The sequence below is a fragment of the Magallana gigas genome, chromosome 10, assembly GCF_963853765.1.
Source record: "Magallana gigas chromosome 10, xbMagGiga1.1, whole genome shotgun sequence".
Taxonomy (NCBI): Eukaryota; Metazoa; Mollusca; class Bivalvia; order Ostreida; family Ostreidae; genus Magallana; species Magallana gigas.
Genome location: NC_088862.1, coordinates 6,232,309 through 6,354,020, shown reverse-complemented (window position 1 = coordinate 6,354,020; position 121,712 = coordinate 6,232,309). Strand labels below are relative to the sequence as shown.

The 121,712-nt window shown below is 32.7% G+C and overlaps 4 protein-coding genes across 7 annotated transcripts; 3 read left to right on the top strand and 1 right to left on the bottom strand.

Moving 5' to 3' along the window:
• Window positions 1-639: 639 nt before the first annotated feature.
• LOC105324160 (uncharacterized) lies at window positions 640-36,359 on the top strand. Its single transcript, XM_066072796.1, has 9 exons — window positions 640-654; window positions 3,446-3,613; window positions 6,467-6,656; window positions 6,855-6,965; window positions 7,506-7,563; window positions 9,218-9,357; window positions 9,633-9,746; window positions 12,671-12,706; window positions 35,467-36,359. Exons 2-9 carry the CDS (start codon window positions 3,539-3,541, stop codon window positions 36,357-36,359), a joined length of 1,617 nt encoding a protein of 538 aa, XP_065928868.1. The 5' UTR covers window positions 640-654; window positions 3,446-3,538.
• LOC136272043 (serine/threonine-protein phosphatase 6 regulatory ankyrin repeat subunit B-like) lies at window positions 36,356-41,823 on the top strand. Its single transcript, XM_066072791.1, has one exon. The coding sequence runs from the start codon at window positions 36,391-36,393 to the stop codon at window positions 39,661-39,663; it is 3,273 nt and encodes a 1,090-aa protein (XP_065928863.1). The 5' UTR covers window positions 36,356-36,390; the 3' UTR covers window positions 39,664-41,823.
• A 945-nt stretch (window positions 41,824-42,768) lies between these two features.
• On the bottom strand, window positions 42,769-60,978 carry LOC105348384 (autophagy-related protein 9A). 4 transcript variants are annotated; one of them, XM_066072794.1, is made up of 22 exons: window positions 60,816-60,978; window positions 59,923-60,153; window positions 59,053-59,161; window positions 58,674-58,814; window positions 57,722-57,857; window positions 57,235-57,337; window positions 56,731-56,830; window positions 56,559-56,608; window positions 55,485-55,569; window positions 54,927-55,026; window positions 54,354-54,394; window positions 52,680-52,742; window positions 52,493-52,567; window positions 52,090-52,199; window positions 51,912-51,952; window positions 51,298-51,432; window positions 50,707-50,895; window positions 50,387-50,491; window positions 46,441-46,507; window positions 45,958-46,082; window positions 45,653-45,670; window positions 42,769-43,790 (listed from the first exon to the last, which is right to left on the bottom strand). In XM_066072794.1, the coding sequence occupies exons 2-22, from the start codon at window positions 60,038-60,040 to the stop codon at window positions 43,293-43,295; spliced, it is 2,409 nt and encodes an 802-aa protein (XP_065928866.1). In that variant the 5' UTR covers window positions 60,041-60,153; window positions 60,816-60,978; the 3' UTR covers window positions 42,769-43,292. The 4 variants fall into 4 exon arrangements, with proteins under 4 accessions (XP_065928866.1, XP_065928864.1, XP_065928865.1 ...); XM_066072792.1 differs by having other exon boundaries at window positions 59,923-60,158; window positions 60,816-60,977; XM_066072793.1 differs by lacking the exon at window positions 60,816-60,978 and adding an exon at window positions 60,533-60,640 and having other exon boundaries at window positions 59,923-60,158.
• A 2,763-nt stretch (window positions 60,979-63,741) lies between these two features.
• Window positions 63,742-87,278, top strand: LOC105332842 (dipeptidase 1). The gene is made up of 10 exons (XM_011435565.4): window positions 63,742-64,491; window positions 67,949-68,096; window positions 69,521-69,653; window positions 69,953-70,103; window positions 70,568-70,634; window positions 71,114-71,290; window positions 71,670-71,772; window positions 81,083-81,158; window positions 81,780-81,915; window positions 86,550-87,278. Exons 1-10 carry the CDS (start codon window positions 64,079-64,081, stop codon window positions 86,637-86,639), a joined length of 1,494 nt encoding a protein of 497 aa, XP_011433867.3. The 5' UTR covers window positions 63,742-64,078; the 3' UTR covers window positions 86,640-87,278.
• Window positions 87,279-121,712: the final 34,434 nt, after the last annotated feature.

Sequence of the window (121,712 nt, the reverse complement as noted above, 5' to 3'; positions counted from 1 at the left end):
GTTTGATTGTTTGATTTCCTCTGTTACTGTCTCACTTTTCTTTCATAATTTCGAATCATAGATAGTTAAGTTGATTTTGTGGAATATAAAGAATCATAATAATTAAATAATTAAAAGCTTTTTCATTCCTCTGAAATCACCCTGCCATGTGACTTCCTAGATCAATCAAAGATAATAGAATAATCATATTGAGGTGTAATAATAAATGCTGCTGCATCTCTGTTTCTTCTTGGGCGGCATGTTCTCTCGCTTTCAACTATGTCTACTGAAGAGCGTCGGAAAGGGGCGGTATATATACCCCCTCTGACTCGCACGAGCATTCGTACCATGGAACGCATGATCGCACGTCCAATCGCATTGGCGCACGTTCAATCGCCCGATCATCTGGTCTCTCGCGCGATCCTGTCGCATTATCTTTCAACAGTCGCTTTCATTGTAAAACAGTCGCATATAGACGCAAGATATATCGCAAGATTTAATGCGTTTACGTCGCACAACGCTTGCTTAGATCGTGCGAATTTTGTACGAATACTTTTTTCAAATGCGATTATTTCGGCAACAGTTTACGAATCATATCGAATTTTTCGGTCGCACAAATATTCAGTCGCTTCTGCTCGTGCGCCAATTGTGAAAGGGGCTTTACTAAGCGAATGTGTAAGTACATTATTTATTTCTATGCATGGTAAATGTTTTTTCCTAACAACAACTACATTGTAAATGTAAATTCAGAAAAACCTATTAAAATCGTTCATCTTTATACAGCATTTTTTAAGTAGGTCGCGGTTCAAATTTAGAATCTGAACTTGGATAGAAAGAAAGCAATTATACTTATAATCATTGTAATTTTTATTATTTTTTGTCCATACATAAAATTACTGATTTGGTAATTGGATTGTTTACTGCTTTTAATCTTTCTACTAACTTGCTACATGAATTTTTGAATGTCTTGCATGCAAACACAATTGAATTCTTGTTGATGAAAAAAAGGTGTAAAAATGACATAAGCCGTTTTGCTAATATACATTCTTACTGGTAATCATCCATCTGTTGGTAATATATTTGAGTTGCAGGGTATATCTGTTTGTTTTGGGGTTTTTTTTGTGTCATGGATTTTAGAATTGTTGTATTCGTTTTCAAAGCAACAATCATTCTCTATATGTATGATGAAATTCGGGTAAAATTTAATGCATATACTTATATTATGACCAAACTGACTGTACATGTATACTTGAAATTACAAGGAACGGGGCTTACAGGTAGTAAGATAACAGACAGATTCCTGCCACATTTAAGTGCAAAAGCAGACACAAAAGCGGACCCAAACCAGACAATGGGGTCTGCGCCGGTGTTAGGTTGTGTGTGGTCTGTACTGTATAACCAGATTGAATGAACAACATTGACTTTTGTGTCTATGCTACTCCCTCCGAAAACAACACGGACTCAAGTTACTCTTTTTGAAAATTCCTTTTCAACAGTGATTTATTCGTTCCGTAATTAGATATAAAACTTTGTAGTCTTTTTGTATCTAATATAATTGTATTTATATGTAAGCAAACATATACAAACTATTGCAATGAGGTTTAATGCTAAAGTCTTTGTATTTTCTCACCAATTTAAGACACTTATTAACGTCATGAAAAAGGGGTGCCATGATAGTGTGGAAATTACTAACATTATTGCGACTGTACAATGTACTTCCATATCTATATGCACGATGCAAGGAAACAGGACTGCTTGTTGAAGTAAAAAGGTGTGTGAAATGAAACTTTATCTTTATACTTGGCGTATTGCGCCTTTTTTACAACAGCACGCTCTGATAACCTCTTATCAAGTGGCGTCTGTACATACCATGATATTGTGTAAATTGCTAGTGTTTAATTCTTATAGTATCACAAAGGTAAAATAACGACTGTACGCCACTAAAATTAAAATAGTTCTCTGAAATACTTGCCATTATTATACGGTATTTTTCAAATAGAGTCATGTATTTAATTAATATCAGTATTATGTATAGAAGAGTGACATTAACCTAGTTAAGGTAAAACGACACAGATAATTGGGAACATACTGGTTCATGCATTCGAACTTTTAAAAATATTAGAAATAGAATTTCTTAAACTCTTCTCGATTGAGATAACGTTCAGCCAACTGCTAATCTGGTCCGCTTCTCTGGATCCTTCTATTTAATAACGTGACATACATATTGTGTTAAATGTACTTTTGTTTTATCATTATATACACTACACTTTAATTGTTACAACTGTAAAATTATGAACACCATTTTTCCCTAAAAAGTGTTTATGTTATATACCATACATGAAATAAACAAACATATTCATAAATTTGATCGTCGAAGTTAAACAAAAGTCCGGTTTTCAAAGAACATCTCATTTTTAAAAAAAGCGATTCATTTTTCATTGAAGTGTTTCTCAATCAAAATTGCTTTGTCCGATTGTATATCAAGTCTAATAAATGCTGCAAAACGATTGGTTTGTTTTATATATTTGTATTCATTATATTCAGTTGATTCATATAATCAGTTATTTCCTGATCATAAACACAATAGCTATATGGGACGAATGATGTTTACAAAACAGACTTTACCTAAAAGGGTAGCGCGTTATATCGCTCCTTATAAAGGCGGTGTGATTATATTACGACTTAGGCATTTGCATAAATTAAGATAAATTACCTTTCAAATATGTATGGAAGATGTGAGATAAACCTATGAGTTTTGTTTCTTTCTTAAGATTATATGTTTAATGCTTGATGTTAACTATGCCATAGAATAAACCCAAGCGATCAGGGTACGAAACAAAACGGTACCCTTTAGTTTCCTTTCGTTATCCTCACACTCATGACGAATGAATTTAGCTTTTTGTGTTATTAAACACGAGTTAAATTTTCATTTACTTCGAATATTTCTATCTTTGAAAAGAGAAAGATTTTGCTGGTATAGAGAAGAGAAAGTTTAAAACTTTTTCAAATCTTTGTTTGTATGGAAAATTATGTGATAGCTTGATAGATGAAATAGAATAAAACCAAGCAACTTTGATCACGGAAATCTGTTTTCAAATCCTGAACATCAAAATGCCAAGGACGTCCTATCAAATGATTCTTGGTATTGCATTGTTGAATAATATCACTATTATGGATGTAGTTTTAAATTACTTGTTTCTTCTTTACGCTGCTACAGGGGTCCCTGGGATCGTTGGTAATACAGTGTATAATATTTATTCCGTTGAATCTATTGTTTAAATCAATCACAAATGTTGATGTTTGCTTTTTAATGTAAGTACATGTTTATTAAATCGAATACAAGTACCTAATGTAGATAACTTTATTGTTTTTTTTTAAACTTTTAAATGTTTAAATATAACCCATTTGTTGCCCCAAAAGAACACTCAACCAATAAAACATTTTTAAAATGTGGTTTTAATTTCAGGTCGAGTACAGTTTTAAATCATATAAGAAGATACCTTGAAACATTGTACAGCATTTTCTCGGTGTCCTCATACACACCACTAACGGAGACGAAATGAGTCTGCCTTCCAGAGTGCGTCCTGTGATAGTGGGAATAATACTGTCAATTATATTCGGATTGAACGAATGTGTAAGTACTTTATTTACTTTTATACCTGTCATAATGATCAATAAAAATACTAAATAAATATTTATGTATATCACATTATTGCATGAAGATCTACACTGATGTTTACATAATTATCCATCTCAGGATTGAATTATATATTGTATACCAATTGTGCTGGAATTTACTGCCACCATTTACAAATACTATTTATTAAGGAAAATGGCAATTTTTTCTTGAATACACACATCATTGTGAATCAGTCAGAATATTTTAAAATGTTGAGACTATTGATAAAATGAAGACTCAAGATACTTATATATTCTATTCATCATGCAAGAGAAAATTGTACTATCTCTCTCTTGGGTTTTATTTGGCAAAAATATGTACGGGTGTAAGTTGATCTCCTTGCCTTGAATAGCTATTTTACAAAATCACGGCCCGTCTACCGCGGTCTGATGACCACTGAAATGTGTTGTCTGTAAATTTATATCATATTTGTGAATAGCAAAGGTTGAAATTTCATACGTAATCGGAATGGTTTTCTATGCTAAAAAGGACTAGGTAAGGTTTGAGCCTAAAATGGCCCCCTAATATCAACATCGTCTTTTTACTGTAAATCTTTGTTTTATTGGTAAAAATTTACATTTGAATTTTTTTCATAATTTTTATTTGGATATTAGCGCCCACAACTTAAAAATATGACATTATAAAGTTTACCTTTTCCCGCCATATTTTTGCATTTGTAGCATAAAACAGCTTGTTTTCAAGCAGTTTTTCTTTAAGGAAACATTGAGCGACTGCTTGAACAAACAAAATATTTTCAACAAAGATGTATCTCCCCAATACTTATAAGTGACAAAAGATTCGTTCTTGTTCAAAGAGTCGCTCTATATTTCCCATTCGAAAAACGTCAGTTTTTTACTGATTTTCATTGAGTTTTTAAAATAGTGCCACTTCTGACGTCATATATTGCCAGTGAGTGCATAAAAATCAAATAAATAGGTGAAAAACATATTTCATATCAACTCTTTTATAAAATAACACAACAAATTGATGTATCCGAATCACTTAAAAAATAGCGAAATATGTGGGCCAAATTTGACTTATACATGTATCATAATAGTTCTTTATACTAATAAACAAAATCAATTTTATATCATCAGTATTAAGATGTACTTATGAAACGCAATCGTTTTTGTTAGTAGCCATTTCATCTTGACTCTCACTGTCTTGCATCTTAAAAACATATCTTTCTTTCAATCTGACTTTTACAATTAAGGAAATGGTCATCATACAGCTCTATTGCAGATGTGGTTTGGTAGGTTACCTTGTACCAAGAAGAAAGATGATGAAAGTGCATATTATTAATGTTTCTAGCTTTATTTCCATCGATGTATTGATATTGCTTTAGTTTACCTATTTCCAAATAAACAAAGCGTATTTTTTAAGTTAAGTTTTCCTATATCTATAAATAATTTTTCCTAAAGTGAGGATTAAGGGTCAGTTTCAATTTCAGTTTTATTTTATATATGTTTTAAAAACAATGATTGTTCCAAAAAATGTGTACATCTCCCTTGCAACGCTTTCCTGATGCTACCTAACATTAAGCACGTTTAATATTTCAACAATAAAAAGACTATGCATGCATTATGGAAAATGATATGCAATTCAGCATAGCTCTTATTTCCATCTGTCCCAAATTATACGATATTGACCTTCTTATCTTTTTAGTTGAATGTGTCTACCGATATTACAAAATTATAAAAAAAAAAAAAAGAGGGTCACGAGGTGATTTTTTTTGTTTCTGTTCGATTAATGTACACATTTTGTCATAAATACTACACTTTCCATCAAAAAGAGTTAACGCTTACATTTTTTCATATATAACTGTGCTGGTATTAAATCCCAGAAGAGTTTACCGCTAATCATTATACATAACTTAAAAACACTCGAAAAACATATCCAAATAAAAAAAAAACAAGAAGTCCAAGGTCACATTGCTAATCTGAGCAAATGATCTTGACAAATAAGTACAGTAGCTATTGCATGAAAAGTTATAAAAAATCTTCGGATTTTCAATCAACATGATTGGTTTTTTTTTTTTTTTTTGGGGGGGGGGGGGGTATTGAGCCTCTTTTGTAGTTTAAGCATTTGTATGAAGATTTGTCTCCATTTCTATCTAAACCCCTTTCCTTTATGGCATTCCTTTTTTTCAGGGATTCATGGTTTAATCAAACCTTAATCGCACAACTTGTGCTTTTACACAAGCTTCAGCATTTTTTGGCCGAATGATTTTCCAGAAGATTTTTGAAAATTTTCACTATTATCTTCCTATGCATAAATTTAACACCCCTATCCCCCAGTTTGTGCCCCACCCTATCCCTGGTAATGATTTAAACTATATATATACATATATATCACATCTTATCCCCTGAGATCATAATTTAAACAAACTTGAATCTACACTACATGAGAATGCTACCACAAAAGTTCCAGTTTTTCTGGCCAAATGGTTTTTGGCAATTGTTGCCCCATCCAATCCCCGAAGACCATGATTTGAACAAATTTTAATCTATATATATTACATAATTAGGTTGCTTCCACAAATATTTTAGCTTTTCTGGCAAGATTGATTTTTAAGAAGAAGATTTTTCGAGAAATACCGACAGAGGCGTCGCCCTTCATTTGAACAAATCTGAATCCCCTTTACCCAGTGATGCTCTGTGCCAAGTTGAAAACGGCTTAGTGGTTCTGGAGAACCACATAAAAATGTGAAAAGTTTACGACTACGACGACAGACAACGGACATATCTTGTTTTTAAGTTTTTCTTATGAATACTAAATAAATTAAAAATAAACATTTTAATAATTCAGAAAAAGCTTGATGGTTATAAGTTTCCGGTATACTCAACACCATTTTGTCCCAGAAATGAATCAGAGTGGAACAAAAGATCGTCAGCCCTCAACTGTAACAGGACTAATGGCTACACGTGTTTACCGAACGAAAAGCTCACGGAACTGTTAGAGTTCTGTTATATAGAACCTTGGATATGGATTGAAGAAGGTACACGGTATCATATGCAAAATATTTTTCAACAGTAGAAAAGTCAGTTTATTATGTGTGCAAAATATATTTAGACATACTAGCATTTTCTCTATAAATGTATTAATTTTGATGCCGGAATATACCATAAACGTTATGACAACTTAATGTATTTATAAAAAGAGTCAAACTATTTGGGTATACTTTGATAATTTTTAGGTCTCTGTTTATACCTGGAAAAAAAGGGTTCATACGTTGATTCATTCAGCTGCCTTCACTTCATACATGGATGCCACAATACCTCTTATCAAAGCAGAAGAATATTTGAATGTAAGTGGTGGTGTAATTAACGCATGGTACATCCCTCTAAATCATCTGAAATGTAAACAAAGAAGAACAATTACATAAATGATAACATTTGTTAAAAAAAAATCTATACCTGACTTCGGGATGCATGTAGGATAAATATTTTTTTTAACTTGATTGATTCATTATTATCAGCTTTGAAATTGTCTTTACTTCTTGCTTAATTTAAAATAACCGTATCAAGCTCAAAATATTACAGTAAAAAATCATCTAATGACTGCATTAAGATTTCATTTGTAGTTTCAAAAGTTAGGCTCCCCCTCCCCCAATTTTTGGACGATGGTATTATTAATGATTTGATGAAATAAATGATATATCATTTTTTATACTTTGTCCCAAGATATATATATATATATATATATATATATATATATATATATATATATATATATCACAGTTTTACATTTGAATACAGAAAACATATAAGCATACTATTTTTACTTATGTAACTGCCATAACTAAACTATTATAATAAAAGTATGAAAAACAATTTGTGTTTAACAGACCCAGCTTGCATATCTATCGGGAACGGTTGTTTCCTGGCCGAACAATCTTGTAAAAGGTAGTGTACATTTGTTAGAGAAAGATTGATAAAGTGTAGTAAGGTATGTCTCAAAGTCTTTAGACTTTTAGATCACATGAGTCACTCATGTGAGCTATTGCAATCGGTCTTTGTGCGTCGTTATGAGTCGTCCGTCGTGCGTCGTCCATTAACATTTTACATTTTTAACCTCTTTTTCTAAACTACAAGGTCAATTGTTACAATTTTTGGTTTAAATCATCTAAAGAATAAGAAAAGGTTTGACATAAATGTCCAAAACATTCGACATGCCTCATGAAAAAATATAAAATCAAAGAAAATCGCCTTTCCACATCCACAGCAGGAGGAGATTGTGAAATTAATTATCCCTGAGTCAGGGGTTTAGGTCTCTTTTTACCATAAGTTTACAATTCGTGGCCGCCTCTGGAGCTTTGGTAGAGATAATCCAAAAATCCTCCGATGCTACCTACTTTTTTCAAATGATTTTTTCAAAACATCATAAAATGCATTTTCTCTTGAAATGCTGGTTTAACATGGTATATAATATAAACAATTTTCATATCTTAACTATTTAAGTTATTTTTACCAAAATCTCCACAAGATGTATACCCCGTTTTCATAACACTTCTGCATCCATTTTCCATTCTTTAAAAAAGTTAATTTTTGATATATTTTTCAAGTATTTATGCATATTTTTAAATTAAGTATTGCGTGAAAAACACATTATCAGGGTTATTTTCTCTTGGTAAATGGTCATAACGATATTTTGTGATGAAAGTATATCAAAAAAGAAAATGAAAAATTAAATTTATCACAAAATTTGAAATATCTCATACCATTTTTGCTATTTAATGGTTAACTGGCTTATTATTTTCTTTAGAATTTAAAAGTTTTGTCTGTTGCACTAGGAAAGCAAAATTAAATAAATAACTTAATTAAATACAGGGGTCAAAGCTTTTTTTTCAACTTTTAGATCCTGTGTACCCTGATTCGCTAAATGAACTTTGGGAAAATGTCATTAATTAAATGTCCTTCCAATATTTCTAAGTTAATTAGTTCGTATATTTTTAAAAGTAGTTTTAATTTTCAGGGAGAAAATGTGATAAGATGTTAATTAATTTTTTTAGGGGGGGGGGGGGGTGAGGTGTGAAAATGCAGAAATGCAAACACATAAACAATAATTTGAAGCGTTAGGTAGTTAAAAATCAAAACCTACTAAACATGCAGAAAATTATGCTTTAATCTGCTATTAAATAATGAAATATTTTTAAGCACAGGTCTACACAATAGTTCTGTGCTTATCAGAAATGATAACTACATATTTTTTGATAAAGTGTATACAAAACTACCAGTGATGACTTCACTCAAGTAGTGACCCACCTTGAAATGCAAACATGTTTATCTAAGGGCTACGTACTAAGGTGACCGTCAAGGCCTGTGGGCCCCTTGGTTTTTTAACGAAATAATGTTTAACGTCAGTAGACAGAGTAAATAAATAGTATTAGTAATACTAGTAAGTAAATATAAATAAGTGAATAAATAAAATATTAAGATTACATCAACATCATTAATACCGTTGATAAGATGATCAATACAAATAGAAATAAAATCATCTATCTTTCGTTAATCTAATAAAAACAGTTTGGTACTTAGTAATAATTTTAAATGTTTATAGCTCTCCAAACACTACTCACCGTCCTAAAACAACAGAAAATAACAAGGAGGACTGGCTCTGGGTCGTGATTGTAGTAGGAATCGTTGGTGTATCTGTGTGTGTTTTATCCTGCATGCTGTACTTCTACCGTAAAAAAAGAAGTGAGTCTTTTAAAGATATATGGTGAGAATAACACATATAACCCTTTTCAGTAATACATCCTTATTTCTCAAAGACACCCATATTAGCAAGAGGGCCAAACAAATTACGAAGGGGTGTGAAATTGATCGGTTTCAGCACTGGAGACTGATAAACGTATTATTAAGAAAGCTGTATTAGGTATGCAAAAACCTTGTATTTAAACTAAGTACATGTATAATGATATGATATATTAGTTAATATCGAGCAATACATATGAACATTTCTTTAACTTTAGAGTTTCACAAATGCAAAAGAAGAAGTACTGATATAGAAAGAAATAGTGAATCGGAAGAAGAAAAAGCACTTATCGCAAACACTGAAAATGAGAATTTGGATTGTTCTGACAAAGGTAAGAATTCAATTTCACCATTTCCACCGTGTATTGGTTTAATTTTTATGAAATATAATCTTTATGATAACGATTTGAATAATGGTAAACTAGTAATTTGTTTTTAACCCAAAAGGTCACAAATCATAAATAATACTAGACTTTGACCCCTGCGTGCATGGGTTGACATTGCATATGATATCAAATAGGCAGTAGCATCGGGGGGGGGGATGGGGGGGTGGGGGGCTGTCCCCCCCCCACCCCCACTTTTTCTCACAGTAAGTATTTTTTTAAATTTCCATAAAAAAATTAAATTACCATGGAGTTGCCCCCCCCCCCCCCCCTTCCACACTTTTTTTGGGAGCATGTAAAAAATTGGTATGAAATTAAGGAAATTAAGAATGAAATTATAGATTTCAAAATTACCTTTTTTTTTTGTTTTTTATTTTTTTTTTTTTTTGTTTTTTTTTTTTTGCTTGTCAAGATTTTTTTTGGATGAGTCTGTCCACCCCCCTACTTTAAAAAACGATGCTACGTGCCTGTCAAACATTTACGAAATAGATACATCGACACACCGTATCGTTGAAATTTACATAACCAAGCTTTAAGCCTACAATAAAGCTATTTATTACACTACACCCTGCTTAGAATAATCCAACTTTGTCTCAGGACAGGCCTTCACCACAGTAAAAATGCCTCCCATATACCGGTAATGTACATGTAGCAAAAAATTGTAGAATCGCTCCGAAACGATTTGGGGGAAAACTAGTGGGTATTGTTTTTTTTACAAAAAAACACATGTCTCCCCTTCTCCCCAAGGATTGTAATATGGGGCAAATTTAACAAATATTATTCAATAGTACACCTTAGTGTATTATTATTGTTCTTTGTTTAAAGTTTGAAGTCCTTCTGTCAAAGTATATTCAGGAGTTGAACAATGATGTTTTTTCTAATTTGACTTTGAAATAAAAATTTTAGGTCAAGGTCAAAAATTTTGGTAAGGTTCAACTAGGTTACATACCATCTATTCATGATACAAGTTAAAAGTCTGTATGTTAAAGGAGTCTTGTGTTATGGTCCGGACAATATTTTTAATGAAAAGCTTGACCTTGAAATACAAAATAGGTCAAGGTCAAAACTTTTGGTGTCTTGCACTCCTTCTGAATACCATATACCTATATTCCAAGTTTGAAGTCTTAATGTCAAAGGGTATTAAAATTATGACCCAGACAAAATTTTATTACTTTTCTCTTAATTTGACCTTGAGTAAAACAAGGTCAATGTCAAATATTATTCAATAGTACACCTAAGTGTATTATTATTGTTCTTTCTTTAAAGTTTGAAGTCCTTCTGTCAAAGTTTATTCAGGAGTTGAACAATGAAGTTTTTTCTAATTTGACTTTGAAATAAAAATTCTAGGTCAAGGTCAAAAACTTTGGTAAGGTTGAACTAGGTTATATACCATCTATCTATGATACAAGTTAAAAGTCTGTATGTTAAAGGAGTCTTGTGTTATGGTCCGGACAATATTTTTTATCAAAAGCTTGACCTTGAAAAACAAAATAGGTCAAGGTCGGAACTTTTGGTGGCGTGCACTCCTTCTCAATACCATCTACCTATGTTCCAAGTTTGAAGTCTTAATGTCAAAGGGTATTAAAGTTATGACCCAGACAAAATGTTATTACTTTTTTCTTAATTTGACCTTGAGTAAAACAAGGTCAAGGTCAAATATTATTCAATAATACACCTAAGTGTATTATTGTTGTTCTTTGTTTAAAGTTTGAAGTCCTTCTGTCAAAGTATATTCAGAAGTTGAACAATGAAGTTTTTTCAAACATGACCTTGAAATAAAAATTCTAGGTCAAGGTCAAAAATGTTGGTAAGGTTGAACTAGGTTATATACCATCTATCTATGATACAAGTTAAAAGTCTGTATGTTAAAGGAGTATTGTGTTATGGTCCCGACAATATTTTTTATCAAAAGCTTGACCTTGAAGAACTAAATAGGTCAAGGTCAACACTTTTGGTGGCGTGCACTCCTTCTTAATACCATCTACCTATGTTCCAAGTTTGAAGTCTTAATGTCAAAGGGTATTTAAGTTACGACCTGGACAAATTTGGATGAAGAAGAAGAAGAAGAAGAATAAGAAGAATGAGAAAGTCGACAAAAACAATATGTCTCCCCTTTGAAAGGGGAGACATAATTAATGCAGCTTCATTGCAAACAACAGTCAAATTATTCATAACATACCATTTTAAGGCTGGAAATTCCTTTCATTTAAAATGTTATTTATATTAATGAAGAATTCAACTCTTTTCACCAACCGTTTACCTCGCTTTAAATTTACACAGCATGTTGACATTCAGAACTCTCGGGATTTTTTTAAATTAAATACACTGAGTTATAGTTATTTCCCGTATTTTCTTTGTTGACCAAAATATATAAAAAAAAACTCAATGAAAATTTGCACGTATTAGTATTATCGTTTCTGAGTTTATCAATGCAAATGTGATATTGTGGAAACTAATTAAAGATCCTCCCGTGATTTAGCGTGAGTGTAATGCGCATGCGCATGATTGTAAAATCCAAATAATCCTGATGATTTTCGGAATTTTTAAAGGAATTTTCGTCGATTATTAATTAGCAAAGCTTGATTGAGAAAAAAACCCAAAACAAATTGGTACTGTTCAAGTACCAATGATGTTTAAAGTATATAAAACAAAAGGCAGTACTCTTCTAATTTCTCGGTAATAAAAATTCGAGTCTATTATTTTAATATAGTTGTATAGATACAATATTCAACAGTTAAAGGGATATCCTACCAACCACATAATTATATCAAAACAATACATGTAATATTTTTACAAAAAGAAATGATACGCTAGAATTTTGTTTTAAAAGCACGTTTAGATGAGTTGTTAAAATAAAATCACATTTATTGCAGGCACTGCGACTGAGAAGAGGGATTTTTTATACGAAGGTAAGAATATGAATACAAAATAATGCATTGCATTATTAGGACTTGGATTTTACCCTTTCTTTTTTTTTTTGTTGTTGTAATTCTTATCAAGTTTTAGAGCAGGTATTAGGATGCATGTTACGTGTGAGTGGGGAGTGATTGGGACAGTTGATGGTTGAGGGGTGTTCACATTGATGAAAATAAAAGGTAGAATAAGCATGCTGATACTGAATTAATACAGGCATTTCCTTTTCCATCGAACGACCCATATACATGTATTATCCTTATTGTATTTGTGAACATACATGTAGGCTGACCGTGATAAACAACGGACAATCCTTATGGTATTCCTTTGTTTCCTTTTCCTCATTTTTCTTTTTTTTTCTTACCAAATGTGTGCATGCGCGTTCTTAGAAAAGAATCGATCAACAATTATATTAACCATTTGGTATATCATTCATTATGATGTTATTTCCTTAGGGGCCTAGTATTTGTCCGGTGGCCACGGCTTTATTAATTTTGAATCAACATTATTTAAGGATACTTGCATAGTAATCTCACAAATTGAAGCATTGTAATTCTTCAGATTGAGAATTATAAACATTGTCCTTTTTTACTTCTATGTTAAACTTTTAACCCTTCTTTGGGCCCCAGTATTAGTGATTTGTTCCATTTTAGAATCTGCAATAGCCACGGATGCTTCCATTGTAATCCCACTAACTGTTGTACTGTTGTTCTGAAGAAGATTTTCAAACATGTTCCGTCTATATTTTTATGCTCAAGTTTAAACCCCTTCTGGGGCCCCATTATAACATCGAGGGTTTCGGCTTTTATAGTTTAGAATCTACGCCATTTTAGGATGCTTACCTAGTAATCTGACAAATTGAAGTTTTGTAGCTCTCGAGAAAATTTATGAACAAACTTATATACTTCTATGTTAAACCCATCTTGAGTCCAAGTGCTAGTCCAGGGGCCACTATTTTAAACATATTGAATTGAATTATTTACGGTTGCATCACGGGGGTCAGCATAGACTAGAAAACAACTGACTACTGTGTAAAGTCATTGGCAGTACATTATGCAATATGCTGACACCCAATAGTAAAACATATATAAAATCAAGGCAATTATATAACAATGATGCCAAACATAAAAAAAAAGGTTGAAAATGACAAGATACACGCAATAAGAAGATACACAGTATACCAATAAATGAAAATAAAAATAAAGTGAAAGTTATAATTATATCTTCTATAAATAAAGCGTGGCTTACTCCTCTAGTAAATAGAACAAGAATGGTCACGTGGTATTGAGGAGCAACGCTGATTGGTTTTAATATTATCCTATCCCGATGGTATTAAATTTAGAATCTTGACCCAGAGATAACACCAGTTAATAACATAACCGTCAGATGCCAAAATAGGAGGCCTAATAAATGTAACTAATATCATATGTGATAAAACAAGAAGGAAAACATATGTCAAATAAAAGGTATTATCATTTACCATATTAACAACTACTTTATATTCCTATCTTATATAAAGCCAAGAAAACTGCACTTAGTTTTTTTCTGTTAAGCATAGAGAAAAAAAACAGATATAGAAATGAACACATGTCATTTGTTGAAGTAAATGACGAAAAAATAATATATACCCCATCAAGGGGGTCAGCATTGACTAAAATACAACTGACTACTGTGCAAAGTCTTTAGCAGTATATCATGCAATATGCTGACCCCCCCCCCCCCCCCCCCCATGGTATAACATATAAGAAAGTCAAGGCAATAATATATGCCAAGCATCAAAAAAGGGTGAAAAATAACAATACACACGCCAGAATCCAATTGCAAATTGGATCCCCCTTGCAAAAGCGTCTTGGCTAAATATGGTACTAATTGAATATGCGTAACATGTAATAATTAAATATCAAAAGGTAAATTCAGCAAACATAAAATATAGCAATACAATACTGTTTATAGGACGATGGCCTGCAAGACAAAATCAAATGTAAAAACAAAATTGAGTAGGGTGAAAAAAAGAGATTTTTGGGACTAAATGTCAACACAAAACTTCGGTACTGACGGTATGTGGTAACTATGTATACTAAGGGGCAGCAGAATTCTTCTTAACTGCCGTAATGTGACACTACCCTATGAAGAAGCAACAGAATACTTCTGGACTGCGTACGTAGATACAAGCAGACAACACCTGAATTGATAGAAAGGGTCGAATTAAAGGGCAAAATACAATGAAACTGGAGTCTAATAATATATTGATACTCTAGCTTGAATGACTGGATACGAATGTAGTTTTCAAAAGCATCCGAATTCCATCTTCCCATTTTTTTTTAAATAACTTGTTTAAATACTGGCTGATTTAAACTGAGACGAATTGTGTGTGGACCGCTCTTTTAAAAAAAATTGTTAAAGAAATAGATTTAATTTGATTATTGGAAAATTCATTACTTATAAGTAATGTGGTTTGTGACACCTTCACGTTGTGTCGTATTATATATCAAATTAAACAATAAAATCAAGTATGATATTTTAAATAGTTTCTTTACCAACTTCGACATCTTACAGCGTAGCGAAGTGGGTTAGTGTGTTCACTAGAAGTCTGTAGGTCATGAGTTCGAATCCCGTTGACGACTATAAAATTTTTAACTTCCCAAAATTTTCTAAAACGTATCTTCAGATTGAATACTTTGAAAGAAAATTCTAAACCGATGAAAGTATTTCAATTATATTATACCTTAATCCACGTTATTTATCGTCAGATATTCCTTACCACCTTAAAGCTGAACACCGCTCGTAAATAGGAACCGCACACAGGTACCTGGTATATAAACCCTTCGATTTCGTTACACCCGATTGCACATCTGAAACTCGTGGCCGACGTGTAGTGTTCCTTTCGTTGTCTTTGGATTTTTATGCATTTAATTGTTATTTATGTGCACATTATGTCTGTAAATAATGCAATGACCAGTTCATTTGATGTTAGTACTCTCCTGGTTTGAAAAAAGTGCGTAAAACTTGACAATTTCATCGCGACCGAGTAACATGGCGAAGCAAGATGTACGTCCACACAGGTGAGACCTCTACAGCGATATACTTTGAACTGTTAAGAGGTCTATGGCTTATATAGGGGTGTAGGAAGAGCGGTGCTGAAAGAGAAATATGGCGGACAGTGCTTATTTACGAGCGGTGTTCAGCTTTAAGGGAATGGGAGGGTGGCTTTGAATTTCTCTCAGGTTGGGATACATAAATCCTATTAGTTTATTTTCCCCTTTATTTATTTGACTTTGTTTTGCATTTAAGCGAATATAACCACTTATATAGGCCTATAATGAAATATGTTTGTATTTATTATTCCAACATGATATTTAGAAAACTTTCTTCAACTCAGAAATGAAAAGAACCCACGATGTTTGGGCCTTGGGACTTAGGAACGATAACTCTAAGCTGAGGAACTTTCATACCAAATAAAATCTAAAATATTTTTTGTGTTTTTTTGCAGTGATTTTCATTCAATTTTTTATGTTACATTTATCAAAATACATTTATTAAAACATCAGGCATCTTTTTCAGATGCTTTGTCAACAGAGTAAGAACATATGAAATATTATGTTTTAGGGAAATACTTTAAAAAATGCAATAATAACATTTTTGAACGTTAAGAAGTGACATATTTTTTTTAAGGTGTCCGAAGGAAATATCCATCATATGACAAAAAAATTCTCTCAATGTGTTAATAGTTAACTTTTTAAAAATTATTGTACAAAAACACCAAAAACCATTAAAAATTCTTTAAACAGTTCTCTAAGTATGATCCAAATCCCATTTTAGAAAAAAAAAATTGTTATTTTTTAAAAATATTCTTGCTTCGTTTAAATAATTGGAGCGATGTGTGGAATGAGTTTCGTAACTGACTGCATATAATCCTTGTCTATTCAGTTTGTGGACGAGTTCAATATTCATTCGAGTGATTGAAGGTTGAATCGGAAGTCTCTCTCTCTTCAACCACGATAAAGTTCACAACGCATTCTGCTATTTTTAAAATGATGTGAATTTTATATTTATCATTGTATCACCTGAACAATTACCGAATATCTTGTGCGAGCTTTGCATCTAAACGAGGTGAACACAGTTGTTTAAAATATTGAATTATTTCTTCATTTTTTTCTCTTGAAGGCTGGTAGTCTGCTTACACTATTAACACTGTTCATCACAATGGACATAACGGATTTTTAGAAATAGAAATTTAAAGTAACAATGAGTCTGAATTCACCTACTCATTAAAATTTTGGAACATTTCAATTCAAGCAAAGTTAATATAGCTTACACATTTGGGATGATCAATACATCAAACCATATCCAATCATATCGATTTAAGAACCACAAAATATGTTAATGTTCAGTTGTCCGATTTAGTTAGAATGTATGTGTAGTTGTTTTTCATGCTATGACATGTTAGTACTTTATAACAGAACTAGTCCGATTCCTTCATCAGTGTCTTAATGTATATCATTGGAAACTCGGGTGATCTTTTACCAATGGTGAATATCTCACACTTATTAATGAATGCATGGCCGTTATATTATATAGAGGATATCTATATTGTGTGATTTTATATTTGCTTTATCCAACGAGTTGAAATGGTGTATATATTCGCGAGGATTGCCGAGCGAATATAACCATTTCAACGAGTTGAATAAAGCAAATATAAAATCACACAATTATAGATGTTCTATTTATCTCATACAATTTGATTTGTATTATGAAGCTTTTGAAACAGTCCCTTATGTGACCCGAATTGTTTTTTTTTTCAAAGATTAAAAACGATGATGCGACGTTGTGTTATACGGCTATTGTGACCTTGCGCAATACAATTTAGTACGTCATTCCTGAGATAATTCTAACTGATTTAATGTAAAGTGTCACTGAAATAAACTTAAAAATAATTGTTTAGCTCTAAATAATTTCTTAGAGCTTATTCACTTGATTAAATGAAAATTCCGATTAGAAGACTTGAATAATCAAGTTTGTTGACATACACAAAGTTGCGAATGCTCGTTAGTTTGAATTGACTCGAACGAGGAACAGTTGTTAATAAAACAAACACTAGACTAGCCTTATGATTCGAAATTGAAAATAGTGAATAAGGATGCTTACTGGTGGTGGAATAAAAGTCTTATGAAACATTATTTCGGTAAGTTCTTGTACATAAACACAACCAGCGCCCTCTGTTTTCATCGCGTCGTCAGGATGAACTTCTTGATAGTTAACGTAATTTGCAGATTTATAAACTTCACAAAGCAAATTGAAAGTTTGAAATGGGCTAAACTTATCAAAAATCTTGACAAACAAGAAAAAAGGGTCTTTTGGTTACGGCTATGAATAACTTTGAAAAAAAAGTGGAGGGTGCGGAATACCCCCCCCCCCCCCCACTCACATAAGCCCCCCGGTTCCGACGCCTGTGCTACGCAGTTATGTGTTTTCCTTCATATTTGTAATTTAAATCTTTTACAAAATCAATTTTATCTTAATTTTTGTTGTAGATATAGTTATGTTGAATTTACTAGCAAATCTTAGAAAATAGGTCACTGAAGCGTTAAAGCGAGGGATTGTGTCAAAAATAGTTCGGACCGGAAGTATTTGATAAAGCATTACCCGTTTGATATAGCAAAGGTTAATCACACGGGTAATATACACCACACGTATGAGATAAAATTTTATATAAATTCTAATTGACCTTGTGGTAGTAAACAGTAATAGTACTTATCTCAATTACATGCACACGAAAATACAAACTCAGGGTTTGTTTCGTGGTTTTGAAATCTGTATTAGATTTTTATTTTTGTACAGATGGCTGTAGACGTGCAGCTTTTTCAAAAACATTCAAGTTAAAGCGCATTAGAAATACAGTTATTTTTTTAGACAGGCATTAGGAAATTCGCGCTTAATAGACAACAGTCGTAGTAAACTGTCTGGTAACCATTTTGTATCGAGAAGTTTCACAGAGTGTATTGAAGGGATACTACAATTCAATATGACACAAACACCTGAATTGACCAGAACATTTGTCAATTTTTTCTAGTCAAAGAATTAACTTTGCAAATATTAGAAATTTCAAAGTCAAATAATTCTGAATCAGTCGCTATAATTAACGATTTTAAACCATCATATCATAAAACATTGTTGTTAGCTAAACGCTATCACCATTTGAAACGTTTCCCTTGGACATGACGTTTCTCTCCTTCGTTCGCACTTAGTGACTTTGATCTTAATACTGTATTTGTTTGTTGTTTTTTTTACTATATACATGCAATCGTCTAACGTACATACATTTATCAGTTAATGTTTTCATCATTCTCTGTCGCTTTATTTACAACAACAAATAAAACAGCAAATCAGGAAAGATCTACCTTATAGTATGATATGAATTATTCTCTTCCGACCTCCATTTTCTAGTTATATTGATATAAGAAGCAGGAAACGGAATTTGGAGCATGGTTTTTAATAAAAAGAAATGGTTGTATCGTCAGTTCATGTGAATGTTGCACAAGTTTACACAAAAGTAGCGGGTGACGAACATGTTTATTTGTACCTATCAAATGTGAATGAATCGCAACTAGAAAATCATGGCAGATAAGCTGGTAAATAAAATTCAAATTCACAACCGTGACAAACCTTGCTATAGCTATAGTATTGGGAGTTATTTAAAAGTATTTTTGTTTATGTGTGACATAAGTGTGTTTGTTTACTTATCAATATACAGATGTGAACTATGTTCAATAATTCGGCAGTTGGAGAGAAACGGTCCAAACGCTCGGAACATCGACCTCCTTACCCCTGGAACATTGTATAAGTTTGCTATCATTGATCTTGTATAACAGGTACTGAGTTATGGATTTTTCAAGGATCACAATAATAGATTAATCTATAAATAATCTAGCAAAATGAATAAAATTGTTTTTATTTTCCCGATAACAAGTAGTTCTCTCATTTTTTTCTTTTTCTTTCGTAGGGCTTTATTTTTTACATAAAATACCCTTGTGCCAATTTACTAAGATTATGAAATGCCGGCCAGGATTCATTATAGATTTCAGTCAGAATATAAGGTAGAAAAAAGAATCTTAATATAAATTGAAATACCCAATTTAAACTCATATTTTTTTATAAAAGCATATTCAAAAAATTGTGGACAATCATCTATTCAAACCTTATCAAACATTCAAGACCCCGTCTTTCAGTACTTTCAATACCATGCACCATTGGCCCTGCTAATGAGAGAGAGAGAGAGAGAAAGAAAGAGAGAGAGAGAAAGAGAGAGAGAGAGAAAGAGAGAGAGAGAGATGAATGGGCCTTAGAATAATTTTTAAGCATATATGTAAACAGTAAATGTAGCAGTTTCATTCTGAATATATGGCCTAAATTAATTGGCATGTAAGATATGTTTTGAATATTCTAATAATTTTTCTAGTCATTTAAATGCGCTTGTATACATGTATAAGTTTACATTAAGACACGTTTATGCAACACTTAGTGTCCGTGCTTCTTGCGAGCATGAAGGTGACTGGCATTGTAGAAAAACATGAATTACCGTGTTATCTTCTTTTCTTTTAAATCAATTGTCAATATTTAAGTCAATTTTTACATTCACATATATTTAAGGCATTGTCGTATTAAAAAAAATAGTTCGCCTAAGCTGACCGATGAAAACAATAATTTTTCGTACATCTCGAAAATAGTAAATAATAAACCCCAAAAGAGGCCGCAGTCTTGTACATATTTTCCCCAAGCACACTGAAATCGTGCTTTTTTAAAATGTTGGTGTGTGTACTAGAATGCAGCCTTATAGAAATATCAGATCAAACATGACCAACATCCGTAAACAAGGTTCGGTTTCGGAGTTAACAATTACCAATCACACGGAAACAAGGTGTTGCAGTTCCTATGCTAATTTTCCCCCCAAAAATAGAAAAATCATAGTTACTTATTTAAGACCATGAAATAAATTTTAAAATGGTTACACAGACAAATGTGGCAGAATTCCCGCTATATAAAAGGGTAATCCTCATCATTGTGAAAAAATGCCTCCTTGAAACAAAATTAATTTAATCTTAACGTTAAGAGTAAGACAATTTCTTGAAAACTGCCATTTCCGATTTTTGTTTCAATGAGGCATATGAATCATTAGTAACCTTTGAAATCTAAAAACGACATATTAAATTGTCCCCAGTTTAGACAGGTCTAGACTAGTCGAGTGGTAACGCAGAGAAAATAGAATAAAACCGTGTCTTATTTTTTGACTGGGTTCGAATTCCGAAAAAGTTGGAATTTAAAAAAAAAAAATATTTCTTTTAATCGCATGGAAAGGTAATGTATAGAGATAATTTAAGAATGTCAGAATAAAGTTATTTAAACTCTTGTTAATGTAATATTTCGCAAGCCTGCTTATTTTTGTTTCAACACTACTGTGTGAAGTCCCTGTTATAAAATTGAAAAACATTTTCTTCTGAACGAGAGATTTTTAAAAAGGTTGCCTCAGTATGCATCAATGAGGTTAGCTGATTTTTCACCCTTTTTATGAAATAAACGGGCATGCTGATTTCAAAGAAACATGTACAGGTTGTTAAAATCAAACAAAATCATTTTAGAAAGTTTGAATCGGTGATGAAGCAAAAGGTTACTGAAAATATGTACAGAACAATTTGTACTTTTTTAGCTCACCTGAACCGAAGGTTCAAGTGAGCTTTTCTGATCACCTGTTGTCCTCGTCTGTCCGTCCGTCTGTCTGTCCGTCCGTCTGTAAACTTTTCACATTTTTGACTTCTTCTCTAGAACCACTGAGTCAAATTTAACCAAATTTGGTACAACGCATCCTTATGGGAAGGGGATTCTAAATTATTAAAATAAAGGGCACAATCCTTTTTAAAAGGGAGATAATTGCGAAACTGCGAAAATTGGGTGGGTGTCTTAAAAAATCTTCTTGCACCAGATATGCCAATATTTACACCAAAGCTTGTATATATAGTAAATATTCTAAATTGTAAAAATCGCGATCCCTGGGTCAATACTGGGGTCCCAAGAGGGGTTCAAAGTTGATTAAAAAAATTTACATAGAAATATATAGGGGAAAATGTTTTTAAAAATGTATTCTCAAGGACTACAGTGCTAAAATTAGTGAGATTACTATACAAGTACCCTAAGATAGTGTAGATTCTAAATTGTGAAAACCGTGATCCCCGGACTAATACTACGCACGGCTCCAAACTATGTTCAAAGTTTAACATAGACTTATATAATGGGAAAATGTTTTTAAACTCTTCTTTTTAAGAATTACAATGCTACAGTTTGTGAGATTACTATGCAATCATTCTAAGAAAGTGCAGATTCTAAATTGTTTAAATCATTTTTATTAAAAGAAGTATTATAAAAAGAAAAAAAAATCCATGATAAGTTTATCATAGTTAAATTATCTGAAAATACATGTGTATGTTTTTCGGCTAGTTTTTTAGTTGTTGTTTTTTTTGGAATTTCGATCCCGACCTCAATTACTCACATATCCGGATCCAAGTGATCGGGATCAAAGATCATAAATTCAAACAACTTCAAAAAGGTGTGGATCTTAGTTTTTACGAAGTTTTGATTCACAAACACACAGTTAGGAAAGATAAATGAACAAAAGATAAAAAATGGTTATGGAAAAAAAGTAGGAATCATTGATAGACTTTATCAACTATATATAGACTTTCCATGTTTTTTGAGTTTAGTCTATAAGACAGATGATCGATGAGAATGCAAAATCTAACATGCCTAATGTCCTCATCACATTTGCAATATTTTTATTTCATGAATCGATTAAGAAGCCTCTATTGATTGAAATACAAAACAGTAACCAACATCATCTTTTAATTATTTAACTAATATTTTTCAATTTTTTCAGTGAAATGGGATTTTTTTTTTACTGCAAATGGGTATTTTAGAGGTTACAATAAAGCCTCATTTGATGTGTAAAATAATTATGAATAAAAACATGCCAAAGATAAAATTGTTTCTTCTTTTTATGTATTGTTTAATATATGGCAAAATCTTGAAATATATGAGTTTTACAATATTTATTCAGAGTTCACTTCATAATATACCCTTTAGAAATAAAATGATACAAAGACTATTGTTCAGGTGAGCGATTTGTGGCCCATAGGCCTCTTGTGTTACGAGACTCGTTTATTTAGATACTATAGAAACATAGGATGATTATGATTACAACTCTGACGGTTTTGAAGAGCCAGAATAAGATTTATTCATGTATCTCAAGAATGATATTTTAAATTTAAACGCGCTGGACACTAAATATGTTAACATTCGAATACAGAATATATGGTTATCTTTCTAACTGTATTTGGTGGCTGTCGTGTTCGATAGAAATACGCGTAATAAGTTTGTTTATTTTGCCTCCGTACGGAACATGCCCGCACTGTAAATTATATACTCGTCTACGTAATGTGTCTATATTTAGATGTGGCTCTCAAGCGATACGGATATTTAAAGGTCCTTTCTACGTTAAGGAAGATTCCCCCTGTTTTGCAACATCTTCTTTAACAAACGAATTCAATGTTTTTTCATACATGATGTGTACTATAAAAACTATTCCGACGAACAGATTAAAAATATCATGTGTTTGAGTTTTCACATTTCAGAAGGGCCGATATGTAATGTTAAGCGTACCCAGTTATTTGTCTTTCGAACAAATTGCCTCACGGTGTATCTTGGGCCTTGGCGAGCATCGTCTTTTTAGGTGTTTAATCGATTCCTAAGAGATCACAGACATCACAATAGATATTTATGGGTTTAAAGCCATGGAAGAAGCTACCGTTTATATAGGCAATAATTCCAAGTGCATTGTTCGCTTTTTCCAGTCATTTTTAGTAAAGTGTCATGAAACTGTTGTAAATTAAAGCAATGTATACTGTAGCGAATTCAGTATAATTGTGAACATAAATTTTTCTTTTGCCACGGTTCAGTGATCAATCTAACCAGTCATTTTGGTTTCAATAAGAAATTTAGTCGATTTTAGCGCCAAAATGTGAAATAAGAGAAATTTTGAAATACCCCTCGTAAGGCTGAATAACTTCATAATTCAAGCACCGATTTCAATATGGTTATTTTAAGAGTTCATATAGATACTGTCTATGACATAAGTTTCATTTTTTTTTTTTATATCACTGAGTCTTCATATAAAATATATGTACACTGGGTCATCACAAAATAACATCAACAGCACACAGAAAAACGAGCTTCAATGTGAAAAAGGGTGTCCACTCACATTTTTCTTTCAGTATTTTGTTGCATAGCATTTTTGAATTGTAACCTGTCGTATTCTGCGGGGAATCTAGAAATAATAGCTTCGGATGTAGGTCTGAGAATCCAGAATCTCGTGACTGCTGCCACTAAGTCATCACGGTTTTCAATGTTATCAATCTACCGGGACAGTTTAATGTTGATACAGCGACAGACATTTTTATGGTACTAAGATTTGGGGATTGTGCAGGCAAGTTAAATTTTGGAATTCCGTGTATTTGTTTGTCTAGAATAATAAGGGGTGGCATTGTCATCTTGGAAAATTTGCGAAAACTTTGGCAATTACAGGTCATAAATGATAATATAATACTTCAATATACTTAGTGGAGTTTAAATTTCCATCATCTGGTACAAAAATACCAATGCTATTTAAGGTAATACATCCCAAAAAATATATACAATTCACTTTGACTGGCGTCAAGACAGTAGGATAAGACAGTAGGGCTTTTTATTCTCGGAGGAAGTTTTTTTTCCCCAAACTAAAGGAGTTATTTTGCCCACTCACTACATGTGCTTCGTCTGAAAATATCACTTCCTGTCACTGTTCAGATTGCCAAATCGATGTCTTTTCTCTTGACACCATAAAATTCGTCGTTGTCGATTAACTTTGCATATAGTCAGAGTTTATTTTTAATTTTTCCCCGCCTGTATCCCTCTTGGTATAACGCGTACCTTCGCCTCATATTTCTCTTGAACAAACGTGTATCTTCATTTCTATTGAATGTTGATGTAACATGTATATCTTGTATTGTAAAGGTTGCCTACGAATCCGTTAAACAATGCAATTAAGTTTCCGATCACCCTTCACATCTGTCACAGCCTTAACTCCAATTCGGGAATCGTGTTCAACACTTCCTTTTTGAATGAATTTCTTCAAAATACGCCCGACTGTACTTCGATGTATTCCTTATAATTCACTTACTTTGTTGTTAATAAATCCCTTTTAATTTAAAGGGTACCTGCAGTGCCGGTCAATATTTGATATAATAGAGATCTATGTGTAAAAACATCATCCTGAAAATTTTACAGCGATCGCATAAGTAGTTTTCGAGATATTTGGGGAAACCCCGATTTCACACCTGAACGAGTTTTGAATCAAGCCGATTTGGCGCGAGATGAACTGTGACGTCACGGGGTCAACGCCGCTGTATGAGAAACAGGAATATCGTATGAAAACTGTTCGTTTTCTTGCATCGTTTATCGATGTATGAACATTTTTTTCTGTTGTTTTATTTCCTTATCAACCCTGGATGACTAATTATACTGTCGTTTCAGTTTAACCCGTATTTTATCGATCAAAATTGCCGAATTCGGACAATTGTTTGCTTCATGAATTTCGTCAAATGTGTTACACATTTTACATATAAATGCACACCATATGTAGTAAAATGACAATTAATCAAAGCATTATTGTTATAAGAAACATATTTTGTTAATATTGTCATTCTTTCGAATGATTTCTCAGTGACATTATTAACTGATTAATAATATTGATAATACATACTGATATTTCGTAAAAGGTAACTCGGGGTTTATTCCTCGTATAAGGCATAAAATTACAAATGATGTCGTCCGATTATTCAATAATATTGATATCGGACCAATAACAATCAAAATAGTATGCATTCTTTAACAAACAAACACGGGATTATAAACGGATCAAGGCGAAAGTCCAAGATGGCTGCATGATTAAGTCTGTCTCGTATTCTTTTAAAAATACGATAATGGAATTTAATTTTACATTTATTTACATCCTTTGTCAAAATGTTCCAGTTTTTTTTGATTTCATAATGATTCGTTGTCAGTATTACAATTTAAGCTATACGGAGTTATAAAGCATTTAATTGCTGACCATAGCGCTCGAAAGAAAGTTGCACTTTATTAAATAAGAAATTATAAAGACAAACATAATTACTTCCGAAATAATTACTTGATCACATAAAAAAGGTTTCAATTGCTGAATTGTATATTTGGTCATTATTTAAGTGATTAGATAAGTAACAATAAAGGCATTTACTTCGAACATTAGTTTTACTTATTTAATAGTATCATGCATGATTCTTTAATCCCTGATTGACGGACTATACACATGTTTTATCTGACGAATGCTTGATTTTACACAGTCTAATTTATTTTTCTGTTTCATCTTTTAACAATTGAGTAGCTAATTATACACAAATCAATTTATCAGTCTAGAGGTGTGAAACCCTCTCTTTGTTCACCAGACTCGTGTACCTTGTGTATACATACCCCAGATACACGTGTGTCTGGAGCAGTGGCTTCTTTAGTTTACCTGTTTACCTGTGTCATTATCTCGGATCACTCGTGTGTGAAAAGATATTATGTAATCAAAAAATGAATAATGAACATTAATTTGCCCATGTAAGCGTTTTAAGATATCGTATTCATCAGTAAAAGCCGACGAGAATTACAAATTTTAAAATCCTTTAAAAAGAAATCTGATTGTAATAAAATAATAACGATACAAATTGTCTAGATCTACAATACTTAAAATAACAAGATACGTCAAAACATCAGACCTATATCAATCATTTTGGCTGAAAATCGAATTTAATTTGTATAGCTTTGTAAGGTTTCCCTCCTGTTGACCTCGTGACGTCACTTCCGCTGAAGCGTTGTTATCGCCTAATTATACCCGCACTTTCTAAAGAAAGTTCGGGTATATTGTTGTTACCCTGTTCCGTCCGTCCGTCCGTCCGTCTGTCACGTTTTACTTTCTCAAACTGCTCTTACATCTTATAAACCAGCAAACTGAACTCTTGGAGTTTGATTTGGGGTATCATGTTGTTTTGTATAAAGGTTTCCAAAATTCTCTGTTAGTCCTGGGGGTCAAATAATTGGTAAAAAAATGACGTTATTTCACAAAAAACCTTCTTCCTCGAACTCCTCCTACATTTTCAAAAGTAGACAAATCATCTTTTGGAATATGTTTTAGGGTATCCTATAGATGCGCAATAAGGTTTCGGAATGTTCAATTTTGTCCTGGGGGTCATTTAATGGCTATAAAATGACGTTTTTTTTTACAAAAAACTGGTTTCAAAAACGTCATTTTTTTTAAGCAGTAGCCAAATGATCTTCTAGAATATGATTGGGGGTGTCATATTGAGGCATGATCAGGCTCCAGAATTTTTTTATTTATTAAGGGGATCAGTAGGCAACAAAAAATGACGTTTTTTGGCAAAAAAAATATGGTTCCCAGAACTCCTCTTACAACTTTTGGAGTAGCTACGTCATCTCTTGGGATATAATTGGGGCTGTCCTATAGATGTGCAATAAGGTTTTAAAAATTTAAATTTCATCCTGGGAGTCAAATAGTAGCAAAAAATTGACGTTTATCACTAAAAAAACAAACATTGATCCAAGAGCTCCTCTTATGCTTTAATGGATAGACAATCATATCTTGGGATATGATAGGGACTGTTCTATAGATGTGCAGTAAGGTTTTCAAAATTTAAATTTCATCCAGGGAGTCAAAATGTAGCAGAAAATTGACGTTTATCACTTCAAAAAAAACATAGATCCTAGAACTCCTTTTATGATTTAATGGATAGACACATCATACCTTGGGATATGAAAGGAACTGTTCCATAGATGTGCATTACGGTTTTGAAAAATTAAATTTAACCCTGAGGCCCATTACCTACCAGTACATACCTTTTGATGCCCTTTAAGGATCAAGAATATATATGGTTAAGGGGTGGGGATCTCAACCGTTTTCGAGATATTCGTGCACTTCCTGTTCAAGGGGGGTCATGACCACCCCCGGGGCCCATGACCTACATACCGTTTGATGCCCCTTGACACAAGGAACAAGAATATATATGGTTTAAGGGTGGGGATCTCAACTGTTTTGAAGATATTAAGAGACTTGCTGTTTGAGGGCGTCAGGACCACCCACAGGGCCCATGACCTACATAACATTTGATGCCCCTTGACATCAGAAACATGAATATATATGGTTTAGGGGTCATGATTATAACAGTTTCTGAGATATATGGTAATTTCAAATTCCTGGGGGGTGGGGATGACCTCAGGGGTCAGATCTAATAAACCCTATATATTGCCAGTAACAGCCAATATTTATGAAAACCCTATATTCTTATCTTTGTCCGTTTTCAAGTTACCATTTACAATAGAATCTATGATTCTTCCTACAAGGTTCAATGTTAGACCCCACACCCTTTTGACACCCCCCTCCCCCGAAAAGTGGTTGTCTAACCCAAAATGAGAAAAATCAACTAGATTTGCAGGCCTATCATATCCTAGAGTTTTGTACAATTATGTTCAGCCATCTCTGAGAAACAAGTTCAGAGCGGGAAAGAAGAAAAAGAAGATGTAGAATATATACATGTATTAAGAACCGTACAAAAACAATATGTCTCCAAACTTCATTCAGGAGACTTAATAATTAATAAAGATTAAATAGAGATAGGATCATCAAACATCAATAATTTAAAGATAATTGACAATTTCTGATTCTAAGGGGGTCAGGATGACCCCTTAGGGTCACGACTTACATGCCATAATGATCTGATGCGCCTGCATGACCTAAGGAGGAATAATATCTTTGGATTAAGGTGGGGATCTCAATGGTTTTTATGATATTTGATAATTTCAGGAAGAGCACTTGGGATCATGACCTACATACCATCTTAAATGCCTTGAACAAAAAGAAACAATAATATAATATGTACATGATATATGATTCAATTTAAGAACCCAGATATAGATCAATCATCTGTTTTGTAATACTTCCTATGTATATATACATGTACGTGTATTAGTTTGTGTTTTGTTCTATACTATTCATGTTCATGACTGTAGTATGGCTTATAATAGTCTTATTTTAAATTACATTAAAACATTGTCAAATATATGACTTGGAACCCCCACTCCCAAACAAACTCAAATATAAACTGTTCTCTTCCCCCCCCCCTTCCTTGTCGAATAATTTATTAAAATCAAAATATAATTTGGGGGTCTAAAAACTTTATAAACTGGTAAAAAATGTTATTCTTAAAAAAAATTACATTACACCTTGCATAATTGACAAATGATCTATTGAGATACGATCAGAGGTCATATTTCTACCTTGGGATCAATAAGTAGTATTCATTGACAAGTTAAAATTAATTAATAACAATAAATGATTCAAATTATAAATGTTTATACTCCACATTCACACCCCCCCCCCCAATCTAACCTGCTTATAAAGATTCAGTCTTCTTAATACATTCTTACATGTGTACAGTAGCAAATTTTAAATCATTTCTTGATTGCTTTTTCTCTTGTGATTCACATTAACATTTTGGAAATTGCTTAATTCAATTTTTAAGTTTTATAAACAAAATGTTATATGCATCACTGCCATGTGTATTCACCTATTTGGGGCAATTGTAAAGTCTCCTAAACAAAGCAGTGACATCATTAGGCTAGGAATTACCCACATGGATCAAACACTACTGTATAACATATGAATAAGATAAAATACATTATTATTTCTAGTTCTAAAATGTCAGGGTGTCTGCAAGGGGGAATAATCTTACAATACAATTTTACGCGCAATGACACAAAGAGCAAAAATAAATTAAACGGTTTAGGGATGAGGATCTCAGATCTCAGAAGTTAACAAAATATACAGTGTATCATATCATTTCCTATTTCATAAAGGCGGGGGGGGGGGGGGGGGGTGGGGGGGGGGGGGGGTTTAAAGACAACACCTGGGGGTCATTAATGTACTTTACACCAGTTGATGCATCATAATGACATTAGAAGATATTTTGTATTTTCCTGTTTCGTGGGGTCCCCTTACCAAATTTCCCTCACCTTTTTCAAATGTGATCCTAACATTAGAGTCTCACGTGAGTTTCACATGAGTAATTTAACATGCAAATTAGGTTAGATTCACACCTGAAACCAGGTTTGAAAAAATCACATGTGAGAATCAAGGTTTGAATTAGAAATGCACATTTTCTCATGTGATAAAATTCACATGTGAAAAATTCAAATGTGATGATTTTTTTTCAAATGTGATTTTTCTCACATGTGAAAAAAGCAAGCTAATGCTCTAAATTTAAAAACAAAATCCTTTTCTTACTTAATAAAATTGTTTTTATTAATATATAATTAATAACACAGTAACTGTAGATAATGCAGTAAGCGATGTAGTCGGAATTAGTCCAGTTTTTCCTCTTTCTTCTTCGTCTTCTGGACCCTGGCAGTCTGCAACATCCTTTTTTTGACCGAGCTAAAAAAATAAAAAAGGAATTTCATTACCAGTATTCTTTTAAAAATAAATACAAACAATATAAATAAAACTACTTAGCATGCTTATAGTGTATTGAATTAGCCAGGCAGAAAAAAAATGCTAAATCATTACTTTAACGGATATATGATATAAAAATCTATACACTTATAAAATGCAGACCTCTCCTTTGCAGACCAATTAATTCATATTAGTTCTCTTCATTAGTGAGGGGTATATTTAGCTCATAAATAATGCAGGGGTATATATTAAATATCCCAAAATTTAAAATTATATTGCAAAAGATTGACTGAAGTAAATGATTATACATGTACTTGATTGTTCTAATTTATTGATTTAAATATAACCTGTGTTCTCAAGTCAAGAAGTCTTGAGTATAAACATGATAAAGATTCTCAAATCACAATTAATATCACTGGACAAAATATCGATATCAGTATATTAACACTATAATAATTATGATTATTTTATAGCAATTTGATTATTACCATAAATTAATATTACTTATTTCTAACTTCATAAAATACAAGCGTTGGTTTCAACTGTTTCTTCATAATAATTTCTGTTCCACTATGGTTTGTATGATTCCCTAATTGCATGTCCTACCACCTACCAGTACTGATCTTATCTCAATCTCTGAATTAGGTCAAGTTGTGTGCGCATGCCCCATGTTTGAATGAAAAATTGGGCGCCATTATTATTGCTGACTTTTCTTATAGATACAGATACATGCTGCATGTACGGAAACATGAGGCTGCACACAGTACAGATTTATTATATACTGTTATGAACAAAATGATTTGAATTTAACTATCAAAACATTTTCTTACCTTTATTTAATTATTCATGAACAATTAATCCTTCAGTACAATCAGCTTAAGGGTTTTTGATCATATGTCTCAGGCCTGCACATCATGCATCCAGAATGAAAATGTTTCAGAAAGTCCAGTTTTTGAGAAAATGCCATATCCAAATTTTGACAGAGTTTTTTTCACAGTTGTTTCCACAAAAGACCTGTTTTAGTTATGTTGTACATGGCGCGATCCTCACTTCATGGCCGCATGGCCTGGCTAAAGTGATCTCTGACTGCCCCGCACTACAGATAGCTCCTGCTGGGCTTCCCGCTGTGACTCTCAGATTTCAGAGACTGGACAATCCCCCCTTATCAATGCGATGCTACCAATTGGTGTCTACCAGTGTGTGATGAACAGATTTGAAAAGTTGTTGTTTTTGTTTTGTTTTTTGTTTTAAAAAACTATTGTACAATTTTAAGATTATCTTAATTAAATGATAAGGTGGCATGTAGAAATGAAAAATTAACAATATAAAAGTTAAACTAAAATAATGATCATAGTTCAATATAAAACTGTTTTAAAGCAAGTGTAGAGCTGTGTAATTAAATTCATAATGCCATAATTCATTATTTTAATTTTTTTACTGTGCAGATCAAATACTGATTTTCATTGCTATGTGGCTCTTTGCTGTATACTAAAATGACCAAATATGGTACATGTACTAAATGAACTGGGTAGTATGAAACCTTTTTTTAAAGGATAATTTAGTACAAATATTTCAATATTTGAAAAAAAATAACCACCCCACCTTCCTTCTCTTGGGTTTTTCTTTTATATTCTAACCAGCTGAGTCTCACATGTGAATTTTGGACTTATACGTACATCCCAGAAATTTCCAGCTTAATAACATTTTCTAAGTCCAATATCAAACAAACAATCACATGTGAATTTTATACTTCTCCTTTTCATGCAAGGAGCAAATCTTGAACAATTAACTAAGACAAAATTTCAATGTTAGGATCACATGTGAAAAAGTGAATTCAGAGTAACAATTATACATTGCTTTAATTCTCACATTTGAAGTAAAATCTCACGTGAGAATTTTAGGTTTGAAATTTCTTTCAAGTGTGAGCTAACATAACCACATGTGAAAATAAAAATTTGCATAGAAATCTAACACATCTCAAATGTGATTCAAATGTGAATCACATGAGAAGATGTTAGCAATTTCTGTACGGGTCAGAACAGTCCCATAAGGTCATGACCTACATTGTATTTGATGCATTATAATACATTAGGAAAGAAATACTCCTTCCTTCCTATTATTACTCATATAAAAAATATAAGTGTCTACACTTACTTACATATGTAATACACAAATTTAATAAGAAATTGTTTATACAGGGTCAATATGGGGTCAACTCAACAGTGCATGCAGTCTGACAAATGAAAAAAAAAACTTTTGCAACTAAATTGACAGAAACTTTACAAATGCGATAGGATAGGTAACGATGATAAGCTTATTTAAATATTAAAAGATGATGATACAGTATTCTGTCAAAGGGAGATTACATTTAGAAAGTGAAAGTAGAACTTATATACATGTGTATGTATGCTGGCAGGAATCCCATGCTGGCATCTTATTATATTGTGCTACTGCTACTACATGTATTATGCTTACCTAAATTGGTCAACATCATAATGATAATCCAATTAAAACGCAATAATGAATTCCTTTAGCTGATCTTAACTACCGTAATCCTTTTCTGCAAACGGAAAACACAGACATGTATGTATGGGTGTTGCTAAAACGCGGAACGGAAAACGGAACGGAAAATATCATCACGTTTATCGCTTAAAAAGGGTATAGACTGGCCAGAAACGATTTACTTTGTATCTTTTATTTATATCTAATGAATGATTATCAACATGTTGCTATCTTATTAATATTCATATGAATGTCTATCAATTATAGCATTGTATTCATTCGGCTTTAGTTGAGTACGAAACGGAAAAATCAAATGTATACGAATTGTGAAACATTAACATGATTAAACGAGCAAATTAGCTATAACTTTTTACTTATTTCTCTTATATGGTATTGCTGGCATATTAGCGTAACGTACGCAGTTAGTGAAAGCGTTTTATGCGTGTTTTGAGTATTTTTATATTATTTTCAAATATGATGTACATGTATATATACTTACATCAAAATTGAATTTTCGGTGTTCTAGACGATCTTTTATCATACAGACGATACAGTATCATTGAGATGGAAGAAAAAAACTGTAGGACTGACGACATTAAAAAATTAAAATACAGTAAACATTAAAATACCCGGTAATTTGTGAAACTAGTAATTTGTGAAACTAGTATTTTTAGCAATGCAATTTTGTTTACGTTTGCATTACAAAGCATGCAGTTGTTTATTCCAGCAGTTATATACATATGATCCGAATAGAGAGCTCTAGACGTTGCCTGGTTTGATTTTCCGATTATATATTGGAACTATAGTCTGTCGATCCCAAAATATTCATGCAGCACATTTGGACGATTTATAATGGAAAATGTTGACATCTTTTCTCCATTTGGAAGTCACTCAGAAGACATTGCACAATTTTTCAACACTATCATCCGGGTCTGTTAAAATGCAAAACCCCGTAGACTTCTTTATTTTTAGCCGTGTATTTATACCAGCTGATAAGCTAGAGAGGACGTTTTAAAGAAAGAATAATGAGAATGATTAATGCTTCTAAAAGAGAATCGCTTGAACCCTGAGGTATATATAAATATACAGCAAAAAGTGAATCGAGGATATTTTGGGACAGAATATAGTGGTCAATGCATGTACTGTTAATTTTGAGGAAATAAATATTCTTGAATAAATAATCTAATATTGCTAATCTTTCAAAAAAAATTAAAAAGGTACATAAAGTATATCGATTTAGCATACTTAAGAAATCTATGAGGTAAATAACATTAGATAAGATTTTCCGTTTTCCTTCCGTTCCGTTTTCCGTTCCGCGTTTTAGCAACACCCATGTATGTATACACGTGAACCCATCTAATCAAAGAGCTGGGTAAAACTAGTACCCGCTAATGAGACATGCAAACCTGTGTTGTGTACGTAACTTCAGACAAAGATCAGTCATTTGTAACATGCATGTATTTTTATGACCTATTCTTCAAATCCACTTCCACTATTTTATTAGGTAAATAACAGCTTTAAGGTGGTGCAGGACACCTGCATATTGTAATGTACATGTATACTTCCTATTGAGATAAACAATAAAGTATGTTGAATATTGATTAAATATTTACCCCCCAAATAATGTTACCTTACATTGAAGCGCAATGGGTTAGAGCGTTTACATGTCTGTAAGAGCATTGGGGTCCAAGGTGTATTTTTGGTAATTTACGAATTTTCATGGGGACGGGGGGGGGGGGGGGGGGTCTGGACCCCTCACTCCCACCCCTTCTCTAAATCTGTGCACACGATGATGTTCATGTAGGCACACAGAAGCAAATCTAAAACCGGCAACCGCCACGGGGAGGGGGCATAATTTAATTTTGAATTTTGTTTGTAATAATTTTATAGACCATTATACTTCCTATGACATAAAATGTTAAGATTATTGATTAACTGAAAATTCACTGCAAACAGTTTTACCCCAAATTGCACATAAAGTGCTGCTCATGTCACGATGTATATTATCATATGGGCAGGGATCTCATCCTTCAGTTATGAAAATTATAATTTTTAAATGTATTAACGGAGTTTGCATGTAGCCTTCATTTTTAATTAAACTGGTACAAAACAGTGTTATTTAGGGGCAAAGACATGGTGCGGGTATTACTGTCTAATGACAGCATCTAGTTCTGTTTTCTCTTGATTAGATTTCCCAAAGCAGGTAAAAATAGCCACTTTGAAGAGGTGTAACTCCGTTATTTTTGCACCGATTTCGATGCGGTTTTTTGCATTAAATTTTGGTAAATAAACTCTTTAACATATGTTTCACATCGGCTGGGCTGCAGGTACCCTTTAATATCACGATCCATTCTTTCAAATCTGTTGACAGTTCTTTCTTTTTCTTCGATATTGTTTACATTAGTTTCTTTCCCGGATATCGTCTGCGTATTGGAAGCAAAAACAGTTCCTTAAATAAATCCGACCCCATATAAAAATTTACACCCCGGATAATATGCCCCGAATAAGCCTCTTTACGTCAGCAATGAAAATAAAATTTGAAGCGAGCAAGGTTGTGATAACTTCAGCCATGTTTAATTTGTTCCAATACTTGTTGTCCCTCACTGTACTTCAAATTCATTTTTCTTATAGAATCGCCTTTTGAAAATGCTACATTTGAACAATGGAAGGAAGATAACAAATGGTTTATTCCATCAAACGCTTGCAGGGAGGTTGAAAAAAAAATTATAAGCAAGAATCCAGTTATTGTTATAGGTCATTCGGGTTCTGGTAAGTCAGCCATCATTCAACATGTTGCACTTAAGTATCGGAACAATGGCTGGATTGTGAAACCAGTAAAAGATATGGAGGATATAGCAAATACCCCTTTCATACAAAGCAATTCAACAAATACCTTGTTTGTTTTTAATGACCCACTTGGCAAAGAATCGTTGGATGAATTATTGTATAATAAATGGCAAAGATACGAAGAAGCACTGCCATCTTATCTGAAACGGGCTAAACTGTTGATGTCATGTAGAAAATTTATTTTTTCTGATAAAAGGGTAAAAGGACTTGTTCCTGATGTGTCAAACGTTGTAGACATCAATAGTGGCCAATACAAACTAAACGAGGGTGAGAAAAGAAGCATTTTAAAAAGTTACAAAATTGATGAAAAACTCTCTGAAGATGAGTGTGACGAAATTGTCAAAATTGAAGAGTATTTTCCGTTATTATGTAAATTATATTCTAGAAACAATGAAAGCAATATGAAGGAAGGATTAACATTTTTTAAAGAACCTGATAAAGTTTTAGCAGAGGAAATAAGAGGGCTCAGAAATACAACGAAAGAAAAATATTGTGCTTTGATTCTTCTTATTCTTTTCAACAATGATCTCCGCATTAATGATATACCAGGAAACAAGGCGGTACAAGAAAAATATGAACATGCGTTGAACCTTTGTGGTATGGACACAAAGACGGCAGCTTATTTGATTAAGGACGAACTTGAATCACTCAAAGGATTTTTGGTAAAAAAAAATTGAAGACACCTATCAGTTTTATCACGACTTTGTGATGGAAGTAACTACTTTTATAGTTGGATCAGATTATCCTCCGACTGTCATAAAATATGCTGATATTGGTTTTCTCCGGACACGAGTGAGATACGATAAAGGCAACGAGACTCATGACAATTTTACTATATATATTAGTGACCGGTATATCGACGCGCTTGGTGATAGGCTTTTTTCTGACATTTTCGGTGAACGACTTTTAGATGTAGTTCTTAATCCATGTTTACAAAATGTGAAGGTGAAAAAGGTATTTGAAGACAAACTCGAAAATAATCCAGAAAAACAAAAAATGTTACTCAAGAAAATAGAACTTCAAACTGATCAACAGAAACTTCATCAGACATCAAGAAATTTGAATTTGTCCAAACTTGCATTCGTGCATTTGGAAAATGAGGTATCATGCCTTTTTGCTTTGATTATATTTTGTGATACAAATTTATCGCTACATTGTCTAAACATTTTACAAGAAAACCAAGTCAATTTAACAGACTGTTCCTTGTTCCCGGCAGTGTGCTGTAATGGTTCAGTAGAATTGTTTAATTGGTTTCTGAAAAACAATAGTGGATGTTTGACGGAAAAATGGGGAGGTCTCTCTCCTATTCACATTGTAACTGTGATCCATAATTCTGAAATTCTCAAACAGTTGATTGAAAATACCACTATCGATGTTAATTTGATGATTGACAAATTTAATGAATCTAATTCTATACCAAATGAAAAGGATACAAAGATAAACACAGATCACAAAACAAATTCAAGTAAAAAACAGGACAACAAGAGACAACTCTTAATAAGTACTAAAGAAGACATAAATCCATGTTTAAAAGATGAAATTACTTCTCTTTTTATTGCTTCTTTTGATGGATGTGATAGCATTGTACAAATTTTACTGAATTGTGGAGCAGACATTAATTTATGTGAAGAGAAAGGAGCAAGTCCTCTCTATATAGCTTGTCGAAACAGACATGATAGCACAGTACAACTGTTACTGAGTAATGGAGCAGAAATTAATTTATGCATGGAGGACGGAACCAGTCCTCTTACTGGGGCTTGTTTTAACGGACATGAAAGCACAGTACAACTGTTACTGAGTAATGGAGCAGACATTAATTTATGCAGGACAAACGGTGCCGGACCTCTCTATATAGCTTGTCAAAACGGACATGAAAGCACAGTACAACTGTTACTGAGTAATGGAGCAAACATTAATTTATGTGAAGAAGAAGGAGCAAGTCCTCTCTATATAGCTTGTCAAAACGGACACGATAGCACAGTACAACTGTTACTGAGTAATGGAGCAGACATTAATTTATGTGAAGAGAAAGGAGCAAGTCCTCTCTATATAGCTAGTCAAAAAGGTCATGATAGCACAGTACAACTGTTACTGAGTAAAGGAGCAAACATTAATCTATGCCTGGAGGACAGAACCAGTCCTCTTACTGGGGCTTGTTTTAACGGACATGAAAGCACAGTACAACTGTTACTGAGTAATGGAGCAGACATTAATTTATGCATGGAGGACAGAACCAGTCCTCTTACTGGGGCTTGTTTTAACGGACATGAAAGCACAGTACAACTGTTACTGAGTAATGGAGCAGACATTAATTTATGCAGGACAAACGGTGCCGGACCTCTCTATATAGCTTGTCAAAACGGACATGAAAGCACAGTACAACTGTTACTGAGTAATGGAGCAAACATTAATTTATGTGAAGAAGAAGGAGCAAGTCCTCTCTATATAGCTTGTCAAAACGGACACGATAGCACAGTACAACTGTTACTGAGTAATGGAGCAGACATTGATTTATGTGAAGAGAAAGGAGCAAGTCCTCTCTATATAGCTAGTCAAAAAGGTCATGATAGCACAGTACAACTGTTACTGAGTAAAGGAGCAAACATTAATCTATGCCTGGAGGACGGAACCAGTCCTCTTACTGGGGCTTGTTTTGACGGACATGATAGCACAGTTCAACTGTTACTGAGTAATGGAGAAGACATTAATTTATGTGAAGAAGAAGGAGCAAGTCCTCTCTGTATAGCTTGTCAAAAGGGACATGATAGCACAGCACAACTGTTACTGAGTAATGGAGCAGAAATTAATTTATGCAAGACAAACGGTGTAGGTCCTCTCTATATAGCTTGTCAAAACGGACATTATAGCACAGTACAACTGTTACTAAAGAATGGAGCAGACATTAATTTATGCATGGAGGACGGAGCCAGTCCTCTCTATATAGCTTGTCATAACGGACATGATAGTACAGTACAACTGTTACTGAGTAATGGAGCAGACATTAATTTATGTGAAGAAGGAGCAAGTCCTCTCTATATAGCTTGTCAAAACGGACACGATAGCACAGTACAACTGTTACTGAGTAATGGAGCAGAAATTAATTTATGCAAGACAAACGGTGTAGGTCCTCTCTGTATAGCTTGTCAAAACGGACATTATAGCACAGTACAACTGTTACTAAAGAATGGAGCAGACATTAATTTATGCAAGACAAACGGTGCCGGTCCTCTCTATATAGCTTGTCAAAACGGACATGATAGCACAGTACAACTGTTACTGAGTAAAGGAGCAAACATTAATCTATGCATGGAGGACGGAACCAGTCCTCTTTCTGGGGCTTGTTTTAACGGACATGAAAGCACAGTACAACTGTTACTGAGTAATGGAGCAGACATTAATTTATGCATGGAGGACGGAACCAGTCCTCTTACTGGGGCTTGTTTTAACGGACATGAAAGCACAGTACAACTGTTACTGAGTAATGGAGCAGACATTAATTTATGTGAAGAAGAAGGAGCAAGTCCTCTCTATATAGCTTGTCAAAACGGACACGATAGCACAGTACAACTGTTACTGAGTAATGGAGCAGACATTAATTTATGCATGGACGATGGAGACAGTCCTCTTATTGCAGCTTGTTATGACGGACATGATAGCACAGTACAACTTTTACTGAAATATGGAGCAGACATTAATTTATGTAATAGATACAAATTAAGTCCTCTATGTTTAGCTTTTGCGAACAGACATATCGAAATAGTTAATGTTTTGCTAAACAATGGCGTAGACACCAGTCTGGCCTGTGGATGGGAAGTCAACCCTGCCCTCGTAGATTGCTTTGATAAACATGACAGCACTGCTATCTTTTTATTACAAAATGACAACATTTCAAATAACATGTATGATCCGGATTCGTATTTTTCTCTTTTTGTATCAAATCAGGTTGAAAGAGTAGCAAGACTGATAGATTTAGAGAGATAGTTTAAATGGTTTCATGATATGTCTCTATATTATTTGGTTAACTGAAAAATACGTTTATGCAATGAAGGATACCAATGCAGGCGTCATGTTAAAAGCAAACGTTTTGATAGCCTTGTAAAGTGTATGTTTTAATATTTTCCAAATGATTGAAGTGAATTTCAATGAATTTTTTTTTTACTGACTGTTTATTTTTGCTTAGAATAAGTGCAAGTCTGTAAGTAAGTCTGTAAGTGTTGACATATTCCCTGTATTAGAAAAGTATGTAATTGTCTCAGAGAGAGTATAAAAGCATGCATAATCATCAATCCAACAAATTGTATGAAATCACTATTAGGCAAATTAAAATTACTTTGCTATTGTGTGCCTATATTCAATTCCGTGTATTTTAATATAGAATTGAATTACATGGGATCATTGTATTTAGCACACGTGTTAATTGAAGTAGAAAAATGCCCCTAGAATTCGGAAAACAATATTGTATCATGGTACATGAACAAATTGACATATCTGTAAAAAAGCTCTCTCTTTTACATTTTTAAGGGAAATTTTAGATAAATTTAAAATTTACCTCGTAATGTACGCTTCTGTTTGCAGAAATATGGCTGTTTTTTATATGTTTGATCGCTTGATACATACAAATGTTTACAATAAAAAGTTGTTTGCAAGTCAGTATGATTTAGAATATAAAACGATTAAAAATTTCTATAATTTTAAAGAATAGGAAACGGTCTTAAAGTATAAATTGTACCAATATAACTTCAGACAGAACATCAAAATGTACATGTGCTGTAAGCGTTATCTAACTGGATAAAACTATGTTTTAAATATTATGTATTAAACTATGATAACACTACGTATAGATTTTGTACTATATAACCCATAACTTCAAATGACGTATAATTGGGAGGCCAGCGGGGTTTGCTTAATTTATATTTAAATATTTAATCGTACGATGGCTTTAAAATTATATAAATAGAAGTAATGAGGAATCATTTTTTGAATATTATGAGGAGATAATGTCGGTCGGGTGTGATCAAATCTATCATAAAACCCATCGGGCTTTATTAGATTTAATCACTATCACCTCATAATACTCAAAGAAAGACTCCCTATTCCTTAATTAAAGCTTCAGTAACTGTAATTTACTACAGGAAAATTTGCAATAACACGATTTATCTTGTAATCAAAATCAGTAACAAAATGTTTCATTAATTGGTTATAAAAGTCAATCACCATGGAAGAGGAGTAGAACAAATTAAGTGTAAATCTTTAAAAGTGCTGGACGTCGACTGCCGTAAAGTACTATGTCATCTTCAGCTATCAAAGCTTTCATTCTTCCATTCTCCGATTAAAAAAGAAAATTTGAATCAATAGATAATAATTTAGACTTGCTTAGACATTATTTTTTTGTACGTTTATCCCTATTTGGAATTTCTTTCAATGATTATAAATTGATATAAAATCTTATTATTATTAAATATCATTTCGGAATTTAATAAGATTTAAAACACATATTAATTATACGTACCTTATCCTATAGTTCGAAAACCATTCAATAAACTAACATATTATTTATAGTACATTATATTTAACACTTTCTGAATATACGCTAGAACATTTCCTCCAACTCATTGATTTGAGTCCAAACTTATTTATACCTCTATATATTCATGTACAAGTTTTATAACTTGTTATCATTTATGTGCGTGTTTTGTTTTTATTCGTTGAATTGCCATCTATTTTGATTTTATTTTAAAAATCTGTTTGTTTCTTTTGTTTGTATTTTTTGTTATAATGTCATGTAGTCAAAGATTTAACGTAAAGAATTAATTAAATGTATAAAGATAATAACATTAAATAAAATTAGAGATAGATTTATAACAGATGACTTCATTTGTCAATTCTTTGAAACAGAAAAAAAATTGTTGACCAAAAATATAAATTGCAAAACCCGGGTAACTGAATTAATATTGCATATACGATATAAATTAAAATTGGATTCAGCTGACATAATTATTGGTTCTCCATACACCTGGGAAATGCTCTGCATACAAGCCCATCTTCTAAATTACTTACAGATAAGGATTTTAAGCATGTGTTCGACTTCAAAGAACAAGAGAATTTCAATTTAGGAGGGGGGGGGGGGGGAATCAAACAAAATTTAAAATTTTACCGCTGTTCATAAAAATAAAAATCCCGGAGCATTCGAACTATGCGGCACCTGCGGTTTGAAGTCCAAAGCAACAATCACTGCACCACAGAGAGAGAGAGAGACAACAAATATTTACGATATAAATTGTTCCACCGTACACTAAAATCGCCATGTTGTGACGTACTCTCACGGGGTGTAGAGGATCCTTAAAATTAACTAGAATATCTTTGTAGAAAACTTTTATTTGTAATATTATCTTTATGCGATATATGATTGTACCGTTTGCTAGAGAATTCCGTTCAATATGGGCAAATGAAACTGCGTAATTAAATGTAGGTAATTTGTCCAACTCTTTTAATGGTGGCAAAATTTAGATGAAACTGGGTTGATTGACTGGAAGATATATCATTATCCGTGTAGATCTACCATTCGTTAAATTTGACATGATATCATTCCCATCTCTGACTGTGTAAAAAATATCACTTTGCAAAACGAATGCTTCCAACCCAAACCCTAGGAATCGTACCTATTATACTCTGCATAAATATTTTGTGATAAACTATAATTTATAGAAAGATTGATAGCAACTGATAAAAGGGTTGCATGTGTCCATGGTACATATAAACATAAACGATTATTACATAAAGGAAACTATAAATCAAGTACCAGAAATGTAATTCCATTTCCACATTCTAATTACATAATCATAAAGGACTGCTTAGCAAATGACAAATACAGAAAATTCAAATTATTTGAAATGGACATGGTGGAAACTAAGTTACCTTTAACCTGGAAAACAATAAGGGATCAGGGGTCATCCTACCATTTCTTAAGGATGTTCATGTATATGACTGTTAATCAAATGGCTTTCCGGCTATTAGTAGAACAACAAATGCCGTTCTAACGGACTGCCTTCTTCTTTGAAACAAAATTCAAATAAAAGTCCACAGTGCTTAAATAATGTTCTTCTATTTATACAATTAATCAGGTTTATTTGATGTATTTTATATACATCATAATACATGTATATGTGAAAAAAAAAAAACCATAAAAAACCTCCCGAGATCTGATCGTTCATTCCGGTTCATACTGATAGCTGATACTGACAAAGCACATCTGATCAATTCTACATATCAAGATAAACAATTCAGCTTTTGTTACATGAAAAGTACCTCATGTCCGCTTTAGGAGCATAATACACATTGTACACGTATTTATTGGTTAATGTGCCTTATATCATACATGTACATACATGTCTATATATCTGAATGCAATAAAACAGTGTAAATGTCAATAAATAAAATCCAACAAGTTCATTAGGTTAACACATGGTGAAAGTACATGTAATGCCACATGATATAGCACAAAACAGTTAGCTGGTATATAAGTCACAGACACACAGTCAGCACAAACAGCTGGTAGTTACAGTAAGTGGCTGCCAGCAAGAAGCTATGCATTGTGGGAGTTTTTGTTGGCACTAGACAGATTTAGCAATGGTTTCCGTGTTTCCACTATCTTTCTCCTCCTCTTCCCTCTTCTCCTGTATATTAGGCATCCCAGCATGCACTGGGCCTTGGTTACTGTCCTGTCTCTGCCACAGGTTCCTAGCACGCATTTCCTCTATATTTTCATAGCCCATTTGACCTTGACCTCTCTGTTTGCGAGACTGAAGGTCGTGTAGGTACAGTGCACTGACACTCATGTCATGTGACAGCAGTTCGAGTGAGCCCTCGTCCACACTCGGCTTGGAGCTTCCTATGGAGTGGTATCCCCCCAACCCACTGCCGATCATGCTGGTCGAGCCCTGCATGGTTCCCACTGGTCCACTGATGGACCGTTCCAGGGGTCCCTCAGCGGTGGATATGGCCCCCCGGAGCCTGTGGTGGACCCCACTCACACTGGGGGCCATGGACACTTGAGTAGACTGGGGGTACATGCCGCTCTGTATGGCGATGCTTGACGCAAGGCTGGTGTACTGAAATGGTAAAAAGAATTTTTATACAAAACAATAGACTTGGACCTGTGCGTGCACGGGTTGACATTGCATATGATACCAGACATTTACGAAATAGATACATCGAAACACCATACTGTTGACATTTACATCACTCTTTTATATCTACCACCTCTATACAATAAACTTAAGGCTCGTCAGGAAATTGTTCACCCTTTTATATCTACCACCTATATACAATAAAATACACAAGGTATATTTTATTGTATAGAGGTGATAAATAAAGCATTAAAACTTCGTAACTTCGTGACGAGTCCCTGTGGTCTAGTAGCTTTTAAGAAGGAATCAACACTTTAATTTTCAATAACGTTTTTTATTCGCTTCCAATATACACACCATGTTAACATTCGGAACCCTCGGGATTTTCATATTAAATGCACTGAGTTCGAGTTATCTTTTGTTTTTCCTTTGATGAACAGAATATATGACAAAGAACTATATATGGTAAGAGTTAAATTTGGCCCCCATAATCCGTCATTTTCTTAAAAGTGTTTCGGGTACAATTAAGTGTTGTTATATTTTAGATGAGTTAATGTAAAATATATTTTTCATCTATTTATTTGATTTATTTGTACTCACTGGCAGTATATGACGTCAGAAGTGACGCTATTTCTATAATTCAATCAAAATCAGTTAAAAATTGACATTTTTCTTACCTTTTTATGAATAGGAAATATAGAGCGCATGCTTGAACAAGGAAAAAAAAATTGTCATTTATTAGCCTTGGCTAGCTACATCTCTGATTAAAATATTTTGTTTGTTCAAACATGCGCTCTATGTTTTCAGAAAGAAAAACTGCTTAATAACAAGCTGTTTTATGCTAAAAATTGCAAAAACGGCGGTAAAAGGTTGTCTTTACGATGTCATATTTCTAAATTGTGGGCAGTTGAATCAAAATGAACATTATGTAAAAACATCACATATATATCTGTACAAAGAAAGCAAAGAATTACAGTAAAATGATGATGTTCATTTTAGGGGGCCATTTTAGGCTCATATCATATATAGTCCTTTTTAATGAAAATTTACACGTATTTGTTGTATCGCTTCTAAGTTTATCCAAGCAAGTGTGATATTGGGGAAACATAAAGAGCCTCCCATGATTGAGCATGAATGTAATGTGCATGCGCATGATTGTAAAATCCAAAAAATCCTGATGATTTCTGGATTTTTAAAAGGAATTTTGGTTCATCATTAATTAGCAAAGCTTGATTGGCAAAAAATAAAAGCAAATTCATTTGGTAATCTTCAAGTACCAATGATGTTTAAAATATATAAAAGCAAAAGACAGTACTTTTCCGATTTCTCGGTATTAAAGTCCAAAAATTTGAGTCTATTATTTAAATATACCCGGTAGATAAAGCTATAATTATATCTAACAAGGCTCCTTGCATAGAATGGATTTAAAAGTTATTTTCAAGAAAAACTCTATTGTGCTTACAATGATTAAAAAATTTTTTTTTAAGATACTTGACTCAGACTGTGAAGAAAATGAACGGAAACAGCAAATAAGTAGAATTTTACAAAGTCCAAGGAGCATAACTCTGTCAAAAATTGCTCGATCATACCCATAATCGAACATGACCTAGATATTATTATAATAAATCTGTACACTAAATTTCATCTCAATACATGCAACCTCTGTGAAGAAAATGAATGGAAAGCATTGGTGGACCAACCGACAGACATCAGCAAAGCAATATGCCCTCTCTTCTTCAAAGGGGGGCATAATAAGAAGAATAGCAAAAAGCAGCATATAAAGCATCTGATTTTCAAGAGTGCAGTGTAAAGGGAGGTATGAATGTCTTGCTTCTAATTTTTACCTGGTCTGTTGCACTTTCCTGCAACCATTAAATTGTATGATAACATATCAATGCTTATAAATAAACAAACATGCATATAAAAAAAATATATAACTATGATCTGAATAAGAAACCAGCCAAAAAAAATCCCCCAAAAACGTAAGGAAATCTTTTTTTTTACTTAATAAACTATTTGAAAGAAATAATTGTGTCAATGTACATAAACAGCCAGTCACGATTCAACAAAACAGCCAATAAACATTTTACTAATTTGGAGTCTTTCCCATGCACAATAATGTTGAGTGTTTCAGTCTTATAAAACTTACCCCCAGGGCTCCTGCTCCGCTGGGCTGTAGTCCAGAAAGATACCCTGTAAGGGACCCCTGAGATGACATCACCATATTCTGGGTCACAGGGTTAAAGATGCTTAGAGAAGTAGTGTTTCTATTGGCTGTTAAACAGAATGAAAAAATTAATTACCTTCTAATATTTTCAATAAATGTTCTAATAATTTAAAAAAAACAATTTTAATCTAATAAACATATTACATGTACTATATACAGGGAAATATTCACCATTGTTATATTTTCTCCCCTTTCACCAGGGGCGAATTTAAGACTGGGCTAATTACAAATTTACAATGTCTCAATTCATCTCTCTTTAAACACAACTTTGTCTGAGTGAATTTAAAAGGAGACAAAACTGTTTGCAAGTGAAGAAGGGCAAAATTAAAAAGAGGCGAAAATAACCCTGTATACAGTAATTAAAATAAATAAATGTACGTATTAAACACAATGTGTATTTAATACCTTTTTCTTTGATGTCATTGATGAACAGACTGCATTCCTTGGGAGGTTTCCACTCTGGGTTTGTAAGCTGTAAAATTTAATGCAATCAGAGCAACTTTAGAATCATTAAACTTACACACAATCATGAAATGAACAATTAATTTCTCTATACCATGTTATGTATGTAGTTCTCCATACAAACAGAATATGTAAACTGTAAAAGCAGAAATTTCAATGAATTTTATCCAGGTAAAATAATTTCATGGGGATTCATTTTTCCCCTTTTGTTCAAAATAACCACACTAAACATACAATGACAGTAAAATTTGACAAAAGACAATGTACATGTATGGTTTGAGCCTAAAATGTCAACTCTTCTAAAAATTAACACAACAAATTAATGTACCTTAAACACTTTAAAAAATGGCAAATTATAGGGGCCAAATTTGACTAATATCATAATACTGTTCTTTTAAATTAAGTTTGTAAATATTTTGAAGAAAACAATGAAATTTTAAATCCCAACAAATATTACTTCTTTTCAGTACATGTATGTTATTCAAAGTACATGTACAGTGCTGCTATCGTGAAAGTTGACAAAGCAATGAATCCTATCCTATCCTATCCTATATCCTGTATCCTGAATCCTATCTTGCAAAACAGCTCTATCCTATACTATCTCATACCATCAATATTTAGGAATATGAGTTAAAAAAACGAAAATTTAATTTTAAAAAAATCATTTTATATACAATTTATCGACTAATGTAATAATCGAAATGTCTTATTAATACATAAAACCGAAAATATTTAGAACGAGGTAACTTATTTACCTGTGCATCTGTGACATTAAATCATACATGGAGAGTACTCAATTAAGTAAACAAACAGGTAAGCGATATAAGTTTTGTTTTTATTATGTATACATGTATAATAAAGATGAAAAAGGAGATAAAGGACTTTTATTTATAGCTAAAACAAACATTTTAATCTAATTCATTTCCTTATTATATGAAATGCACGGATATAATCAGTATTCAGCTGATTCGGTCTGCGATAAATGTAAACACAAGAGGCCCATGGGCCACATCACTCACCTGAGGAACAATAGGTATGATAAAGTCAGCTTAATGGAGTCATAATACAAACAATCTGGACAATGTACAATAATACATGTAGATCCTGTATAAATAAAATCCATTTCCCCCCCTGGATATTCTTATGTTCTAACAGGATGATTTTGTAACGTGCAAGGGGGTCACTGCCTATGATCCCCGCGGGCCCGTACCGGAGATAGACTGGGACAGCCCTGATTGCTGCCAATCTTTACAAGAGCAGACTTTAATCACCGCTCCTGCACATATATAGGGACCTAACGTTACGCAGGCAGGGATGACCGCACACCTACGCAACTCAACAGGTACCAACGTTAACGCAAGCAGGGATTGCCGCACACTGCGCTAGAAAGGCCAGAACACCAGCAGGGATGACCACACACTATTGCTCTGCCGCAACCACCACCATTACAAGCAGGGATGACCACACTCTTGTATTAATGCAATACAGGGCAGGGATGACCGCATACTCTGTATCGTAGGTTAGAAAACACATAATAAGATTGAGCAGGGATGTCCACACACTCATTCTATCCCAACCTGTTCAAGTTTAACCCCAAACAGTCGCTCAATGTAACCCAGTAGACACTGTCCCTATATATGTGCCGGCCTAAAATAATTCATAGTATCTAAAAATTGGAAATCAAAAATAAACAAACTAATCCGTCCTAACCCAAAAATACTTATGCAGAACAACTTATATACACTGAATATTAATTATTGTATAAAAGTAATCGTCACAATAATTGGATAACAGTGGATGCATTAATCAAAATAATCAAGAATCAATAAATCAAGGGCAATAACTCAATACAGTAATACAAAAAGATTCTAATGAAAAAATAGCTGCCTGCTTCAATTTTATAGTCATATCACATGTTGAGTATTGCAGTTCTCAAAAAGATCCTTTACAATTGTTTATATATGGGATATTTAGTTACATCAAACTCTAAACCTTCTTGTGAGACCAAAGAATTGTCCTGGAGCCAAAGTCTTAACAATTACAAAGAATCATCTTGCTGATAAGTTTCTGAGAAGAAGATTTACTCTATATATTCCTATGTAAAACTTTAACACCCCCCCCCCCCCAATGTGGCCTCACCCTACCCCCAGGGATCATGATTTTCACAACTTTGAATCTACACTACCTGACAATACTTCCACACAAGTTTCAGCTTTCCTGGCTGATTAGTTTCTGAGAAGAAGATTTTCAAAGATTTACTCTATATATAAATTCTTATGTAAAAATTTGACCCCCAATTGTGGCCCCACCCTACCCCTGGGGGTCATGATTTTCACAACTTTGAATCTACACTACCTGAGGATGCTTCCACACAAGTTTCAGCTTTCCTGGCTGATTAGTTTCTGAGAAGGAGATTTTTAAAAATTTATTCTATATATTCCTATGTAAAACTTCGACCCCCCATTGTGGCCCCACCCTACACCCGGGGGTCATGATTTTCACAACTATAAATTTACACTACCTGATGATGTTTTCACACAAGTTTCAGCTTTCCTGGCTGATTAGTTTCTGAGAAAAAGATTTTTAAAGATTTACTCTATATATTCCTTTGTAAAACTTCGACCCCCCCATTGTGGCCCCACCCTACCCCCGGGGATCATGATTTTCACAATTTTGAATCTACACTACCTGATGATGCTTTCACACAAGTGTCAGCTTTCCTGGCCGATTAGTTTCTGAGAAGAAGATTTTTAAAGATATACTCTATATATTCATATGTTAAAATTCGACCCCCCATTGTGGCCCAACCCTACCCCCGGGGGTCATGATTTTCCCAATTTAGTATCTACACTACCTGAGGATGCTTCCACACAAGTTTCAGCTTTCCTGGTCTTATGGTTCATGAGAAGAAGATTTTTGAAAATTTCTCGAAAATTTTCATAAATTCCTAAATATCTCCCTTTGCAAAAGGGCGTGGTCCTTAATTTTCACAACTTTGAATCCTCTTAGGCTAAGGATGCTTTGTGCCCAGTTTGGTTGAAATTTGCTTAGTGGTTCTTGAGAAGATGTTGAAAATGTGAAAAGTTTACAGACAGACGGACAGACGGACGACAGACAAAATGTGATCAGAATAACTCACTTGAGCTTTCAGCTCAGGTGAGCTAACAATTCGGGAAAGCATCAGTTTATGAATAAATCAAAATACCACATTTGTTGTTATATGATTTGAATTTATTCGAAAGATAAAAATTCTTTCACATTTATAATTATAACATTTCTTAATTTGATCAGTTCAGTATATTATCGGACCTTACACGTCCTAGTGATCGGACATTGAAGAAATTAAATGAAACATCATGATAATTACACACACATTAAGATACTTGTCAAATTATTCCTAAACTGAATACTTCTATTTTTATAATGTTGAAGTCTTTAGATAAAGCAATAAAGCATATTATATCTAGTAATTTTACGCCGCATTGTTCATCCAAAAATTTACAGTAACTCTATACTTAAGTTGTTTCCGAAGTGACAAAAGAAATAGCGCGCATCGATTTCTTTTTTCCTCCATGTAAATATACATTAAAAATAGTTTTGTAATGTTTTACTTTCTGTTTTGAACCAAATTGTTGTTGTAAATGGATTTCAAAAGTAATTTTCGTTTCGCAAAACCACTCTGAAATTTAAACTCGAATTGGCTACAAGATGAAGGATAGGATTGGAAAGAGTTTGATTTCATTATTTATATCATGTATCCTATCCTATCGTTGTCAGCTTTCCGGTTAACAGCACTGTATTATGTTTTACTTGTTCAAGAATTTTCTCTGTATACATATACTGTATCCTTGACAAGTCTTTTTTCAGATTAAACTGCTCAAACACTTACGTGGAAGTGCATGAGGGACATCTGGATCTTGCCCTCCTGTGAGGGGCTCTGGTCTGGGGTAAACATGTTGGTCCTCAGGGACGGTTGAGGCTCTTCCTCATCGTCCTGTCAAAATTATTCAATTGTTAAATTTCAGCAGAAAATATATCCATTTGTATAAATTCTATTTACTAGTTTTCATATCAATTATCTTTTTAATTAAAAGTTTAAGAGATTTTAAACTTCATCACATTTTTTCTTTTTGTTGTGAATTTGAGAAACTATAACACTATCTGGAAAAAAAAAATATTAGCATTGGCCATTATTACACATGTACTTACCCTATCATCCATTTTGTTGTCTCGCTTGCGGACGTCCAACTGTGCAAAGGAACACACATCCCCCACACCGACAACATCTACCGTAAAGTTACGGAAAAAATCCACGATCTCCATTGATTTGTGACGCAGGGAAAAGCAGAGTACTATAGGGGTAACAAGGGGACTGAGGAGCTCCTCAAATAAGTACGCCTACAACAATGATAAAAGAGTTCATTGGAAGCTTTGACTATCAAGCTATTGATACATGAAACTTATCTATAGAGGAAAATTAAATCATGAACTGACTTGCTGTACATTCTTATTTATTATGAAATACAAGAAAACAGAAATGTCCTCATACAATGTAGGGATTGTTAGATTAGTCAATATATAGAGGAATTCAAAAAGAGAGTGTTACATAGGTATACAGTAAAACCAATTCTAACAAAGCACAAGGGACAGTCGATTTTGCTTTGTTATCACCATAATTTGTCATATCAGTCAAGTTTACAACATGTAATATAGTCACAAGGAATGAAAATCACTTCGGGGTAAGCATCAGTTTATAATAAGCATGCTCACTATAACTGTGTTTTACTGTATATGACTTACAACTTTGTATTGGAAAAATATGGAGAATTCATTGCGGACTTTGGATGTGTGGGCATTGCCTGACCAATCAGGAGGCATGTAGTGGACATGGGCCAAGATGTTCCTCATCAGAATCTCAGGGCAGTACACTAAATGCTGAACAAAATCGGAAAAATGAAACAAGAATATTGAGATAAATTTTACTTAAATAATTTGGTCATGGCATGTCATGAACATGAAATACATGTCTGATAAATTTAATAGAAATTCCAAATATTATAAACTTTATATAGAGCAATATACAATTAGGTTAACACTACACTAATTATTAATTTTGAAACAAAATCGAAGCTTACTTATAGCATCACAATCATATATTTTAAAGCAGCATTTGCTTTACTGGAAAAACTTCAATTGATTCACAAAATATATTACCGGTATTTAATATCATAAATATTTTCATTACTTTTTGTGTGTGTAGAAATAGACATTCAAAATTTTTCTACAGATACAGAATTACCAGTATATGCATCATGTATAAACTGTTCACCACTCCCTTAGTCATGCAGTTGACAATGTTTCGTGTAACTTGTCATTTTGTTAATAACTTGGATCTAAATTCAATCATGCATTACCTCATCTGGTATAAAGACTTTACATGCTGTCACAATCAGACCTGCAAAATTGGAAATACCACAGGTTTAATCCATCTAATTTCAGCAATAACATGTCATTGTGCATAAATTAGAAATCAAAATACTTTCTTAATTTAAATTAAAAAAAAAAAATGACAAAAAAGTGCACTGTGCTCACCAGCAACTGTCATGGTGGTCAGCACGTGCTCCACAGCCAGCACATCCTCATCAATCACAGTCAGCACAACCAGCACGGCCAGCACAGAACCAGCAAAGAATGCCACATTCCTGTAAAATAAAGTATGCATCAAATAGCTCAAAAATCCTGCAAGATAAAGCAAACTTAAAAAAACTGCCAAATGAAATACACTTAAAGAGTGTTATTCTCTTGTAAGATATAGCAAACTTAATAAAAAAGAACAATATACCTGTATTTCTAAGATAAAATACACTTATTCTCAGTGGACAGAAAACAGCATAAACTCCATATGTTTTGATATCAATAAAATATTAATTTTTAAACCATCTAAGTAATATTAATCATAAAGAATGAATTCAATAGCAAATAAATGCATACTTACTTGGCTAATATAACTATAAGCTGTGAAGTAAAGATATCCATGTATTTGTTGGCTAATCGATAGCCTCTATTCAGCCTTAAAAAAATCAAGAAACATGAAATTACATGTAGGTTGTATTAAACAAATATAAGATGTTTTTTAAAGGGGATTTTTACCAGGTAAACTCTCTGAGATTAATCACTCTCACCTTGCATCAAATTCATGATCAAGCTCGTTATAATGCCGTAAATAAAGTCTCGCATAATTTGACCTGTAACAGAATTTGGATGAATAAGATGATTAAAATAAATACCAAATAATTACAATCAGCGTTTGATCGTTAGCAAATGTAGGGTCAAATTTATATCATAATGATTTTCTTGATTTTAAGGAGGCTAGATAGTCAACAAATCATCAAATCTACCTGTAAATTTTTTAAAATGAGATACAGTTAAACATCGATATCTCGAAGTTCGGGGGACCACGGAAAAACTTCGAGATATCCTGGTGTTCGAGATATCCGAAGTCGAAATTCTTCGACTCCATTAGCGTTTTTGTTTTTGTCCTGACATGTTAACACAGGAAGTCCTTATATGCACTATAATTTGAGAACCGGTATGAACGGAAAAAAAAGACGGAATATTGAAACGATGTTTTATTTATAGACATTTATAGACATTGCACATATACACTTAAATAAGAATTTATATGAAACGTTACAATTATTTTAAATAACAGTTAATCAAACATACAAGCATAATGTACATGTATACAACTTTTCAGAATATAAATAAATCACGTTCACACTATTGTCAAGTCACATAACACACATGATGATATTATGGAACACTGTCAGTCTTTAATTGTAATTGCGTTGGTAATTTATCATGATTTAGTGTGTGTTATTAAATATATTTTTGGTATATTATTCATTAAGTAGAAGTTCACTTTGATCATGCATCGATATTGATTATACGATAATTGCGCTATTTGGTAATTGAGTGACCGTGAACTTGTTTGCTTTATAAGTAGCATGCATCATTATTCATATTATCGGTAATGTTAGGGGTGCTTACTTTTGGGAGCTGTGAACTTGTTTGTTTTATCAATCACCGGAGTATATACCCAAGCTGTTATAACAATTACCGTGTCATCGATAGCTGCACTGGCTAAGCGTGGAGTTAATAGATTATCAGTCTTGAGAAAAGGTGTGAATTGCCGCGGGCGAGAATAACGAGGACACGACATGCGGGGTGCGATTAGCAGACCAGAAAATTGACTTCACTTCGAGATAACCCATGTAAAATTTGTTATTGGGACCGTAAACATACTTCGACATAAGTGGGGTATTCGAGATAACCGTATTCGAGATATCAGTAGTTTTTTAAATCATATATATAGGGAAAACGACCCGGACCGGCGGCCGACTTCGACATAACCGGGGTATTCGAGATATCCCATGTTCGAGATACCGATATTTACCTGTATTTTTGGTCATAAACAATGATTATAGCAAAGAAAAAATACAAATACTGTAAACCTAGTTTTATTCGCGTGCGAAAAATTTGCGAGAGCCTATTTGTCGCGAATACTTCTCGCCACGGACCAGTATTTGCCATATACACGTAGTTATCATAAAAAAACAAGTGTGGATAAGGCTTGGCTGTAAAAATTACTCGCCGCGAACCAGTTCATCTCAGGTAAATTGCTAAATAAATTTGTCGCGAATAATAGTTGGTTTACAGTATATTATATGTTGCTGTAAAATTTTAACAATTTTTTATATCTTTAAATGGAGCTCTTCATCTCAAGGAGATTTATATAGTCTAAAAAATGGCAACAATCATTCAGCCCTCTTAAAATGAACATAAGATGGACCTACCATCTTCTTGATCCTAACATTGAAGGTTCTCTTTTAAGTGTCTGAAAAGTAAAATTGGCCAATTTGAATTTCAAAAACTAGAATTTCTTTTGATTTAGATTCTGTCTAATTTATCATTCTATCTAATATTTCTAAACTATATCTCCAAAGCAAGTTTCATTTTTTTTTTTTTTTTACTGAAATTGATTTTATCAAAAGTTTACAATACAAGTCAAAGTTTGACAAAATCTGTAGAAGGAAAAAAAGGAATAATAATTAAGGAAAAAAAATAAATTTCTCTTTTCAATCACAATTATTATTTTTCCATTGTTTAAAAATGTGTAAAAAAAATGTGGTCTTTAATATGAACTACAGTCAAACTTCGTTATCTCGAACTAGATTGGACAGTTTAAAAACTTTGGGATATTAGGGTATTCGAGATATCGAGGATAAAATAATTAGAAAATAAGTGGTTCAAACTTACAACTAACTTTGGCATACTAATTGTATTTGAGATATTAGTGTTCGAGATATCGAAGTTCAACTGTACATGTATATTTTTTTTTTCTAAACTGCATGAAAACCATCACTTACATCCGCATATCTAAAGAAAGAGTATAGGATCTGCCATAGTAGAATGAGTGGACTAAGGGCAAAGTTAGCAATGCCGATCCATAGGATTTTCTTAGACAACCTAATTATAAAAGTGAAAAAAAAAATTTAATTAATTCAGAAAAAAAAATTCACACAAAATGTATCTTTACTTTGCAGAAACCTCTACTGGATATATTGTTGACATATGTACATAAATCAAAGATATTACAATAACATTATTTTTGTTTTTATGCAAGCATACATGTACTTTGTAAAAATTTCACCGAGTCATAAAGAGAAATAACTCATCTGACAAATAGTTCATATAAAAGTACTATACAGAAAAACATTTACTCTTTTTACTTTGTCTTGATGGTATTTAATGTATCAAATTTTAATAAACCTTTAAAAAATATGTATAAGTGTTTTTACATTTGAAAAAAAAGATATTCTTCAAAGAGGTTTACATTTAAACTACCGTTTCTTCAACATTCAGGAATATTGGTCAACTTTTGGTCTGAATAAACAAGATACATGTATTACATAAAGACCACTTACTCTTCTGCCAACTGTTTTCTTTTATGATAAATTTTGAATTCATCCTTCAACTTCCAGTAATTCTCAAAAGGTGACCAAGGACCCCCTATCATAGAAATAAAACATTAAATAATAAATGTCTGTCAAAAACCTAGTGAATTCTAAAGACGTACACATGCAATAAAACCAATGAAAACTATGTTGGTCAATAATCTATGTGAAAATTGAAAAACAAAAATTAAAGATATAAATATTTTGTTTTTTAAAAAATGTGCTACTACATTTTTATCATGATCTTTATGAATAACAAGAGATGTTTGTAAAACACTCATGCCCCCCTCCCTTGGAAACATCTGCGAAGAAAATGAACCGAAACTGCTGCAAATAATTGAAATTTTCTAAGCCCAAGGCACATAACTCTGTCAAAAAATGCTTGATCGTACCCCAAATTAAGCTTGACCTAGATATTATTATGATAAACCAAGTACATCAAATTTCATTTCAATATGTGCATCCTCTGCGAAGAAAATGAGCGGAAAATGCAAATAATAAGTCCAAGGCACATAACTCTGTCGAAAATTGCTCGATTGTATCCAATATCAAACTTGACCTAAATATTACTATGATAAATCTGTAAAACAAATTTCATTTCAATATGTGCATCGTCTGGGAAGAAAATGAACGGAAACTGCAAATAATAGGAGTTTTTCTACGTCTAAGGTGCATAACTCTGTCGAAAATTGCTCAATCGTACCCAAAACCAAACTTGACCTAGATATTATTATGATAAACCTGTATATCAAATTTCATTTCAATATGTGCATCCTATGTGAAGAAAATGAACAGAAACTGTTGGTTGGCCAACCGACAGACAGCAGCAAATCAATATGCTCTCTCTTCTTCGAAGGGGGGGGGGGGGGGGGGCATAAAAACTATTTCAAGAATGTAGTCTGAGTATACACTGAGGTCAGTGAGTTGTATGTCAAAAAGTATTCTTTTCAAGAACAAGCAACAGTTAAAAAACATAATGGACATTTTTCTAAACGATAAAAATCTTCCTCTAATATAACTTATATTACATGTATATGTACTTACAGAAGAGCAAGAAATCCAGATTGTATTTCAATCCAATGCTGTAGAAAGCACTGCAAACCAAAATCACAGTGTCATTCAATCTACATGTATTTAAGTGTCATTTTGTTACACAGAATAATCTTCCAAATAAATACAACTTGTCATTGAAAACAGAGGAATTACGGTCACCTACCATTCTCCCATTAAGGGAATGCTATGTTTAAATGGAAGTAAGGATTTCCTCTCCATGGCAATCATGTAGTTTTTGAACCTGAGTATCCGGTGGTATATGTCTGTAAAAATAACCGGTAAAGTCTTAGGCAAAATGTTGTGCATAAATACATATGCCATCTTTTTCCATGTTCAATAAGTAGCATTATATGCTACAAGTGAAAATATCAACTTGCTAAATAAAATACTTGTATGTGGAACACTAAATTCAGCCAGGCTTCTGTTGGTGAATACACTACTAAACCAGCTCTGTGATCTTCTTCTGTTTATGAATATACACTTACACATTATTTACTGTACTTACCCAGCTATGTGAGCTCTTGCTCATAGATACACAACTTACCCAGTTCTGTGAGTTCCTGTTTGTGGATACACAACTTACCCAGCTCTGTGAGCTCTTGTTCATTGATATATACAACTTACCCGGCCAGTTCTGGGAGTTCCTGTTTGTGGATACACAACTTACCCAGCTCTGTGAGTTCCTGTTTATGAATACACATCTGCTGCTCTTTCTGGACCTCCAGAAGCCGGCGCTGGACTTCATGCCAAGTCATGTTTGTCAAATCAGTCTACAATCATACAGGAGTCTCTTAATACATGTATATCATCTTCACAGAACATTAAAATTTGGAAATGATTTTCACATTGGTCCTAATAATAGCAATCCCTGATTCAGAATGTATTACAGGTTATTTTATATGTGCATTTTCACATTTATTCTTACTGGTACACAATTATACATATCATATACCTTTTAAAAGTTATTTAGGAGTTTGAATTATTAAAATTTCATGCAATACTTTTTTCTCTTTCATTTTACAAAACTTTTGCATCATTTTATTGATTCTTTTAAACACATTATGTGGATAAAAGACACCTCAGATCAAAACACTTCTCTGCCAAATTTGAAATTAAGCCCAAATTATCTATGAAGAATTTCTACCAGAACTTACAGTAGTTATGTGGAGGGCAGTGAGATAAAAGGAGCGAATCTCCCAGTACTTAAAGATGTTGTATAGAACCTTGATCAGTCGGAAAACCCAAAAGGCAAAAGCCACAAGCAAACAGACAGTGATCCCAAAGTCAAACCTACAATGAGCGATTAACATATCATATAATTAGCAGGAAAAGGCATCTTTAGACTCAGTGATTTCTTTCAATGATAAATCTTCACTATTAATGTTAAGCCTTATTGGTTATATACTACACACTATATTGATTATGTAACTAGTCTGAGTTACAATGTTCATGTATGTGAAACAGGTAAAAATACTATTCAAAGGTATGTAAGTAGTCTGAGTTCATATGTAATTGGTCTAAGGTACAGGAAGGTAAAAGTCTGAGGTACTGTAAATGTATTACACTTGGCTGTGTATTCTATTTAGCGATTTTGGCGAAAATCGCCGTCCGCTAAATCAAGTACACCGCAAAATGTTAAATTCATTAGTAGATAAATAGGTACAATCAGATATGCGCTAACTCAAATCCACGCTAACTTGTTAAAAAATCATATTCAACCAAATATCGTACACGCTAAATATAATATGTTTACAATATGTTACTACATGTAGTCTGATCTACATGTTCTTAATTGTCTAAGGTATGTAATTTGAATGAAATATGTTAATGAGTATTTAGCTATCTGTTATATGCTAAAAATGTAAGGTACATAACAAGTTTGAGGTATTTTACAAATCCTTAAGGTATGCAAGTAGTTTGAGGTTAATTTGTATGTTACTAGTCTGAGGTTTGTTATTACATGTAGTAAAATACATGTATATGTACCAGTTATTAGCCTCAACAGCCTGATGTAACAAGTGTTGGATAAGTTAACACATAGCCATTACATTGTAAAGTATTTTATAGAACAACTAAAAACAAGTAGATAAACAGCAAAAAACCTACTCTTGAACACACTGGCCGAAAGGTGCGACTGCCTCAGGAATGGTGACTTTGTGCGTGTCATTCTTAGAGTTGGCAAACAGGATGTCATAGTTCACACACTCCAATAGGAAGGTTGAGAAACCCACCACGAAGATAAATTGTCTGCACGCAAACAGAGGAAAAAGAAATGAAATAACAAATACTGAAGTCTTGATAGTACTGGAAATCCGTGAAATTAGTATTACATTATCATGTGAATAACTAACCCATCTCTTGATAACTGGCCCTATGACAAACATTTACCCAGTTTTATCATGGTATCATTTCTTATACTAATATAATCAGACACGTACATTAAGTACTTACTGTACAACAGCACTATATTTAGATCAGTACTTACATCAGTTGGAGAACGTCGCTGACCATCATACACACAAATCCCCCCCGCTGATGATAATGGTAGACTCGAGTGAAGAAGTCGTCCAGGTTTTCTATATGGTTCCATCGTGCTAGACAAAAGATTTTTAATGAATTAAAAATTAAAAATTATTCAATCTAAATATCTGTACGTCTAGGTTACTGGGTTATTCAATTTGATGTACTTCTATCAAATGTATGTAAATTTGTACAAATCCATATAATTGTACTAACAATGTATATCTAACAACACTTGTAAAAAGGAAAAAACCCTCCTTTTTCTGTTTATGAAATATGTAGATCTTGAATACATGTACTGAATGAATTATTCAATATTACCACCTCTAAACCACCCCCTCAAACCTGGCATTTATTCATCAATCAGATGTGTTAATATCAGATCAAATTCTCTTATCTTGGTCAGCCAATAAAATCATATTATGATAATAATGAAATTTCCATACAATTACATATTTTTCTCATACTGCCCTTACTTAGTTTAACATGTTAAACATTTGAATCACAATTTCATGTTAGGAATGAGTATACTAGTATATTACATCATTGTGTAATCCCTAGAGAATCCTGTTTCATACTTTTAACTTGATAAACCAACACAAACTTGCATATATAGCATACAAACTCAATGCTTAAATAATTTCTAGTTTCATAAAATTGACCATGCAGTTGTACAGAAGTTTTAAAAATAATTGTTGATAAGTCATTCAAGTTATGTTTTTAAACAGATTAATTCCAGCTCTTACTAAAGTCAGTAGCTAACAGCTACATCCCAGTAAAAGTATTGTAGGAACATCCTACTGTAATACTGATGGATGTTTAAACAAATACATACTACTTTCTGGGACAACATGCATCATCAGGTTGGCCGACTCGTGAATAGGGACGTCATTTTCGTCGGTGTCCTCCTCACATGACGCCAGGGGTTGATACTGGGTTTGGTAGTCAGCCATTTCAGCCGAAGAGCTTCAAGTCAAACCATTCAAGAAAACTGTTCCTTTCAGACACTGACAGTATGTTCAAATCACATCACGTCATTTGTATCTCAAGTGACAGTTAACAGTAGCTGCTCTGTAACAAGATACAGATAAATATACAATCAACTGTTATTCAGTTTGGTGTTAATGTTTTACAATAAAAATTTTAACTTTTATTTCTTCTATTCTATTTTTTTTCAACATGATACAGCTAATGTTGGAAAATGTGACAAACTAGGAAAGTAGAATGGAAATGTGCTTGACTAACTGTCAACTAATAATTATTTTGTGTAAGTACCTACAAACAAACAAACAAACAAACTAACTAACAAAAATGTACTTAAAATCTATATTGTTATATAAATTATAAAAAACATAAAGGGCACTGATAGAAAAAACAATATTGCTTTAACACTGTCTTCATGATTATGATGATGTAATGAATCCGAGCTGACCCAAACTACTGACCTGCAAACACACATTATATTATCTGTACAAAAAGTACTAACTGAGTTTAACATTTTACGCGATTCATATATTCTAAATGTTTAGAGACAACGCAGTGCCCTTCATAGTACAGAAAGACGAAAGTTTATTTTTAGACTATGATCCAAACCAAAACAAACAGGCTGCAACAGCTGATATGCCAAAAATACAGCGATATTTACATCGATCAATGAATGTAATCTAAAGATTTTACCAAATCTAAAATCTAGAACGTTGCTATTATTCATTTTCACATCAAACTTACCCACATCCTTGCTTTATTCAGTGAATATTTTCTCAGAAATTGTCGTCGTCCATCCAAAATCTAAACAAATCATCTGAATCCAAAGAGCGCTTAAAGAGGCGCTTGAATTTACGAAACGTAATGCAATCACCCCTTTTCGCAATAATTATCGCACAAGTTGATTAATTATCAAGTGATATCGTATAAAAAATGTTTTTCTGATTATTTTATAAGATAAGATTTAGGTGATATTTACAAAAAATACGTAGTTCGGACATTACAAATTTGACATAAAAAATATATTTCTGATAAAAATGGAAATGTCATCAATGATTTGCTTTCCTTATTTAAAAATAAAATACCGAGTAAGTGAGTATTTTTCTGTTCAGTTTAAATCAATTAATAGAATTGTTTGTCGTTACAGTACGTAATAATACAAAAGTATATAAACATACACACGACGAAATTTACACGACTCAGGTGCGGATCCAGCTAATAAATTCGGGAGTGGGGGTTCAAATTATCACCCCTGGTGCACTTAGATGTGCATGTGTCCTAAAAATTTCTTTCTCTTACTTAAAGAAAACAACGAAAGTATTTATAAATACATTGTATATATACATGAAAGCGATCGAATTAATAAAATTAATACTTTTCGGAGAGATTTACAAACTAAGTTATTAAGGCTCTGCATGTTCATGAGTCCATTTAATTTAAATAATAAAAATATGTTTGAAATAATTTAAAAAAAAAAAATAGATTCTTAAAAATCAAACCTTGAGCACTGCAATGCACCGAAGATATTGCCTCCTTAGATAACATATTAAACGACGATCACTTTGTGCTATTTTGGGGTTAAAATCTTATTACGGACGGAAAAGATGATTAAAATCCTAAAGTATTCTATTCCTGTGAGAAGAATATAAGGATAAAATATAGGACTCGATCTTTGATAGTTCTAAAAAGTCTATTTGTGAATGATCGATATTGTATTATTTTATTTTATTTTTTTGCAATAACTTTGATGCTTAACATGCACTTACGGTAATTAACTTATTTGGTTGCACGTGTGTTTCGACTATAAAAGCAAACGAGCCAAAACTGTTTTCTAACTACATGTAGAATATTCTTTATAATAAAGAATGGTCTATTTTCAAAGCGATCATGCAAACCTTTTTCTGTATTTTACGTATTTTACCTAGCGCTATCGTGCAAACTAAAATATACAGATGATTTTACATTAGTATAAAATATACAATAGAAACGACTGTAACAATTGACCGAGAAGTGAAGAAGTGGGACCTGAGTGCATTTATAGCTTTGGCATTCCATTCTCCTTCGCGAATAAAAAAAAAAAAGTACACCTCCTGCTAATTTACATAATTAGTGTTTACCTTAACACCCTTCCCCCTACCACCCAGCACATCCATTATCCCATTATTTTACTGTCCACCCAGAAAAAAAAAACATACATAAGATTAAACTCGCTGAAATACACAAGACATCTCACAGCATTACTCGATCCCATTTACACTTACATGCACGTAATTCCTCGAAACCGTTTTGCATGCATCATGAAATAGATCCCCATTCACAGGGTTTTATTTAATACATTGACATGGTTTGCTCTGAATTTGCGGATAAAAATATAATCAAAGTACTGAAGAACTGACGGGAGTTGATTTTGTCGATGTTTATTTATTTTAAAATCAATTATATGTTATTTTGCATGACAAGTACGTGTAATTTCTAATTTGAATTACGCACATTTTTATGATATGGATGTCTCGACTTTTTCGACAAGAATGTCGAGAAACCCCCATATAAATCATGTTAAATAATATTTAAAGATAAAATTAATTCAATCAAACTATGTATCAGTAATAGAAATATTTCTCGAAAATTTTATGGATCCAAGCAATATTGAACTTTAGTCTCGTTCAACCAAACGCTCGGCTGACACCGTAAATCTCCGACAAGGATGCACGGAGACAGCCGAGCGTCGAGTTGAACGAGACTATATTGAACTCTGGCGTAGGAATACATACGACTACAAAAAATATTTAAATTGTTAGTAACATTTAAAATCTGACTATTTTCAAGGTATTTATAAATACGTTTCCTTGAAAAACAATGCTTTAGCATACATTACATCGAATTTATCAATTATTTTCAAGAACTACGTCTTGTCAGCAGCAATGATTTGTGCTGAGGTCCAAACACTGTTTCACTTTCGGTTTGTCTGAGTAACTGCATAGAAGAGTTGATTACAATCAACTCCCAAAAAGCGTATTTATAAAACAGAAAGACAAAAGAAAGTAAATCATAACTCAAATGAAAATAAACTTGTATTATTATAACCGTACACAAAGCAAAAATTTTGAAAAAAATATCATGTAACATCACAGATTTCATATTTTATTATGAAGCTTCATGTATTGTACTTGCGCGTCCACCATATTCAATTTATAACCGATAAAATATAAAAATATACCAGCTTATCAGTGAGGCCCATAGTCGGATCTTGGAATTTTTTTTCCTTATAGAGGGGACCAAAGGATAATTTTGTTAGCCTAAAGGGGTGGTCCGAGGCCTATCTTCGGTGAAAATAAACTTAGGGGTCGAATCCCCGACCCCCTTCCTATAGACCCGCGCATCAGGTAAATAGAAATGCCATGACAAAAGTAATTAATATTACATACTTGTTTTCTTGTATAATGTGTTAATATAAGAGATACAAAGAAGATATTTTCTTTTTTCTTTTTTTTAAAATACTATTCTCTTATCCATTTAAATTCATCGATCGTGATATCGCAAGATTGACCATTAAAACTATGTTAATAAAGGTGAAAAAAAAGTTCAAAATAGGGTCAAACCCAGGTGGCACCAGGTAATTTTCAAATTTTTATTAGCCTCTATAGAACACCTTATCCTAAATAGATATCACCAAAGACGGTACTATCAAATGCTGCGCTCGCTACCTGCGTTATTTGCTTTCCTAGAGATAGGCAAATCTTCATGTAATCGCTAACGTTGCTACTAGAAAAGACACCGAGAGGAATACATGTACTAAGATACAATTTGTTTTTTCGTTTGATTTATAAAGGACTTTACTTTTAGTTACATGTAGTAGTTGAAAGTAGAAAACGGCTGCGAAATTCATAGGGATCGAAATTTGAGATTTGTAAACAGTAAAACCTGTTCCAGGGCCTTTTTATGCAATCTGTGTAATTCGACTGACTAATTACATGTAAGACGTTCTTGTTGAATTTGACCGAGTCAACATGACATCTTATTCCAGTCAATCGGACATAGTATCTAACCTCTCCGCGCCTTATCCCCAGCAAGCAATGAACAAACGGATTATCTACGGATTAGGAGGTGTTGCGGTGGTGGTCATCCTTGCCTTATCCATCGCGCTGGGAGTCGTCGCCAACAAAGACAGCGACAAGCAAACGTATAATTATCCTCCAAATGTGCAACCCAGCAGCTCAGTATCGCAACAACCAGCAACATGCCCGCAACAAACTACGTCTTGCAAGCCTCAGGTGATTATGTGCCCGGAACCGTACAGACCGGAACCGGAAATCAAGCGACCGGAAATGCCAACGACAGCCGATTGTCTGAAACAATACGGAAATCCTACCGATTTACAAATTGCCAACTGTGTACTCGAGAGTTATCCTCTAATAGATGGGTAGGTGTGAGCGACTTTCCCTGTAACCATATTTATGTAATACGATAAATAATTAATAACAAATGCGCTGCATTTTCATGCTGATTATTTTTTAACGCAAAATGTTATTTTCTACTAAAATGACAAAAAAACCCATTTTTTTGTTATTTCTGTCAGCCATATTTTTGTGGAGAAAGCCTTAACGAAGCTTTAATAGAAGCAACATTGAATTATTGTGGTCCTGTACAAAAATTGATCTGCTATAATTATATTCCTAAGAGGATAAAGTTTTCTTCTGACAAAAAATAATGATTTTCTCAAATCTTGAATATCATAAAAGGTTGAGTGGAATGTATTTTAGTATAATACTAGTAACCTTAACATGCAATATATAAAGTAATACTAGCTTAAACACGACTTTGCATGTAAAATCTCTCCAGGCATATGTACATGCATGTGCGAATCAAATACATTCAAAGTTTGACTAAATAGAACTACACGTAGTTTACTTGCTTTATCGAAATATATGAAAGGGACATAGATACAACTTGAAATCATTTTTTTAAATCTTACAATGCATATATCTTATCTTCTGATAAGAATTCACTGCCAACAAACCTCTCCAGAAAAAAAATTTAAAAGAAAATAAATAACTTAAGCTATTCATCGCAACAAAAAAAGAAAATTCATAATACATGTATTGAAAAAAAAATAGAGTCGCTTTATAGGGTGACAATTTTTTTCGGTAATTTTGAGTAATAAAATTAAGGAACAATTTCAATTACAGATTACATTTCATTACAGATACGTAGGAACATACGTAACTATTATGGCATATTGTGTTATACACTGGTCTACATGTACCCGTATACATGCACTGACATGCCGCAGTCGTTATAATGACATTGTACCATTACGTCCTTTGTGAATCAGTCTGGTTTTACCGTTCGAATCCCTGCCCGTGCATAGCAAACACCAGGACACCTACTCATGGGGAAATCCTGCTCTGTTTTTGACCTATTTTTTTGGTTTGTCAAGTGTTATAGTTACTACGCGATATTTATATATAATATTTTGGTGTTTAGCGTCTGAAAAATGTACAAACATTTTGGATGCCCATAACAAGCATTTACGTACAGCGTAGATTATCCGATCATGAAAATTTGATTTCTGGAAGAGCTGACTGAAACACAATCATTATCTGCCAAGATTGTGCAACAGTCGGCTCATTAAAACAATTAAAATATCTACCCCAGCAATTAGAATATCAAACTATATATGGATCATAATATGCATATAAACATGTCTCCTTATTTATTAGCAGTTTCTGTAAAATCTCTTTTCGATGTCAATAATCAAAGGTTTAAACGATATTAATCAATATGCGAGGATTCAGAAAGGGGGGGTGTAACATATACGACTACTTCACCAGTTGCACGGTTCGGTTCGGTACGCTTTGTGAACGGTACGGTTCGCTTCTTGCACGGTACGCTTTGCTAAAAATAGCTGCACGCTTTGTGAACGGTTTGCGCACTTTGGCATGGTCGAACGCTTTGATTTTTCTCTATATAATATTGCTTAATTTTTGTCCGGTTGACTTCAGCAAGGTGGTAATTATGACAAGCATTTTTTCTTTCTTTATATTATATATTACAAATGTATTTCAATGTAATTAAAATCGGAACTTCCATCCGTTCAGCCGCTTTTGATACGTTGCGTGAAACGTGAACTCATTCAAAATCAGGAAGTGGAGGGCATGTTCAAATTTCATTAGTCTGTTATCATTCATATTTAATTTTATAAAAATGTAATTATTACGATAGATTAAAAGAGCTGTTTGATTTTATCCGATATATATTTTTGTTAATTTAGCGATCGATAATTCTAACAATCATCTTATTTTTTATTTCCATACATGTACTTGTATTGAATTCATTAAATATGTCTAATCCATTTAAAATTGCAATGAAAAATTGTCCCGACTTTATTCCGATATTTATTTAGTTTCCTTTATCGTTGTCTTGATTTTCAGCTAGTTGTTATTTTTACAAGCATTATTCTATTTCTTTATTCATAATTCCTATGATCATTCTTGATTGCGTACTAGTACTAATGCCGATCTCTCCCTCGTGAATAGACAACATAAAATACACGCAATAAATGATAAGATAAACAATGAATTTTAGTTTAGAAATCTTGAAATCAACCGTTACAAAGTTTTAAAATTTTCGATACAGATTTTTATTCATTTAATTATTGGTTATATGATTTTCTGCACTTGTTCGTATACTCAGATCATACCTACATGTAACCCGTCATCGCTTCTCTTATCTGAAATAACATCGAGTGTATAGTCAAAATATGACTATTAGTCATTGTTATTCTGCTAAACTATACATGAAAATGTATAACATATTTCTTACGATATGTACACAACTGGATACACACAATAAGTCAATGACTTTTAATGGCGATATTTATATATATCATTTTGTTGGACAAGTGTCCGCTCTTCACTGTATGTATGTGATTTAGCTGATGTTTTACAAATCCAATGCTGGCTAACCTGTTTATATTTCATTTACCATTTTACTCGTGAACATACTTGTTGTGAACAGTACACGGAAAATACCCGGTAATGAACAAATGAATTTTAAAAGTGATAATTACATGTATATGAAGAGTTTATCCAGTAACAAAAAATAAATACGAAAGCTATGTAAAGTCCAGTGTGTACACAATGTTTAAAACTTTTCATAAAATTAATCAAAATAATTATATAGTATTACCACGAATTATGTGAACATTAATATTTTACAACGTTTAACAAACAAGTTTAGTCAAACACCAAAGATATGATTAAGGTCTAAGGAAAGAAATTAAATTAAAACATTTCTGTAACGGTTTTAATTAAAATAACAGCGTTAAGTTTTAGTATGTGTTATCTAATCCCATATAAAAAAAAATCTATTAACATATTGAAATTATCTGGTCAGCGATAATCTCCGTCCGTAGTCATCGAGAGACATTAAGTCAGTAAGCCTTATATGGAAGTTGCACGCTTATTGCATGGTACGGTTCGCTTCTTTGGCCGTTTTGGGGAGGGTCATGCATAAATTATCTTGCATGCTTTATGCACGGTACGGTTCGTTTTGTAAACGGTCCGGTTCGCATTGTGAAAGGTACGGTTCGTTTCTTGCATGCAATAATTTCCCTCGGCTTGGAACTCTCTAGCTACCATGGGCGGTGGCATCGGAAGCATTTGAAAGTGAGAGGGGGATAAACTTATCAGAAATATTCAGTTGACAAGTAGCAAATTCTTATGGTTATGTCTAATTTTGCAAAAAAGTGGGGGCTAAGCCCCCCCCCCCCCGTTCCGACGGCTATTCTGGGAATACCTTGGGGATCTGTGCCGCGGTAATAAATATACAAGTACCGCACTGAGCTGATTTTTGTGTTTTGAATTTGTTCCCTTTAGACACAATGACCTGGCCTACTGGTACTATGAGACCGTCCACAACAAGGTTTACAGTGTGGATATGCGGAAAAATCTTAAGGTACTTTACCCCAACTCCACCATCCATACCGACATTCCAAGGATCCGACAGGGAAGGCTCTCAGCTCAAGTAAGATACTGTATATATACAGGGAAATATTCGCCATCGTTTTATTTTCACCCCTTTCGCCATCGTTGTCAGTGGGTGAATTTCACACTAGGCGTATTCCAATATTTTATATATCTATCATTAAACACATCGCTGTCTTGGCGAATTCAAGACAGAGCGAAACGGTTTGCAAGTGAAGAATGGTGAAAATTACACGTGGCGAAAATAACTCAGATATAAACCGAAAACCTAATAACCCGAAAATACAGCACAGAATAGCGGTTATCATATTTAGACGATTTTAGCGCTCCTACATTTTATTTGACTTAATACACGACGATTCAATTTATTTTTATTATTCAACTCACATTACCAGGATGATGGTAATTATAGAGCATATATTCAAACTTTACAACTTGATAGTTGCCCCATCAAGGAACAAAAAAAATATGAATCAGATTTTAACATAATGCATGATGCTTAGTAATATATGTACATTATTATACCGTTCTGCACACAAGGATGTTTTAAAAGACATTTAGTTGAATTTTTTTTATATAATCAAGGATGATTTACAAAGGTTTTTATTGCCCTCCCCCTTTTCCACTCCCCGCGGGAACGTACGCAATTCCAAAGAGTAAGTTAAGTTCGTTAGCATTAAATTCTCAAAATATTTGGTAAGGAAATCGATAGAAACAATATATTTTAACAGTGAAACGCTTAAGTTTAAGTCTCTAAGCCCCAAGGCATTCAGTATTGTAATTCTCATTGCACAATCAAATCTATGATTTGACCGACCCCATAAAATTTCTATATTAGGTATCCCGGTAATTATAGACATAAGTTACATTCACTTCTTAAATACTCTAATCCAGAAAATGAAGGCGATTTGCATTTACTAATAGGAACATCTTATGGTGTGTTATAAGTTTGAGTATAAACTTACAATTAGAATAGGTTACAGTGGTAAAAAAATCACTTTATAACTTTAAATATAGGTCCAATGAGTCGAAAATGAAAATGCCAGCATTACATACTAGTATAACTTATTCCTATTCAGTAAGCAAATATTCCCTTACATCTGACCACTTTCTATTTAAAATTTGATTTGGCTTTTGCTTAAAGTTCGATCTTAAAAATTGTTTAATTTCTAGGGTCACTTATAATGCTCCTTTAACCTAAAGTTATTTTCTGTGCTAAACATTTAAATTGCACGTGATAATAATACAGAGCATGCAAAGTAAGTAAGAATAATCTGTGTATATATAATTATGCATGCTTACTGCTGATGATTAGCATCTGTAAATTTAAGAAACAAGATAGACAAATTCTTGTGCAGCGAAGAAACCACAACACAACACCCCCCCCCCCCCCTCCTAAAAATATTGGTAATAATCATGTGAAGAAAATACGAATTTTCTATCGGAACTGACTCTGTGTTATAGTTTTGGGCCGTGTACGTGGACTGTGGGAGCCAGTACAAGGACGCGGTCAAGTTATCTCTAGACCAGGTGGACACCGTCAAAAAGTTCATCAGAAAGTACCCGGATGTCTTCAAATTTGTCACCACTGCTCAGGGTGGGTACAGCGCATGCGGGTTTTCAGCAACAGAATTTGTTGTACGCACAAGCAGTAGACGCAATTAAAAAAAAACCATCTGAAGTATACCCTAATCCTGGCGTAAATGATTGGAAAAAAAGTTTTTGTTACAATAATTCACTTTAAAGTAAACGGTTATCTTTCTTTTATTATCACAATTGTAGTGAGTTTGCTTAAATATAAATACTCTGGTTTTTACTTAGATGCCTAAAGTGTTTCGCCATTTCTTCATATAAATGAACTCGGTCATCTTTAAATATAATTTAAATAATTATCAGGGATACTGGACGCTTTTAAAGAACAAAAATTCGCCAGTCTAATGGGTCTAGAAGGAGGTCATTCCATCGACAGCAGTCTTGGTAATCTGCGCATGTTCTATAACCTAGGCATTCGATATATGACCGTGACCCACAGCTGTAACACACCATGGTAAGATCACATAAGAAGTCATGATTGCATCAATCGCTATGACCTTGAAATCAAAACACTACATGTATATTAGCTGATCATAATTTTTATTGTTCGATCATTAAATTTTATTGTTTGAAAAATAATCTATATCGATAATATTACCCAATTTGTAAAGGGTCATGCTCATGACCTTAACAGCAAGAGTTTTAACCTTGACATATTTACTAAATCGGAAAATAAAAGAATATTATAAACATTTCAATGTATCTATATACTTGAATAAAATACTTCTTAAAAAAATATTATAAACATGATACTGTATATTATAATGTGAGTAACTGTATATGTACAAAACGTAATCAACAATTATAATATCAAAAGAAGTTCTTATTTTAAAACCACTATCATAAATTAAGAACAGCAATGGATTACTCGTACTTTTAATAGTGCATTGTGATTAGATGTGAAACCTTTATTCTAAGGGCAGACAACTGGCATATGGACGACCATAATACCACGGAGTTTAATGGCCTCTCGGAATTCGGAAAGGTAACTTTTTATATTACATGTATCGAACTAGTGTCATCCCAATTTCATGAATTCATACATTATATCATATTAATTACAAGTTGTAAATATTTAAGAAATTGGGCATCATTTTTGGGTGTATATCGGGATATTAATACGGGTCGGTATATGATTAAATCTTCGGGCTTAATGGGATTTGATCACGTGAATAACCCGTTTTTATATCCCGATAAACACCCAAAAATGATATCCTATATCTTAAATTATTATAAAAAAGCCAAAAGTTTACAAAATCAATTGGTATAAACGAAATTAAGGTTTACATATATATCTATGCTTCTTAATGACTGTGCTCGAAACAAAAATTCTTAAAAACGCTTTTAGCTAAGATGTGCTTAGTTTATCGAACAATTGGTCACCATTGAATACTTGAAGCTGTATTTTGACGTCGACCAGAAGGTTGGTTATCATAGGGATCTTCACGTATCTTTCGACTTCAGGTTGTTATCAAGGAGATGAACCGGTTAGGGATGCTGGTCGACTTGTCCCACGTTGCTAAGGCAACCATGATCGCAGCCCTGAACGTTACAGAGGCCCCTGTAATATTCAGCCACAGTTCCGCGTACAAAATCTGTAATCACCATAGAAACGTACCAGACGATGTTCTACAACTGGTGGTTAGTATGCAAATGTTGTCAGATTTTGTCTCAATTTAATACATTTCCGAGACAGTTTTGGAGTTTGCTTTGTTTAAATAAATAAACCGTTCCATGCAATCATCTAATTCTCAAACCGGTGTATGGAGAAGAGAACCTCGGACTACATTTCTGTTTGTCAAATAAAATAATTTTCCTCTGCATGAAAATTACTACTACAGAATGGGAAAATTTTTCAAACCAATTCATCTCCATTTGATATTTTCCTTGAATCAAATAAATACTTTAACATGAACGTAGGAAAACATATCACTGGATACATTTTCCTTGCAATTAAAAGTTCACTTATAAAGCCAATGCCTTTTACTTTTTTTTTAATTTAAAAAAAAATTAAATGCAGAAAACCAATGGAGGAATCGTGATGGTCAACTTCTATCCGAATTTTGTGAATTGTCCACCCAACAATGATTCCAGCGTACTAGCGACAGTACAGCAAGTAGCAAGTAAGTATCAGTGCATAGATATCACATGGAGCTAATGGAAGTACCAAAATTCACTAGTTCCATAGATACATGCACCTATGTAGCGGAAGCGGATTCAGAACGTCTAATTTTAATGAATTAAAAAACCATTCTTGCCGTTCAAGTATAAGTCTGTGCTTATAACAAAACACAGATTATTCGTTGGTATCAATCCCCCAAGAATTTACATTCTCAACGAAAACAAATTTAGAAAGAGGTATCTTTTTACTGAAACTGAAAACCGACACATCCACGAAATTACATCCCCATAATAAGCAAAAAACCCATAATCCATGAATACCCCTCCCCCGAAATTAAATGATTCCACAGTAAATGATATCTGATCCAAATAACAAAGATTATAGAATTAATTGAGAGACACTCTATTGAGTTCGGATATTTCCTGTTCTCCAAGTAACTCTAATGATCGTATAGCACTATACAATGTTGTATATCAGACTGAGAAAAATCCCATTTTGTTAATTGCAAACCAAACTATGACCTTAGAGTAATGGCGACAGTTAGCAAGTGAGTGTCAACGCATACAAGTCATATGAAATTGAATTTCGATATCTCGAACACTGATATCTCGAATACGATATGGATATGTCGAAATGATTCGTAAGTCCCAACCACTTATATCAAAATGTTTTTACCCTCGATATCTCGAATACTCAGATATCTCGAAGTTTTCAAACAGTCCCATCTTGTTCGAGATAACGAAGTTTGAATGGTTCATAAAGTCATGTACACACGGAATTTTAAGTTTGTGCACGTGCTTATCACAATACGTCCTTCGATACTTAGGGCAAATACATTCGCCAATTTTCACGGCCATAATAAAATGCCAAAAAGTTTGTTAGTTTCATTTTAATTTTACTCTATCTATCTATCTATCTATCTATCTATCTATCTGTCTGTCCGTCCGTCCGTCCATAAACCCACCCATCCACCCATCCACCCACCCATCCATCTATCTATCTATCTATCTATCTATCTATCTATCTATCTATCTATCTATCTATCTATCTATCTATCTATCTATCTATCCATCCATCTATGAAAATAAGCAATAAGCTTGTTGAAAACAATCAAAAAGATTTTAGTTGCCATTTTTTGCAATGCTTTGAAGAAATTGATATATTTTTTTTTTATTAATTCTAAAAAGTTTTTATTAGACAGTAACCAGAGAGAATCACTTCCGTTTTATTTCCATGCATGAATTGATCTCACTATACAAGCATTTCAATATTGACTCAAAATGCAATGAAATTGCTGGTATAGTAATATCTGTTTTCAATAACAAAGAAGAATTGGACATCAAACACTTAAGTTTTTGTTCAAGTAAAGCTAATGAATGTTCAGTACTATTCCACGGACTATTATCCATTTGTGTTTAACTTTTCATTAATAATTTTGTTGTTATGATATGAATTTTACTGGGAAAAACTTTTCGAATTTCGAATACACTAACAAAAAAGCTGATACATTTGTAACAATGTTGTGTAGCCGTTATTTGAGATACATTAAGCCCACTACTTGTACCTAATCTATTGACAAATCAAATCATGCCGCTCTAGGCCGTTTGTTGAAGACTTGAAGTGGGTGTGTTGTGCGAAATTGAATGATACTAATTTATTGTCAAATTGATGGAGTTTGAATGGAGAACTTTGTTTTTGCCTCTTTTGCATGATCAGGATTACTAAACCAAACATGTTTGACCTTTACATGTTATTCAGTGGAAACATCACTAAAGAGGGTTCGGCGGTCGTTGCCATTTTTAGACTGTATCGATCTCCTTTAGCAGAAGCATGGATAATTACTCAAATGTAAAATATTTAATACTAGTATATTTTTTTTTAAACTATATATTATTAATAGCTAGTAAATAAGGAATAATATATCATGGAAAATTATATAAAATTAAGGAAAGTATCGCGTGTCCTTAAAGTCGTGAAGCTCTGCAAACACTTTTTTTAATTCAGGGAAAATTGAATTGATTTCACTTCACTTGTAATTGTATTCAAGCTTGGTAAAAAGTTGCATTGTTACCAATGCTTTTCTGTCTTACATAATTATGTCTGAAGTACCGTAAACCGACTTTTATTTGCAACGACTTCGCGCTTTACCGGAGATTTATTTAACTGGTTCGGAACAATCTTTTTATCGCGATCAATATGTAGATTATTTGGAAAATAAAATACCAGAGACAATCTCACACGCGAATATTAATTGTTTAACAGTATCTGGTAGCATATCAGAAAAGCAAACGATACTACGATATACCGTGCATATATAATTAACTTCTAAACTGTCTTTTAAAGGGGCATGGTCACGATTTAGGTCAAACATTATTTTCCCATTGGAATATTTACAATGCTTCAGTGAGGCATTCTTAATAGGCAAACAAAATTCGAGTGTCATTTGTTGAGTTATTAGCGAGTTTCAGAGATTACTATTCTTTGACATGTTAACAAAGATTTTATTAACATTTTGAATGTTAAGGTGAAAACTTCAAATTTCGACCTAAACTGAATGTGTTAAAAGTTAGGAATTGTTTATCTATGCCTAAAATGAATAAGAAGAAAGAAAAATCAGACTGAAAAGGGTTTTTAATTGTTAAATTAAACCTATGTAAACAAAAACAGGGCACGAGCCTTGTTTACATGACACATATTTGTGAGCTCTGTATCTTGCTTTAAACTTAAAGACTGACTCTCAAATTTCATTTGGTCATTAGAAATGCATTTCTAAAGCATTGTAAATAATAAAAATAGAAAAATAGAATTTGACGAAAATTGTGACCATGCCCCTTTAAATAAAGAAATAACTAGATATGCCAGCTTTAATTTGGATGTTTTCCTAATTTTCTATACAGAACCCTGCTTTTAAAGTGATCAATATTCCGGTCTGAAAATAGCCTACTGCTCTCCTAAACCGACCACTGAACTCAAAACCAAGCGTGTTCGAAACTTGTTGCTTGATGATGACCACTTCATGTTAAACAGGGACTTATATACCATGACCAAATATCTATACGTATACCTATTCATATCATAATGATTTCTTAATTGTCATACGACTTGAGCGAATCCCGAACCTTCTTCAAATTTTTACAAGGACAAAATCAGTTTTGTCGTCGCCCCCGGACCATTTGAACCCGGACCAATACGCGCAATATTTGAAATACGTGGGCAAACGTTTATGTCCTACCAATAAAAATGCAATTGTGATTGCTGTATTAGGGGTTACTTGTAGACAGTTTTTCGAGTTGTCAAAATAGATGGTTGAAATGAAACGCATTAGACACAGAACTGAACTGTTAACACGTTTAAAGTTATTTATTGAAATGAAAAGTTCAGTGAATTGGAAACAGATTATTCGAGAGCGATAAAAGCCAAATAAATCTATCCAATAGTACACTTTTTTAAATCTCGTTTCAAGGGAAATCTCACCCTCAAAATAATTTCATAGACCTTATAGCTCTTTAATCCTTGTAGAGATAAAAAAAAAAGTAATTCTATTTTTTTACTTTTAGGAATCATACATTTGGGAAAAGAAAATGTTCTGCATATGTGGGCATTTCATGTAATTTGACATGTCGTTTACAAAGATAAAACAAAAAGAGTGAGGATATTCAGAACCGTTTATCACAGCTTTGCAGCTTTGGGTCTTTTTGAAATCAAATCAGTAAAATAAATGTTAACACTTGTTGAAAATATTACGTTATAATGCAAATCTTTTACACTGATTGATTTTCTAAAGGCGCCTGCTAGTTTTGATCAGATTTCTCTCTCTCTCTCTCTCTCTCTCTCTCTCTCTCTCTCTCTCTCTCTCTCTCTCTCTCTCTCTCTCTCTCTCTCTCTCCAATTCTACTCTGTCCCAAGTTTCTGCTTCCACCACTTTTTGTTGATTGTTTTTTGAAATACACATACCTGTCAATGATAAACAATTGAAATTAATATAAGACAAATAATATGCATTTCTTACGGAGATTTAAAATGGGAAAATATGACACCCTTCTCGGTACTCCTTGCACAATTTCCCAACATTATCATTCGGGTACTTTTCATTGCGTTGCATGTAGCAATGCAAAATCCTACAGCGAAAAAGGGGCTGCTTCAAAACAGAAAAAAACTAGACATTGTTTGTTTTAATGAATGATTGAATCTTAGGCACAAAGGTATTTATGATTAATGAAAAATTTAACAAAAAGCGGTGGAGGCAGAAGCAGAGTATGGTTTATGGTTTTATATATGAAAAAAAAAAACGTTATGAGGAATATTTTTGTTTTTTTTATAAAATTTTCACACGGAGATTTTTCTTATTTTGACACGATGTTTTACCCCTGACATTATACATGTACTTTCTCATACCTTAATCAAATCAAGAATTTAAGATCAAATCAAATCATTAGGATGATTGTCCACTTCCTATTCTGTAAGTTTCACAACATGTGCTTTTTCCTGCTTATATATTGACCTTTTAAAGAAGTAAGACTATTTTGCTGATCACGCGTGCTTCGAAAATTGCTTTTAAACCATACACTTTGAACTGATCACGTGATTAACTAAACTTGGATTGTAAATCCAGTGCCATACTTTAGTGGCTTGTTTTGCATCCTGGTTTATGGTTTTATATATGAAAAAAAAAACGTTATGAGGAATATTTTTTTAATGTTTGACAAACGACATAGATGATCAATGTATATTTTTAATTTTTTGTTTTTTTTATAAAATTTTCACACGGAGATTTTTCTTATTTTGACACGATGTTTTACCCCTGACATTATACATGTACTTTCTCATACCTTAATCAAATCAAGAATTTAAGATCAAATCAAATCATTAGGATGATTGTCCACTTCCTATTCTGTAAGTTTCACAACATGTGCTTTTTCCTGCTTATATATTGACCTTTTAAAGAAGTAAGACTATTTTGCTGATCACGCGTGCTTCGAAAATTGCTTTTAAACCATACACTTTGAACTGATCACGTGATTAACTAAACTTGGATTGTAAATCCAGTGCCATACTTTAGTGGCTTGTTTTGCATCCTTTAAAAACGGTTTCAAAAACAAAAATCAAAATTGTAGTATGGTTAACTATAATTATAGCTTTAAAAGGGTTCATTTAATGTTGCATAAACGTTCATGATGTGGATGTAAATTCGTGGGCAAGAATTTTGGTCCTTCACGAACGACGATGTTTCCAAAGTATATAAAACTGATAGATATACCATGAATTATATACAGCTATAATAAATAATAATTAATTACTCTAAAAATGTTTCCAGAATGGATTCAGTTTAGCGACGTAAAACTTGATGACGTTGATCATAGCATATTGCCAGGTTTTAAGAAGCATATGCACAAAAATGTTTGAATATTAAAACTGTTGTGTAATAAGAAATCTAGTAATTTGAGGCATAGTCGTATAAAAAAATTTTCGAGCTTTTAACATTGATTTAGTAAATAAAGAACTTTACTGCATGCAGCAACAAATGTCAAAAATAAAGACAAAGAATACATATTAACAAAAAGAAACATTCCTCTTTTTTGATTTTTTTTTTTGCTGATAATTAAAACCACGATTTCGAAAGGAATAAAGGTTCAGTTCACACGGCAATGCACGAGTTTGTGACAAAAGAAATGAAAACTCGTTTAATGAATGGTTACATGTTCTTACATATAAAGCAGAGAAAAAAGGAATAAATGACAATAATATCGCTATATAAATACATGTAAATTAATCAGTTAGTCAGCAATGAGTTTTGATATTTTTGTGAATAAAAAGCCTAATACATGTAAGATTGTAACTTACAAATCAAATATTTACTTTTATTTACTTCAAAAAATTCTATACCAAGCGAAGGTGTTTAAAACTACAAATATCAAGGCCACCAGCTTTTTCAAACATTGAAAAAGCGTGAATTTGATTGTCTTGAATAGATACTTGTACATGTATATATAGCGGTGACCTTGAAAATGCAAAAAATTCAAAAGCAACACAAATCCAGCAATTTTATCTTTAAATCGTTTGTTACTGATGTACATCAACTGTCAAATTAGAGCCCTACCTTTATTAAAACAAATTATATTAAAGAAACTCACGTACGAAATATCTTTTCTAAGTACTAGGAATGTAATTTCAATTTACAATTCCTACCGAAATTGAATTTAATGGGAATATAAATTCCCAGAAAATTCGTTCAAAGTTACTTTAAAGTAAATCAAATTGAATGTTCGGTAGGAAAACTTCTTATACAAGTAACTTAAGATGTTTGCATTAAATATCTTTATACTAAGATAAAAAAAATCATGTAGGATAGTTATTTGTTTCCTCATAATTAACCAATTCTCTATGTAATAACAATTTTTTCTAAAAGAAAATATCTCATATCTCAGGTTAGATAAAGTAATTATACACTCTCAAAGCAAATAACTACCATCATCAGGTCATATTGACATTTTTCATCATCTGACACAGAGTTACTTAAAAAATTCTTATAGGATTAACACCTTATCAACGTTGAATAAATACATTTATTACTAATTTTATTAGTTTATAGAACTGTTTTCTTATATTGTTTCTCTCTCTAGTTTTCAATAAATGGTCTAATCCGGGATTTAAATAAAGGTTTTATCCAAAACCAATCAATATTCAATACAAAAATAATCAATTCTAGAAAATCAAACTGTCAAGATAATTATGCATGGACATTGAAGTATATCAAACTTTATACGGATCATGCATTGCAACAAAAATTGTTTTGTTAGTAAACATTAAAAAAAAATAAAAATAATAATTATCTATCTTTGCCTTTCCTCATTTTAAATGAGAACTCATTTGTACAATTTCATGATGTTGTAACAAAATCTATCTCTGCGAGGAGTTTCATCATTAAATGAACTACATATAGCACATTAACAAATACGTTTGTATAACTACAAGCTTACAGCATTCCCTCGAGACGTTAACTCTTTCAGTAGCCTACGGTTGTTTAGGTCATCTAATTCAATAAATAAAAAACGTAATTCCCTAGAAATATTAAAAAGTCTCACTATGAAATCATTTGGGCCATCTTATTTAGTATAATATGAAGAAATTTAGTTATTTAGTAAAGATAAAGACTAAGATAATTCCTTAGAGAAGTTAAAGTCTTTCTATAAGGTCTTTAAGGTAGTCTCATTTAAGTGCCGTACAACCAAAAAAAATAAATTAACGAGAAATATCTCGTTATATATAAACGAATTAGTTGTAACTTTTTTTAACATTCACTGCGCGATCGACCAAATTAACACAAAGCCTCGGTCTCCCTGGATTCATTGTCTGTAATTACTTACACAAAAACGACCCTGATTCTCGAAGAGCAGAACTACTTGTGAAAATAAGAGGTTGTCTCGTACAGGTCGAGCAATGAGGCATCTGTTGTGGATGGTCAAGAGCCATCAAACTCGTGTCCCCTGGAAGCTTTACGACCCTTTCACGCCATTTTGAATTAATGATGGGGCGGAAGTATGTAATGACTGAATTGTGGGGGAGCTTCGATGTCTGTTTTTATTATGGTTAGGGGCAATGAAAACCTATTACGTTAACGTTTAGATGAAATGGTATAACTCTCTTGGTTTTTATGGTCATTGAAGAAAAATGAATCTTGAAAAATATTCTCTTCTTCAATACTTTGGGTAAATAATATATGTATAACACTGCTTCGGATAATATTATGGCAGTTTCAAGGTTATAAGTATCTGTAAGCAACTACCAGCATAAGTTGTTTACACCCATAGAAATTCCAGTAGGAGAAATCATTTATCTAAACGAATACAAGACAGCGTTTTTCCTTGAAGATAAATATCTCACCAGCCAAGTGAGATACGCCATCCATTTGCAAAGTGCTCTATAAACTCTTTGAGATGCCCTATCTCATTACTTCATACGATATCATTTATAATGAAATGCTGTGGAATCATTTTTAATCGTGGAAGTCAATATTCGTGGGTAGCCAAAATTTGTCTGGCTCATGGGGACGTATTTTAGTTGGTAGCAAGTTCGGGATAATTTTTATAAATATTAAGCGTTGCATAAACGTTCGTGTGGTTATAAATTCATAGGCAAAAATTACCAAGGAAATCTACGAATAGTGGTCCTCCAGGAACAAGGATGTTTCCACAGTATATAAAACTGTTAATACACCATGAATTATATATTGTTATAAATAATAATTAACAATAATTACTCTAAAAAATGTTTCCAGAATGGATTCATTTTAGTAACCACTTCATTATGTTGATCAAAGCATATTGCCAGTTTTTAAGAAGCATATGCATAAAAATGTTTGAATATTAAAACTGTTGTGTAATAAGAAATCTAGTAATTTGAGGCATAGTTGTAGGACAAAAAACATTACGCTTTCAAATTTGTTTTAGTTTTTATATCGAACTTTATTGCACGCAGCGATAAATGTCAAAAATAAAGACAAAGAATACGTAACAAAACACATTCCTCTTTTTTTCTTTTCTTTCTTTTTTGCTGATAATCAAAGCCACGATTTTGAAAGCAATAATAAGGTTTCAGTTCACACGGTGATGCACGAATTTGTGACATAAGAAAAAGAAAACTTATTCAAAGTATGGTTACATATTCTTACCAATATTGCAACGCAGCAAAAAACCAAAAAAAAAATACAAAAAAAACCCCCCCAAAAAAAAACCAAACTGATGCACAAATGACAATATCGCTAAATTGCAATTGCCAAATCAATCAGCAATTAGGTTTGATTATTTATTTGGCAAATAAAATGCTTACAAGTGAAATTATATCTTACAAGTCAAATATATCTACTTAGACGTGCTTAGAATTTTCCTCCGTTATTTTTTGAAACTAAAAATATCTGACTGTCAACTCGTTCATGTATTGAAAGAACGGCGCATTTGATTGTCTTTTATATTTATATAGCAGTGACCTAGAAAATGAAAAAAGTTCAAAATGAACAAAAAGAAAAAAAATCAGCAATTTAAATCGACAATCGACGTCGACTTTACATTTCATACATGATTTAAGGTAACATTATACTATAAAGTCGTCTCATACTCAAGGGTATTTTATTTAGCATGAAACAAAGGGACATGTCAGAATAAATCGGCAGATTAAGCAATTATTCATCATAAAACTCGTAAAACTAAAAAAAAAGAAGAAAACAAAACGAAACAAAACACATTTAGATTAAAAACCATATACAAGATATTTACAAGTAAATGCATTAAAAAATTTGTTGTTGTTTGACCTTTCAGATCACGTGGATCATATCAAAAATCTGATTGGCGTAGACCACGTGGGAATAGGAGGTGACTATGATGGAATTCCAACGTAAGTCACGTTTTGTGAAATGTAAACCCGATGAAAATTGCATGAATTGAAAAAAGGGTTTAAATAATATCAATTTCGAGAAATAAAATATAGCATAATTTAAAAAGTTCACCAGCTAAGATAAGAGTTGAAATGGTCACGTGATCAAGTCCTATGAAGCCTTGAAAGGTATTCAGAATTTCACCAGGTACCATCCAAACTTTTATTTGTTTCAATTCATTAAGAGTGCTATTAATTTACCTTTTATATCTAACATTTATGTAAAAGGCCCATTGAAAGCCATGAACTTTTTATGTTTATATGACCATTAGACCATTTAACTATTGCATAGACAAAACATATGTCCCTGTGTTGATCTTCGAGACGTCATAAGTATGATCTCATGCTCCCTGGGAAAAGATTTTACAGAAAGTAACAGTTTACTTTTAATTAAGAGACATTTCTGAACGTAAATATTTAAGATTCCAAAATAAGGCAGATTGTATTGAAAGATTGGTAACTATCCTAAGGAAATTCGGAATTATTTCCAAATTATATACAACAATGGTGTCAAACAACATTTTGACAAAAATATATAACTAGGGTACTTTATCTCCAACCATTCCATCTCAATTTTTACAGGACACCTGTGGGTCTTGAGGACGTGTCAAAATACCCAAACCTATTTGCCGAGCTTTCCAGGAGGCACTGGTCTACTAAAGATCTTGAAAAGCTTGCAGGCAGGAATCTCATCAGAGTTTTTAAAATGGCCGAAAAGGTAAAAAAAGGTTCCAAGGGATTCACAAAAAAGCTTATGAAATGATTCATTTCTGTTTAAAAGGCTTAAAAAGTGCGAAAAATTGTTTTCCAAATCTCAAGATATGTGAGAAATCTAATATTAGTTTTCAAAATAGCTAAAAAGGTGAGAAATATTGAAAGAGTTTCAATATAGCTGAAAAGGTGAGAAATTTTGAACGAGTTGCATATGGCTTAAAGGTGAGACATGAGAGTAACCAAAATGGTTTAATATTGAGGCCATTCCAAGTTTTTTCTATGTTTAGCGTCCGCGGACGGATTGGTTTTGAGATGTAAAAATTAAAAAAAAAACCCACAATTTTTGTTCATAAAGTTAGATCGCTTTTTAATATGTCGGGCTCAGGATCGCATTTTAAAATCCAGATCAGAAATCAAATATAACAACATTCAAATTCTCATTGTTTAATATTGAAAATGGCCAAAAAAGCAATACAATATTCATATAATTATTACAATATTTACAACGACAAATAGTTATACTGAGTCTTTGAATTTGAGCAACACTTACTGTGGAATCATTTGAATTCGTGATGGCTCAATTTTCGTGGTATTCGTGGGTAGACCTCCCCCACGAATTTAAATCCACAACGAAAACAATTTTAGATATAGAGTAATCTTTGTTGCTGAAACAGTAACCGACGCATCCACGAACTATCACCCCCACGAATCAGCAAATAAGTCAATCCACGAAAATTGGCCCCCACGAATTTAAATGATTTTACAGTATTTGATTTGTGTGTGTTTAAATATGTAAAGATCTATCTACAACACATCTACAGTCATTTTAGATCTAAAAACTTATTTGTGGTCGTTATTTTTATAAGCACCATCTGTTTGCATTATTAAAAATCGGCAAATGTACAGGTACTATAGAAAATCAGCGATAGATATTAAGAGGGCTTTATATCGTGGCTATTTTTAGACTGTATCGATCTCCTTTAGAAGATGAGCTCTGTATGAAGATATAAGAAAATACAGAAAAAAATAATAATAAAAAAACTTCAATATATGAGATTTTTCTGTACTAAATGATAGTTAATAGGTTAAAAAAGCCAGTCTCCTTTAGCAGGGAAATGCATGGTATTCATGTTGACAGAAACACAACAATGGTTATCATTTTTAACCTAAAATCGCGTATTGATTAAATCATTAAAGCCATATAGAAGTTGATTTCAAATAAGACAAACACTTTTTTATTTGACAAGAGTATTACTTCTGTACCTGGAAATCCACCACAAACTGGCTTTGATCAAACTCAGTTATTAGATTATATAGAAAAACCTGTCTGGGAGAGAATAAAATATTAAATATTAACGATGAATTGACATAAGATGTCAATAATAGACTATGCACCTGATTCATTATTAAGTTTATATCGAATAAAAATTGTAGTACCGATATCAGGTGATGTTGTAGCAGAATTAATGCACCGTCATCCAGTGTTAAAAAAAGAGAAAGAAGGTAAAACAAAATAAACCGAGCACTTGTTTAGCTATCTTTCATCCCGAGATCTAACACTTTCACTTTCACTTTCACCACCAAAACATACTTATTTTGTATTCAGTCTGATTTTGCTTACACTCACTTATTTGTTAGCAATATCATTTGACATTAATGCAATTAGAGACGCAAAATAAAAATACTATAATAGTAATCGATGTTAATCAACTTTTTGCAAGTTTCGTTCTTATAATATGACTGCGAATTATAGCACACACTTTATAAACTGTGGAGTTGACTCGCGTGGGGCTAAAATCACGTGGGATGAAAATTTCATCAGATGCACGTGAAATCACGACCACGTGACGTTAGTTAACTCTGCGTTATGGCGATGACAAGGAAACAGGAAGTATTATCACCCTGACACGTAATTGTCTAAAACCAATTAGAAAACGCGCTATATAGAAGTAATATAATGTGGTGTTATTATACGATGTCATTTTAAGCGTGACTTGCCGAATTGGCTAGGTGTGTTGGATGTTTGACGTAAGACGTTAGTTTATGTTAACTACATATCTTAGCTACAGTCTTCCAAGATCTCTTGAATGCGACCATTCTTCCCCTTCAGCTTCAACAAACACTTTTCACGACCTCTTCAATATCTCCACTGAAATATTACATGTAAAAGATATATAGCTCATATTTCTCGAGGACATCCATCTGCAAGGTGAAGCACGTGTATATTTTTTGTAGGTGTTATAAGGCACGTGTACACTAAAACTGAAGGTGATATACCTTACAAAATGATCTTTATAGATGTGAGGGTTTTGTTTAATAACGGATTATGTTACCACAATTGAAAGTATGTACTGATTCTTATCTAACATAGCCAGCTATGGATAACAAGTCGACGTAACCGAGCTGCGCTTTGTTAAAGCTCCGGATCCAATTATTAATCTAATATCACTCCAATAGCAATTTTATGGAATCCGCGTAAAAGCTTTATCGTGAAACTTTATCTTTTCTTCGTGCATGTTTGTTTCCTATTAAGCAAACGTTTCAGAGACACGTGTTGGTGACATTGGCAGCTTATAATCAAAGTACTGAAGTACTGACGGGAGTTGATTTTATCGATTATTATTTATTTTAAAATCAACGATATGTATTTTTGCATGCATGGCAAGTAAATTCCTATAAGTATTTGAATTACGCACATTTTTTATAATATGAATTCTCCTACAGGAAATTCGTGAAAATCCAAAATCAATCATGTTGTGTAATGTTCAAAGAATTAGTCTATCAAACTGCGTATCAGTAATCGAAATAGTTATGAGAAATTATATGGATCCAAGCAAAATTGAACTCTAGTCTCGTTCAACCAGACTCTCAGCTGCATCCGTTAATCTCTGACAAGCAAGAGACACTCTCTGCTTGTCGGAGATTTACGGAGACAGCCGAGCGTCTGGTTGGACGAGACTAAATTGAACTCTGGCGTAGGAATACATAAAATGTACGACTTCAAAAAATATATAAATTTTTCGTACCATTTAAAATCTGACTATTTACAAGGTATCTATAAATTAGTTTCCTTGAAAAACAATGCTTAAAAACTCATTACATCGAATTTATTGACTAGTCAGAACTAAATGTTGTCAGCGGTGTTGATTTGTGCTTAGGTCGAAACAGTGTCACTTTCGGTTTTCCTGAGTAACTGCATAGGAGAGTTGATTAAAATCAAGTCCCAAAAATCGATACCCTAAGGCCCTATATAAAGAAATTTTACTCTCTTTTAATTAACTCCTATATATAAGAATGTAAGAAAGGGCTGTTTGACGATCCAGCGCTCTGTCTCTAAAATGAATCACATCTAACTCAACCTACAGATCTACATGTATAATATTCCTATACTTGATTTAAAACTGTCGGGAAACCGTAAGAAGCAGACTCATTTTTGTTAGCGAGCGAGATTTTCGCGAGATCAATTTGTCACTTTGATCCAGGTCATCTCCAGTAAACTGTGAAATAAAGTCGTTGAAAATAAAAGCTCACGTTAAGGTTCACACTCAACTTAACCCTATAAAATTCAAACACTTACAAGTGCATGTCATTGTTGTTTTAGCTTCCATCCTAAATGTAATGTGATTTTTAACTAACCTGAACCGAAAGTTTCAGTGAGCGTGTCTGATCATCCCTTGCCCGTATGTCTCTCTTTAAACCTTAAACAGTTTTGAATTCTTATCAAAAACCAGTGGGTCAAATCTAAATAAACTTAAAACAGAGCATCCATATGGAAAGGGGTTCTTAATTGTTAAAATACAGGACGAAACTCTTTTTAAAAGGAAGATAACAATGAAACGGTGAACAAAGGTTGTATGTCTGAAAAATGTTCTCACACGAACCACTGCATCAGAAATGCCAAAAAAATTTCCTCTACTGAAATGCGAGCATCCGAAGATTTTTAATTGCCAATGCATGAATCCCGGATTATTACTGAGCCCCAAGAGGGGTTCAAAATATAAACATAGAAACATAAAGAGAATACTTTTAAAAATCTTTCTGAAAAACTACCTGGCTTCAGTGAGTAATATTACTGTGCAAAAATCCTGAGGTTTCGTAGATTTTAAATGAATCAGCTATGACCCAAGACTATTTAGGGGCCCAATTATGGTTGAAAGGTTCAACATAGATTTTTTTAGCAAACTGTTTTATAATACTTTGCTGAAGAAATACATTGCTGAGTTTAGTGATATAACTAAAATAAGCATCGTCATACCTTCATATCCTGATAATATTGTAATTGAGCTTCTTTCACTTTTCATAACTTTTGAATTTTGTTCATTTTTCAATTATGTTATCTTTGATACGTTGTCGCCAATAAAAATAAGATTATTCAGTTGATATGTCTTGTAGATCAAAGGATGTGCTGTCAGAAATGTAGGCTTTTTTATACAACGTTTATAATAAAAATGTCAAATTTTGGAACTAAGGAGAACTTTTGTGAGGTTTAAAATTCATCTTTAAAATATTTCATATTTATACACCACGAAAGCGATACCAGAACCTTTTTTTCAGGTGAGCGATGTGGACCACGGGCTTTCGTTATGGGAATATGATGAAGTTTGCCACTGTTCTCATAGATCTACGTCTGTTTTGTAGGTGCGTGATCGTCTGTCGTATTTACCGCCCTATGAAGACATCTTACCAGTAGCAGAGAGGAGAGGAAATTGCTCAACACTCATTGAATAGAGAAGGAGCAATGATATATAAAAACAACAACAAACAGTTTACCCAGAACAACAAAGAAAGATGTTAGAGAAAATCATCATCGACAGAGCTTAGTGGCGTCAGGCGATTCGTGAATAATTCGTATCTTGTTACCCTACAGCTATTACCCCCGGATCGTCCTTCGGGATTTTTTTAAGGTTGCGAAGATATCAATAAATCGGGTTAGGTATGTAAATCGTAGTTATATTCGTAATGAAAAATGGAGACATGGTTACTATACGGGGTTATTTGGGAGACTTTAAGCAGACGACATGCTGATTAATTTTGCTCCCGAAATTGATAGGTTTATTTTTACGTTTTACGTGGTATTTATCATATCTTGTATCTTAGTAAGTTAAAATATTTTGTTATTTATCTGTAATAAAAATACCGATATATTCAGACAATTTATCTTTGTCTATTTTTATGTTTATTGTACTGAAGAGAATATATAATTATATACGTAGAAGGAAACGATTGGATTTTGAATTCTATTATTAAAGCATATTCATTCTGTGAACATTATCTTTAGTGTACAAATATTACATAAATATAATTACATGAGTATTTAGATTCATACTAGCCTTATATTATTATTTTGTTTTAAAGTCTCGTTTTCAAATAAAGCATTTTAACCAGATATTACAGGTTTTTATTACATTTTAAAGATGGTGAGTGGCGGGTTTGAGGCGGGGGTCTATCCTCATCTGTACACTGAAATGGTCTCTCAAAAAACCTGGTTATCAAGTTAACTTAGTAAACAAGTCTTTTCTAGCTGTCAAAAAAGCATCAGATTACAATAAAAATAAAATGAGAGACATAATTTTACGACATGCTGTTATTTGGCGGTTGTCGTAAAGAAATTAGTCTTTGTTGGGGAAAATGGACGTTTCCTGCTCGTGGTTTTGCTGTAAAATGAGAATGATGATTGGCATTTTATTAAATCTTGTCACAGCAATCACATATAAATATGATTTAAGATTTTCTCCAGACAAATGAATATAACAATTTTCTGCAAATGGAATACTACGAAAGAAGAAGGAATACATACAGTGATAACGCAAAAATATCTATACTGATGGTTTATAAAATTGAAGTCATGTTATTTTGTGAATTACAAGTATAAAGTTTCAATTGCATGACGACATACCGTACTACATGTACATGTACATACATATAAGGAACAAAAAAATAGATAAAGATTTCTTGATTTTTCAGGCTTCAGTTATATAAAATTATTTTTGGTGACCTTGTATCATAAAATTATCATTTCTATTAAACCTTAACTTTTTAAAAAAATTTATTTGGAGGTAGTAAGTCAAATGAATAGAGCACCTTGGTGAATTTAAACTTTATCTTCATTTTCAGATTATTATTCTGATAATTCTGAATTTGAAACAACCATTTTTTCGAGAATATAACATAGGTAGTTTTTACCCCCAAACATGTTCCCGTGGTTTGTGATAAAAACATTCAAAATGATTCAAGACTAGACCGTGGGAGTCTTTGTCAACCAGAAGGCATTATTCATCACAAAGCGGAAGACAATAAGAAGCAGCCAAATCCCTGAAGCGCCATCTCGTATCTTATGAGCACGCGCCATTACAGATCTACTTGAGCACGCAAAGTGGGCCCCTATAGACCTGTTATGAATCTATTTGTACCACAGGAGTTAAGATATTGTAAGGATATTAAATTTACAAAATGTCATATCTAGATTTATTCAGATTATTCTCACTTGTTTCATGAATTTTGTATTGAGGTTGAGGCGCTAGCATTGTTGATAGAGTTCATACATAATGATAATGACATATAATGGATGTTTTCTTATATCTTTATGTTTTATACAGAGTTCTTCTTCGGATCAATGAAGTCTAAAAAGGACCACCACTATGGAGTCCTCTTAATAGGATATATTTTGAAAGTTATTGTACTACATGCTTTGTGTAAAACTCTAAATTTCGATTAGCATGTAAATGCAAGGCTAATTATAAGTCGCAGCTTTTGGAAAGGACGATGGGTGGATAAGGCGAGTAAAATGCCTATTTAAGGACAAGATACCATAAAATTAAAATATCAACAAAACTGATAATTAAAAACAAAATTAGATCAAAACAATGTATATTTAACATAACATCGATGTGTTACCCTTAAATATATACTTGAAATATGCATGTTGATTGAAACTAGCGAATACGAAACAAAACCTTCAAATAATGTCATCTGTCTCTCCAGATTTATGACGTAATCTTCATGAGGTCTAATGAAACACAACCCGACTCACATCAACAAACAAGTGGAGAGATGATTCACTACACATTAAAAATATAACTTTGTATACAAACAACTCAGCGTTTTAGAAAAAATAATACATGTCCATACCCAAAATATCCTAACCCAAAGTGGCATGTAGCATTTACAATGTAAATAACGAATTTTCTTGTGACTGAAATGGCTCAGTGGTTAGAGCATCGGACTAACATTTTTGTAATGTAATCCTGTGTTCTTGGCTTTTATACAAGATAAAATACCTCTTAATTTAAAAATAATCCAATAAGTTCCTGTGGGTCTCCATTCTAAAAACATGGTGGATAGAAAATGTCCGTTTTTCTTTAAATGGACAGAGACAGGTAAAACTGTTCACTACATGTAAATGTGTAATCGCTATAGGCTACGGGTAAGTTGTAAACAAGAATAAAGAAATCACATTTGCAAGTATAGCAACAGATTAAATGTGCATATTTAACAGCTTTGGAGCGATACAGGGGAGACACTAAAAACTACTAAATAATTCGGTATTGTATATTTCAGAATCACGAATCAAAGTTAATCCACTTCATCATATCAATTAGTTGAAACTACAAATCGTGATCAAAACGTAGATTAAGAAATATTTCACAGCGTTATATGAAAATCATATTCTTCATACATCTAAAAGTTAATTCTCGATCATCCGGACCACATTCTCCCTGCATGATAAAGTTAAAATTAAACTTTGACCCTCAACTTCCTCCAAACCCCTGTTAAAAAAATCTGCATCTGAGCCTGCTAATGCATTCTTTGTTAGGGTTTGCTTAATCTTTCATCAAATGTTTTGTAAGTCATATCAAAATTTGGCACAGCATAAAATTCCCACCCTATAAATTTAGAATATCACTTAGAACAGCGTCAGTATACGCAGTAGCTCCTTTACATTTTTTAATATTGTTAAATAAGAAATGTTCTCCCCTATAGAGAATGACTGTGTTGCTTTGTAAAAGAGCGAATAAATATGATTTTTTCAAAGCAGGGCTTTATCAACCCCTTGCACATACCGGAATCTGTCCATTCAGTGACAAAAGAAAGTCCTACACGACTTTTTTACTGTGTTGAAAAATATATTTATCAGTATTGTCAATAGGTTTACCTGATACTGCTCATTCTTAAACCATAGAAGATAATGGTTTAAATCAGATATTAGCCACAAACTGCATTTCCAATCACTGTGAGAAAGAACTACGGGCATCGATCGATCATTTCTTTCTCTCATAGAATTAATGGACAACGTCTTAAAATAAGGTTACCTCATAAAAATATAGGTTTTTTAGGTTGTGGGTTCGATACCACCAACACGTAAAACAGTATTTTTTTTAAAATCGTTTGATAAAAGTTCAAACTGAATATGGTTAGAAAATGTGTATTTGCAAACGTGTATTATAACATTATCAAATGGATGTAATTGGAAAAAATAGAATTTAAAATCATATTTTACGACTAAACCAAATGGGCAATTGCGCTACTAGAATCTTATCTTCTTTCACAACTTTTCTTACTTTATGGAAGAATCATGTTCAACAATATGCTCTAGAGTTCTATATATTGTCAACAAATTAAAGCCAATTCTGTATTTTCTTCTTTTTATTCAATAATCGACTTACTTCCAAAAATCGAGTCAGTGGGGCTGTCATGTTGTAAATTTTGAATTTACCGGGTGGCAGTAAATAAATTTACAACATGACAACAGTCGTCATGTTGTAGATTTTGTATTTACTGCCACCCGGTAAATTCAAAATTTACAACATGACAGGGCTTTCAATAGTCGACCCTTTCACTGCTACTGCGGTACTGCTCTCTTCCATGGCAAATAAAATTGATACATGTATATTTTGGTGACTGTTTACTTTGTAGATATTTCAGTGACGTCGATTTCTTGTAACCAATTACAGTCAAGCTCTTGACTATTTCATCAAATTCTGTCAATTTGCCTTGCAAAAGACCAGTCTGGGAATATCAGCTTACTAGTTTTAAAAATGAATTAAGCAATTGCAAATGCTACATTAAAACTTTATTAACTTTGGACAATAAATTTTACCAGACAGTTAATGATTTCTTTTAGATCAGTCACAAGGACGTTGCCTCTTTGAGGATTTATCACAGTCATGTATGCTTTGTTCCACTTATATGCACGGGTATCAATATCTAAGTAGAAATTTATTATAACAAATATCAATAAAACATGATCGAAGTATTAATAGTTTATACCTCTTTCCACCTTATCTAAAAAAAAAAATTATATACAAAGATGTTATACGCTGTTCTTTTCTTACAATATTGCGATAAAAGATATAAAAATGACAAAATTACCGACGATCTACGATCTTGTATACAATCATCCTAAAATCAAAGAAATCATGTTTTAATAAAAGTTCGTTGAAAAGGTGTTCAACAAAAATACAGATTTAAACTCCCAACAAATTTAACAATTCCAGGGTACGTTCGTGCATTTCCAATATGTCTTGAGGTCTCCAATAGATGCGCAATAAGGTTTCGGAAATTTCAATTTTGTCCTGGGGTCATTTGGTGGCTAAAAATGACGTTTTTTGGTGTTTTTTTTAAATCTGGTTTCAAAAACGTCAATAATTTCTGCAGTAGCCAAATGATCTTCTAGATTATGATTGATTTTTGACGTGTGGTCAGGTTTAACTATTTTAATACTTTGCATACATAGTGTATCCATGAGCAAGTCCCCAATTACAATTTAGACCTTTGGTTGGTAACACCGTAAGATCTGTCATTTTAAGTTACCACAGATGTTGTCCTTTTCAATTTTAAGCTCAGCAGATCTGTACATGTAAAGAGTCTACATGTTCATTACGGTTGATCATGCTGCTTATCTTTTTTTTTCAAGCCAAATGGGTGATCCTTCCTCAGCTTTGACTATGCTTAACTAATATATGAAATAAAGCAGAATTGATTTTTTCTCTTGAGAAAACAAATCAACGAATTTGTCCAAGAAATGCAGACAGCAATGCAGAAAAAGATATATTAACTTGTTGCTGTGTGTGTAATTTAGGATCATGATTACAATAAAATGTTTCTAATTTTGCCATATGTCGACGTCGATCGTCTATTAACCTCTTTATAAAAGAATAAAGCCTGCCGATATATGTATCTTCATTGATAATTCATCTCCACATGAGAATCATCGAAGCTGTAGTTCATCAAATTGAGATAAAAAAAATTGAAAGTAGGAGCGCCAAACGGATAATATTTCTATAGATAATAAGATTGTTAAGTCGCCTATTAAAACAAATCTCCCTATAATTATAATGCATTTTCTGTATATGCCACTACACATACATATTTTGTATTGGCAACGCTGGACAATAAAAAAAAATAAGAAAAAGCATCGTTAAATCGTCAACTTTTGTTCAGATTTGTTTTGAAGATCTATATGTTGTGGTACCTATGTAAATTTAAAAAAAAAAGCAATATCAAAAGCACTGTTACTTGTAAATCGTCAACTTTTGTTCAGATTCGTTTTGAAGATATGTTGTGGTAACTATGTAAAAGTTTTAAAAAGAGTAAATAATAATCATTATATTCTTTTCACAGGTGGCTCAAGAGGACAAAATTCAACAGAAAATTTAATTATTCATGTATATTTATGATATTGCTATAATTTATTGGCTTTTTATGCAGTGGGTGATGGAACAGTCTCGGCGAGAACACCATAGCATTGTCAACACAGAGTTGTTGTGAATGTTTACAACGAGGTTGGGTGCCATTCTCGTCAGCTTGACATCACTGAATGATGTATTATCTCCCTGAATCACCCGACAAATTCTCTAGAGAAAGCAATGAAATTTTTGTGGAACTCAATGATTTGAAATTCATACAAGACTTGGCAAGGCCATCCTGTTCTTGGCAGTGTTGATAAATGAGCTCAGTTGATTTTGTCATATTCTATTTTTTTATTTATTCTTAGATTAAATTCTAACTGTATGAAACATTACCATCTTCCAATCGTGTCGGAATGAATTGGATGAAATAAATGTAGGCTCTAGCGATTTAACCATAAATCAATGCGGATGCTTATAACGTATTTTTTGCCAAACACAAACACTGTCTTCGATGATTCCTATTGATGCACATTTGACCTGTGACATCTTTAAATAACCTTGACACGTTAACGTTGTCCTTGACCGTTAGTTCAAATAAACATGATATGAAAGCTTAGTTCTGTGTGATTCAAAAGACAAAGGAGAAAGATTAAGGGTACGGTAAAGAGACAGAAAGAAAGACAGACCAAGTGCAAATCGCCATTAATCTGCAAGCTCTAACATGTAGGGGTATGAGAAATGTCACGCTCCTTTCGAATGAGACACCATGTCACATTAGATAACGGCGCGGAAGAATACAGTTGGTGCTTAGGTTATCAGTGCTGGGTCCTAAACCGTAGAACTCCTGCCTCTTACTCAATGTTAGAACTCCATATCAGCTAGCGACGTGTTCCCAAGAGGGCGATATAACAGCTATGGATAAGTCAATGATTGTATCGGTCAATCAATGGGTTATCTATCGATCAATCGTGCAAAAACATGCTCTCGCTAATCCCTTTACGTAAAGGAGATGTGATAAACGCCCATTGCCTCAACTTTAGGATGAAAACAAAAATATTATCACGTATGGGGGTTTGGGGATGTTTTGGTGTAAAAAAAAAAAAAAAAAAAAAAAAAAAGAATGCCACGGACATGCGTACTGTAAACAGAGATCAAAGGAATCAAAACGCTATGATTCTATTTAGAAAATAAAAAACAAGAAATCCATGTATGAAATACTGCATATTTCTTATTTTACACGCGTACTTTTTTTTTCAAAATTCAATTGTTTTGCATCAAATCGCGAGAATATAAACTTGAGAACGCCGAATTTTTATCTGGCTATAAAATAAAAGCGAGATTGTTTAAAAGCTGCGAGATGTACTTCTTACGATTTTTCGCGAATATTGATTCCCCGCGTTTAATTAGAAATCTACAGTATCTTTTTTGTCCATCACTGGTGCACATGATGTTATCATATATCATGAGAGATTGTGTCAAGGGGGTGGGGAGGGATGCTCAAATTTGAGATCAAATTGTTCTCAGTCGCTATAATGGTCGCTATTCTACATGGACACTTCCAAGGTCACTGTTTTCAAATTTCAATATACTAGAATTTCTATACCTGCAAAGTTTCAATATAAAATATAAAGTCTTCTTACTACCCCCCCCCCCCCCCTCCCCTCCACACCCCGCTCCTACAAAATCGTCATTTAATACGATCTAGATTTTTATTTTTGAAAACAATGTTCACCTAAATAAAATCTTTAATGTAAAACTATTGCCCAAAAGCACAATCGTAAAACTTGTTCAACAATGGCAAGCAAAAATGGCTTTGACTTTTCGTCATTGAAATAGAAGAAGAAAATATCTCAATTTTTTTAATAAAGAAATGATCAGAAATAGAAGAAGGTATCTTTTTGAAATTAAACCTTTATTTCAAAAGCAAATATTGGACTTGAATAACAGAAAACTAGAGTTGTCACTTTATTAGCTTGGTTTCATTGAATGTTTTAGTAAGTGCTTGCTGGCATAAATATTTTCAAATAGTTAAAAAAAGATCTTGAACCAAGCGATATCGTATAAATACATAGCAGAAATATGAAGCGCCTTCGCTTATGAGGAGAGAAAACGACAGTTTATTGTCTAATTAATGCCTCGGCAATGCTATCTCCATTCCCCTAAATAGACAGTGAACCCCACAATCAATCTTCCCTATCATAAATCTTTTATGGAGCGAGAGACTCCTTATAACACCGATATATTACACACTCCACCCTGGAGATGGCTCTGCCGCAGTCGCAGACCATGGAGACCGATAGAGCCGCGATTCTAGAGAGACCGTATAATCGAATATCATTGGCGAGCGCGAGTTTCGGCGTGAGATAAGACAGGCGCCTTGATTGGTCCCAATCGGCTCTTCCATCCCGGCCCTCGCTGCACAGCAAGGTGTCTTATGCGTTTAATAGGGGAGGCTGTATCTACTAATCCAGTGTTAAATACTTATACTTTGATCATATCGGCTTATACTAAAGGACGAAACTTCAAAGCACAGAAGTAGCAAAAGCCTTGACAATGAACAACTTCAGTCTGGTGTTTTGCTTGGCAGCTTGTTTCTTTCTTATGACTGGTAAGTATGATTTTTTCGTTTAAGTTTCAACTTCTTTGGGTTTTTTTAAAGCGCGTTGCTTAAGTTGATCGCACTATTGATATCAAGATAGATCTACAATCAAATGCAGATAATCTGAAAAGAAATTCATATTTTTTAAAGAACTTGTTATTTCCTTTTTTGTTCTTTCTTCTTGCAACAAAACATTACAAATTCAAATGGGGGAAGTCTTTTTGAACAAATATACTTTGGCCGTTTCCTATCATGCCTTTAACTTCCATGTTGCAGAAGTACGTTTTTTATTGCCTTTAAAAAAAGTTAAGTTGTATAACTAACAAGGTAGATTCTCAAATTTTATAAAACAACTAATATAAAAGTAAATTGATCAACACTTCTTAATTGCAGTAAAAATAAATTAAAGGGCTTAAACACATTTAAAGAGATTTGTAATAATTTTTATCTCTATTCTTATCCAACAGTTAAAAGACTTAGTATTATTTTCTAAATCGAAGTATGAATAAGATTATTGGTGCCAGAATTAAAAAAAAAAACTTTCTTGCAGTATGGTATGCATGCATGTATCAAATATTCAATTTGTTAGACGACAGCGCCGGGGAAAATGCACGTGTCAACAAAGTAACAGATCAATTTCATCTGCGATTCATTTTTATCGTCTAAGTGTTTGGTCTGTCAAGTTCGACACACAGCGCCGCGAACGGGATACTAGCGATGGCTGCTAATCTTTTGAGATTTGAAAGTCAAAATGTCTCGATAGCACAAGCTTACGGATTCTTTTTTACACTAAGGTATTCGTAAAAATAATGCATGAATAATAAACGGACGTCGTTATTACCAGATGAATGGGTTAAATTTTACGGTGAATCATAACGGCGTTTTTTGTTTTGTTTGCTCTGTTTTTTAAAAAAGCAAAGATGTTTCTTGATTTTTGCCCCTGAATTTTACGTGTATAAAGGATATTTGTGTGAAAATCGTTTAATAATTGAAATGAAATTGAACCTTCCTTAATAAACATTCTCTACTGGCTAATTTTGTGCCAGACTAAATGTGTATTTTTTATTTAATTTCATCGTAACACAGCATCATCTCTTGATAAAAATCGATTTCATGCATCTAATTTATGTTAGGATAATTGGATTACGTGTTTCTGACGCTTATAAAATTCGTTTGATCTATTAATTATAGTGATTAGTTTGCTGATTGGAATTAGCGACTCATAAAAGCCCCCAATTAGATGTACATTAATTCTATCACAGAGTTTCTACATATATTCATTAGGTTTGTTCTGTGAAGTTTTAAGTCAAAGTAACCCAAAGCATGCATCTACAACGCAGAGTTACATGTATTTTTATTGATTATATAACCAGAGTGACAACTAGAAAAAAATCAAAATAGGTTTGTGAATGTTTTTCTATGTGTTTAAACATAGGTATTCGGCTTAAAGTGATTAACACTATACAACTATTGCATGAGAGTGAGGGGGATATGGATATTTATTAACCAAGGGAAATCATATTTCCCAAGGGGAACGTCCGAGGGAAATATGATTTTCTAGGGGAAAAATGTTCATATCTCCCGAACGTTCGTGCAGAAAATGGTTTATTATACCGAACGACAGGTATTAATTTAGAATACACCCGGTTCTATAGTCCGGTCCACACTTTGCAAAAGTTGTTTCCCTTTGCGGGGTCAGCCTAAAGGTCAAAAGGAAAAAACCCAACTTTTCCCTTCTTTATTCAACCTAGTATTTGGGCGTCCTGTGATGAAATCTTTTGGAATTTAATTTATTCATTCGATATGTGTGTTGCCCCATCATGGGGCAATCAAAATACACAACGGAAACGGGGACGGCCAAGAGACATAACTTTTGTAAAGTATGGACTGGTCTATTCGTTTTTCGACTCCCGTAGAGCAAAAGCGTACTGAATGTTAACCGGTTTTTTTCTATGATACTTTCCTGGGAATTTTCATACGCTCGGAATAGAAAATTCGCGTGGCTTCCGGAGGAGAGGGGGATGTGATGAAAATCTGACGATGACAGGGAAATGTGAAGTTTAATTGCCCTGACACGTGACTTTACTAGAACCAATCAGATAACACGTTATATAGAATTATTATTATGAGGTATAATAATTTTAATAGTCTAAAAATTGTCACCTTTATTTGACCCTGTCATTGTTATCAACGCAAAATATTGGTGATTTGCGTTTTTTTCGGTAGCATGGAATGCTATACTACTGGAATCTCATTTATATATCGTTGAATACCGATTTTGTGAATTTCGTTGTAGAGTTTTGTGAAAGGCAATTTTAAAAAACGCATGATATTGATAAGATCATAATTATCTGTCTTTGAAACTGCAATTTTCACTAAATCCACGAACATTATTAATTAAACAATGTTCTTTGTGCGCGAATAAGTGTAAGTTAAATTATATTTTTAGCGTATATTCAAAATTATTAATAATATTGAACAAATGATTGTGATAAATGTAATGGAAATCTAATGTTCATAACTTAACCCATACAAAAAAAAAATAGTTGTTCTAACAAGGCAATCGAAATTTAATGCTCTACGTTTGTTCAGATGGACTAAAAGATTATTAATGGTTTTTTAAAGTAGGACAGATTTGTAAATTATGTTAACTTTTTTGTAAGGGAAATATGCGTTTGTCAAATCGCCTTTCTCTTGAATTTTTCCCGGGTCATCAATGTAACAGAGGTTTTCTGGGTATGGCTGGGATAACAAAAATAAAGTTGTCATTTTCAAACTCTTTGTTCTTTGATCCACTGATAAAAAAGTGAAATATTAAAAAGGTCTTTTTGTATTTGATACATCAATTTGAGAGATATCATATTTATAAGACTAACATTTTCAAGATGATAACTCCTAATACCTAGTTTTAATTGAAATTATGGTCGTGCAGAATGTAAAAGTCGCTCTAGTGTCAACCCTTAAAGGGTAGAATTACTAGATACACAAACAATGGTTGCAGCTTTAGAAAAATCTTCTCGCAATGTCAGCAAAAGAATCGGGATAAAAATGTCTTGGAACAATACCTTGATAAAATGTTTGAGAAATGACAACATCAGAATCACGAATGTTTTCTCTTTTTTTTTATTACAACGAAGATTGGTGATTGATACAAAAACCTTGAAAATATCAATGAGTATCGCACTTTCTCTAGACAATATATATCTCTCAGATTGCTATAATATTTCTCTTTAATATCAAACGAATAGTAAGAACGATACTATCATCGGCGAAATTCCCCGATGCTTTTATTTTTATTGTCAATGTAAACATTTTTATGCGCTGAGCTACTGGATGTGAATGTCAAAATGAACGCGTATGGAAATTGCAAGAAACGGAATTATTGATCTTTGTTAATCGGATTAAATTATACACCAAATTAAAGCCCGCTTTGCATGTTACAGGTGCATAGAGTTGTTACTACTGCGCATCGAAAAACGTCGAATGACAATTCATAGGACAATAAAACGTAAACAAAAATCGTCATTTAAATGCACTCAGTTTTTCTTTGATTAACTAACTCCCCCCCCCTCTCTCTCTCTCTCTCTCTCTCTCTCTCTCTCTCTCTCTCTCTCTCTCTCTCTCTCTCTGTAACAAATTGAATATATCTAATTAATTTATTAAAGAAGACATCAATAAATCACCATAGAACCGTTGTTAAGATAGATTCTCTATTTCTCTCTCTATCTATCTCTCTTTAACTCTCTCGCTATCTGTGAAACTGTCCATCTCTCTCTCTCTCTCTCTCTCTCTCTCTCTCTCTCTCTCTCTCTCTCTCTCTCTCTCTCTCTCTCTCTCTCAGAGAAGTTGTTAAGATAGATACTCTGTTTCCCAAGGACACAGACTACTTAAAGTTAAGAAGAGTTATGATAACTTATTTCACGGGATTATAAATAATGGATACTTTGGATATACAGACACATATTTCGTGTCCCACCGGAATACTTATCCTTGTAAGGAAATGAAATCGATAGGAATCACATATATTCCAACATCATAAACACAGACTGCAATTGATCGGATTAGATGATCTAATCACACAATGATCAGAAATTCTAGTTAAATTAAATGTAAAAAAAAAAAAATTAAAAACATGATTTGTAAGACTGTCATTAAATGAACGTTTATAAACAGAATAAAGATTTTTGATAAAAAGTTATTCAGTAAATGTCATTGCTGATAAAAACTGTGAAAATGCTCAGTTATGCAGATAATTTCCCCAAAATTATTTGCACAGGTGCGTTTAAATGTAATACACGTTGGGATGTGGTGGTAACTGTGTTTTTAACACCAATTAGTCCGGAAAAAAAATAAAATATCTCAATATTTGGTCATAAGAATAAATAACTTCATCTGACGCCCAGGGTTTTACTTACTGTAAAAGAAGAGACATACGGTTAAAAAATGAAAACGTTTAAGAACTAACTGATGATTTTCGAACAAACGTGAGCAAATAGGATGGCTAGTGGTACATGTATAGTGCCGTTTTAAATTGCAAAGTGAAAGGCACAGGAGACTAAACGCGGTATAAAGATAGGGTATTTCTATTTAAACTGTGCAGACGTCATCTTGACGTGGTGTTTTCAACGTCACCATGCTCCGTGGTGACAAATCATGTTGTTTTGAAAATCAGGGAACAAAAATACATTTTCATTACATGGAATGAAACTTCATACATCAATGAAATAAATGTTGTTGTATAAATTAATCTGTTTGTTATGACTTTTAAAAAAAATATTGTATGATAGGCAGCCACATTGTAAAAAAGTAGTAATTGTGGAAGAAATCAATCTGCAAATTCTATGATCGTATTTACAGTCCCCGTGAGCAAAACATTTTCATAATCCTGTTTATGGATTGCCGATTGCACGTGTTTTTTAAGATCCAATTCTGCGAATACAATGTGATATTTCCTTTGTCAACACGTTAAATTATCTCTTTTATTTGTTCAAATCTATCCAAACACACATCAAAAAAGCATTCACTGAGTGGAAATTAATAATTATTGGCAAAATGTGAAATTTTACGGCTAGGTGACTTCTTCATAATAAATTATGCATGAATATAGTTATTGAATAAAGAGTTTATTTTTTTGTCTTTGTGTATGACCAAAACAACAGTCTCAATTATCACAAATACAGAGATTTTGAATAATCTACGTGTCGAATAAAAGAAGATGAATCAGGAATGAGTTTGGAAAATTAATGCTATTGTCCAAAAAGCAACTTTAAAAAGGCGATGTTTTAAAATATTACCATGATGCGTTTTTATTTCTTTTATAGAATTTCAGAAATACTCTAATATTTTAAGATAATAAAAAAGAAAGAGATTTTAACGGACATTACTCTGGTGATTTTTTTTTAAAACTGTTAAAACTGGTAGATTGATATACATACCTGAATTTTATTGCATCGGGATTTTAAAACAATACAGGTACAGAGATCTGAAATAGTATTCTTAGAGATCCACGTAAAGAATACAAATGCGTATATTCTAGATTGCAACATGCAGCTAAAGATCATATTTCCTTTAATTAACATATTGTGTACACACGTAATTTCTAGATATGACGACACAATGTCGTAATGTTCGTCAAGAAGAACCCGGATAATAAAGAAGTCCCGACATTTTGGTACAATATATTCCCCCTGAGAAAGTCTTAAAGCCCGTAACAATGTTAATTGATTTATATGATTGGTTTTTTAAATTAGATTTTCGCCATTCTTAGACGCTTTATTTCCCTAAAGAAATAGAAGTCGAGTGTAAACTCGTCAACACAGATGAATTACCTATCTATCTGGTATCTATATCCAATAGAATACATTAAGCTGACCATTAATTATTTGCCCGGGTCTCCAACAATTGATCCTTTGTTTAGAGGCTAACTAACGTTATAACAAACACAATGAAATATGACTCATAGATTCGTATGTTTATGTTCTTAGTTACTCTAATTTCACAAAACGTGTACATTATGTGTAGAAGAAACAAACTGATAATGTATAATGATTGATTTAAGAAAGGGGTAGCTTAAGTAATCACAAAGATAAATACTCGTATACAAAGCGATGGTAGGTTGTTAGCTTGAGTAACATAAAATATTGGGGGGAAACACCCTTACAAACTTAACGTTAAAGGCAAATCACCATCTGACTCTTAGAAATTCAATAAGGATGCCAAATTTTTATTATAGTTTATTGTAGTTTACATATGTCCGAAAAATAAAAGCGAGATTTTAAATTCGCGAGATGTGGTTCTCGCGATTATTACGCAGATATTAATTCCTTGCGTTTAATTAGGAAAATACAGTACATAAAAAAATATAAATCGATCTTCTCTACTTACAATACCAGGAAAAAACCGATATGCTTATCATTATTTCCATTTCAACGAGTATTATTTATGTAGCTATTATATGAAATCATAGCTTTTACGATTATGAAAGGCAAGGTATTTCTTTATCAATAAAAAACCAAAACTCTCTCTCTCTCTCTCTCTCTCTCTCTCTCTCTCTCTCTCTCTCTCTCTCTCTCTCTCTCTCTCTCTCCTCAAAGCATTTTACTCAAAGCTTTTTATTTTTTGTTTGAACTGATATCAAATAACAATTAAAACCTCTTACGCTACGCTTTCGTAATGTTAATTATATCAGATCTCACAGTGTTAGTCGTGAAATATTAATATGATCGACCAGGAAACACAATCTATGGGTTGACATTACATTTGTTTGCAAATTAAAATAACAACTACAACCGCTTATTTCTATGATCAACTTTTATTGCAGTATCATATTTCATTTGATTTTTCCCACAATAACGAGAGTTAACGTGTCATTAAAAGGCTCGGTTCACTCCTAACACAAAGTGCCATTGCTACAGGAATCTGTAAAACTGAACAACCAAAAAAGTAATTAAATTTTATTCCAGTAACTGGTTTCTGTATTTACACGTTCCTGAATTATTAAGGGGAAAACGACTAACAGGACTGCAAAATAATGAACAGTGCACTATCTGCTGTAAAGAAATTAGTTTATAGCATGAGTTTTAAGAACCGTTCCATTATACCATAATGATAAATGATTTAAATCTGGTTTAGAACCACGGAATGCTGAGAGAGTATAAGTGCATCCAAACCAATTCAGTTTTTCAATAAAATTTCATCCTTTTTCTATGAAATCAACAAGGCCAGTAAAACACAATTATTGTACGTATCTCATCTCGGCTAAAGTTGACTTATTTCTCAGACTACGCTGTTTAAAACGATATTTTATTTTCATCAAAGGTTTAATTTTTTAATGATAATTTCTAGTGTCTGGAAAAAAAATTGGATATGCACAAATCTAAATTTGGCCACTTCCGCTCCAGATAAATCTGATTAAAATGGCGAAAGTTACAAGCCTTAGTGATTTTATAGTATAGGGTTATTGCGTTTTTATTACATCGATTAAGATGGAAAGCGCTTGTAGATAAAAAAAAAATGATCCTTTACAAGGAAAGAGGGGTTAGTTGTTCATCTTGTCGTTTAGGGGAAATTCGAGCTGTCATGCCCTCTACGTCCTGTCCACTCGAATTTTCTCGAAGAGTTAAAAAATCTTTAACCAATGAGGGACACACACAGCTGGCTTCCTCAGAAGATACCTGGAGACATTAAAGTCCCTTAATTGTTGCAGAATCTACTGACAATTTCAAACTGGGTTTTTACAAAAAAGTGAGCGGGGGTGACTATTTATCTTTACTGCTGATTTCATTTTATGAATGAAACATATCTTGACTTGGCATAATTAAACAAAAAAGAAGAAGTGGTTCTATATTTAATCAAATCCCTTATTATCTTGAGCATGCGTATTTAAAATGTTTCGCACAGATAAAGAAATACAAATACAAAACAAAGGCAGAAAAATTGCTGTATAATATATATATATATATATATATATATATATATATATATATATATATATATATATATATATATATATATATATATATATATATTAGTTAGTTATTGCCAAACAACTAGCCAATATAAAAAATACATTACACCGTATACAGGTCAGTCATTTACGTCACATTTCTCATCAATTAGGATAACAGATTATTATTCCTTTTGTTGTTGTTTTTGCAGACTTTGTGATGGCCACAGTAGCCTACGACAGTGACTCGGGAGACATTGACATCGATGAATACATGGACGAGTTGCTCCGAGCACGAACTCCGGAGAAACGAGGCTGGTGCAGGCCAGGTTTTACAATGAACCCTGTCTTAAACCGATGCGTGCCAACAATGAGATCGGTACATGATTATTTATACACACGGTTAAAACTGCTGATGGTATATCCTATTTGACATATCTATATGGATGAAATATCCATCGGAGTCAAAGTTATAATTACTGTTTCAAAAAATTCTGAATGCACAGTATTATTCCACAAAATACGTATAATGAGAAAAATGTGTATAGATTAATACATTTAACAGATAAAAAAGACAAAGAATAAACATCAAAGTTCCAAACCCATGGTAGAAAATACACTCTGTAGTTTATGCAGTAAAAAATCATTATTGAGCTATCGTGTTAAAATGCCTGAAGATTAAAAAGGTAGTTTCAGTCAATTTCATGGTTTTCTTAAAGAGAGCACACATTTTAATAACATTATCAGAAGCTAAAAACTAAAAGCTTAGCTTATTTTAAAATTCAACAGAATATTCCCTTAGTCTATATATGCAAATACAAATACGAAGAAACCAATGAAAGGATCAAAATCCTTTGTCAAGATTAGTCTTTTATGCTGATTTCTTTTGCTCTGTAAAGAATACACGACATCATAGATCTAGTGACATTGCGACCATTCTTCTTAAGAATCATCACTAGCGCACAATCTGGCCATCTAACCGCCATTTATCATGCATCAAAAGCCGGCAAATTCTTTAATCTTATTCAATTTTTGCGTGTCACGATCCCGATGTAAATTCTCATTGCAGTCATTCACGACACAGGGTAATTAAGTAAATACTCTCATATTCAGAGCCATGCATATTTAAGGAGGCTTCATTTACGTGATAAGTAGTTTATGGGTAATGAATTCTATTTGCAAACAATTGTAAACATGATTGGGTGTTATTAAGTACAGCGTTTATTACTAAATATTCATATATTCATGCACATACAGTTTTAAATGTACCCGTTAGGTTGATTTCAATATTGTAATTGCTCCAGTCTTTGTCTACGACAAAACGAATTTTAAAAACAACGCTGTAACGTTTATTGTTTGATGCAAACCTCGTGTTAACTCAAAATTACATCGATAAAGAGAGATTAATCGTAAAGATAACATATTGCTTCTAGTTTTAACGGTCTAAGTCCTTCCTTATTTTTATTATACGTTCTACAGAGTAATTCAAGACCTTTAACATTCTTTATGATGTTAAAATCTACTTCTGGCAGATAGTTGAAAATGAAAATGAAATTACCCAAGCATAGTTTTACAAATTAGAGTCAAACAAATATGATATACTGGCTTTGTCCTTCTACGTATGATTTTCCCGGTTTCAGTTTTTGATTGCTTCCAACAAAAGATAACTTTCATTTTCTGATATTAAGCTAAACTTAATTTCTCCATTTGAAATCGCATAATTCAGTTGTCTTTAAATTTCACTCGTATATGATAGTAAATTCATGTATACCCATAAGCGTAAAAATGGGGGGAGAAAATGAATCTTGCATTGGCATGAATAATACTGCGTAATTTCTTGCACGTTCACGTTGCAATGTTTTAATTTGTTTTTAATCCCCGCTTGCTTTAGCAACTATTAAAAAACTGGAAGTAATTATAACTTAGATAGTACACTCAACGGAGCTCAACGAAGAACGAAATATTTCTGGGTATTCATGGAGAACAAGCAATATTTATTCATCGTGTCGCTGAGTGTTGTGGTATGCCATTATTGTGCGAAATTAAATACTAAATAAGTCATAATTCAGTCAGACGACATACTTAGAAGTGTTTATGTCTGCTTGTAAATTGCAATTTGTTTGCAATGTTTAAATATGCGCATTTTCGTCTCAATATTTGCTCTTAGAAAATAACTTTCCAATTTGAGACAAAAAAAAAAGGTGAACATCAAAGGACAGATAAAAAATCCAGGAAAAAACTACCCAGTAAACGTTTTTAAGGTTAAGACAAAGCTGATAAATGGTATTCTGATACACAAACAAAAATCAGTCATCAAAAGTAAGGGTTCAGATGTGAAAGATGCTGAACAAAAGTTCATATTACTTGCAGTTTGTGTCTATAAGGATGACAACTCCTAGTACAACTCATTTTAATTTCCTTCAATGAAAACTTGACCATACTTTATTTTTATTTTCAGTTGATTAAAGGGAGAAACTACAACAGATTCAGGCGGTTTGGAAAATAAGTAAAGAAGCACATTACATTTGCTGATGCACATTTCATCATTAATAATATATTGTCTATTTTGTGAATAAAAAAGATGTGAATTTGTGACAATAAATGTTAAATTTAGTGGGGTTTCTTTTCAGTATTAAAATCAGCATGTTACACGGGAGTGAAGGAAATTAATATATAATATCCGACTTATTTACAGTGTTAGATACAATTATTCATTTTCTGATATCCTTGTTCTTTACGTATAACATTTGTTCAAGCGTTATAAAAACAAAGACGTATTTGGAGTGATAAAAAGAAAGAGAAACCACCATGCATCTCTTTTTTAAAGTACTTCTATCTTGTCTAGAAATACATTTTGCTGCATTGTTGTCAAAATTGACGACAACAACAACAACAACAACAAAAAACACGCACATATTATAGACACTCACATGCCAACAACCTTGGTTCAAGTTTTTGATAGTTCTTGAATACATTTCAATTTTCATTGTCACCTATCTTTAGTTTCCCTTAAGTCTTTTCAAACAACTATCCTAACTGTTCACATTGATAAATATAAGACCCAGTGATACGTGATGTCATATGCTCTTTTTTTTTTACAATTTTAAAAAAAGGCCGCATTGACGGAAAGTAGGTGTACCAGAGACTGGTCAAATTATGTAAAGCCATATATTTTCCTTGACAATTTACAAAAAATCAATCATATGGGTTGTTCGTATGTTTCCCTTCTGTGACTATTTCAGATAAATCAGAAATATCAATTAATTTGTCTTTTTATTTTTTAATGAAATAGAGAAGCCGGATGATACCAAAATCCAGGGATTTTGCATTTTTGCGAAGTTAAATCTTGACATCTTACTCCAGACAAGTATTTTCCCTGAGATTTAAATTATTGGTTGATTTTTTTCTTTTTTTAAATTGATAAAAAAATACCTTTTTTTATTTTACAGCTACATAAATTGACAATCAATATATATTAATAAGTCTCGGTGGTACATGTACATATGTTAAAAAGTGTGGGTCACTGATTAAAAATTGATGTGTCTTATTAATCAGCTTTTAAGGAATCCGTCGACTTGTTAGTCTTGTGTGATAATTAATGTTGTTTAAGTCTAAAAAGAGAAGTAATAAAACTTCTTTAAAAAAGTCGCAAATCGTGGGTTTCTCTCATATTTTAATAAAAAAAGTAAACAGTGATGTAATTTATTGTTTGTTTAATTGGGATACGTTTCTGTAAAAACATGAAAAAAGCAAATATAATCTTTTTCGTGTGGCATGTTTAACACATTAGCTGGTTCCAGAGTTTGAATACATTTTAATCACTTGCTAATGCTTTTATCAATTAAGGATAGTAAAATTCTCTTTTTATGTTTTTTAGAGATTAACATTGTTTCATGTTAGAATAAAGCAAGCTTAATTTAAAAGTCATTAGACGTGCATAACTATTTGACTTTTAAAATTACGTATCAATATTTTAAATGTAATGAATTTGCCTATCAATATTGAAAGAAGAGTATACGTTTCAGAAAAGGACCTAACTCACAGAGCCAGTGATTTGCTTCATAATAATTTGAGACTCATTTCATAAACAGAAAACGGCTAACTTATGCCAATAATTTTTTTCTGCATTAACAATTAGTAAACACATTAGTAGACAAATTGAAATATCAAACAGAATATAAAATATAGTTTTATTTGGTAAAAACAAACCCATAGAAATCATTCATTATTGCAGATTTGAATCACTGATACATGTATTCAGGGTTGAACAGACAATATATATTCACGTAGGAAGCAGACTTTTAACAATAAATAATTCAAACAAAAATGCTGTATAGTCTACCTGCGAATTTCTATTGTCACGGATCGTTTATTTTTGTGCAATTTAGGGTTTTTAACGGTATAGAAAAATATATTATCAAATTGCAATTATCAAATTATGAGATTCAGATAGACGATTAAAAAAAGAAAATGAATAAAAGATTAAACAACAAATCACGGCTCCTTCATTCCAAGCAAAGGAGATAGATGTATTCTTTTCTTTACACAGAAACTCACTAAATGAATGTAAGAATGCATATGATGGTTTTAAAATTGTTCAGTGTGGAGACATTAAAGACGGTTTCTTTCAATGTTAGGGACATACACAGTATCAATTCAGTTTGTGGATCGATTTAATAAAAATCACATATTAGGACCAAGGTTTTGCACAACAAAAGTTGCATTTTTAATTAATTTTGAGTATGCCAAATTTGTTATTGGTTCGATCATTCTGAAATGAAAGAGAGAGAGAGAGAAAGACAGACAGACAGGCAGAATTGTTAATATCATGATCCCTGGAAAAAAGGTGGGACCACAATTGTTGGTCTATTTTTTAATTAAGATACACATAGAAAATGTTCTTCTCAAAAACCATTTAGCAAAAAAAAAAACAAACAAAAAAACCCCTGCAATTTGTTTGGAACATTATGATAATCACATATCGTAGATTTACATCATTATCCAAGAGTGTAGGATGGGGCAAATTGATGGGGGGTCATGTTTTTACAAGGAATACATAGGAAGATAACTTTTAAAAGTCTTCATTTCCAAAACCATTTGGTTAAAAGAGCTTTAACTTGCTATGAAGTATTCTTTGGTGTGTAGATTTAGTTTTTTTAAAGGGGGTTATGTGGCCATCTTGTACATTTGAGGATAAGAATGTAAACATTGTTTGAGTTTGCTTGTTTCTGCCTGAATCTGGCCAAAAATGTTGCCAAAACATATAAAAGCAATTAATATGAAGTCCTAAATGTCATTTCATTTGCATAAAAGTATGCATACAAGAACAGGAAAATGCCTTTTGAATCACTTAAAACAACTGTCGAACTGCGCAATCATTATTCTTGGGGGTAGGGTGTGTCTACATCGAGAATGGATTTTACATTGAAATAAATTATTTATCAATATATCTTTCATTATCAAAAAATTTCCTGTTAATTTGAGGGACTTTTTCCAGGTGTGTTATTCCACCTTAAAGGGATAATTATAGTGCAAAATTGAAATATCAGAGTAGAGATGAGTTTTTACGCAAAAGACTTGCAGGCTATACATTATTGCCATTCAAGAAGAACAGGCAATATTTTTTTTCATCTTATTTATGAATCATTTAAATATGCCCTGTCGTCTGCGTGCAATCTGCAACAGTCATGCACTGTTTACATTTTGTGCAATTAAGATGTGGGGTTTTTTTTCTTATTGAGTTTAAGAATAAAATATCTATTTTAAATTGTCAATTTATGAGACTTGGATTAAAGATAAAAAGAATAATGAATAAAGGTTGAAATTAAAATCGTACGTTGGTCTTTACTCGTAAGACAAAGCCTATCAATGTAATCCTATAACACAGAAACACACAAAACCACTTTAAGAATGCATATGGTGGTTTCCAAAAGTTGTTCAGAACTAGAGAGCATTACAGGTGATTCCTTTCAAGGACATGTGCATTATATATTAATTTTGTCGCTTGATTTGAATAAAATTCACATATTAAGTTCAAGGTTTCAATAATAAAAAAAAAGGATGCTTTATTTTGCTTACGCCAACCGTTGATCAATTTGATAATCTGGAAGTTAAAAGCATTCCGTGCATTTCAATGCAGAGATAACGAGGAAGAAAAAAACAGAGAGGTTTAACGTGTAAAATTAATTTGTTTTTTAATTTTTCTTTTAAATTTCTTTATTTTCATCTAAGATTCTTTACTCATATCTACTTGTATAAAGAGTAAAAACTAAAACTAGTTGTAGAATGCTAAATAGATCGCTGGTTTTCCAGTTTTATTATACATGAACAAAATTATCTCAAGTTAAATGCTGGCATACTCATTACCATCTTCATAATCATTGAGAACAAACAAAGTCGACAATTTTTGACATTGTACAGATTTTTAGTTGTCACCTTCCCGTTCTTAGAGACGGTACACCATATCTATCACTGTGTAGAAGTCATCTTACTGTCGACTTATTAAATACTGGATGTATTTCGGTTTTTTTAAAGTGCGTTAAGTGTCTAATTTATATTATTTACAAAATATTGATGCACCTTCATAATGCACGTTGAAAAATTGTTTTAAGTAGGTTGATTTGGTTTTAAATTTCACGCACTTTGAAATTTTTTTTTCAAAATACTAATTTTTTTTTGGTACATGTACATATGTTAAAACGAGTAGGTCACTGATTAAAAATTGATGTGTCTTATTAATCAGCTTTTAAGGAATCCATCGACTTGTAAGTCTTGTGTGATAATTAATGTTGTCGAAGTCTAAAAAGTAAAGTAAACTTCTAAAACAAAGAAGTCGCAAATGGTGGGTTTCCCTCATATTTTAATGAAAAAAGTAAACAGTGATGTAATTTATTGTTTGTTTAATTGGGATACGTTTCTGTAAAAACATGAAAATAACAAATATAATCTTTTTCGTGTGGCATGTTTAACACATTAGCTGGTTCCAGAGTTTGAATACATTTTAATCACTTGCTAATGCTTTTATCAATTAAGGATAGTAAAATTCTCTTTTTATGTTTTTTAGAGAATAACATTGTTTCATGTTAGAATAAAGCAGGCTTAATTTAAAAGTCATTAGACGTTCATAAATATTTGACTTTTAAAATTACGTATCAATATTTTAAATGAAATGAAGTTGCCTATCAATTGAAAGAAGAGTATACGTTTCAGAAAAGGACCTAATTCACAGAGCCAGTGATTTGCTTAATAATTTGAGACTCATTTCGTAAACAGAAAACGGCTAACTTATGCCAATAAACTTTTTTTGCATTAACAATTAGTCAAAACATTCGTAGACAAATTGAATTTCAAACAGAATAAATTAAAGATTATAGTTTTATTAATAAAAAAACCCCCATAGAAATCATTCATTATTGCAGATTTGAATCACTGATACATGTATTCAGGGTTGAACAGACAATATATATTCACTTAGAAAGCAGACATTTGCCAATTGAAATAAAAGTATGCGTTTTAGAAAAGGACGTAATTCACAGAGCCAGTGATTTGCTAAATAATTTGAGACTCATTTCATAAACAGAAAATGGCTAACTTATGCCAATAACTTTTTTCTGCATTACCAATTAGTCAAAACATTAATAGACAAATTGAAATATCAAACAGAATATAAATCATATTTTTATCTGGTAAAAACAAACCCCTAGAAATCATTCATTATTGCAGATTTGAATCACTGATACATGTATTCAGGGTTGAACAGACAATACATGTATATATTCACGTAGGAAGCAGACTTTTAACATTGAATAATTTAAACAAAAATGTTCTATGGTCTACCTGCAAACTCCTATTGTCATGGATCGTTTATTTTTGTGCAATTTAGGGTTTTTAACGGTATAGAAAAAAATATTATCAAATTGCAATTATCAAATTATGAGATTCAGATAGAAGATTAAAAAAAGAAAATGAATAAAAGATTAAACAACAAATCACGGCTCCTAAATACCAAGCAAAGGAAACAGATGTATTCTTTCCTTAACACAGAAACTCACTAAATGAATGTAAGAATGCATATGATGGTTTTGAAAATTGTTCAGTGTGGAGACATTAAAGACGGTTCCTTTCAATGGTAAGGACATACAGAGTATCAATTCAGTTTGTGGATCGATTTAACAAAAATCACACATTAGGATCAAGGTTTTGCACAACAAAAGATGCATTTTTAATTTATTTTGAGTATGCCAAATTTATTATTGGTTCGATCATTCTTAAATGAAAGAGAGAGAGAAAGACAGACAGACAGACAGACAGGCGGATAGACAAACTGACAAAATGACAGAGAGAGAGGGGGATTAAGGCAAATTGCTAAATAAAACTTAAAACAGAAAAACTGAAACCTAAGTGGAAACATCCCGAGGTAGTGTAGATTTAAAATTGTTCATACCATGATACCTGGGAAAAAGATGGGACCACAATTGTTGGTCTATTTTTTAATTAAGATTACACATAGAAAATGTTCTTCTCAAAAACCATTTAGCAAAAAAAAACCCTGCAATTTGTTTTGAACATTATCACATATCGTAGAATAGCATCATTATCCAAGAGTGTAGGATGGGGCAAATTGAGGGGGTCAAGTTTTTACAAGGAATACATAGGAAGATAACTTTTAAAAGTCTTCATTTCCAAAACCATTGGGTTAAAAGAGCTTTAACTTGCGTTGAAGTATTCTTTGGTGTGTAGATTTGGTTTTTTTTTAAAAAGGGGGTTATGTGGCCATCTTGTACATTTGAGGATAAGAATGTAAAAATTGTTTGAGCTGGCTTGTTTCTGCCTGAATCTGGCCAAAAATGTTGCCAAAACATATAAAAGCAATTAACGAGGCCGAGTACAGAACGAGTACGCACGCTTTTGCGCAGCGTTTAATTGTATTGTGACGTCATCTTTTTGCTTGGTTGACGCCATGGCGTGATAGTTTCAACTGCAGATATTCAGCGAAAATTGTTGAAAATATCTCGTTTGATGCGTAAAAATAATGTTATATTGTGGAATAAACATAAATGTCTCGAAGTATAAGCTATATTTGGGCTCGGGTCGAAAACGTGAAGAGGGTTCAGCAAGCCTAGCCCTCTGTCAAGTTTTCTTAACCCGCCTAAATATAGCTAAATTCATATATTTCAAGACAGTAACCATGTATTTTATATTAATGACCCTTAATATGTGATGTTTTATATTTTTTTATTACTTAAATATGTCTGAATGTTTTAATAATACTTTATATATATCACCTTTTCCGCCTTTGTCAAATAAAAATAGCCATTATCTGACTAATCTGGGAAATTGGGCATACAAAAATCAACTTTGATAAGACCCGTGGAACAAACCAGGAGGTAAAAGGTTTTTTTTATTTGACCATTTGATGCCTTTTAGCAATAACTTTAATGTGTAGAACAGAAAAAGAAATCCCTAGGGCAAAAGTTTTGAAAAAATGTAAAAAATATGCAAAATTGAAACACTTCAAGCAAAATCCCATAGGGGCCTATGTTAAAGATTAACAAACTTTGAGATGACCCCCTAAACAAACGGTGTGGTAAATGTCTTATTTTTTAATCTTAAAATAATAATTATATCAGTAGAAATTCATGTAAAAAGTTTCATCCAAAAATCTAGGGCAGAACAAATTAGACCCGGCCTCGTTAATATGAAGTCCTAAATGTCATTTTGTTTGCATAAAAGTATGCATACAAGAACAGGAAAATGCCTTTTGAATCACTTAAAACAACTGTTGAACTGCGCAGCTACAGACTTAATTTAAAGATTTAAAAATTTGAAAAAAATCTGGAAAAAATGTGAAGAGGGTTCATTGGTGTCCTCTGGTATCCCCGTTATATCATTATTCTTGGGGTAGGGTGTGTCTACATCGAGAATGGGTTTTACATTGAAATAAACTGAGAAAAACCTTCAGAAATCTTATTCTAAAAAACTGAAACATTCAAAAGAGAATCAATGTTTAACTGACGATAATGTGAATAAGATTTGAAAATCTTTATATCGAGGATATTCTCTACAGATCATTTTATTTTGCATTTGAAACTCTAAAGACAATCTGAAGCTTTTCTGGGCAGTTATGGCAATTGGATGTTATAAAGAGTGGGTTAATGATAAAAAATAATGTTTCTTAATACTTAGCTCTTATGGAATCGCATCATATTCCGTTGGATTGTGAGACCTTTGTTACAAGTTATGTGTTTTAGAAGTATAAAAAGTGTAGCGTCTCTAAGAAGTTCCTATTTATGGCTCTTTTTAACATTTTCACATCAAAAGTATAAAAAAACAACCCAATGCATGTAAACTCATTTTCAAATGATATTCTTTGAACGGTATGTTTCGGAAAACACATCATTATTTCAAATAGCATCTTATTAGTGCGACACGTTAACGAAAGTTGAAATACATTTTTAATTACTTGTGAAAGTTTCAAATAGAATTCTCTTTTTATTTCTTTCAAGAGAATTGCATTGTTTCATGGTTGAGAAAGAAGCCAGCTTAAACTCAATTGACGTGCATATAAAATAAGCCAGACGTTATGAATTAGGTATGAATAGTTTAAATGTAGTGCATTTACTTATAAATTGAAAAGAGTTCACTTTAAAGAAGGATATTGTGCAGTAAGTGAATTGCGTAATATTTTGAGATTATTTACGAACAGAGCAGAATATAAATATCATCAACATAGCTTTCGGTTTGTAGCTCCCGGTCTGAAAAAATTAGGTGGTCCATCCGATTTTTTTTTATCATAAACGTATCTTTTTTCTTATATTAAGGTGAAATAACACATCATCACAAAATGGTTGACCGCTGATCGAAACGATATTTCGTTTTTTTAAAAGGATTTTATGGACTGAGACATGTACTTCACTCCAAAGCCGAGTGGATAAAGTATTGGAGAGTTCGAATTCCGCAGGGGCTTTTGTTGTTACTTACTGGAATAATTATTTTATCCCCAAACTGCAGATTTTTCGCTTATTTGACATTTGTACAGATTATTTATCATTATATCTTTCATTATCAAAAAAATTCCTGTTAATTTGAGGGACTTTTTCCAGGTCTGTTATTCCACCTTAAGGGGATAATTATAGTGCAAAATTGAAATATCAGAGTAGAGATGAGTTTTTGTGTAAAAGGCTTGCAGGCTATACATTATTTCCATTCAAGAAGAGCAGGCAATATTTTTTTTATCTTATTTATGAATCATTTAAATGTGCCCTGTCGTCTGCGTGCAATCTGCAACAGTCATGCACTGTTTACATTTTGTGCAATTAAGATGTGGGGTTTTTTTTCGTATTGAGTTTAAGAATAAAATATCTATTTTAAATTGTCAATTTATGAGACTTGGACTTGGATTAAAGATAAAAAGAATAATGAATAAAGGTTGAAATTAAAAATCGTACGTTAGTCTTTAATTGTAAGACAAAGCATATTAATGTAATCCTATAACACAGAAACACACTAAATCACTTTAGGAATGCATATGGTGGTTTCCAAAAGTTGTTCAGAACTAGAGAGCATTACAGGTGATTCCTTTCAAGGACATGTGCATTATGTATTAATTCTGTCGCTTGATTTGAATAAAATTCACATATTAAGTTTAAGGTTTCAATGATGAAAATTTGATAAATCTGCAAGTTAAAAGCATTCCGTGCATTTCAATGCAGAGATAACGAGGAAGAAAATACAGAGAGGTGTAACGTGTAAAATTAATTTGTTCTTTAATTTTTCTTTTAAATTTCTTTAATCTTTATCCAAGATTTTTTGCTCATATCTACTTGTATAAAGAGTAAAAACTAAAACTAGTTGTAGAATGCTAAATAGATCGCTGGTTTTCCAGTTTTATTATACATGAACAAAACTATCTCAAGTTAAATGCTGGCATACTCATTACCATATTCATAATCATTGAGAACAAACAAAGTCGACAATTTTTGACATTGTACAGATTTTTAGTTGTCACCTTCCCGTTCTTAGAGACGGTACACCATGAACAAAACTATCTCAAGTTAAATGCTGGCATACTCATTACCATCTTCATAATCATTGAGAACAAACAAATTCGACAATTTTTGACATTGTACAGATTTTAGTTGTCACCTTCCCTTTTTTAGAGACGGTACACCATATCTATCACTGTGTAGAAGTCATCTTACTGTCGACTTATTAAATATTGAATCCCAGAATTTAGTATTATTTCATTTTTTTAAAGTGCGTTAAGTGTCTAATTTATATTATTTACAAAATATTGATTCACCTTTATAATGCACGTTGAAAAATTGTTTTAGGTAGATTGATTTGGTTTTAAATTTCACGCACTTTGAATTTTTTTTCTTCAAAATACTAATTTTTTTTTCAAAGTGCGCTGCCACATTGTCCTGTGTGATCATTTTGTCAATACTTCTTTGTGACAGGAAACAAAAAGAAACTTTGATGGAATTAATAAATTAAGATGCTGTTGAGTGCTGAAAACGGATTACCAGGTATAGAGACACTGATAGAAGTTAAAGAATTATGTTTCAAAAGGATATGCATTTCATGAATAAATTAAAGCCATCAATCGAAAAAATTTCTTTTATATCTTAAAGTGACGAACTTTTACGTTGTAATCTGTATTGTGAATTTGAGTGATTATGAAATATTCATTGTCGAATGTCTTCTTCAAACATCTCTGCTTTGTCAAAAATAATAATAAATCTCACAATGGCAAAGCATTAAGGTTTTTCAAGCTGATCATTATTCACAAACAGATTATTTTGTTTACCTGTTTTGTATCATTCGCAAATTCTTGAATTTCTTGAAAAATTTTTTTGCAAGGTTGGGTTAATAAAACTTGCCACACTAACATGCAAAAGGTTTAGAACTATATTTAATTGTCATCGTTTAAAAGTCAGAAAAAATGCTATTCACTATATCGCAATTCAACATTATTAATTTTTTCTCCAATTTTAGCTCACCTGAGCTGAAAGCTCAAGTGAGCTATTCTGATCACATTTTGTCTGTCGTCCGTCTGTCCGTCCGTCCGTCTGTCCGTAAACTTTTCACATTTTCAACATCTTCTCAAGAACTACTGGGCCAATTTCAACTAAACTTGGCACAAATCATCCTTAGGCAAAGGGGATTCAAAGTTGTGAAAATTAAGCGCCACACCCGTTTTCAAGGGGAGATAATTAGAAATTAATGAAAAATTTCGAGAATTTTTCAAAAATCTTCTTCTCAAGAACCAAAAAGCCAGGAAAGCTGAAACTTGTGTGGAAGCATTCTCAGGTAGTGTAGATTCAAAGTTGTGAAATTCATGACCCCCGGGGGTAGGGTGGGGCCACAATGGGGGGTCGAAGTTTTACATAGGAATATATAATGTAAATCTTTAAAAATCTTCTTCTCAGAAACTAATCAGCCTGGAAAGCTGAAACTTGTGTGGAAGCATCCTCAGGTAGTGTAGATTTAAAGTTGTGAAAATCATGACCCCCGGGGGTAGGGTGGGGCCACAATGGGGGGTCGAAGTTTTTCATAGGAACATATAGAGTTAATTTTGAAAAATCTTCTTCTCAGAAACTAATCAGCTAGGAAAGCTGAAACTTGTGTGGAAGCATCCTCAGGTAGTGTAGATTTAAAGTTGTGAAAATCATGACCCCCGGGGGTATGGTGGGGCACAATGGAGGGTCGAATTTTTTGATAGGAATATATAGAGTAAATCTTTAAAAATATTCTTCTCAGAAACTAATCAGACAGGAAAGCTGAAACTTGTGTGGAGGTATCCTCAGGTAGTGTAGATTCAAAGTTTTGAAAATCATGATCCCTGGGAGTGGGGTGAGGCCACATTGGGGGGGGGGGGGGTGTTAAAGTTTTACATAGGAATATATAGAGTAAATCTTTAAAAATCTTCTTCTCAGAACCTAATCAGCCAGATGATTCTATATAATTGTTAAGACTTTCGCTCCAGGACAATTCTTGGGCCTCACAAGAAGGTTCAGAGTTTGATGTAGCTTTATATTCCATATATAAACAATTGTTAAGGATCTTTTTGAGAACTGCAATACTCAACATGTGATATGACTATAAAATCATCCTGTTAGAAAAGGGACTAATGAATATAAACTGAGGAATATGCAGGGGGGAAAATGGATTTTATTTATACAGGATCTACATGTATTATTGTACATTGTCCAGATTGTTTGTATTATGAGTCCATTAAGCTGATTTTATCATACCTTTTGTTCCTCAGGTGAGCGATGTGGCCCATGGGCCTCTTGTTTCTGTTTTTTTGGGGGGGGCTGTTCTTTTTTTTTCTTTTCTTAATATATTTTTCTGTGTAACACAATACGGTGACAGTTAAACGATTCGCGCTTGCATTACATTTTTGTTTTTCATTATACATGTAATTGTTTTACCAATTCAATATCATTTTAAAGCAACCTTAAGTATTATTCTAAAATATAAACAAAAACTCTCCATCTGCATTTGAAAATTAATTGAGTAAAGTATTAATTGGTTACTAGTACTACATGCTTCTTACAAAGATAGCGGTTCTTAAAAGAATTACATTTGCTGCGTATAATATTTGTATATAAGGGGGGAAAAATTAAATCATGATGCCAACAGCTATGTTACCAATATGGTTATCCCGTACTCACTAGACGTTAGATAACACAAATTATACTGTAGATTCCTAATGAAAGGCGAGGAATTACATATGATATCCGCGTAAAATGGTGAGACGCATATCTTGCGATTTTAGAATCTTGCTTTTATTTTTATTTTGCTGTGAAATCATGTTTTTAAATACATTAAAAAACGCCTGTAACATATACATGTATCATACCTAATGTATGCAGTATTTTAATGATGGCGTACACTGTAGATGATATTTTACCTATTACACAACGGATTAGTTTAACTACGGTTCGCCAATGTACAACTATACTCTGTCCCAAGATATCCTTGATTCATATTTAGCTTAATTACTTGTATTTAGAAAACCCTCAGGGTTGAAATGATGTTCATTCAAAATATGAAAAATGTACAAGATTTCTTCTTTGCAACGCCCCCTCTATCTGAGCATGTTTTACACGGCTAAAAAAATGTAATGTCTATGGGTATTTTATATTGCAGCAGACCCGGACGGTAACGTTAAAAAATTTAGCAAGGTATTCCGAGTGACTTCCGAATGGAGAAAAGATGTAAACATTCCCCGTTTTAAAATCTCCATAAGAAACCTATTGTTGTTCCTGTAAACTTTTATGAGAGAAAAATGATAATGTGTCAATGAAGATATCTTGGAAATTGTCCCTGTCATCAATTTCAATTTCACTTCTTTTACAGGTATGTGAATTTGTATTCAAAATCGGCTTAGGACAGTTATAAATCAATTTTTGGTGTTGTACAGACTGGAGGGTCTATTTCACACCTTTGTAAAACCTAACAGATTTAACATGGTATTTTATGTATTGGAGAAGTACATTAGAGATGGCTAAGGCTAGTATGCTCTTTAGGTAATGTTCATAAATGAGCGATACAGAATTTCATAACGAACATTTTAATGGCTTCATAATTTTTATCTTAACAGTATTTGTATAATTAGTATACGATAAATCGATTGATTAAACTTCGTTAAAAAACATAATTTATGTTTAAAGGGACTTGGACACGATTTGAGATCAAAAATTTTATTTTTGTTTTTTATGTAAAAAATGGTTTACTGGTGCATTTTAAATGATTGACCAAAATATTTAATGTCAAAGTCAAGTTACAAGCGAGATACAGAGGTAAGAATTGGTTGTTATGTAAACAAAGCTCGAGTCTTATAGTTGTTTACAAAAAATGTAATGTAGAGAATTACCATTTCTTAGACAATATGACTTGTAAATTTTTTTAAACTAATTCAGTATCTTCATAAATACTATTTTCAACAAAAGAAAGATACATTTGATTGAAACTTGCACCAATACAACACATATGTAAAAAATGACAATATTCGAGCTTTGTTTACAAAACAAAAAATTATGAACTCTGTATCTTGCTTATAACTTGATATTTGACTTTCAAATTTTGACATAACATTATAAACTTCTATATTTATCAGTATAAATATTGAAAATGGAAAAATAAAATTTGAACACTTTAAGTCAAATCGTGTCCAAGTCCCTTTAAGTGGAAATTGATTTTCTTTGCTTTTTCTTCATCGAATATGCAACGTTACAAGAAAGATAACTTATAGTGAAAAAAATACAATAACATTTAAAAGCAAGCTTGATCAAATGCAATATGGAAAACATTGCTTGAATATCTTATTCACATTAACTCATGTAATTTATGTATGTCATGACTATGTAATGCTTTGTAAGGATTTTAAAATAAATTCTAGAAATCGAATTATATTGAATTTCATTTTGGTGAGAATTTGGTAATTTAACATTATTTTAAGAAATCAGAAAAGGTTGTTCTTTTTAAATCTAATATAAGGCACCAATTTGATATCATAATTGCTTCGACAATCCTAGAAACATTTCTCCAGGAGAACACAACTTAAGTTCGTTTTTTTTATCAAACTATTTTTTTTAAGTACATTTTTTACTTAAGAGTTATTCCACTTTTTCTGTTGTATGTTGTATTCATCGATCAAATTCATTTAATACAATGCAATGGCCACTAAACCTATGATGTATTTCCCTATGGGGATAACTTTGTTGATTCTGTCCATCCTCAGTTCTCTGTCTTTTTGTTTGTCTGCACCTACCGCCAATGGATAAACAAATTCGGCATTGTTATAATGCGTTTATAGTTAGTAAAATGTACATTAATTGAGGAAAATAGTGACCAAAAAAGTAATCTTTCGTTCTTCAGCTCACCTGAGATGAAAGCTCAAGTGAGCTTTTCTGATCACCTTTTTGTCGGGCGTCCGTCTGTCCGCCCGTCTGTAACTTTTCACATTTTTTACTTCTTCCCCTGAACCACTGGGCCAATTTTAATCTAACTTGGCACAAAGCATCCCTAATTAAAGAGTATTCAAATAAATCTTTAAAAATCATCTTCTCAAAAACCATTTAACCAGAAAAGCTGAAACTTGTGTAGAAGCATCTTTGATCAGATAGCATGGACTTATGTTTGTTAAAATCATGATCCCAAGGGGTAGGGTTGGGCTACAATGTGGGTTGATTTTATTTCAATTTTCTTCTCAAAAACAATTTGGTAAACAAAAATTAACTTGTGTCGATTGGTTCTGATGAGGTATGTAGACTCAAGTTAGTCTAAATCATGATCCCCGGGGGTAGCGTAGGCCACAAAATTATATAAAAATAAATATTTTTTTCACTTTTCTTCTTAAAAATCATTTAGCCAGAAAACTGAAAGTTGTGTGGAAGCACCCTCTGTTTCCGGGGGGGGGGGGGGGGGGCAGGGTGTCGGCACAGTGGGGGTTCATTTGTTACATATTAAGAATCAATGGAGATTTTTTTCTCTTACATTTCTTCTTAGACAAAGTTTTTTGCCAGACAAGCTGAAACTTGTGTGGGAGCATTCTCAGATAGTGTAGACTGAAGTTTGATTGAATCATGATCCCCGGGGGTAGGGTGGTGCCACAATTTGGAAGTGGCGGTAATTTTTACATAATTAGGACTATAAGATAAAAATAAAGATCTTCCTTTCCAAAACTGAAATGAGGGGGGGGGGGGGTTATATTTAATATAAGAATACGTGCAAACTATTTTAGGTCTTTTTAAACAAGATATGGTCTACTTGATTCTCAATACAAGATATTTTGTTCTGATTCCATGAAGTTGATTTAATCAATGTTATGTGAGGTGAACGATGTGGCCTGTGGGCCTCTTGTTATACCCGTAAGCTTAAAGGGCTACTGTGAAAGATGGATATACATGTATTTGTTTTTCTCAAGATATTACAATGTTCAATATTTTATGACCTTAAATATCTCTTCTTTGTGTATTCGCTCTATGTATTTACTTAGTGCAATACAAACAGATACAGTGAGTTTAAATATTAATATTTAGAAAATGGACTTATTGATGCAGTTTATTCGTACTATTTACTAACACCTACCAACATGCATTCAAACCTACCAATATTAGAAATGAAAGAGAGAAAGTTGGAGAGAAAGAAACTTAGAGAGAGAGAAAGAAAGAAAGACGAATACCGTTGCTCAGCTGTTAACACTGCATCTGAGGACATTTAAACGTTCGGGTATTTAAAAGATTAAACGGAATTACACTTTTTATGCTTAACATGATAAATATACACTTTAAGTAAAGCCAGTCTATACACAAGGCAGTAATTAAATAAACACGATAGGATAATAACAGGGCCTTGACAAACGGAATATTTCACAGAAGTTACATTGGTTGTTATGTAAACAAAGCTCGAGTCTTATAGTTGTTTACAAAAAATGTAATGTAGAGAATTACCATTTCTTAGACAATATGACTTGTAAATTTTTTTTAAACTAATTCAGTATCTTCATAAATACTATTTTCAACAAAAGAAAGATACATTTGATTGAAACTTACACCAATACAACACATCTGTAAAAAATGACAATATTCCAGCTTTGTTTACAAAACAAAAAATTATGA

What these genes read in the sequence shown, in the direction of transcription:
- LOC105324160 (XM_066072796.1), top strand. Translation starts at nt 3,539, where the DNA reads ATGAGTCTGCCTTCCAGAGTGCGTCCTGTGATAGTGGGAATAATACTG. An exon ending in TATTCGGATTGAACGAATGT is followed by an intron (nt 3,614 to 6,466) that starts GTAAGTACTTTA and finishes TTAATAATTCAG; the next exon opens with AAAAAGCTTGATGGTTATAA. An exon ending in AAGCAGAAGAATATTTGAAT is followed by an intron (nt 6,966 to 7,505) that starts GTAAGTGGTGGT and finishes TGTGTTTAACAG; the next exon opens with ACCCAGCTTGCATATCTATC.
- LOC136272043 (XM_066072791.1), top strand. Translation starts at nt 36,391, where the DNA reads ATGGAAGTAACTACTTTTATAGTTGGATCAGATTATCCTCCGACTGTC.
- LOC105348384 (XM_066072794.1), bottom strand. Translation starts at nt 60,040, where the DNA reads ATGGCTGACTACCAAACCCAGTATCAACCCCTGGCGTCATGTGAGGAG. An exon ending in CTTATAGTTATATTAGCCAA is followed by an intron (nt 52,200 to 52,492) that starts GTAAGTATGCAT and finishes TTTATTTTACAG; the next exon opens with GAATGTGGCATTCTTTGCTG. An exon ending in CAATGACATCAAAGAAAAAG is followed by an intron (nt 46,083 to 46,440) that starts GTATTAAATACA and finishes TCTGTTTAACAG; the next exon opens with CCAATAGAAACACTACTTCT.
- LOC105332842 (XM_011435565.4), top strand. Translation starts at nt 64,079, where the DNA reads ATGACATCTTATTCCAGTCAATCGGACATAGTATCTAACCTCTCCGCG. An exon ending in ATTTGTCACCACTGCTCAGG is followed by an intron (nt 69,654 to 69,952) that starts GTGGGTACAGCG and finishes AATAATTATCAG; the next exon opens with GGATACTGGACGCTTTTAAA. An exon ending in ACGATGTTCTACAACTGGTG is followed by an intron (nt 71,291 to 71,669) that starts GTTAGTATGCAA and finishes AATTAAATGCAG; the next exon opens with AAAACCAATGGAGGAATCGT.